Consider the following 129,497-nt stretch of genomic DNA (forward strand, 5'->3'; position numbering starts at 1 on the left):
GTACAGTGTGATGAGTTGATATACGTATGTGTTATGAAAGAATTCCTCCCATCGAACTAATTAAATCAACACAGCCATCACCTCATATTTACCTTTTGTGTGTGAGAGAGAACACTGAAATTCTACTCTCTTAGCAAATTTCAGTTGTACAGTACATTGTTATAAGACTAACCTGCTTCCTAGAGGTGGCTCTGCAGTATAGTTAAAATGTGAGAGTTGGGAGCTGGGCTGCCAGAGACCCTAATCCTGGTACATTACCAATTAGTTGTGCTGTACGAGATGAATCTGTTCACCTCCTGAGCCTCGGGATTCTTCCTCGTAAGGGTGCTTTCTCAAAGGGTTTCTGTGAAGATTAAATGGGACTATGCATGGAAAGCCCTAAACACGGTGCCTGACATGTGGTGAAGACTGAACGATTAGCTATTGTTAGCTACTGCTAATTAACATTAGCATTTGTCTTAGCAACCATGGCCCTTAAAATACTCCAGGTTCCCCAGTTCTATCCTTCCCTTCTCTACTTGGAGAAACCCTAAGGCAGAGCTGGGTGCCACTTCTGCGATGGGTTCCCAGACCCTCAGACAGAAGTGACGGTCACCCCTTTCTGCCACCGAAGCAGTCCACGTGTGCTCCACCTTGGTGTGACGACGCTCAGCTCACTGCACGACGATCATTGAAGTTGTCTGCCTTGTGCGATTGTGCCTTGGAACAGAGACGTGCCTCTTTGTAACAACCACCAATTCAAGACTCGCTTTCTTTTTCACATTTTCACCTCTCCGCAGTTGAGGATGCATCTTACTAATAATGGCATGGCAAAGTTGATTTGTGGTGCTCTTTGCCTTCTTCTCTGGTGGCTCAAATGATAAAGCATCTGCCTGCAATTCAGGAGACCCAGGTTTGATCCCTGGGTTGGGAAGATCCCCTGGAGAAGGAAATGGCAACCCACTCCAGTATTCCTGCCTGGAAAATCCCATGGACAGAGGACCCTGGTAGGCTACAGTCCATGGGGTCTCAAAGAGTCGGCCACGACTGAGCGACTTCATTTTCTTTCTTTCTTAGTGTCACTTGAAATAACAATGCATCTCACAAGAGCTGGTTCCTTAGATTAGACGATATATGGTAGTTTGGGGCATGGACTTCAGAGTTAAGACTTCTGGGGTTGTTTCCTGGTATGCAACCTTGAGCAAGTTACATACTTCACCTTTCTCTATCACAACTTCTGATCTGTACAATGGACATAATAATTGTATCTCCCTCATACTGTTGTTGTAAGGACTCAATGACAATATTTTGTAAGGCATTTAGAATAGTACGGGGCACATGATAAAAGCTGTAAAAATTACTAACTAATGTGATTTGTGTTCCTAGTGACTAGCTCAATATCAGGCCATGATATGGTTGTAGATTTTTTAGTCTCGAAGTCATGCCAGACTCTTTGTGACCCCATGGACTGTAGCCCCCGTGCTCCTCCGTCCATGGGATTTTCCAGGCAAGAATACTGGAGTGGATTTCATTCCATTTCATTGGTCCAGGGGATCTTTCTGACTCAAAGATTGAACCTGAGTCTCCTACATGGGCAGGAGGATTCTTTATTACTGCTAGCCATGGTGGAGGCTCAACAAATATCTGACCTACGGATAAGCAAAAGGATGAAACAGCAACCTAACTATGACGGCCATTGGAAGGCGGGGGGTCAGGGTAGGCTCAGATGCTCCCTCAAGAAGCCCCTCATTGCAGGAGTTGGAGGATCACCACCTCCACCTTCAGGATCACATCCCCAGTCAGCAGCCTGGCGGAGCAGGGGTTCTGAGATCCGAGGCTTCTGCCCAAAGTGGGCTTCTCCAACAGTCTTTACTTCGAGCTCGGCATGGGCTTGGCCCCGGGCCCTCAGAGCTGCACGGGGGGCCTGAGGCTCCTCCTAAAGGTCCTCCCGCCCTCCTTGGCTCCTTCAACACCTAGCACCCTTCCCTCACGGCCCGGGCTCCCCTTACTCTCCTTTCTTCCATCCCTCACAGGCCTTGCCTCTCACAGAACTTCTCCTTGCCTGTTTCTTTCTCAGCCTCCACTTCCTGAAGGCCCTTCCAAGGAAGGGTCACTGACACTGAGCTGGGAGGACGTAGAGCAACCGGGGAAGAACTCACACCCCGAGGAAGCCTTACCCCAGGACCAACTTCCGGCTCAGCCGGACCGGGACGCCAGGCAGTGATCCAGCGCCGAGCCGCGCGGCCTGCTCACTCCAGGGGAGGCTTCCCCTTCAGAGGCCCCAGCAAGGCGCTCTGAGATCCCCCCACAGAGGCCCACACTCGGCAGGGAGCCCCCCGGGGCCTCTCCCCTCCTGCCCCTCAGGGGACCTTTCCCTGGTTCTCTGTGTCTGCCGCCAACCAAGGCCGCAGCAGACCCCCGGAAATTCCACCTCTGGGATCTTCTCTCCGCCAAGAGCCAGAAAGTCTCACTTTAACTTCAGTTACTAAAAATATGTTCTGTTTCCTCCCAGTCCTGTGCTTAATTCAAGTAACTAAAAGGCTGCGCTCACACAGGTGCTATTTTTATTCCCACCTCCCTGGTGCCTGCCCTCCTCCCCTTCCAGTGTAGCTTTCCAACTCCGGGACTTACCCCTCAGCCCAGCTGTTGCAATGGAAAGAATGAGAACTCTCTCCCCATCACAGGAACCCTTGTTTCCATAGCCCGGCTTCAGTCTTCTTCCTGTCCCACCGCGCACTCCCAGGATGAGGATCATGTGTAAAAAGGTGGGGCGGGGGTGGAGGGGGGGAGGCTTTGATCTCTGTTCCAAAACACCAAGGGCTGTTGGAGACATTATTAAATAACCTGTGGAGGCCCCAAGTGTGACTTGTGCCCTAGCTGTGGACATTATTACCCCTGGGTTCCAGAACAGTCCCTTCCCCTTTAGAATTATCTACCGTGTCAGGATGCTGCCCTCCTTGTCCAAAGGGTCCAGATGGCTGACACATGACAACAGGTGGCATACAGTCCTTTTGACATGTCGAATGGGGCCCGTACCATGCTCGAGGTACAAGTGGAAAAGCAATAAAATAGGAAGTAATTGTGTTATGAAAAATATTCTTTGTCTTTGACACTGTCAGGAAGTAGTAGTATCAGTCGCTCAGTCGTGTCTGACTCTTTGCAATCCTGTAGACTGTAGCCTGCCAGGCTCCTCTGTCCATGGGATTCTCCAGGCAAGAATACTGGAGTGGACTGCCATTTCCTTCTCCAGAGGATCTTCCTGACCCAGGGATCGAACCCAGTCTTCTGCATTGCAGGGAGATTCTTTACCATGTGAGCTACAGGGAAGACTGTCAGGAATGTCCCTTTAAATAACCAGGTCTCCAAGCACAAGAAGATCACTTTACAGACATGTGTGTTTTCGGAGTAATTTTTGCTCTAGTCTACAAAAGTTCTGCTCTTCCACAGGCAGAAGCCGCGTCTTTCTTCTCAGCTTCGTCGTTGGAGTTCACAGGCTCCGACATGCTGACAGAGTGACCTGGGACTGTACCCACCAGGCTGCTCTCAGCGGAAGGATCTTTGAGGGCCGAGGAATGGCTCTCTTGACAGCAACCCCCCACCTTCCCTGAGCTCTAGGTCATGGTCCGTGTTTCCACCTGGGAAAAGATGGAAGCAGGCCCGGGTTAAAGGTGCCCAGAAAGTTGAGAGGCTTGGGAAGCTGATGTTCTGAAGAAATTTGCTGATTCAGACCCCACAAAGGATCATATTCCACACCAGCCTGGTGCTAACCCCTCTGAGGATTGTCTGGAATAAGGGATCTCAGCCATGGTTGCACGTTAGGTTCACGTGGGGATATATATATATATATACGGTTTTTTTCAGAATATTAAAACACCCTGCCCAGACATGCTGACTCATTTGGGGATGGGGCTCTGGAATGAGTATCTTTGAAAAACTCCGCCAGGTGATTCTAACATGTGTCCACTGAGCACCCTTGTGGTAGAGAGCTGGCCATCCAACAGCCGCCCACATTCTCGGGATTCGGCCAGAAGGAGACAGGCTTCGGTGAGAAGAAATTTAGAGCAATGAGAGCATGTGTGTTTGGAGAACCCACGTGCATTGTATATGCATTGTATGGATATTTTCATAGATATGTAAAATGTACATCTAAGTGTATAATGTGTGGCACATTTGAATGCAGCAAAATCAAAAATAGTATTAGCTTTGAGACACTCTCCTCATAAGATAACTTCTAGGTTTGAATGCTATTTTTTTCTCTTACTATTTTAAAATGTGTTTTAAAACATTGATATTATGAACAAATATTGTATGATACCTGATTCAGAAAGTTAGAACAGTGGTTGCCAGGGACTAGGGGTAGGAAGGGATGAGGAGTTCGTGTTTAATGTGCAGAGTTTCATTTAGAAACTCTACACATTCAAGAAAAAGTTCTAGAGATGGATGATGGTGATGGTTGTCCAATAATGTGAATGTACTTAATGCCCCTGAACTGTACCTTTTAAAATAGTTTAAAATGAGTTTTAAAAATAAAAATTTAAGACATTGTTTCTTTTCAGGTAACTCTTAAGTTTCCAAGTTTAACAAGTTCCCATGATGCATATAGCATTATACAGAACCTTGAAACAAATTCTCTCCTTCTTGCCCTGGATACTTCAGAGGTAACCTTAGCTTCCTGCCTGTGAGTATTTAGACCATGCTCCCCACCCCCTCCACAACCCGAGATCTCTCCTCTTCATTTACTGCTGTCCAGAAACCCGTCTGGAAAATCCCATGGACGGAGGAGCCTGGTAGTCTATAGTCCATGGGGTGGTGAAGAGTCAGACACAACTGAGCAACTTCACTTTCACTTTTCACTTTCATGCATTGGAGAAGGAAATGGCAACCCACTCCAGTGTTCTTGCCTGGAGAATCCCAGGGACGGGGGAGCCTGGTGGGCTGCCATCTATGGGGTCGCACAGAGTCGGACATGACTGAAGCGACTTAGCAGAAGCAGCAGAAACCCCCAAGACTTTCCTTATAGCTTCTCCCAGGAGTACCTCCCACCCCGCTCCTGAGACCCTCTCACTCTCACAGCTACTTCTCAATCATCCAGAAATTCCTGCAGGCTTTGTCACTCACAGGCCTCACTCACCACTGCTTTCAGCTCTGAGGATGTTGGAACGGCTCATCAGAGCATGGTGAAGTGGGAGTTTAAGGTATCGCTGCGGATACCGTAACTAAACACAGATGGATTAGTTTCGATTTTGTCTAACGGTTGCCTCTTAAATGACAATGGTATAAATGGCCTAAATGAATCAGCTGTTTCATGTATTCATTCTTTAAAAACTTATGGAGGAGCCGCTATGAGCCAAGACTTGTCAGAGAGATGCTGAAAGGATTCAGAGAAAGCCCAGACTAGTTGGGGAGGTCAAACGCGCTCCAGTTGCGGAACAGAAGGTCCACAAGTAAGGTACGAACATCCACTCTTCTAGTTGCCAGGGCAGAGCTCCACTGAGCTTTAAGTAAAACAGGAACATACCGCCTCACAGGATAAGAAAGTCCAGAGCAAGGTTGCCCTCAGACAGAGCTGGAGCAGGCACTCGGCATTTTCAAAGTCTCCTCTGAACTCTCTGTGGTCCTTGCTCTGAGACAGGCTTACCTCTTATGGTGACTAGAATGCTCTAAGCTTATTTTTGCCTAGTTTAGCAAATTGTACTTAAAGAGAGCTGTTTTCTGAGAGTTTGAACAAAATTCTAGAAGTGAGTCTAGGGACATGGGGAAAAACAGGAAGTTGACTCTAAACTATACAGACGGGGTGTGGAAAAGCTGGGGAACGGGGAGGGGAAGATGTCTTCCAGTGGAAATGCAACCACTCTCACCAGCAGAGGGAATAGATCCTGGCATTTTCCTCACCACAGTGTAGAGGTTTAGATGAGATGGTGGCCGGGTCTCTGTAGTTTCCTCACAGAAGGCTTCCCAAAGGGACCGAGTATTTAAATTGGTCTTGAAGACTCTAAGAATGGGTAGGATCTGGTCATGAAAGGAGTAGAAGGTTCAGACAGAGGGCCCACGAAGGGGAAAAAGCATGAATACTAATCAGTGGTTTTAGATGAGAAAAAGCAGTGATTTTAGATTTTAGATGGTTATGTGTGATCAGTCTACTATTAGGTGATACAAATTGGTCCAGAGAGGACAACCCTGAACTGAGGCAGGAGGGGTGCCTGAGCAGACCTTCCACGGAACTGCCTGTCTTTCAGGAATGATAAAGTGACCTGGCGTTCTGCAGTCCATGGGGTCGCAAAGAGTCAGACACAACTGAGCGACTGAACAACAAGGATGCAATTTTAAGTGACCTAAATCACAGTCACCCTTTGTCCAAAACACACAAGAAAACTTCCTAGAGAAGTTGCTGAGGAGTTAGACCATTCTTTAGGCTGGGGTAAAATTTGTGCAGTAAATTTGCTTTTGGCGCTCCTAGATTTTTGTTTTCTTTTGTTTGGTCTTTCAGCATTTGGTGAGACAAGAGAGAACCTCACCCATCATGAGACTTCCAATGAGTCTTGTGTGAAAAAAAAAAAAAAAAACAGGTAAAAAAGCTCAGTATTATGTTGGGGCACAGGATAACATTATGCAAGAAAGTAATATTGAGGTCTTAGAGTTTACATAATTTCTTTTGTCTTACTTTTTTGCTTTCAAAAATATATAATAAAAGCCCACAAAGAGGGTTATTTATGAAAAACAGAACTCCATGGCCTGCTTTAGCCATCAGTGTAGGAGTGCCTTTTCAGATACAAGTTCTTTTCCCCAAAATTCTTGAAAATTCTGAGAGGCTGTGTAATGTTGAATGCTTTCAAGACTCAAATCGGGAGCCAGACAACAGCTCCAGGTCCTAGAAGTGCTTCCAAATCTAAGGTTTTCTTATTTAAAAATTTAAAATTCCTCATGTATCTGCCTTGAACATCCCAATCCATGATCATAAGCACGGTGAATGTTTATTTCATTGCGGACCCCTCTTTATGGGTTAATTCTACGTGAGAGGTAATTTTGACTAACGATAGTTAACCACTGCTAGCTACTCCTTCCCTCAAGAAATGCAAAGAATCAGGAAGCAGAACCAAAGAAATCCAAGAAACAAAGCCACAGCCAATGTTTATTCTTGATTGTTGTCACTACATCTTTCATGCTTCCTTATTTTCCTTCACCATTAAATATATAATAACCAAAACTTTATTAATATACACACAAAGGAAGTGGGCACAGCACACGAGCATGGGAGGTGGTGAGTAAACATGGTGAGTGGCTGGTGTTTGCAACCAGGGTCTGTGAAGCAGGCCTCTTCAAACGATCAAGAGTTTCTGTTCAAACTGAGGGACAGGTCTGCCCTTTTATTTTTTCTTCCTGAGACTCTGTTTTGTTCTTTTCTCCAACAAATGTTTTAAAATTAGTGAAATACCAAAGGAGATATGGTGGAAGGAGACATGGGATGGAATTAGAAAAAAGCATAAATGGAATCCAGAAAGCTCTGTGATGGGTGACTGATAAAACCTCTTGAGGAAGCAAAAATAAACAGACTATTTCATCAGCCCCTCATTCCCTAAGAAGGAAAAATACACATTTTTGTGTTTGGAGAAATAGCTACGACTTTTGCAGAGTAGAAAAGTGTCATGAGAAATGGGAAAATATCTCTAATGTCTATAGCACATGAAATATCTAAAAGTAATAAAATATTGAAAGACAAGAGAGTTTATCTGTAAAACTTCCAGTGCATATGTTGGATGAAAAGTAAAAATACGGGACTAAATGGTTATGTTACTGAAATAGCACTTGGTACATAAACTCAAACATTCTTTTTCACATTCAGTTTCTCAGAGGCTTGGTTTCAGATGCCTGAGCACTTTCAGCATTATGTTGGCCTTTATCCCTCTTCATCCGGAAAAACATCACTGCTAAAATTATGCCTAAAAGAGAAAAATCAGAGTCAAATAGATGAAATCTTACAATGTACTGTCACATTCATTTATAAAGTAGCACCCTAGTAGGAAAAAATGACTCATAAATTTCATTTTGTGAGTGGGTCAACAGAGCTTCGTTGTCATGGTGATTAAGGGCTTCTAAGCATGGGTTTTCTTGGATAAGTACGCTTATCACTTTTCTTGCTGTCAGTGTGTAACAAGTCCCAAGTTATATCTAAGCTGATGGCTCTCCCCAGGCCTCTGTCAAGGGATATAGGACTTTATGCCTGCACTACCCTGAAGACCATATGAGCATCTGACAGAGTTCCTGAAGTCTGGACGCAGCCAATAGATGTTGATTCCAGTCCTTCTTCCCTGGAGGAAATAGGCCAATGAGAACAACCAGAGAGCTTTTCTAGGATTCATCCATCTACCTAAAGCCTACTTTCGCCAAGTATCACATTTTCTTTTGCACCTTCCTCATGGCTCCAGCTTGAGTAGACTACCTAACCTCTCTGCTTTCCCTCATCTCTGACCTCCTGCAAAATTACATTGTGCATTTTAGCACTAAATGTGTACTACAAACCAGAGACCTATATGGAAAAGGAAAAGGTGAACTAAAGACCTATTGTTTTTAGGAAATTAACCTGGCATTAGGGTCACAGGAGGAATAATGGCAGAAAAGACTGGATGCTCAGAGGCCCATTAAGAATCTTGCAATAATCCCAATCCTCCTATTTTGAAAAAAAAGTAAGGATATGAAACTACAAGATCCTATTACTTCTGTCTGTAGATCACCAAACTCATCCAATCTTTAACTTGTGGTAAAATTTTGAGAGTAAATGGTCATGCTAGAAAACCATGGCATGCAAGCCCAAAAATCCTTTCAGGATGAGAAGACAAATAGAATAAGAAAAGGCATAGAGGTAGGGGGGAGTTTGGTAAGTGAGTAAACCTCAAAAGCCAGCTCAATTAGCATAAAATGTTTGTACCAAACTGTTGTCAGAGAGAAATGATGGTCACCATGCACATATTAGGCTTCCTTGTAGCTCAGACAGTGAAGAATCTGCCTAAATGCAGGAGGCCCAGGTTCGATCCTTTGGTTGGGAAGGTCCTCTGGAGAAGGGAATGGCAACCCACTCCAGTATTCTTGCCAGGAGAAGCTCATGAACAGAGGAGCCTGGCGAGCTATGGTTCTTGGGTCGCAAAGGGTTAGACACAACTGAGCGACTAACATTACTACTACTATGCACATATTAGGATGGGCCATGGTCACGCCACAAAGGCCTTTCTGTGTCATAATAATGAGGAATACAAACAGAAGGGTATGAGGAAATGAGATCCCTGTTAGAGCTACGAATCAGAATCCAGAGTGGTAGACCGGATGATGGCAGAAAAGCACAGATGCCAAAAGAACAATGAAAGAGACTTAGAATAACCCCAGCTCTTCCTTTAAAAGAGAAAGGATGTGAAACTGTGTCAACTCCTTTGCTCAGGTGCATGTGAACTGATGAAGTATCTACTAATACGTAATTTGCGGTGAGAACACCTGTTGAAAAGAGGCTAAAGACTACAGTAGACACTGAGCTGTTTACAAAAAGAAGACAGGGAACTCTGCTGTCTAGGGGCCAAGGCAGAGTGAGGCCTGCGATGCAGTGGAATTATTCTGAGTTAATAAAGAATCAAGGTCCACAGTCACAAAAACATAAAAGGGGGAGTTCTGCAACATGTCAGGTCCTTCAGATACGCCCGCATCTCCACTGGAAGGCTGCTGCTGCTGCTAAGTCGCTTCAGTCGTGTCCGACTCTGTGCGACCCCATAGACGGCAGCCCACCAGGCTTCCCCGTCCTAGCTTCTACCTATTCCAACAATGGCGGGCTAGGCCCTAAGCTCTGTGAGTGAAAGATCCGCTTATGTCCGTCACCGTGTCTCCCACCAGGCACAGTGCCTGACGCATAGCAGAGGGACAGCTACTGCATTTATTTCCCCTTCAGCATGAAAGCTTGGTGACTCAGCGTGAGATACAATAATTTATTCTTTAAAGCCACCTATGTGATTTTAAATGAACTGGTTTAAACTTGCTGGTTTTAAACTAACCAGCAAGGCAGTGATGGGTGGAGGGTAGTACCAAAGCAGTAACTCCCAATCAGGTTTACTGGTGATCTGTATGCTTGGTTATTGCCCAGGCTGCCATCTGAGCAGCCCCAGCTCAGCCCATGAAGTCAGACCCTCATGTGAGCTCATGTTTCTGACAGAAATCGTTGAATCTGAGAAATTATACTCACCGATGACCAAAAAGGTGGCAAGGAGTATACCAACTGCCATGCCCACTGGGGGTATCCCAGGCATGCGAGCCGCTGGCTGGAAACACCTATTTTCCACACACTTGCAGAAAGTAACTGAGAAACAGAATAATATTTGGTAGATAAATTTTCAAGCAAACAATTGAGGAATCCTGTATTAAAGATAAGAATTCTCACAAATTATCATATTGAGAGACAACATTATCCCAAGTTGCCTGCAGCAAAATATCTACCTGGCAAAGAGACAGTCCTTTCCAAGGGTGGCCGGCCACCATCACCGATGCGGATTGGGATGTTGTAAACTCTCTCCTCAAAGCCCGTGTGCTTGGTGGAGAGGCGGGCATGAGTTCCTGTCAGAATAGGGGAAAAAAATGACTGACATGAAAACACAACTGTGGGCCCCTGGATGAGCAGGAATAAAGCTCATCTCTGCCTCGTACATGAATGGTTAGATGAAAGTGTGAGTTAAACTACCCCAAGTATCACCACTCCACAGGTACCCTCCATAATGTTAAAAAGGATGCTGAAGCATCCATCAAATTCTCAATTCCTGACTTCGCTGTAGAAACGAACACCAAGTGCAGTAGGCTGTCATTACTCCTGGTAGTTATGTTCCATAAAGTGGTCAAAAACACTGAATTAGAAAGCATATTCGAAGAAGTAATTGCTAACGTTTTTCCAAATTTGATGGAAACTCTAAATCCTCAGATCCAAGAAGATCAGCAAATCTCAGGAAAAAGAAAAATAAACAATTACACATAATACTCAATTTACTGAAAACTAGTGAAAAAGAAAATCTTAAAGGTATCCAGAGAAAAAAGGATATTATACTCAAAAGAACAAAGAAGAACCAATACAATCCAGTACACAATGTCTGTAAAGTACTGAAAGAAAAACTGAGTAAGTTTAAAAGTACCCCAATCACATGTTCTCAGGTCACCATGGAATTAAATTAGAAATCAGTAACCAGGAAGATGTGGGCAATCCCCACATATATGAGAACAAAATACCCTACTTCTAAATAATCCATGTGTCATAGAAGAAATCTAAAGGGAAGTTAGAAAGTGTTTTGAACTGAATGAAAATGAAAACGCATCAAACTTTATGGAATACAGCTAATACGACACTGAGATAAATTTATAACACCAAATACCCACATTAACAAAAAAAAAAATTCTCAATTGCTTCAGTTTCCATCTGAATAAAAGCAGTACCAAAAAGCAAGTTAAAAACAACATAAGAAGAATAAAGGAAATAATAAAGATCTGAGCAATGAAATATAAAACAAAAAATAAGGCAAAATCAATGAAACCAAAAGCTTGTTCAGTGTGATTAATAACCTCTAGCCAGACTGATCAAGACCAAAAAAGAGGCAAAAATTTCCAATATTAGAATGAAGTGATATCACTACATACTCTGTAATTATTAAAAGTAATAAAATATTATGAACAACTTCATGCCAATAAATTAGACAAATCTATTGAAATAGAGAATCATTTGAAAGACACAAACTAGCAAGCTCAACCAAAAATAAATCTATAACTTGAGTAGTCCCTTATCTATTAAAGAAATCGAATTTATAGTTAAGACTTCCTACAAAGAAAACTTTGAGTCAGAAGCCTTCACTGGTGAATTCTATCAAACTTGAAGGAAAAAATAAAAAGCAATTTTACACAAATTCTTCCAGATAATTGAAGAGGTAGAACACTTTCTAAATCATTCTGTGCAGCCAGTGCTACTCTGATACCGAAATCAGACAAAGGCACCATAAGGGGAAAATACAGGCCAATATCCCTTATGAATATAGACAGAAATAGTCTTAAAATTTCAGCAAATTGAATCCAATCACATAAAAATGCTAATATTTCACCATCAAGTACGCCTTATCTCAGGAATAGACTGAATTAAGATACAAAAGTTGACTGAAATATTTCACCAACTAACAGACAAAAACAACAAAAACCTAAGTTAACCAACAATCATCTAAACAGATGCAGAAAAAACACCTGAAATTTTTAGCATCATACTTCATTAAAAAAAAAAAACAACCTCTCAGCAAGTTAGGAGTAAAAGATAAAGTCCTCACTCTGATAAAGGACATCTACAAAAACTTATAGCTAACCTTAAACCCAACGGTGAGAGACTTCTGAATGCCTTCTCCTGAGATCAGAAGCCGAATTGTTTCTTCTCTCACTACCTTCATTGAACATTGTCCTGGTGATTTTAACCAGTAAGAAAGCAAGCTAAACATATAAAAAGCCATCCAGATTGGAAAGGAAATAAAGCTATAATGATTCACAGACAACATGTAGAAAAACTATGAAAATGTAAGGAAACAAGGGAGAGAGAACTTACAAGTGAAGTCAGCAATGTTATACGCTACAAGATCAGTATAAGAAAATCATCGGTTATATTTCTATATGCTGGAATTAAAAATTTTAAGTATTTATAACAGCATAAAAATATGAAGTGCTCAGGGGAAATTCTGTAAAACTATACTTAAAAAATTAAAACACATTGCTCAGAGAAATTAGGAAGACCTAAATAAGTGGAGACATAATCATATTCATGGATTGGGAAATTCAGTTTTGTTAAGATTTAAATTGTCCCCCAAATTCAAGCACCGATTCATACTATCTCAATCACAACCAGCATAGGTTTTGGGGGTAGAAACAGACAAGCTTAATTCGAAAAATTATATAGATATGCAAAATAAACTTGAAAAAGAACAAAACGAGGACATTGACACTACCTGATTTCAAGTCTTATTATTGAGCTGAAATTATCAAAACATTATGGTGTTGCTATAGACAAAGAACTCAATCAAACAGAAGAGAATCCAGAAATAGACCCATGTATATGGCCACTTGGTTTTTGACAAAGCTGCCAAGACAATTCAATGTGAAAAGGATATTTTCAATAAACAGTGTTTAAATAATTAGCCATATTTTAAAAAAAATGAACCTTGACATTTACCATACATGCAAGAAAGATTAACTTGAAATGGATCATAGAGATAATTGTAAAAGCTAAAACCATAGCTTTCTTTTCCTCTGGAAGAAAAAAAAATCTCAGAAAACTTTAGTGACCTTGGCAAAAACTTCTTAAAGAATATGCAAAACAGTCACAGATTATAAGGGAAAAATATCAATAAATTAGATTTCATCAAAAAAACTTAATTTGCTCTTCAAAAGGTACTGTTACAAAATAAAAATATAACAGTGCCTTGGAAAAAAATATTTGTAAACATATATCTGACAAAGACCACAACAGAAGTCAAACCTTTGCTAAATTTTTTAAGCAGGCACAATATTTGACCAGACACTACACTAATGAGGATATATGGATGACAAATAAGCTTATGAAAAGCTGGTCAACACCATCAGTCATTGGGGCCATGTAAATTAAAACCATAATGAAATACTACACTCCCACTACAATGGCTAAAATTAAAAAGACTTAGCATAACAAGCATTGGGAAGAATATTAAGCAACTAGAATTCTCGTTCACTGGTGGAAATGTAACATATTACAGACTATTTGGGAAGCAATTTTATATCCCCTTAAAATTTGACCATATAGCTACCATATGACCACTTCCAGGTATTTAACCAAGAAAAATGGAATCACAGGCTCCTACAAAGTACTTTTTCACAAATGTTCATAGCAGCTTTATTTGAAATGGCAAAAAATGGAAGCAATTTAAGTGATAATAAGTCAACGAATAATAAATCATGATATACAATGGAATACTCCTCTGCAATACAAATGAGTGCTGTGTTGATATATGCAATAACACGTGAAATCTCCAAATAAGTATACTAAGTGAAATTCACCAAACAAAAAAAATTGCATGCTGTTATTTTATTTACATAAAACTCTTGAAAATGCAAACCAATCTACAGTGACAGGAAGCAGATCAGTGGTTACTTGGGGGTGATGGACAGGAAAGCCTGGCCTGCTGCAGTCCATGGGGTTGCAGAGTTGGACACGATGAGCAACTGAACTGACTGAGGGATGAACAGCGTGGGGTGGAAAATAGGGATTGCAACAGAGCATGAAGAAACCTGGTGGAGCTGGTGGAGTCGTCTTACCTGATGGTGCTGATGGCTTCAGTGGCACATACTTATATCAACTTTTATAAAACTGTATGTTTTAAATATATGCTGTTAATTGTATGTCAACTATATTTCAATAAAGCTGTTTTTAAAAGATCATGACAAAATCTGTTTCTCAGCTGCCACTGGTTGTTTTGCAATGCTGCTCTGATTGGAAAACAATTCATGTACACCAACTACTGTCCAACTGTTCGTTTACACCAAAGGGGACACTGAGTGTTAACAATCTGTCTTTTCCCAACCTTGGGGGCTTTCAACCCTCTGGAGAGCTTGCCTGTGCAAGTTTCCACAGCATGAACTTCCTTTCTGGAGCGGGGAAGAAAGCTCTGTGTTGAGTGCTGCACACACACCAAGGCAAATTAAAAACTCATTTCATCGCCCATCAGTGTTTTTCTCAATGTTCTTTTGACAACTCACCATTGATTTTGGAAACTTCCCAGTCTTTTTGTAAGCTTTCGCTGCCAAGGGAAAATGTAAAGTGTCGACCCCGAAATGTCAGTTCATCATCATCAGTGGCCTCAAAAATGAGACTTCCGGGTGCTTTGAGGGGATAGCAAAAGAACAAGCCTGTGTACTCCTTGACCAGCCGTGGGGGATTGTCGTTCACATCCATAAGGGTCAGGTGGAATTGCGCCGTGGAGCTCAAGTAGGATCCACCTAAGGAATTGAATCATTGAAATACGGTGTCTGTTCTCATTCTCTCAATCAGAAAAGATATTTCCTTTCCTTAAAAAAAATTTTACAATTCAGACCTAGTTTCATTTTCTGCTTTAAAAGTCTTGATAATAAAAATAACTAAGGATTATGAATCTGCCTGCCAGTGTAGGAGACACAGGAGATACAAGTTCGATCCCTGGGTCGGGAAGATCCCCTGGAGGAGGAAATCACAACCCACTCCAATATTATTGCCTGGAAAATTCCATGGACAGAAGAGCCTGGCGGGCTACAGTCCATGGAATTGCAAAGAGTCAGACACAACTGAGCACACACGCACACCCCCAAGAATTATGTGCTAATGTTTTATACATGTTACTTCAAAACAATTCTGCATGCATTTATTGATGAGAAGACTGGATGGAGCTCAGAGAAGTTGTGTGACTTGCCCAAGGTCACACAGCAGTGGAGAGTCTTCCAACTCAAGAGATCTGACTCTAGAGCCCACAACTTCAATTGCTCCTCATCACTGACTTGGGTGTGGTTGTTAAGTTTTCTAAGCGTCAGGACTTCCCTGTGGTCCAGTGGTTGAGACTTTGCCTTCCAGTCCAGAGGGTGAGGATTTGATTCCTACTCGGGGAAGTAAGATCCCACCAGCTGCAAGGCAACTAAACCTGCACTCCACAACTACCGAGCTGAGCCTGCACACCACAGCTAGAGAAGTCCAAGTGCCGCAGCCAAAAATAAATGAATAAATTAAAAAAAAAAACCTTTCTAAGTCTCATTTCTTCAGCTGTAAAATGTGACTATATGAGGATCCAACATGTAGTATTCTTAGAAAATTGTACAGAGCTGTACAAATGTTATTTGCTGGGGTACCATGGTAAAAATTTTGACCTTGCTGCCTGAACAATTAGTAACTGTGTGATCATTGGCGAATTACTTATCAGTATCTTGGTTTCTTCATACATCAAATATAATCAATAATAATCCCTCCCCATAGTGTTGTGTGAGGGGTAAGTGCTTAGAAGGAGACGGTCAGTACAGCAGTGATGCTGACGGTTCTCATTCTCCCTGATGTTCCTACAATTTCTGACTCCAGCCTGCTTCAATTCCTGTAAATTCTATTTGCCTGCTTTTCTTGCCAGCTGTCTGCATAACCAAAGGAGGAAGAGCTACCGGGTTCTTGAAATCATATCATGGACACGGATCAGTCCAGGGCCAACAACTGCACACCCAGCAGGGTTTTGAACTCTGTTTTTGATTCCCGTCACTTCTAAACTGTGAGAGGCTTTAGGACATGTCTAGGAGAAGGCAATGGCACCCCACTCCAGTACTTTTGCCTAGAAAATCCCATGGACGGAGGAGCCTGGTAGGCTGCAGTCCATGGGGTCGCGAAGAGTCAGACACGACTGAGCGACTTCACTTTCACTTTTCACTTTCATGCATTGGAGAAGGAAATGGCAACCCACTCCAGTGTTCTTGCCTAGAGAATCCCAGGGACGGGAAGCCTGGTGGGCTGCTGTCTATGGGGTCGCACAGAGTCGGACACGACTAAAGTGATGCAGCAGCAGCAGCAGCAGCAAAGTGAAGTGCTGACCCCACGGTCCATTTTAGCAGAAGGCAGAGCACAAAGATTTCACCAGAAACTTTCTGCTGATTAAATCAGGAGCTTTTAAAATCAAGAGTTAAATGTGTAGAGTGTGATAGTGGTATGTGTTAGAAGCACATTAACCAGAAGCAAGAGAGAGAGCCCCCAACCCACCTCAGCGAGGTCCGTGCGCTCACCCACAACCATTTCAAATCCAGCACACACATCTGCGGGTCTAGCTTCCTTGGTTTAACATGACTACAGTACTTTGCTGTTCTTCAGCTTTTCACAGACAGGGACCATTTTCATGATTCCCACCTACTGGAATTTTCCCCATTCCCCTACTCCCAAACCTGGGCTCTACATTTTGAAAGTTTCTTTCTTTGCTCTAAATCTGTGTTTATTTAGTCATACTTTGTTCAGTTCTCTCTCTTTTTTTTTTTGCTAAGTCAGGCAGGTATATTACTATATATTATATAATCCTGGGGCTTCCCTCATAGCTCAGTTAGTAAAGAATCTGCCTGCAATGCAGGAGACCCGATTTGATTCCTGGGTCGGGAAGATCCCCTGGAGAAGGAATGGCAACCCACTCCAGTATTCTTGCCTGGACAATCCCATGGACAGAGGAGCCTGGTGGGCTACAGCCCATGGGGTCACAAGAATCGGACAAGACTTAGCGACTAAACCACCACCACCATATAATTCTATATACTACATGGTGGTTTGATCCCGCTCCCTGGAGAAACCCACAGCCACTTTGGAGGAAGGCGGGGTAGTTCAGTGGGGTCACAGGAACCTTCCTAGAAGCCGTGGTCCCTGCAGGACCCCACAGAGGGAGCAGCAGCCCTGAAGCCCTGCCAGCCTCCAGGGGCAGCCCGGCCGGAAAGAGCCCCGCAGCAGTCACGAGGGTTCTCACCCAGAACACAGCCATGGCGGGGTGAACCCTTCCCTCCGTGTTTGTCCTCTTCTTGTTTATCCACTGGCAGATATTTTGACCGTTCAACCCAGTGGAGTTTCCCACTCACCTCGCCTTCCCTCCCACTTCTGTTGACGTAGCCCCTGATCACTTGTGTTACCTTTTCCGTATTTGTGTTGGCTCACCTACTTCCGTTGCCACCACTTGTACCCGATACGGACTTTCAGCTTCCCTGTCCAGCAGCGCCACACTGAAGATCTCACCAGTGGCGGGGTCAATTCTTAGCCAGCCTCTCTTGTCGCCTCTCAGTGAATAACTTCAGTAAGAGAAAAGAGCAAAAGAAAGCCCACGTTACCCTGCATGAAAACGTGGAGACAGTTTATGCACCTCTACGCTGTTATATCAGCACTGTCCCTTGCAGACTATTGACAACATATATAAAGAAGCATAATCTAATATTAGTAATGCTTTGTTTGCCTACCATCTGCCTTCAAAAGAAGGATTTGTTCATCCCTACAAAGTGGTTTTTGTACTTGTTTTAATTTTTTTTTTTTAAAGGTAGAGTCACAACCTCTAGTGAAAAAAGTTAAACTTCTTTTTCAAATAAAACAACCTGGAATTGTCTATTAAAACCATGCCCTCTAAGAAAACGTGAACACTCATTGGTGGATATATGTGAATAGGTGAATACTCAGAGGCACGGTGAACTCTTCATTCAACAGACATCTGCTGAGAGATAGCAAACATCAGGCTGTGGACCAAGAGAGGAAATTACCAAAGGGGGTTGTCAGGCCAGTGGAGGAGACAGAGACAGATAATTCTAGTGTGATGATTGTCAGGGTCCATGTGGAATTCCAGATAAGGTAATGGGAATCAGAGAAGACTTTCTGAAAAAGTGAGCTGTGCTGTGTTTAGTTGCTCAGTCATGTCTGAATCTTTGCAATGCCATGGACTGCAACCCACCAGGCTCCTCTGTCCGTGGAGATTCTCCAGGCCAGAATACTGGAGTGGGTTACCATGCTCTCCTCCAGGAGATCTGCCCAACTCAGGGAACAAACCCAGGCGTCCTGCATTGCAGGCGGATTCTTTACCAGCTGAGGCACCAGGGAACCCTCTCCTGAAAGAGTTCAGTTCAGTTCAGTTCAGTCACTCAGTCGTGTCTGACTCTTTGCAACCCCATGAACCGCAGCATGCCAGGCCTCCCTGTCCATCACCAACTCCTGGAGTTTACTCAAACGCATGTCTGTTGAGTAAGTGATGCCATCCAACCAAACATCTCATCCTCTGTCATCCCCTTCTCCTCCTGCCCTCAATCTTTCCCAGCATCAGGGTCTTTTCAAATGAGTCACTTCTTCTCACCAGGTGGCCAAAATATTGGAGTTTCAGCTTCAACATCAGTCCTTCCAATGAACATCCAGGACTGATCTCCTTTAGGATGGACTGGTTGGATCTCCTTGCAGTCCAAGGGACTCTCAAGAGTCTTCTCCAGTACCACAGTTCAAAAGCATCAATTTTTCTGTGCTCAGCTTTCTTTATAGTCCAACTCTCACATCCATACATGACTACTGGAAAAACCATAGCCTTGACTAGATGGACCTTTGTTGGCAAAGTAATGTCTCTGCTTTTGAATATACTGTCTAGGTTGGTCATAACTTTCCTTCCAAGAAGTAAGCGTCTTTTAATTTCATGGCTGCAGTCACCATCTGCAGTGATTTTGGAGCCCAGAAAAATGAAGTCAGCCACTGTTTCCACTGTTTCCCCATCTATTTCCCATGAAGTGATGGGACCGGATGCCGTGATCTTAGTTTTCTGAATGTTGAGCTTTAAGCCAACTTTTTCACTCTCTTCTTTCACTTTCATCAAGAGGCTCTTTAGTTCTTCTTCACTTTCTGCCATAAGGGTGATGTCATCTGCGTATCTGAGGTTATTGATATTTCTCCTGGCAATCTTGATTCCAGCTTGTGCTTCTTCCAGTCCAGAGTTTCTCATGATGTACTCTGCATAGAAGTTAAATAAGCAGGGTGACAATATACAGCCTTGACGGACTCCTTTTCCTATTTGGAACCAGTCTGTTGTTCCATGTCCAGTTCTAACTGTTGCTTCCTGACCTGCGTACAAGTTTCTCAAGAGGCAGGTCAGGTGGTCTGGTATTCCCATCTCTTTCAGAATTTTCCACAGTTTATTGTGATCCACACAGTCAAAGGCTTTGGGATAGTCAAGAAAGCAGAAATAGATGTTTTTCTGAAACATCTGAAAGAGTAGACATTAACTAAAGCGAGAAAAAGAAGGATGCTTTAAGCAGAAGGAATTGCAGGAACTAAGACAGAGAGGCCAAGGAATAGCTTAGGATGTGGGGGCATCAGACATTCCAGTAGTGAAGGGATGAAAATAGGGCACAGTGGATGGCAAAGCATGAAGCTCAAGGGATGGAAGGAGCTGGGTCGTGGGAAGCGATGGGCAGGCATGGGATGGTGACCTAGTCATGTTTGTGTTTTCAGTGGAACTCATTGGTAGGTGCATGAAAGGTGAAAATGAGCGAGAAAAGTCTAGAACCAAAGGAAAACAGATGGCTACAGCCTTTTGGGAACAAAGCGCATAGCCATAAGGATGTCTGTATCTTTAAATTTTAAAAAACCCCACCTCTGGAAATTTTCTCCAAATTAAGAAACAATTTAATAGAAGTCTTAAAAACGAATTATTTTCTATAAGTTAAAAAATACTGGAAACAACCTACATGTCTGGGAGTAGGAGAATGATTAAAAAGTAATAATGTTGTTGGTTCACACTAATTTTTTCCCAGTGTTAGAATATTCTATATGCCAAGCACTGTGTTAGGCTCTGTGTATGGGCAGTGAATTAATAATTGCCTGTGTTTGGTTGGATGGCATTACTGACTCGATGGACATGAGTTTGAGCAAGCTCCCGGAGTTGGAGATGGACAGGGAAGCCTGGCGTGCTGCACCCCATGGGATCACGAAGAGTCGGACATGACAGAGGGACTGAACTGAACTGATGTAGTCGGGATTTCTGAGTGAGATGGAAACCCTCTGGAGGGTTTTCAGAGGAGTTGCGTGATTTTACTTTTTTAAAGACCCACTCTCATTGCAGTGAGTGGGGTGGAAGAGTTGATAATGTGGCCTGGATCACTGAGGAAGTGATGAGAAGCAGGTCAATTCTGGATATAGTTCAATGAAAGAATCACTAATATTTACTGATAGATTGGATTAGGATCCATTGGGTGCTAATGGATTCCAAGTTTGTGGGTCTAAAAGAAAGAGAATTAAATTGCTCAGGTTTTAGCAGCAGCTTTGGAGTTATCCTTAAATCTTAACTGACTTACTCCTAGCATCTCAACTATTGATTACTCTCCATTCATGAAGTACTCTTTTCATTTGTTTCTGCCAGGACATTATCTTTCTTACTCATCTTCCTGATTTTAACTTAATAGTACATACATCACATCATTTCCTCAGATGAAAGAATGAACATCTGAGGAATGTTCTTAAATAACTTTGTTTTCTCCACTCATAAACTCAAATTTTTACTCACTTGCCCTTGACCAATGACTTTCTCATGGCATTCTCATGAAGGAGATGGGAGCATTTGTTAAAGAGTAAACTGTTGTAAAATTAGGAACATTTTGTGCCCCATCAGGCTTAGTGACTCTGACGTACACAGTAGTATCTACACTAACCATCCAGTACAACACATCTCTTCTTTCCTTTCTCTTATCTGTCTTTGTGAAAGTTGATACATGCTTGCAGTGTAAAATAGTAGGTGGGAACTTTACTCCGACAATCAGAAAAACGTCTTGAAACTGATTCCAGGTACCAAAAGGATCACTCAGTGGAAGGCAAGACTCCCCTCAAATATTTAGAGACACTTAAGGAATTGTCATTCATAACATTCATAATCACTTGCATAGGTTTTAAGCCATGCTAAAATATTTGTCATGCCATGGACAGTAGGGCTGATGTTATACAATAGAAACAAAAGATCCAGGATCAAGTCCTGTCCTTGGGCTTATTAACGAGATGATCTTAAGAAGGTTATAGGTATTGATACAGACATGGATGTATACACATACATCTGTTATCTTGGAAATTTTTATTATTGTTGCATATATTTAAGGAAAATCTGTGTGGGTTCTATCACCCTGAAAAACAAATGAGAACTACTAAAATGGAAATACTTACACATCTTGTCTAACCGTCTTAGCCCACATACTCACCTTTCCAGGGCTGAGCTCCGGAGTGAATCTTGTTGCCCTGGACCTGCTCTGAAGAGCTCCTCATGGAGAAGGTTCCCTTCACCCTCTCAGGTGGCTGAGTCCACCCCGTCAGGTTTCTGCTTTATTTTGCTGTCTAGAACGCCCATCTGCCTCAGGAGCTGGAGCTTGTCTCCGGACCCTGACCCTGTGACTGGTCCAGCCCCACCTCCTGGACTCCCCAGCTCTCCCCAGCTGGGACCTGAAGTAGGCAGGCTGGGCTGGAATCTGACCTGCTTCCCACTCCCAAGTCTGGATGCTCCCCGATGCCCCCAAGGTGACTGGCACCTGCCGAAACCAAGGGCAGATTCACCAAGCACACTGGGACACAGCTTCAGATCCCTGGCTGCTCCTTTAGGGGAGAGCCCTCAAGTCAGGCCAGCTTCTCTGCCCACCTGCCCCCCAGCCCTTCCTCCTCCCATGGGCCGTGACTACAGCACCCAGCCAAGCTTCCCAGCACAGCTCCTCTCTACCTGACGTCCAGACCTTCCGGATCCTTGGCAGTCATGTTGCCCACTTTTGTGCCTTTAGCCACAGCCTCACTGACTTTTGCTTCAGATACTTGTTGGAAAAATTGCGGGGCCTCATTCACATCTGTCACCGTCAGTCTGAAGGTAGTAGAAGAGCTGGCATTATACTGTACACCAGGCACCAGAGGCTCAGGATTTTCTGCTTGGACTACAATATTATGAATGGCTACTGTTTCAAAATCAAGAGGCTGTACAGGGGGAAAAAGAAGGAAAATCAATTGGGGGATAATTAACTCCCTTAAAATCCGCCCCCTCCCCAAGGCGCCCTAAAAAACGCTCTGACAGAGCATCCATTCTTAATCTAGTGTCAGCAAAAACTTCTTTCTCTGGATAGCAGAGCCATGGAGAAGCTTTTGCTATGGGACTTACCAGGACTTTGAATATGCTAATGTGTGTTCTGACTCTCCTAGAAGAGGGAATCAGTACAGCACTCCTCCAATTTATTTAATCCTGGGATAATTCATTCATTCATCAGAAATTCATTGATTCTCTCAAGACAGTTCTCAGAAGTCACTGGGAAATGCTTATACAGAGATTTCCACATGGTGTGGGGCTTCCCTGGTGGCTCAGTGGTAAAGAATTCCACCTGCCAATGCAGGAGATGCAAGTTCAATCCCTGGGTCCAGGGGATCCCCTAGAGAAGGAAATGGGAACCCACTCCAGTATTCTTGCCTGGAGAATCCCATGGACAGAGGAGGCTGAAGCAGCTACAGTCCATGGGCTTGCAGAGCTGGACACGGCAGCAACCAGATTGTATGGAGAATGATTTCCCAGAAACCTCAGGATTCGCATTTCAAAATAAAAGAACTTAAACTCTTGGCGGGTGGGAGAGGTTAGCATAAACTAGAGCATACTTGCTCATTTTACATCTAAAAACTATCTCAGAAACTATAAATACCTACCCCTCAAAATGGCCAAAACCTTACTAAAGACAACCTAGAATTTTGTGCGTGAGAACTTGGTATGGTTACCATCAAACTGGGGCCCCAAACATGGCTGAGCAGAAAGACATGGAGGCTGAACTCCGAACGCTGCTAAGTTTCCTAGCAAACTGCTTTCAGTCTTCAGGGGAATTGCTGCTAAGTCACTTCAGTCGTGTCCAACTCTGTGCGACCCCATAGACGGCAGCCCATCAGGCTCCTCTGTCCATGGGATTTTCCAGGCAAGAGTACTGGAGTGGGGTGCCATTGCCTTCTCCATAAGGAGAATTACAATGGCCATTAAGAGGAATGTTCCAATTAGACAAGAACATTTAAGAAGAGCACTTAAAAGCAAGGAATACCTATTTTAATTGGCATGAAGAAGCCTCCAAAAGACTTCAAAATTCCAAAATAATTTCATTGCAAAAGCCTGATAAAAAATTAGAGATATAAAAGGTATCCAAAAAAGACTACAGGACTCATGTAATTCCTACTGCTCCCCTCCACAGAAGTTCACTGAACATCTAGATCACTTCTAAGTAAGATAAAATACTAAAACATTAATTACTGAACATAAATTTTACCCACTTTGGTTTCTTTTTGCAGAGGAACTAAAGATATTTGGATCTATTAGTATATATGGCTAGTGCCACATTAAAAATGTTTACTATGAGGAAGCATGTTTTTCTAAAAATTATGAAATATATTCATAAATTTGCTAGTCTAAAGAATGCTAGGGTAACAGTTCATAATTGCTTAGCAAGTGTTCACTATAAATTAAGGCTTCTAAGTGTAAGAATTCTAACGTGTGCAAGCTCAGTCACTCATGTAATTTAAAACAATAAGAAATAATTGTGTATGCAAGGAAAATAGGAGGTATTTTTTGTTTGGGAGGCTTTTTTTTTTTTTTTTTTGGTTAAAAAGGGTATGAGGTATGGCAATATATTTTGTTGAGGGAAATAAAAGTGGTTTTTTTCTCTAGTTATTTTAAAATAGGAAGGAGAAAAATTAAGGGAAAACTATGGACATAGAAAATAAAGAAGAATGAAAGAAAGAAAAAGAGGAAAAAAGAGGAAATCCTGTGCGGTCAAGTTAGCTAAAAAAATTAATTGTTATTTCAAGAGTTTTAAAATAAGTTTAAATACTAAAATATTCTTACATAAAGCTAAAACTTAATTTTCTTTCATCTGCTAAAAGGACAAATTTTATTAGATCTATTAATAAAAAAGATCTACTCTTTATGAGAAATTTGAAAAGCTTTTTTTAATCTTTAAAAAATCTGTTTAGAAAGCAAAGACTTTGTGTTTTATTAAAATAATTTTTTGTGCTTTATATCTTTATTATCATGTCTTTGATTATTTAAGTAAACTGAGTTGTCTCAACATTAGAAAAGCAAAATTTGGCTCAGAAGTACGTAACTTACTGCATTTGCTCTTGAAATAATTAATTGGATAATTAAGTATTGTTTCATAATGATCTGTGATCCTTTTTAGTTGTGTCCAAATCTTTTGAATTTTTTGACAGAACTTCCCAAAATCAAATTCTAAGTGAAGTTTTTTTGACCTGGAAATAATTTTGGGATTTTCCAGAGGTACTTTGGAAAAATCAGAAAAGACATTTTCTTTCTCCTTATAAAAAGAGAGATGTTCCACTAATTAAGATTATTTGATATGTTAAATTACATGGAAAACTTTGTCAAACAAGTAATACTAAGCCTTTTTTTTTTTTTTTTAATGATTTGAGTGTTCAGGCTTTTTTCTTTTAAAAAAAAAAAATGTATTTATTTTTGGCTGTGCTGGGTCTTCATTGCACACAGGCTTTCTCTAGTTGCAGCGAGCGGGGGCCACTCTCTAGTTGCGGTCCTCAGGCTTCTCACGCAAACCATGGGCTCTAAAGTGCGTGGGCTTTAGCAGTTGTGCGTGGTTGTGATGTATCGTGTGGAATCTTCCCAGAGCAGGGATTGAACCCATGTCCATTGGACCACTAGGGAAGTCCAAACCTTCTTTATGCTATATTTACACAGGTATGTAAAGGTTATAGAAATTATACAAGATTCCTGGAAATCTATTATTTCCTGGTATGATGTTATCAGTCATAATTCTAGTTATCTTAAACATTACTCATTGCAAAAATTACCAAATTTTCTTGTTAATTCCATTACAATGAATTCTTATCAGATATTTAATAATGGACATTTTAAGGATTTTGTCATTTACAGATAGTTAATTATTTTATTCTGATGCTTTTGCAGAAATGTTCCTACAAAACTATTTCATCTTCAGAGAAATCCATAAAAAGGACTCTGACAGGTATTCTACAATATCTGATCATTTTAAAATCATAAAACTAAACTGGATAAGAATTCCAGAATAACAGAAAAACTAGATTAAAATAGAGCCAGTATTAATTACATTGAACTAAATAAACTGAGGAGGTTGATTATAATTTGTATGACTTTCTGTTCTAATACAGTACATATTTCTTAATGTTTTGTTTTTCCAGATTTAAAGAAATGTTTTCTTTTAAGTAATCTATGACTTACAGCAATCGATAAATCATACCTTTTTAAACAAAAATGACATTTTTTTTCTAGGTGATCTTTCCAGAATTCAGAAACTCTCAATATATTCTTTTCATGGCAATATAGGTAGTCATTCACATATGTTCAATAAGAATCTGTTCTCCTCATAATGGAACACATTTGGAAACATTGATTACATTGCTCAGGCTTGGACTGGATTGTCACATTTGAGAGAGATGTGCATAGACTCAGAGAGTACTTTGCTTTGAAGATTCCAGCATGAGCTTACATGCTATGCTATGCTAAGTCACTTCAGTCGTGTCCGACTCTGTGCGACCCCATAGACGGCAGCCCACCAGGCTCCCCCGTCCCTGGGATTCTCCAGGCAAGAACACTGGAGTGGGTTGCCATTTCCTTCTCCAATGCATGAAAGTGAAAAGTAAAAGTGAAGTCGCTCAGTCATATCTGACTTTTAGCGACCCATGGACTGCAGCCTACCAGGCTCCTCCATCCATGGGATTTTCCAGGCAAGAGTACTGGAGTGGATTGCCATTGCCTTCTCCGATGAGCTTACATGGTCAATCACTATTCTTGCTGTGCTTATGTAAATAATCAAGCCAAATTTAATGCAAAAAAAATTATTTTACTGGGGTTATCCTTATAAAGAATTTTTTAAAAAGCAGGAATAATTGTAGAGAGAAAAATTCTATTTGAACCTTTACATTCCCCATGGACAGAGGAGCCTGGCAGGCTATAGTCCATGGGATCACAAAGAATCGAACATGACTGAGTAGTGACTAAGCACAGCACAGCGCATTAGACTCGGCTTCCCAGGTGGCGCTAGTGGTAAAGAACCCGACTGTCAATGCAGGAGACAAAAAATGAGGGTTGATCCCTGTGTCAGGAAGATCCCCTGGAGGAGGGCATGACAACCCACTCTAGGACTCTTGCTTGGAGAATCCCATGGACAGAGGAGCCTGGCGAGGTATAGTCCATAGGGTTGCAAAAAGTCAGACGTGACTGAAGCGACTTGGCATGCACACATATACCCATAAACTGGACTGGATCCTGAATTCTTCTAGTTTCCTCAAATATCCGGCTACAACTCTCCAAGCTAATGTTTCAGTTGTCTCCCACCTTTCTGAATTGGAATCGGTGAGAACAAAGACTGCCCTTGAACCTCCTTGGAAGGGATCTGCCCGGTCCTCCTTACTCCCCACACGGCAGCCAAACTTTAGAGTCTTAAACCTTAGATACACATCTCACAGCTGAAGAGGGGTCCACCGGACATCTGGTTTTATAAAAATACTGAATCTCCAAATCAGATTGACTAGGAAGAGAGGCAGCTGACAGTGCGGCAGATGCTCCCTTCCAGGACATCAGATCAACACTTCATATTTCAGCTGAACATGAAACTCTCTTTTTTTCCCTTCCCTTTCCTTCACTCTGGCATTGGCCTGGAAAGGTAAACCACCATCTGTATCTCCCAGACTGTCGCTAAGGGAGGCAGCCTCTGAAATTTAAAACAACTAGGATTTGGGGCTGGGAGAAAACCTAACTGACATCTAACTTGAACAGGCATATGCAACTAACTATCCCTACAAGTGAACCCACTAACAGTGCTGCCTCGATGGAAGCGATTTGTGTCCTGACAGCATTTATCTTTGTCTGTGATGGTTATCATTCTCTGTATGTACCTAGACGGCTGGTACATCGTCATCAGGCAACGTCTCCTAGGTTATCTAACTGCGCCCCTGAGTGTTCACAAACCAACTGAGACACCTCATTGGTTGAACTCCCTGGATTTACATCAGTAAATGAGTTAGAAAGGAATTGTCAAGAGGTATTCATGACTCAGGATTCCCTTTCTTTAGCCGGTCCATTCTCCTTAAGTGAAGTGAAGTGAATTTTGCTTAGTCGTGTCTGACCCTTTGAGACCCCGTGGACTATACAGTCCATGGAATGCTCCAGGCCAGAATACTGGAGTGGGTTGCCTTTCCCTTCTTCAGGGGATCTTCCCAACCCAGGGATCGAACCCAGGTCTCCTGATTTGCTGGTGGATTCTTTACCGTCTGAGCCACCAGGGAAGCCCTCCTTGGTTAAGAGTGCATGTAAACCAGAATATGATTAGGAACCTTTCCTTAATTCTTGAAAATATTGAAAAATTCACTGTTAGAGCAATAGCTGCCCAACAAAAATCTTAAGACTTTCTGGCCAAAGTTGTTCTTGATATAAGATAGCCCTTGATTCTCTTTCAGGTGAGCAAGGAGATGTCTATGCTGTAGCCAACACCACCTGCCGTACCTGGAGAACACTTTTGGGGCAGCAGAAATTCAGGATCATCAGATCACTGAACAAGCCACTTGCCTTCAAAGGGTGACTCCTGCCATGGAGTCTTTCTTTGAATTATTTGCATTTGATTGGTTTGGGTCTTGGGGGCCATGGCTCAAAGGTACACTCCAAACACAAGGAATTATCCTGCTTGTTAGAATCAGAGTACTCTCTCTCATGTGCTGCATTCTCTCAAAAGCTTTAAATACATGCTCACAACCACTCACTACCAAGTCTCACTAAGACTAAGAACATCAGAAAGGGGACAGAAAGAATGACCAACTTAAAAACTCTAAACCTGCAGTTGACACCTGTGAATATCACAGGGATTAAGTAGAAAAAAAAAAAAAAACCATTATGACCTGTGAATATCACACAGAAGATCAACAGAAGAAAGAACTAAAGAGCAGTATCTGATAGTGGCATTTAATGCTTCAAGTTTTTATCACATTTCTCAGATAAGTGAGAATCTGATCAAAATGGGGAAACTGTTAAAGGGCTTCGCCAGTGGCTCATCAGTAAAGCATCCACCTGCGGTGCAGGAGACGCAGGAGACGTGAGTTCGATCCCTGGCTTGGGAAGATCCCCTGGAGAAGGAAATGGCAACCCATTCCTGTATTCTTGCCAGGAGAATCTCATGGACAGAGAAGCCTCGCGGGCTACAGTCCACAAAGAGTTGGGCTCTTTGGGGTTGCAAAAAGTCAGACACAACTGAGCATGTACACACTTTAAAGAAACAACAGGCCCAAAATGGAATCACTTGTGCTAAACCCCATGTCAGCAACAAAACTTAATACCTGACTTATTGCATTCTCAATCCCTGCCCCAGGAATGCAACTTTAACCAGTCAGTCTTGAATCTGGTCGGCCCTAGTGAGGTAATCAACCTAGTAGGCCCTTTTGTTCCTTTTAGGAGGGCAACCTTGTCTGAAACAAGACATTCTTTGCCAATAGTTTCCTTTTTCCACTCCCATTCTACCTTTAAAAATCTTTCCTTTGCTACAGCTTGGTGGAGCTCCTTTCTATTTGCTAAATGGAATGACGATTTATGAATTATTTAATAAAGCCAATTTGATCCTTAAACTTACTCCATTGAATTTTTGATGTTTGTGCATACATGAATTTTTTCATCAGGAGAGGTTATGTAGCTTTTGTCAGAGTCTCGAAGGTATCCATGACCTCAAAAAGATGAAGGAACCAGAGAAAAGCTCAAAAAGCACATTATAGATTCTGGGAACTGCCCTGTTTTATTCACTCTTCCAGGCCTGGAGGACCCAGGATCTCTTGGGGAGCTGTCAGTTCTTTAACTTTAGTTTATATCAGTTTCTCATCAGTTAAACAAAAATGGTATTTTCCTTTCATAAAGAGGAAAAGCTGACACATGACTGCATTCGCTCAGCCTTCTCTTCCCTCAACATCTGAAAAAATTCTCCCCATCAGTCCAAAGTTGGCTCAGTGCTGTTCTCTGCATACCATCTTCCCCAAATCCCACTCTGTATCCCCAAATAGATGAGCTCCATGCCTTCTGTAATCTTATAGGACTTAACTCAGGATCCTAATTGTTTGCTTCTCTATTCCAGATCCTTACTGACCATGAGCTGTCTGAGAAGAGGAACTGTATTGCATTCTTTGCTTCTCATCACTTCCCTGACAGTGTGCATAGTATACCCATCAGGAAATACAAAAATGAGAAGGTCTTGGTCCTTCTCAAGCCCTTGCAGGCTCCAGTGGGAAAGAGATTCTGGAGAAAATCTTCACTCTTTAGAAACTCTCTCCTCCATGAACACACAAACACACACAATATCCGCAACCCAATTGCTAGTTCAAAAGGAAGTAAGACAGAAAATTTCCTCATATGAAAGAGAAAGAATTATGTGTAAAGACTCAAGGTCATCTGAGAATGAATTGGCTCTTGTTAAAATGCAGGGTATAAAATTTTGTAATCCAGCTGAGATGTAAAAAGAGAGGATTTTCATAGAAATAAGCATCCAGTGCCTACAGGGTATGACCCCATGATGACCTCTTGGTCAAGATCTCATGGTGGGATAGGGCTTCCCACCCAGGGGAGTTGGGAAGAGATGTGTGCACCCTGGAGCGTCTGACTCCCAGGGATCCACCCATCATCTCAGGGGAGGAGGGCAGGGCCATCAAACTAAAAGTCTGGTAGATGGAGCAGGAAGCCAACAGCCCCCAGAGCAAGCCCGCCATGTGGACCAAGGATGCGTCAATCTGTTCCTTGTGGGTCAAGCCAAGACCAAGCTCAGACAAGCAGCACAGCACTCTGTGGGCTCGGGCAGAGGACACACACCTCATCCTTACATCAAACAGGTCCTAAGTCCCCTCCCTGGCTTTCCGATCCTTTCACGGAAAGGTGAGGGTGAGGTGAGGTGAGAGATAAGAAACCAGAGGTGAGGGATACAGAGGTGAGGGATACAGAAATGAAATGGTGTACCTGCAAATAAGGAGCAGCGGGAGTTAGCAGGACAGAATGTGTGACCTGAGAGAAGAGAGAGGTGATGGAGAAGATGGTACACGTCAAGCTAGGAAGCTGGGACCTGATCCTTGATGAACAGAGAGAGGCGGCGAGCACAAGACTGACAAGGTGGGACTTGTACTGGAGGAAGTTAACTCTGGGAGCCGCTAGGGGAGGGGTGGATTTGAGCCAATCTGACCAGGGCAGGGAGGCCCGTTAGGAGACGGTGTCAGTGTTCCTTCAACCCTTACTGAATGGAAGTAACAGCTTGCTATCAGTCAGTCCGCTTAACTTTCACACCAGGAAAACACACAGAACCACATTTTCCAGGAAAAAAATTAGAAATGGAAGATACTAAAATTAGCAAGTGATAACCAGCAGAGTTTAATCAAGAACAAGCTTTGTCAAACCATGTGCCCTGTCTTTCACTACACAGGGCTATGCTTGCAGAGTCAAGTCAAGAGACCCTCATGACCTTACTCATCAGGTAGGCAGAAAACACCCACTTATGCCACAATCCCTCTTCTGTACATGGCTGCTTGAAAGGTCAACCCCATGATTTAGATTCAACCTGGAAGCAGAGATACAGTGCTGAAGGAAAGGAGCTGAGACCGGGGACATTTAACATTTTCATCAATAATCAGTGATGAGAAAAAAATACACATTAGCTTTCCACATGATATTCTAGCTGCTTAAAAATACATCATGTGACAAATCCTAACAAGTATGAAAGGAGAAATTAACAATAACACAATAATAGTGGGAGACTTTAATACCCCACTCACACCTATGGATAGATCAACTAAACAGAAAATTAACAAGGAAAAAAAAAAAACATGTATCTATAAAGCTCACTAAAGCAAAGCACAGTAAAATGAGGTATGGCAATAAAAGGCGTTAAATTTATCAAATAAAAAATAAATAAATAAAGTGCTGAAAAATAAAAAAAAAAAAAAAAAAGATCATATCCCAACATGTATGCCACCATCTGCTGTTAAGAGAATCTACATTTGCTGTGCTTTCCACTTTTCATATACATTATATCATGTAGAATGCATTAATCCTTGAAATGAACCCAACCCACCTCTCTTTAATTTCTATTCATAGATACTAATTATGAAGACAGACCTGTAAAACTTTGCAATTAGAAGAAAAAAAATAATAAAATAGTCTTTTCACTTTTTCAAAACATTTAAAAATGTGAACACCTTTCTAAAAAAAAAAAAAAATACATCATGTACTGAGAATTCAAAAGGACCAGCCATAATGAAGAAGTGACAAAATTTGTATCAAAAAAAACATTAAAGCCAAAACAAACCTCTGAATTTCAATTTCAGGAGAGTTATTGATGAGTCTGGCAGGGCTCAGAGAAATAGCCTTCCTGGCTCCTGATACCTGCTTGGTCTCAAGAATATGCTGATCTATCACTCAATAGGCCAGAGCTCAGGGTGGCGATAAAGACAGGGAGGACAGCAGTTCTAAAATGTGTTTATTCCCAAGCATCACTTTCGGCATATGAATTCATAGAAAAAGTATATCTTGGTCTTTTCCTCTGGTTCCTGACACTGAGCTCCTAAATCCCTTGCAATTTCCTGGGTGATAGGGACACCTTTTGTTCTAATGAGGTGACTCTTGGTGGCTCCTGGTAACCAGGACAGGAACAGGTTACCAGACCAAGACCAAGGCATGGTTAGAAGCTTGGGATTTTCAGCACAACCCCTTCCACCTCCCAGGAAGGGGACAGGGGCCGGAGACTGAGTTCATGATCAATCATGTCTACCTGATGAAGCCTCAATAAACACCCCCAGAGTAAGGCATTCAGAGAGCTTCTGGGTTAGTGAGCACATCCACGAGCTGGGGAAGTGACACACAGCTCAACTCCATGAGACAGAAGCTCCTGCTCTCGGGGTCCTCCCAGGCCTCACCCCATCTATCTCTTCATCTGGCTGCTCCGCTGGATCCTTCATCATATCCTTTATTACGTGATACATTGGTAAATACGTTTCCGTGCGCTCTGTGAGCTGTTCTAGCAAATGTTGGAACTTAAGGAGGGAGTCATGAACCTCTGATGTATAGCCAGTCAGTCAGAAGAACAGGGGACAACCTGGGACTTGCTACTGGCTTCTGAAGTGGGGTGGGAGAGTGGGACTGAGCCCTTAACCTGGGGGGGTCGGATGCTGTCTCCCAACAGACAAGTGTCATAATTGAGTTACATTGTAGGACACCAGGCTGGCATTGGAGAATCGATGGATGGAAAGCCCACACACCTGGTATCCACCCTGAAGTGCAGTCATTACTCAAGAGTAGAGGAGAAAGCCTTTGCAGGGCACTTGCTAAAAAGACTGATTTCCAGGCCCCCCGCCAGAGAGCCAGAGTCAGCTGTCCCCAGAGGGCACTCTGGGATCGGGCAAGTCTGGTACCCTTGGCAAGAAGAGAAAACGTCTCATCTGTCCACAGCCAGAGTCCTAGCTTCTGCCCTCACACGTCTTAAAAGCTATGTGTGTATTTTTGCACTGAATCCTCCAGGATCCTCATCAAGAAGGTTCTACCAATTTAGGTTTTCAGATCAGAAAACTGAGGTCTGAGAGGTTACAACATTTGTGTCAAGGTCGCAGAGCTAGTACATGGCAATCCCAGGCTGCCACAGCAGTCCTTTCCTGAAAGGAGTCAGAAGCCAGGGGTCAAGTTCCCAGCTCCTTCATCTAGCAGAGCGGCTGACTGTAACTCATGAGCCTGAACCTCAGCTGGATGATGGGACTGTTTATGCCTCCCTCGGGATCAGCTTGAGAGGCAAAGGAGTATGTGCAGAAGTGCTTCATGAAGCGAAAGGGGCTTCAGTTATGGAGTGTGCGCTCCTCGGTGAATTTTACCTGTTGCCATTTGCACATTTAAAGCTTCCCTCATAGCTCAGTTGGTAAAGAATCCACCTGCAATGCAGGAGACCCCAGTTCGGTTCCTGGGTCCGGAAGATCCCCTGGAGAAGGGATAGGCTACCCACTCCAGTGTTGTTGGGCTTCCCTTGTGGCTCAGCTGGTGAAGAATCTGCCTGCAATGGGGGAGATCTGGGTTCGATCCCTGGGTTGGGAAGACCTCCTGGAGAATGGAAAGTCTACCCACTCCAGTATTCTGGTCTGGAGAATTCCATGGACTGTATAGTCCATGGGGTCGCGAAGAGTCGGACTCCACTGAGCGACTTTCACTTTCATTTGCACATTTAATTCAGGTGAACAGGTGCTGATAGGATCGTGATAGTTTAACATTGGGATTAAATTTTTTTTTTTAAATGACCAATACAATGGTTCTGAAGCCATTAATGAGGAGGGAGTTAGAAGTAAGGTTAACTAAGCTATGCGTGAGAAACCACATGCGTGCGTGCTCAGTCGCTTCTGTCGTGTCTGACTCTTTGTGACCCTGTGGACGTGTAGCCCACCAGGCTCCCCTGTCCATGGGATTCTCCAGGCAAGAATGCTGTAGTGGGATGCCATACCCTCCTCTAGGGGATCTTCCTGACCCAGGAATCGAACCCATGCCTCCTGTATCTCCTGCATTGCAGGCAGGTTCTTTACCACTGAGCCACCAGAGAAACCACATAATAGAGTCTAAGTTTAAAAACCTGAAAACTGCATGAACACACCTGTCATGGCAAGGACACACACCCGAGGGGCGGTTGGCTGACATCAGTGCATCCTGGTCAGGGATCCACACCTCTGGGCTGGCTGGCACTTAGCATTTGAAAGACCCCAATCAGAGCCACACCCCAGAGGCAGCTGGTACAGGCTCTGAGCTAGCACTGTCTCAAGCTACACTAGAAGGCTTGTTAATTAGCAAAGTGATCTTGCAAAGAGGTTTTTGTGATATCAGTGGTATTCAAGACATGCAATTTGGTGGAAAAATACATTCTTGAAGAAGAACGTAGCATCTGGCTGGTCCAGCAGCTTACACCCTTCAGAGTTCCAGGACTCCAGTTCTGGTCTATCGTCACCTTTTCTGCGGACAGTCAGATGAATCCTGTCACTAGACTACTGTGATTACAGCGCCTGAGGGACAGAGAGCCAGGCCAGCACAAACCTAAAGCCTAAAGCACAAGTTGAATGCTGGTTTTCAAACCTGCTTGTTATTAATTGCACATGGGACAGAATTCAACTATGTATTCAGGCAACCAAGATTTATTGAACCTCCACTATGTGCAAATATTCTGGACACTTGGCATATAACCACAAACAAAATAAGGATGTGACCAAGATTTTGGCCAGAGGCCCGCTGTACTGGAACACACCCTCTTATGTTAAGGAAGGTGTGGGAAGAAAATTAGAGCCTTCACCTACTGCTGATCATCAAGGTTACCAGCTTTTCCCTATAGTTGCCCGTTAGCCACAGATGGTCAAATTAACTTACATTAGTTCACAACAGGCCACCATGAAAAGTTACCGACATTCATACTGAGATGGACGAGCTTTTATCTTCTCTTAGACACCTAGAGGGTGCTGGTTCTGGGGAAGGATGGAAGCTATCTGCCCCCGCCTCCTGCCCCAGGACCAGGCCTGCCGCCTGGACCACCCACTGCAAACTCGGGGCCCTGACCTTTCCTTCTGGGTTCTTTGTGTCCATATAGGCAGCCATGAATAGAGGGGGAAGATGTAACGGCACCTTTTTCAAAGGTCAGACTCACACAAAATACTGCTGCTTAAGTAGGTCCACGCACAAACCTTGCAGCTGAAGCCCAGTGAGGCCCTTTGTCAGAGGCGGGGTGTGTGGTCAGAACGATACCAGAATTCTGAGATTCTGCTCCAGGGTTTCCTTCAGCACCAGCACTTTTTCCCCCTATGCTTCTATCCATTTTCTGTAAAATTATTTTCTTTCGTCTTCATTTTCAGTTTCTACCTTTATTCTGGGTCAAAACTTTCCTTCAGAGCTTTCTGATGCAGCCTCCCACACACTGTACTACAGACTTTCCGCATTCAACCATGTCTGCAGAGTCTCTATTGCTGTGACTCTGATCTCTTTTCGTTCTAAAGACATTGGACGACATTGAGTACCGCTTCCTGTTGAGTCATCCGATACCCAGTTTACATGCATACATGAGGCAACCAGGGAGGAAAGGGCCAAACTTCAGGTGTATACAGTAGGGGATAGGAGTAGATTGAGTGAAGAATGGGAAGACCCTGTATAAAGAAGCAAGTATCAGGGTAATCAAGATTTTGGCTTCCAGGCTACCCAGTCCTTACAAAGGGAGAGACGAAGCAAGAGCCAGTGGACTTAGCAGCACCGTAAAAGATGAATGTAAGGAGTGGGCAGGGAAGAAGGTATGAGAGAATACATGTGTTTATTATAACTTGCCTATTAAAGGAGACCTACCACCCTCCAGTCATTATTAAAAAGAGGAACCTATGGCTGGTCCACTTGAATAAACAGCCTACATCCTAAAGGGTTCATGGGCTTCATCTAGTCTAATATCCCACACCTGCAAAGGGAAAAATAAAGCCCTGAGCACTACCTTGCCCAAGATTTAGTAAATAAAAATAAAGAATGCCTGGTTAAATTTGGATTTCAGATAAACAGTAAGTGATTTTTTTAGTAAAAGCATTTCCCAATTATTGCATGGGACATACTGATACTAAAAATGATTCATTCTATAATATTTATGAAAATACTACCTCCCTCTGCAAAGGTTACTTGGTCAGCTAGTGACAGACTCAGAGCAAGAATCCCGGCCTCTGTCTTTCACGAGGACAGGAATGACTGCGGGGGTTCCAGGAGTCCATCACGTGCCTGAGAGGTCACCGCCAATTCATCACCTCTGCTTATAGGTCCCTGAATGGTCCTAAGGAAACTAATCTATGAAAAAGACAAATTCCATTCAATGGGCGATTTACCTTTTTAAGCTTGACGTATCCAGTATTGGTTTGGGGATCTGTTTCAATCTCCAAACATCCCTCACTGTCTCCCTGTGTGATTCGATACAGGATTTTGGAACTCCCAGTATGTGGTTCATCAGCATCTGTGGCCTGGATGGTTAAGATGACAGATCCCACAGCTGTGTCTTCAGGGAAAGTTAGGTTTCCATACTAAGAAGGAAATAGGGGAAGGAAACAATGAGAATGTCCATTGTCATCAAGGACAATTATCAACAAGCAAACCTGCCTCTGGTTTCAGAATGGACACAAGTCATCGTTTACATCAATACTTACCAAGCATGTTTTTCCCGTTGATGAGTAGGTTGCAGTTGCTTTGACATCAGTCACACTTGTAGACTGATATCCGTTATACCAAGAAACAGCGTCTCAGAGAGCGACTGATGGGATTCTAAAACAGATTCTCCCACCCACATCCAATATATTTAATAACTGTAACTATCATTATAGTTGTTAGTAATGAGACAGATAAATAGCTCCTATGTATTGAGTACCTACAATGTGACAGGCACTTCACATGTATCATTTTAATTAATTCTTAATCAATCAGAATAGTTGTTAAGAGCCTGAACTTTGGAGTCAAGTGGCCTCAGTATGAATCCTAGGCTTGCCACTTATTACCTGGGTGAATTGAAATAAGTTACCTGATTTTTTAAAGTCTCAGGTTCATCCTCTGTCCATTGGACATAATAAAAATGGAAGCTATTTTATGTTTCCTGTTTGGATTTGCAGAGATAATACATATAGAACCTCTGAATGCCTAGCACATAATAAGTGCTCAAAAAGGTAAGCAGCAAGACAAAATGCCCTACTGAATAGCTGTGTCATCACCTCCATTTGACAGAGAAGCAAAAGACTGGAGAGGTGAAACCCACTCCACACAGCTAGTTGGTCACAGAATTGGGGTTCAAACCCATGCTTGTCCACCTCCAAAGCAGGTGCTGTTAATCTCTTACTCCTCCACTGAAAATCCCCCAGGTCACGTCTCTTGGCATCACGATCATGAAGATGATAACAGGCAGGGTCCAGGAGTGGACCACGGCAGCGAAAGAAGTGGACTCACACTTTCTAGAGCCCCGTTTGCCTTTCCAAGCTCTGAGATTCCTAAAGCAGAACTCTTGTTCTCAGTCTAAAAACACTGTCTAGATGTAATGCGAGGAGACTATAACATACAGAAAAGATCAAATACCCAAGAGAATGGAGACGGAGAAGAGACAGGCTCTTCATCTCATGCTCACTTAACCTCAGTGCCTGCTACACAGGTTATATTGTCAAACCTTTTACCTCTGCACACCCTCCTGTAAATCAATTCCCTTTCTTTGTCACAGCTTTATCCTTATTTTGATTTATGAACATCATCACAAGGCTCGGGGCTGCCTCATCACTGACTTCAAACATTAACAATCTAGTCAAAACAACTTCTCTCTCCTCCAAAATAAATAAATAGAGGCATCCATTTTAAGGGAAGCAATGATAAAACTACTGCCAACTTCAAAGCCCACATTACCAGTAAATTAGCTTGAATTCTTCTTGATATAGTCAACTGATCTTTTTTCTCCTGCTCTTTCTGCCCAGTTCTTCTCTTTTTTTGCAAGTGTCCTGAGCACATTCTTTTGGCATAAACCAGAGGTCAGCTTTGTCTTCGCCTTTGTTGTTGTTATTCGGTTGCTCAGTCATGTCCGACTCTTTGCAGCCCCACGTGCTGCATGCAGCACACCAGGCCTCCCTGTCCTTCACCATCTCCCAGAGTTTGCACTGAGTCGGTGATGCCATCCAACCATCTCATCCTCTGTCGTCCCCTTCTCCTCCTGTCTTCAATCTTTCCCAACATCAGGGTCTTTTCCAATGAATCGACTCTTTGCATCAGGTGGCCAAAGTATTGGAGCTTCAGCTTCAGCCCCAGTCCTTCCAATGAATATTCAGGGTTGATTTCTTTTAGGATTGACTGGTTGGATCTCCTTGCAGTCCAAGGGACACTTAAGAGTCTTCTCCAGCACCACAGTTCGAAGGCATCAATTCTTCGGCACTCAGCCTTCAGATACTCTCACATCTGTATATGACTACTGGATTCTTATTCAATTAATGCAAGGTGAGCTTAAATTGCCAATATTTTGCCAGATTTTAAATTTTGACAACAAATTCTTGTTTGAGAACGTAGCAATAATCTATTTATTGTCCTACACACACAAAATATATAAAGGCAAACTGCAAGCAGCCACTCAATTCATCTCAATTTGACAAAGACTGTGCTTACAGCTTTCAAGCAGTCCTTGAAATAAATGAGCTGTTGGCAAAAGTTTATAAACAGATGCTCGCAGATACTATAACAGTGAACATTACTGTCCCCAGAAGGTTTCCACTGAAGACGATGCCTGAGTTTACTAGCAGAGCATTAACTAAGATATTAAATCTGGCATTATCCCTAACTACTGTTTGTGTCTTATTCCAGAAGTGGGGTCAGGTAATACAAACAAAGTAAAGCAAAAACAAGGTGACAACTACTCACATCTGACTTTTCAAAGATGGGGATCTGATCATTGATATCAATAACGTTGATTTGCACAAAGCAGAGGGTCTTGAAATCTGAAAATCAGAAGCACATCACAAAAATTTTCACTGAAAATCATGCATTGAGATCAGAAATCTGCAAGAAAAACAGTTGGCAAGTACAGTGATAGCCACGCCACAATTTGACTATTGGCCTGCGATGTGCAGAGCAAGGAGTCTCTCTGTTCCCCACCAACACCCACGTGTAGGTCACCAAGGTGGGGTGGAAGAAAACCCTGGGAGAGGCTCCTCTGGGATTCCCGCTCCACCCACCTGCCTCCTCCTCCATAAAAGCTTGTTCCTGAGCCAGGCTTCCTGGGAAGCAGCCTCTGTTTTCTGGCTCGTGAAACTTACGTAGCCTTCAAAGCCCAGTGCAAAACTGTCCTTCTAGAAAGCTTCTTTGAGCATCCGAGAAGGTTGTCTTTCCTTCTCTGAACACTTCTGGCTCTCACTGTGCTGTATCTCTTCTGCCCCCATAAGGGAAGGCCCAAGTGAGGGAGGCACAGTACAATGGTGTGTCTGTGTACAAAGTCGCTTCAGTCGTGTCTGACTCTTTGCGACCTTTTGGACTATAGCCTGCCAGGCTCCTCCGTCCATGGGATTTCCCAGGCAAGAGGACGGGAGTGGATTGCCATGCCCTCCTCCAGGGGAATCTTCCTGACCCAGTATTTTACCCAGGTCTTTTACATATCCTGCATCGGTAGGTGGGTTCTTTACCCCTAGCACCGCCTGGGAAGCCCATGATACAATTAGCCCTCTTCCAAGGGCATGCCTACCCAGAGGCAGCTCACAGAATCCTGGAAAGTGGCTTTGAGGGGTGGGTTTGACAATTCAGAGACCTAGTCAGAGACAGCAGTTCAACCTGGATCCAAGGTGAGCGTGGAGTACCAGTAGAGATGGGATCCCCAGAAAAACAGCCACATGAAGCCCAACAGGATGGGATCTTTTGTTGAGGTTTCCATTATTCCAGCCATGAAGCCTGTATTATACAATGGCTAAGGCTTTGGGCTCTGGAACCCCACCACTGAAATTCTGTCTCTGCTACTTATCAGATGTGTAAGAGGTTGGTTATGTTACTTGAAATCAGTGTGAGGCAGTCAGTTTATAAAATGTAGAGAGCAACAAAATCAAGGTTCTCATCCTAACAGACACCGCTGGCACTCTGTGCGTATCAGGCGCGGCATTAAGTGCTTTGCTTACGTGACTCATTTCATCTTCACTCTGACGCTGTGATGTAGGTACGATTGTCATTTTCATTTAGGTCACAACCGAGGAAGCCAAGGGCAACTTGACCAAGGTCCACGTGCTCGCCAGTCCTCTCCGTCTGCTCCCTGCCCTTCACCCTGCTCTGTGCCCTGGGGCTGCCCTTAGGAACAGCATCACTGGGCATCCTGGCCCTCTGGGTAGCGGTTGAGCTCTACCAGGGGGAGCACTGGCAGGAGGTCTGAGGAAGGGCAGGAGCACGGAGTCAGTCTGGCTCCCACTGCCAGCAGCTTCCTCTAGAGTCACAGCCCCAGGCCCAGGGCCTGCTCCTTCAGGGAAGGGCCCTTCCCTTTCCCTTCTCACTTTGGGGTAAAAATGACTCCATGGTGCTTCACACCTCCTGCTGGCTTCCCGTAACCCCTACCCACAGCTTTACAGATAATCCCTTCTTTACTCTCTTTTTGGTTACTTCTTTGAAGAGGGCTTTCTTTTCCTGGGATACTGACAAACATACTCAGGCTGCAGAGCTCCAGAGCTTGTTCTCAACACACCAGACACAAGGCCAGGCGTGTAACCTAATAATAACCATCTTATAAATAAGTGGATGCTAATTAAAGCTGGGTCCAGTCCCCAGGACATTTGTAGACAGCAAGAATGGCTGGAGATTTGGAGAGGTCCCAGGGCCTGAACTCACCACTTGCCTGTTCCACGTAAGCCTCATTTGGACCAGCAGTGAGCCTCGTGATTTCATGTAAATAAAATCACTTCCCTGAATTTATGTAAAACTATGCTAATTATAGCCTACTGACTAATTTTCTGTAGTATACTATTGAATGTTTAATTCCATCAACACACATACACCCGTATATTTACATATAAATATATTGCATAATCTGGTCCATATAGTCTCTAGATGTATTCATGTATATAGACAATTTGTCATCTGATTTCCACTTTATGCTCTTACGGCATTAAACTGCTTTGGGTCTCCATGCATTTGCACATGGACTTTCTTCTCCTCTATAAGCCTTTACACTGTTTTGTAACTTGTCATATTCATCCATCGAAAGTCAGATTAATGACACCTCTTCCAGAAAGCTCTCTTAGGTCTCTCTCCCTCTCCACTGAGTCACTCATTGCTTTCATGGGCTACCTTGTACATATTCCTTATAATTTATTTATTCACTTGTCCGTCTCCTCTACCAAAAGTGCTCCTTGAGGCCAGACACCGGGTCTTATTTATTTGTGCATTCCCAGTACCTTGAATGGTGCCTCAATCAAGCTAAATGCTCAGTAACCACTGGAAGAATGGCTGGCTAATGGTGTGAAATTGTCAGCTCATCACAGACAGGGATAATTTATTATACCCACTTTCATTGTACCTCTTAGCATAATGCTAAGCATTATGTTAGGCCCTCTATATTTGCCGAATTACTATGTCTCAAATGTTCTGCTTTGGGGGCCTGGTAAACCCCAGGACTCTCAGTTCTCTTTAGTATCTCAACATCTGGATAAAGAAAAAAAATACGAAGCACAACGTGAAATGATGCTCTTTAGTATAGCATACCTATATAATCTCTCTTTCCTAGCATAATAATTACTGAACTACTTGGTTCTTTAAGACTCAGGACCAGTTAACTCGAAGAAAGATTCTTAACTTAAAAGTACTAATGACCCTAAAACAGGCCTGTCTCTGAGGTCGAGTATGTTTGTGTGTCTGTGCAATTTATCTGAGAACATATGCATTTGTTTAGGAATTCATAGTTTCCATCAGATTCTCAAAGGGTCTCATGACTTAGCAAAGATTAAAAACCACTTGCTTTGAAATTGTATAAAGTATAAGGATGAATGTTTCCTGATATTGTCAAATGGCCAATTAGAAGCTAATAGGAGAAGACAAAGCTTTCCAAAAGTTCCTTCACAGTCATACAGTAGAAGCCTTTGAGTCTGAAAGGGAGACTTGAGAAATACAACTAACTGTCTTGTTTGTGATCACGGTGGCCATGACAACGAGGCTTGCCAACAACTTCTAACAACAGGGATCTTAACTGACAACATGCTGCCGGGCTCTGAACTCCATCACCACGTGTGCACCAAGACCTTGCTTCCCATTGGCTGCCCCAGCAGTGCCTGAACAAGGCAGGCAGGCTAAGGTAGGCCTGCTTTGGGAGACCACAGACTCCTTCCACAGCCAACCTCGGACCTCCGATGACCCTGCCGAACTTCCCTTTGACCGGGAGTTTCCCCAGCACTTTCCTTCCTTCCCTCCTTCACTCAGGGTCAGGCTCGAATTGAGGTGTGATGGCTCTTCCACACTTCTCTGTATCCCTTTCCATTTTTTCTCATAGGCAGTTCCCCTAATAAAATCTTTATATATTTAATCCCCTCGTGGGCATCTGCTTCTCAGGAGACAAACATAATCACATTTTCTGAGCTGCAACTCTGGCCATTACCATGTTGGCTTCTGGGCTTGTTTTATGTGGGAAGCAAGACCTTTTTCAATGGTAGCCTCTGTAACACACCCAGGCATTAGAGCAGCCTAACAATCACAGCTAGAAAGAAAACAAGTGTTTTCACTCGACACCGTGAAAGCGATACTAACCTTTGTCAGACACCTCTATGGTCAGGTTGTACTGCGGAGTGTCCCACTTACGCAACAACTGCACCACTAACTGGAGTATTCCAGAGTATTCTTGGACCAGGAAGAGTCCATCTTGAGGAACTTTGGGAGTTTGATCCACAATTCTGTATTCTAAAACACTGTTGATAGTGTCTTGTTCATCCATGTCGTGAGCAGTAAGAGTTCCAATACTGCTCCCTATAGGGAAAGAAAGAAGGAAACCCGTCCATTAATTTTTTTAGCCTATTAAAAAATGGCTTCTGTGGAGAATCGGGTTCCTAGAAGGCACTAAAAGGAAACGTGAGAAGCAGAATAAAGTTCTTACATTGATGCTGGTGCTTCTCACCTTTTCAGCAGTACAGTGTGTGGAGCAGCGTCTTAGTTGGCTGCATGTGTGTGTGAGTCGCTAAGTCGCATTTGATTCTCTGCGACCCCATGGACTGTAGCCCGCAGGGCTCCACTGTCCATGGAGTTCTCCAGGCCAGAATACTGGAGTGGGTTGCTGTTCCCTTCTGCAGGGGATCTTCCCAAGCCAGGGATGGAACCTGGGTATCCTGCATTGCAGGCAGATTCTTTACTGTCTGAGCCACCAGGGAAGTCCATTTTTAGCTGGCTAGGGCTTGCCATAAAAAAAAATTTTTTAAAAAGTGACCACACGATGGATGGCTTTAACAACAGCAATTTATTTTCTCAGTTTCTGGAGACTAGAGGTCTGAGAGCAATTGTGAGAAGGACTGATTTCTTCAGAGATCTCTGGCTTATAGACGGCCATCTGCTGCATGTGTTTGCACATGGTCTTCCCCCGTTCTGTGTCTATTCAGATTTTCTCTTCTCAGAAGGACACCAGTCATATTGGGTTAAGACCCACGCTAATGACGTTGAAGACCGTGTCTCTAAATGGTAGTCCCCCTTGAGGTGCCGGGGGCTAGGACTTCACCATATGAATTTGGGAGGACCCAAGTCAGGGTCTTGAACCATCCTGGATGTGGAGTGGGCCCTAAATCCAGAAGAGACGACAGAGACACTCACAGAGGAGGAGGCAATGTGAAGAAGAGGGCAGAGACTGCGGCAAGGCCACCATGAGCAGCCAACGAATGCCAGGAGCCACCAGGGGCCAGGATTCTCCCCTCGCGGGCACCTTGACTGCAGGCTTCTAGCCTCCAGAACTGTGTGCGGATACATTTCTATTGTTTCAAATCTCTGAGTCGGTGGTCATTTGTTACGGCCGCCCTCAGACACTAATGCACAAGGCAAATGGTAAAACTAAACAAGGACAAGCCAACTGTGCTGAATTCTAAGCAAGTTTCTGGAACAACAGCAGAGACTGACTCCACCCCCAAGATAAAGACAGCACAGGCCGAGAGCAGGCTGGCGTCCTCTCCATCTCGCTGCGGTTTATGGACCTAAGTTTTATTTCTGTGAGTGTCTCAGTCCAGGGAGTTCTAGAAGTCTGGCCACAACGCAGTGCTCTACCCAGGTCTGTCTGGATGAGCTCTGATAGATGCTGGGTCATCTTGCTGCATGAAATGGGAATTGTGTGTTTCTCTACGCACAGCCAGAATTCCACGTGAGGGCTAGAACTTGAATATGTATCCCCCTTGTGGAGTTGGCTTTATCCCCTCGCCCTGTTACTTTGCATCTACTGATTCACAGGGAGATTTGGAGGGTTTTGTGAGGGGAGGAACGAAAGTACCTATGTTATGCCTCTAAGAGGGTTGCCCTGACAGACGTGTCTCCTGGCCAGGGAAGGAGAGGCATCAGAACATGTGTCTAGCATGGTAGCAGCTGCCATTTCTGCGTCCTCACAAGCAACCAAGTCACCTTTGCAACCTGCATCTGCCCTTGTAAGAAAAGCATCTGCGTGCTGGAATGAAAGTGCGTCTCACTAAATTCTGTGGTGGTTTGGTGTCTGAGGGCTTCCCTTGTGGCCCAGCTGGTAAAGAAGCCACCTGCAATGAGGGAGACCTGGGTTCGATCCCTGGGTTGGAAAGATCCCCTGGAGAAGGGAAATGCCACCCACTCCAGTATTGTGGCCTGGAGAATTCCGTGGGCTGTATAGTCCATGGGGTCGCAAAGAGTTGGACACGACTGAGCGACTTTCACTTTCACTTTGGTGTCTGAGCAGCCCTGCTCGGGACCCTTCCCTTGGCAAGTGAGCGTAACACAGAGGACACCGGTCTCCCCTCACTGCGGGGGAACCCTCCAGCAGTCAGAGACACCAGGACTGTTCGGCATCACTGACAGGGAAACTCCAGTAGGGGGCGCCACTCAGTGGGACCAGAGAACTTTATGAATGAGCCGGGAGTGAAAGAAGTGTCATGTCTCCGAGTGACAAAAGCTAGGAATAAGTGGCAGCCCAAACTGATTCAGAGGTACGTACAGTATCTCTTGGGGCACCGAGAAATACTTTGGGGAGGTGGGGCTTTTATGAGAGGATAAAGTTCTGGTGTGAATACAAAGGCGTTGGTGGCAAGTGGGATTTCAGAATTAAAGTTGGCACTGCTGAGACTTGGGGACATGAGTCTCACAAGTTTCTGGCTGATACAAGACACCAAACAGGAGAATATAAATATACTAAAGAATAATCTGGTATTTTAGTGAGCTAGACAGGGCCCCAAAAGGCAGGGGCATTTTTGGGGGAGTATCCTTCTAGGCTATATATATTAGAATAGACTCATTCTGTGTTGATTTCTAAGAATTCCTGATCCATTAAGTCCACAACTCAAGACTGTGAAATATTGTTACAAAATAAATGATCACTTTTGGAGAGGCTGCACCCTTGAACAATTTGTTTTCCCAGCAAGGTAAACTAGTCTCAGAAAACAAGTACTGTCCTCCTCCCCAGTAATGCAGGCCACCACTACGATGGCCCCCAGCAGTCGCCCCACCCCTGATAGTGACGCCTTGGTGGAACTTCCTCCTTTTGAGTGTGAGCTGGGCCTAGTGACTCATTTCTAATGAATATGGCAAAAGTTATGGGATGTCACTTCTGAGATTAGGTTATGAAAAGACTGACTTTCATCTTACTTGCCATTTTTTTTTAAACTCTCTCTCTCTCTTTCTGAATGTCCAGATCCCTAACTCAGAGAAACTGTGAGATAATAAATGTTTGTTATTTTAAGCTGCTAAATTTGGGGGCAGTTTGTTATGCATCATAGATGAACAGATACACTAAATGTTGGGCCCTACACAAAAATACTTGAGGTATCATCTACAGAGGTTTTCAAAGATCTTCTGCACAACCAATGAGCTCGGCAGTAAGGAGTAATAGGTAAGAGGTGTCCCAAATCCAGTGAAGTCACAGAACTCCCAGAAATCAGTGTTCTAATAGTAGCTGTCCCTGCACAAAACTAAAGCTATCCTGGAATAGTACAAAGAAATGAAGCAGGTCAAGAATAGAAGGACAAAAGCAGATAGAAACTGAACTTCATCTTTAAGCCCCATGAGCTTTTATCAGCTTCCTAGAGAGGGTCAATTGCAGGGTATCTGGCATGGAGTGTGAATGTCTGTTTAAATTATTTAGCAAATTTGATGGGATTACATCTGTCACTGACTTTTTTGGAAGGCAAAAAAGAATCTATGGGAAAACTGTGCAGATGAGATAACGTTACACATTTATACAGGATGCTGGTGCAAGTGGTTATGGTGCTCACGGCAGGTGTAGGGGTGTAAGTAGCGACAGGAGTAGTAGTAATGGTAGAGGCAGGAACCGCGCTATGAGTAGGGGTGGTAGTTAGAAAACTCCAGTTTTAGAACCCTTCTCAGACACTCCCTGAACTGAAATACTGTACCCGTGTGAGTCCCAAAATGCATTCTACCTCTATGCTGTGTTGGGCATGGACAACCGATCCCCAGTCACGTTTATCTGCCACCATTTACCCAACAGGGAGGAGAAAGGGATTACAGAGTTAAAGAAACAGACACACACTTTCTTACCTATTTGTTCATTCTCCTGGACCTCAAGTACAGTCACTGGAGATGGACACGTGGGTGGATTATCATTAATGTCTTTCACTTTCACTTGAATTTTCAGTGGGATCGAGAGTGATTTTCCCTGCTCATCCCTTGCAACCGCATAAAAAACATACTATAACAAGAACAGAGGTAAAACATGACTCCATCATCATCTTTTTTAAAAGGCAGAGAAAACAACTGTTTCAAGACTATTCCATTTATCCCTTTATTTTCCATTCATTTAGAACTGCGAAATGAGAAAATATAAAATGGATTGAATTTGTGGGGTTATTTCCATGCCTTTGAGAGCAATAAGGCACTGAGGTTCAGAACACAGTTCTGGGGGTTTGGTGGCGGTGGTGTGGGTGTTCAGTAAAACCCTCTCTGCCCTCAGGTCTCCGCGGGCTCAGGGTCTCGTCTCGTCACCCGTGAACCTCCTCTTAGATTTACTCACTGCGTCCTTTTCTTCTCGGTCCAAGGGCTGAGTCACATAAATATCTCCTTTCTGGTCTATCGAAAATGGAAATCGTGGTGTGTTCTCCTTGTCCACTAAGGAGTATAGAGCACCTGGATCATTCCACTGCACCTACAGGGCCCAGAGCAAAATGTGAGGAAAGACAGTCCCGGACGGACAGAACTGGAAAGGAAATAAACAATTTTCTAGCTCTCCGTTTGAAATTTCTGACGACCTTGTTTGGATGTCTGTGGTTTCTTATAACTGCTAAATTACATTTTTCATTTTCAACCTAAAATAATCCCTCCCCCTTTTTTCCTTTTCACTGTTGTATTGCTCCAGATAAGCACATAGCGGTATTTCCCTTCCCTAAAGCAATTCTTTGTGAACCCTCTAAAGAGTCTATAGGTTGTTCATTTGGAAGCCTGGTTGTGAAGACTTCCTGTCATGAAACACCACTTTAAGAAACAAGATGCACTTAATGTCTGGCATTATGTGAGGACCAAGCCATGATGAATGACAAGCTCCCAAAACTCCCCAGTAAAGACAGGAGACACTCTCAATTCTTCATCATGCTGTTATTTAAAACAAGTGATACATAAATAAAGAACATCTCTCCTTTAAATATTTAATCTCATAGACTTTAGGGATAAGAATATTTGCCAACTCCCAGTGTTGTTTTGTAAATAACTTGGAAAAAATAAAATCAATAAACTCAATAGTAAGTCCCGTCCACTTGCTACAGACAGAGCCTAGCCTATGGGATAATCTACTTACTACTAATAACAGCACTTATTGAGGGTTGTGCCCCATTCCAGACATAATACTAAACACTTTAAAGTGTCTCATTAAATCCGCAAACAGTCCCATCCGGTAGAGACTATTGTTACCCGAATCTTATAAACCGGGATCTCATTAAATCCGCAAACAGTCCCATCCGGTAGAGACTATTGTTACCCGAATCTTATAAACCGGGAAACTAGCACGCAGAATGTTTAAATGACCTGCCTAAAGTCCTACACTAACTGTTTTCTCAAAGACAACTTGGGAAGGGTATCAAGGAGCCACCACTGTCCTTTTCTAGTTACTTAAGCTCCAGGCCAAAGGTTATGCTCTTGGTTGTAAGCAAGCGCCCGTTACGCCCTACGGATTCGGCCGAGTTCTTCCATCTTCCCCCTCCACTCTTCTCCCTCACTTTGAAGACACACCGAGTACTTTTCCCAGGCCTGGGTATTGGCTGTGCTCTTTATATTTTCTTTTCTTCGACAGTGCTATGAAAAACTAAGTATATGCATTTTTTTTTTTTTAGCATTTATAAATCCTTATGAAGGCAACGTGAATAATAAATGGGAAGACTTTCATAAAGGAACCAAACTGAAATTCTTGGAGAAATGAGTCCTGATATACTTTCTTATCTGGTAAAGCAGAATACGTCTTGCTTTCGTTTTTTTTCTTCTGAAGGTGAAATTCATTAATTCAACATTCAGTAAGTGGGAAGCTGCTATATAACGCAGGGAGCCCAGCCTGGCGCTCTGTGAGGGCTGGGATTGGGGGGAGGGGGGTGGCAGTGAGAGGGGGCTTCAGAGGGAAGGGATATATATACAGTTATGACTGATTCTCGTTGTATGGCAGAAAACAAACACAACTTTGTAAAGCAATTATCCTCCAATTAAATAAATAAGTAAATTTGTAAAAGGAGGTAAAATATTTTTCACGTTAAAAACCTTCAATAAATAAAAATCTTAAGTTAGAAGAAAGATACAACGGGATGGGCCCCAGGACCCCTTAACAATAGCAGTACCATTAAAAAAAATATATATAGGAGTACTAGAGACCAGAACTGCCTCATAACGTTAATAACTTTTATCTACTTCCACAGATACTAATTAACTTCTGTCACACCCTAAAGAGCTGTCATTATCCCCATTTTATTGGTGAGAAGTTGCCTCAACTTCTCATAAACAATAAATGACTTGTTTATGCTTCCCTGGTGGCTCAGATGGGAAAGAGTCTGCCTGCAGTGTGAGAGACCTGGGTTCAATCCCTGGGTTGGGAAGATCCTCTGGAGAAGGAAATGGAAACCCACTCTGGTATCCTTGCCTAGAAAACCCCATGGACGGAGAGCCTGGTAGGCTACAGTCCACGGGGTTGCAAAGAGTCGGACAGGACTGAGCGACTTCACTTTCACTTTCTTTGTTTATGATCAGTCCTTGAGGTAATAGAGCAAGAATGTGGTTTTGCTTATCTGCTTCCAAACCCAGTGATCTTCCACTGACTCACAGCTTTCTGTGTCAAGAAATCTCCTGATCTCCCAGGAAAGATCAGATCTGGGTGGGCCCCAGAGTGGATTTCCAGGAATTAAAGCAGGAAGAGAAGGCTCAAAGTGAGACACAGGTGGGACCAGGGGAGGGTCTGAAGGGAGAGGGGAGGTACCTACAGGGGATGGCGTTGGAAAGGGGGTGGGCTCCAAAGATAAAAGTTGTCTACTCAGCTCTTACTCTTGGCCAGTCCTATCTCTGCCCCTCAGCCTATGATGGGGCAAATCTTTCACACTGAGATTTTCCCCACCGGAATAAGAAGCAACATTTCAAAACTAATTTGCAGTCTCAAATTCAAATCATGCACATGTACCATATACAACTCAGCCATATTCTACACTATAGACAAGAAAAAGAAAATAGCATTATCTACTTAGAAAATGAAGGTGAGTAAAGTTCTCTTTTAAAACTCAAATATATGTAAGTTGGGCTTCCCTAGTAGCTCAGATGATCAAGAATCTACCTGCCATGCAGGAAACTTGGATTCGATCCCTGGGTGGGGACGATACCCCACAGAAGGAAGTGGCAATCTGTTCCACTACTCTTGCCTGGAGAATCCCATGGACAGAGGAGCCTGGTGGGCTACAGTCCACAGGGTCACAAAAAGTCAGACATGACTGAAGTGACTTAGTGCACATGAATCTAAGTTGGTACAGTCCAGAGTTCACTCATGATGGCAAACTCCAGAGACTTGTGGTCAGAGACTTTGTTTATTTAGTTTGCTTTATAATGATACTATGCAAAAACATCAGTGAAGACCATGAGAGTGGGCCCCTACAATGTGAGTGCATTGATTGGGCAGGCTGTTAGCATTCCCTGGGCACTACCTGAGTGATTTTAACGGGGTAAGGTTCAGTCGAGTTTTCTTCAATCTCCACAGGTTCTGGCGGTTTCCAAATGTTCTCCTTCACCGTAATATCCACATGCACGCTGTCAGTGAAGGAATGCTCACTCAGGCCTCCCATGTCTTCCACTGAGACCAGCAGCTTATAGGAAGGATTCTTCAAAGGATCCAATTCCTGGGATCCTATGGGAAGTAGGAGAGAAGAGAAAAGGAAATGTCTCTGAAGATGATATAGATCTAGGTCATTTGTATTGATTCAGAGAGTCCCTTGAGGGCATCACTTAACTCACCTTGTGGAGTAAGTGAAATTCCTCCTGTTTGGTTGTTGATCTGAAAGTACATGACATTGTTGACCTTGGGAAGCTGCATGATAATCTGATAAATAAGTTGGCCATTGAGTGTGGCTGGATCATCCAAGTCTGTAGCATTGACATAGATAAAGGGCTTTCCTGTTTAACAAAATGTACCCAGAAAAAAAAAAAAGATATTTAGATATTAAAAAAAGATGTTAAAAGATATTTTTTAAAGATATTAAACCAACCATAGACACATTTGCCTTCCAAGGGGCAGAAATAGAGTGGAGGAATGTGCCATAATTCATATTAGTGTGGAATAAATCTTTATTCTGCTCCTTTTTCCTAGGATGAAATTCCTTAAAGTATGGTCCAGGAACCTCTAGGGGTCTTTGAGACTGTTTTTAACGTCATACATGTATAAAAGACCCATCCAAATCACAAGATAAATTGATGCATTTTAGCATAAAGGAGTACCCCAAAAAACATTGATACAGTTTCAGATTCCACATTGCAATCAACAATAAACTATCCCTTGCTGAGTTTTGTCTCGTATCAAAGACTATTCACAGTAATCTGAAAACACTGTTACAGTACTCCTTTTTTCAACTACATACCTGCCTAAGGACAGTTTTTCTTTAAACGTTTCAACCAAAACAGTATATGGCCACAAAATGAATGCAAAAACAGACATAAGAATCCAATTGTTCTCAACTAATCCAAACATTAAAGGATGTGCAAAGACTAAAACAATGCCATTTTCTTAATAATTCCTTCTGTCTTTGAAAATACAGTTCTTTTTATTAAAATATGATAATTACTTTAGATCAATTACTAAATAATTTTTCAATTTCTCAGTTTTGATTTCAAATATGATAAATATTGGTAGATATAACCAGTGATATAGTGGAGCCAACTGGTACAACCCAGTTGAATTTCCAGAAATTCTGTGAGTCAATTATTAACACCATTGGTAGTTTAAAATGAGTTGTGGTGGGAGTAGTTATACCACAGAAATTGACAAATGCTACAAATCTGAGGTTTTTTTCCCACTCCCAGATAGACAGCTATTAAAATTTGCCAGCATACTACTGGATATAAGCCATATATCCTTGGAAAAGTTCCTTAGAGCCTGTAATAGTTTTTAGGAGAATACAAGGGCCCTAAGACCAAAAAGTTTGAGAACCACTGAACTAGAAAATCCTATTGGTGAAGAATAAGACCTGCAAGATAATTACTTAGCACAGTTCAGCAGTGAACCTTTGGTATGCAACCTCAGAGACAGAGACACATGAAATTACTCCACATAATAAAGTGAAAGGAATACTCTTCCAGAGTTATTGGAAGTGGGCGTTGAAAAATGAGAGAGAACATTAAGTAACACAGAAGGAAGTTTGAGAGTGAGTCGATGGAAATGGCCAAGAGTCTTTCTGAGAACTCAAAGTCTAATATTCAGGTTTATTTTGTGCACTGTTATGACAAGATGCTCCTTCATTTCTCTAAATCTTTAGTAAAGCCTACCACACACACCGTGATTGCAGCCATGAAATTAAAAGACGCTTGCTCCTTGGAAGGAGAGTTATGACCAACCTAGATAGCATATTCAAAAGCAGAGACATTACTTTGCCAACAAAGGTCTGTCTAGTCAAGGCTATGGTTTTTCCAGTGGTCATGTATGGATGTGAGAGCTGGACTGTGAAGAAGGCTGAGCGCCAAAGAATTGATGCCTTTGAACTGTGGTGTTGGAAAAGACTCTTGAGAGTCTTCTTTTGGACTGCAAGGAGATCCAACCAGTCCATTCTAAAGGAGATCAGCCCTGGGTGTTCTTTGGAAGGAATGATGCTAAAGCTGAAATTCTAATACTTTGGCCACCTCATGCGAAGAGTTGACTCATTGGAAAAGACTCTGATGCTGGGAGGGATTAGGGGCAGGAGGAGAAGGGGACGACAGAGGATGAGATGGCTGGATGACATTACTGACTCGATGGACGTGAGTTTGGGTGAACTCCGGGAGTTGGTGATGGACAGGGAGGCCTGGCGTGCTGCAATTCATGGGGTCGGAAAGAGTCGGACACAACTGAGCGACTGAACTGAACTGAATTGAACTGAACCGCACACACCTAGGCTTTGATGAGGGGATTTCCTGGAGATAAAAGGTAAGAGAATTGTGAAAGGATGAGCCCTAGCTAGGAGCTGGAAGTAAGAGAAGAAAAAGAACTAGGAGCCAGCAGTGACCATGAGAATGTGGATTCCTGGGAGGGTGTGGGGAAGTAAGCTTACCCTTTCAGAGTGTTCTAGAGCTGTGTGTGTATGTGTGTGTGTGTGTGTGTGTGTGTGTGAATTGCTCAGTCATGTCCTACTCTGATGACAACATGGACTATAGCTGCCAGGCTCCTCTGTCCATGGAATTCTCCAGGCAAGAATACTGGAGTGGGTTGCCATTCTTTTCTTCAGGGGATCTTCCCCATCTAGGGATGGAACCCAGGTCTCCCACATTGCAGGCAGAGTCTTTACCGTCTGAGACAGCAGGGAAGCCCCTCTAGAGCTGTAAGGTATTCTAAATCTCATCCAAAGATAGTGGTCCTTAACTGGGGGTGATTTTGCCCCCAAGAGATATTTGAAAATGTCTGAAGACATCTCGGCTATCAAAGCTTGGAAAGGAAGTGTTGCTCCTGGCATCTGATGTGTAGATAGGTCAGGGAAGCTGCTAACATCCTATAATGCATAGAACAGCAGCCCCTGACCAAAAAAAAAGAAAAACAACAACAACACAAAAAAGAATTATGGAGCCTAAGATGTCAGTAGTGCCAACGGTGAGAAATTGTGCCCTAGAGCAATGGGGATAATAAAACTAATCCCACAGGATTGCTGTGAAATTTAAATAAGATAAATAAAATTTAAATAAGATAGTAAGTGCTTAACGAATGATAGCTATAGCTGTTAACCACACAAATCTGCCATTCTGCCAAATATCTCCAGGCTCCTGCCTATTACCTGGGCGAGAATTCTGCCTTACTGAGCCTTCATAATGTTGCTGGAGAAACACAGGTCGGTTGTCATTGATGTCCTTCACTTCGATGGTGACAGGGACCGGGCCCTCCACTGTATTGCCCTGAGCATCCAGGGCTGAGACCTGATGTTGACAGGAAAAGGAAAGCTTCTCAGTGAGTCTGAACCTCATATCATACACCCAAAAGTCACTTGAAGGAAATTAGAGCCCAAATAATCAATGGTCTGATAACTACAGGGGAGAAAGACACCCATAAAAGCCCAAATTGGGAGCTGCTAAAATAGAGGCCCTATCAGTTAAGCCAAGCTAATCATGACTGTTTTCCAGCAGTGGGATATGCTGGACACTGGATATGCTGTTTTCTAAATAGCTAGAGTCAGTGAAATAAGAACACTTTGACCCTTGAGGATATGGAAACATCACGTGCTGTTACAGAGGCATTTTAGTGGTCAATCTGCATATTTACTAACAGAAAGCTTTTGGCCTGCTCTTTACCCACAGTTAGCTCTCTACCATTTCTGTGTATTCAGATACAAACCATGAAACCTAAGGGAGAAAGAGAGGGAGGAGGTCTCTTTAGTCAGACTCTGACTTTGGTCATTGGTTACTTCTGCTTCTTGCAAGGCCCAAAGGTGCGTCATCTAGCACCAATGCTGCCTTCTTTGTGGAGCCAGAGCCCACCCAATAGCCAGAGCAAGACACCAGTGAAATATCAGAGAAGTGTTGAGTGGTTTTGATCCAGGTGCCTAAGTAGGGCCTTACTTGATGAGTGATTCATCTGAGAGCCTTGGCAATATAACTTGGGTTACCTGGTCAAAAAGCCTAAAAACAAGGATATCTTTACCAAATCACTCTCTAGTTGATTAAAAAAAAAAAATATGGACAAACGAGATTGGCAAACATGTCGTTAGGGTAAGGAGAGTGGAAACGGGATTCTGTGCTGGGGAGGAGTGTGCCAGTGGCATCTCCAGCACTCAGAGATTGGAGCTGGTGTCCGTGGCCTGGTGTCGATTCACCTGCAGTCTGTGAACAGCTCTTGTTTCCCTGTCCAGGCTTTTGTTGTGATATAGAAGTCCATCAGGTTGTATCTGAAATATGCCATCTGTCTCCCCCGTTAGTTTGAAAGTCACAGCAGGAGGATTGGCCTTAAACTGGGAAAAAGCAAAAATTAGATTAAGTCATTAGGAAAAGCAATGTTGTAGAATTTGTTGTAAGTCACCAATTTCAGGTAACATTTTTATTTGCACAAGCACCAAAATAAAAATTTCTAAGCTTTTAAAGGGATACATTCTAAAAGTCTGCTTTAATACTAACTAATATTCAAACTACATGTCTCTCAAGAAACAATAAATGACATAATTTAATATATTTACAAAAATCAATTGATACTTTACATTATAGCTAGAGTTAGATGAGATTTTTTTCTGGGAATATCTGAGAGCTATATTACTACTAGCTTCTAAGAAACATTAAGAAGTGTAGTTTCATTGCTAGGATGAAAAAGACAGCATTTAGTACTTCTAAAAACTGTGACAAAGATTAAGAGATACTTTAATGTTAAGGAAAACAACTTTAAAGTGACTTTATTTGATAATATTCTGTATGAAAATCTCACTTTTCAGAAATGAAGAAAATGTCAATGATCATTCATGGGATAGCTATAGCATTTTTAAGACCACAGAAGAGAAAATTCACTTAAAAGCAGACAGAAAAGTCATTCAACCTCATTAACAATTTTAATATATTTTTCTATATTCACAAGTTAAAAATCAATAATAGCCAAGTTGTAAAAGCTCTTGTAAAGAATGGAAAAAAGCACATATATTATTAATGAAAATATAAATTAGCATAACCCTTTTGGAAATAACTTGAGGCATAATATGTTGCAGGACATAAAATCAACACACAGAAATCCCTTGCATTCCTATACACTAATAATGAGAAAACAGAAAGAGAAATTAAGGAAACAATTCCATTCACCATTGCAACGGAAAGAATAAAATACTTAGGAATATATCTACCTAAAGAAACTAAAGACCTATATATAGAAAACTATAAAACACTGGTGAAAGAAATCAAAGAGGACACTAATAGATGGAGAAATATACCATGTTCATGGATTGGAAGAATCAATATAGTGAAAATGAGTATACTACCCAAAGCAATTTATAGATTCAATGCAATCCCTATAAGCTACCAACAGTATTCTTCACAGAGCTAGAACAAATAATTTCACAATTTGTATGGAAATACAAAAAACCTCGAATAGCCAAAGCAATCTTGAGAAAGAAGAATGGAACTGGAGGAATCAACCTACCTGACGTCAGGCTCTACTACAAAGCCACAGTTATCAAGACAGTATGGTACTGGCACAAAGACAGAAATATAGATCAATGGAACAAAATAGAAAGCCCAGAGATAAATCCACGCACATATGGACACCTTATCTTTGACAAAGGAGGCAAGAATATACAATGGATTAAAGACAATCTCTTTAATAAGTGGTGCTGGGAAATCTGGTCAACCACTTGTAAAAGAATGAAACTAGAACACTTTCTAACACCATACACAAAAATAAACTCAAAATGGACTAAAGATCTCAACGTAAGACCAGAAACTATAAAACTCCTAGAGGAGAACATAGGCAAAACACTCTCTGACATTCATCACAGCAGGATCCTCTATGACCCACCTCCCAGAATATTGGAAATAAAAGCAAAAATAAACAAATGGGACCTAATTAACCTTAAAAGCTTCTGCACATCAAAGGAAACTATTAGCATGGTGAAAAGACAGCCTTCAGAATGGGAGAAAATAATAGCAAATGAAGCAACTGACAAACAACTAATCTCAAAAATATACAAGCAACTCCTACAGCTCAACTCCAGAAAAATAAATGACCCAATCAAAAAATGGGCCAAGGAACTAAATAGACATTTCTCCAAAGAAGACATACAGATGGCTAACAAACACATGAAAAGATGCTCAACATCACTCATTATCAGAGAAATGCAAATCAAAACCACTATGAGGTACCATTTCACACCAGTCAGAATGGCTGCGATCCAAAAGTCTACAAGCAATAAATGCTGGAGAGGGTGTGGAGAAAAGGGAACCCTCTTACACTGTTGGTGGGAATGCAAACTAGTACAGCCACTATGGAGAACAGTGTGGAGATTTCTTAAAAAACTGGAAATAGAACTGCCTAATGATCCAGCAATCCCACTGCTGGGCATACACACTGAGGAAACCAGAAGGGAAAGAGACACGTGTACCCCAATGTTCATCGCAGCACTGTTCATGGCAGCACCACAGCCAGGACATGGAAGCAACTTAGATGTCCATCAGCAGATGAATGGATAAGAAAGCTGTGGTACATATACACAATGGAGTATTACTCAGCCATTAAAAAGAATACATTTGAATGAGTTCTAATGAGGTGGATGAAACTGGAGCCTATTATACAGAGTGAAGTAAGCCAGAAGGAAAAACACCAATACAGTATACTAACGTATATATATGGAATTTAGAAAGATGGTAACAATAACCCTGTGTACGAGACAGCAAAAGAGACACTGATGTATAGAACAGTCTTATGGACTCTGTGGGAGAGGGAAAGGGTGGGAAGATTTGGGAGAATGGCATTGAAACATGTAAAATATCATGTATGAAATGAGATGCCAGTCCAGGTTCGATGCACGATACTGGATGCTTGGGGCTAGTGCACTGGGACGACCCAGAGGGATGGTATGGGGAGGGAGGAGGGAGGAGGGTTCAGGATGGGGAACACATGTATACCTGTGGCGGATTCATTTTGATATTTGGCAAAACTAATACAATTATGTAAAGTTTAAAAATAAAATTAAATTAAAAAAAATGTTTATAGACTTTAATAGCAAAAATTACTAAACAGAATTTATCCTAAGGAAATATTTTTTAAACAATAGTGGCATGTGCTCCACAAAAAAAGAAGCCACTGCAATGACAAGCCCGCTCACAGCAGTAAAGAGTTAGCCCCTGCTCACCACAGCTAGAGAAAGCCCACATGCAGCAATGAAGACCCAGTGCAGCCATAAATAAATAAAAAATTATTTTAAAAAAGAAATTAAATAAATGATGACTAAACTAACCCAAAGCAAGCAGAAGGAAATACAAAGTGGAAATTAATGAAATGGAGAATACAAAAGCAAAGGAGAAAATCAACAAAACCAAAAGTTGTTTTTCTTTTTTTTTTAAAAAAAAAAAAGATCAATACAATGAACAAATCTTCAACTGGACTTACCTCAACCAGTTCAATCTCTGGTTGAGGAACTAAGAACCTGCAAGCCAAACATGGCACAACCAAAAAAAAAGAGGGAACATCACTACCAAACTTACAGAGATTAAAAAATCTAAATAGAATACTATGAGCAATTGTTTTCTCACAAATCAGACAACCTAGGTGAAATAGATAAATTTTTAGACAAAAACTACAAAAATTGACTATGCCAAAGCCTTTGACTGTGTGGGTCACCACAAACTGTGGAAAATTCTTCAAGAGATGGGACTACCAGACCACCTGACCTGGCTCCTGAGGAATCTGTATACAGGTCAAGAAGCAACAGTTAGAATCGGACATGGAAAACAGACTGGTTCCAAATTGGGAAAGGAGTAAGTCAAGGCTTTATGTTGTCACCCTGCTTATTTAACTTATATGCACAGTACCTCATGAGAAACGCTGGACTGGATGAAGCACAAGCTGGAATCAAGATTTCCAGGAGAAAGATCAATGACCTCAGATATGCAGATGACAGGACCCTTATGGCAGAAAGTGAAGAGGAACTAAAAAGCCTCTTGATGAAAGTGAAAGAGGAGAGTGAAAAAGCTGGCTTAAAGCTCAACATTCAGAAAACAAAGATCAAGGCATCTGGTCCCATCACTTCATGGCAAATAGATGAGGAAACAGTGGAAACAGTGACAGACTTTATTTTGGGGGGGGAGCTCCAAAATCACTGCAGATGATGACTGCAACCATGAAACTAAAAGCCTCTTGATGAAAGTGAAAGTGGAGAGTGAAAAAGTTGGCTTAAAGCTCAACATTCAGAAAACTAAGATCATGACATCTGGTCCCATCACTTCATGGGAAATAGATGGGGAAACAGTGGAAACAGTGTCAGACTTTATTTTTCTTGGGCTCCAAAATCACTACAGATGGTGATTGCAGCCATGAAATTAAAAGACGCTTACTCCTTGGAAGAAAAGCTATGACCAACCTAGATAGCATATTCAAAAGCAGAGACATTACTTTGCCAACAAAGGTCCATCTAGTCAGAGCTATGTTTTTTCCAGTAGTCATGTATAGATGTGAGAGTTGGACTATAAAGAAAGCTGAGGGTCGAAGAATTGATGCTTTTGAACTGTGGTGTTGGAGAAGACTCTTGAGAGTCCCTTGGACTGCAAGGAGATCCAACCAGTCCATCCTAAAGGAAATCAGTCCTGAATAGCCATTGGAAGGACTGATGCTAAAGCTGAAACTCCAATACTTTGGCCACTTGATGAGAAGAACTGACTCATTTGAAAAGACCTTGATGCTGGGAAAGATTGAAGGTGGGAGGAGAAGAGGGTGACAGAGGATAAGATGGTTGGATGGCATCACAGACTCAATTGACATGAGTTTGAGTAAATTCCGGAAGTTGGTGATGGACAGGGAGGCCTGGCGTGCTGCAGTCCATGGGGTCACAAGAATCGGACACAACTGAGCAACTGAACCTAACCAAAATTGACAAAAGAATAAAAGAACTATAGCAAGTAAAGAGATTGAGCTAGTAATTTTAAGAATTCCCACAAAGGAAAGTCCAGGTCTAGATAACTTCACTGATGAATTCTGCCTAACAATGGGAGAATTAACACCAAAGTTTCACAAATACTTCCAAAAAAAAAAAAAGAGTATGGAACACTTCCTAACTTATTCTACGAGGCCAATATCATCCTTATATGTAAATCAGAAAAAAAAATACAATAAAACTGCAGAGCGATATCTCTTATAAATACAGATGCAAAAATTTTCAACAAAATACTAGCAAACTGAATCTAGCAACTATAAAAAATTATATATCATGACCAAGTGGCATTTATCCCAGAATAAAAGGCTGGTTCAACATACAAAAATCAATTAATTTAATATTCCATATTAATAGAATAAAGGACAAAACCAGACGAGTATCTCAACAGAAGCAGAAAATCATTCCACGAAATCCAATATCCTTTCATGATGAAAAATATGCAACAATTCAGGAATAGAAGGTAAATTCCTCAACCTGATAAAGGATATATAAGAAAAACCCACAGTTAATATTAATATTATACTTAGTGGTGAAAGACTGAAAGCTTTCCCCATATGATCGGGAACAAGAAAATGAAGCCCAATCTTGTCACTTCTATATAGTAAGTCCGCTTCAAGTTGTGAGCTCTCAAAGATTCGAGTGTGCATTTTCGTGTCTTAAGTTAGTGCACTTATCTGGCGCACGTTGTCACGTGTGTGCGTCCTCTGCGAGTGGTTGTGCTTTGTGTACTTTACAGTTCTGTAGAGAATGGGCTTCTCAGGGGGCTCGGTGGTGAAAAGAATCTGCCTTCTGATGCAGGAGACACAGGAGATGCTACTTCAAGCCCTGGGCTGGGAAGATCCCCTGGAGGAGGAAACAGCAACCCACTCCAGTATTCTTGCCTGGAGAATCCCATGGACAGAAGAGCCTGGTGGGCTACAGTCCATGCGGTCGCAAAGTCAGATATGACTGAGCACGCACGCACGCACTGTATAGAGTGTAGTAGTATAATGTCTTAATTTCAAGCCCAAGATATCATCTACGATGAGAAAAAAAGAGGCACTACCCAGACATCACTGGATCATTTTATCAAAAGGGTAGCGTTGAATCCAGCAAGGAGCCAGAACCTGTGCTACCAACATCAGGCGGGAGTGGAATTGCAGCTCGCCCTCTGTCTCCTATTGCTGACACTCCTTCAGCTCTGTCGTCGGCCACCTCCTCTCCCTCTTCAGGTCGGTAACTCCTCTTGCCTATTCACTCTGTACCAGCCCCTGTTTGCCAGGTGCTGTCCTGTACTTTTCAGGGTACTATTCTGTAAGGTAAAAATGTTTTCCTTATTTTTTATATTTGTTTTTTGCATATTATTTGTGTGAAAAGTATTATAAACCAATTATAATATGGTCCTCTATAGCCAATTGTGTTAGCTGGGTACCTAGGCTAACTCTGTTGGACTTATGAACAAATTGGACTTTAAGAATGCAGTCTCGGAACAGAATTCATTCGCATGGAGGGGACTTCCTATCTAATATTGTACTTGAGATCCTAGGCAAGAAGAGAAATAAAAGTCATCCAGATTGGATAATAAAAGTACCTCTATTCACAGAAGACATGATCTTATATATGGACAATCTTAAGGAATCTAAAAAGAATTTTACAGCAAATAAACAAGTACAGTGAGGCTGCAGGACAAAAGATCAATATACAAAAATCAATACTATTTCTATACAGTAGCAAAAATAAATCTGAAAGTGATGTTATGAAAACAACTCCACACACAATAAGATTAAAAAGAATAACATACTTCAAAATAAATTTAACCTGAGAAATACAAGAAAATCTGAATTTGTAATCTGAAAACTTTAAAACATTATTGAAAGAAATTAAAGATCTAAAGAAATGGAAAACACCCCATCCTTAAAAGTTGAAAAATAAGATTTTTAAGATAGTAATATTCCCCAAATTGAGATACTGATTCAACACAATCCCTACCAAAATTACCTTTGTCTTGTTTGTAGAATTAACAGGATGATCTTAAAATTTAGGTTTAAATGTAAAAGACCCCAAATAACCAAAACAATCTTGAAAAAGAAGAACCAAGTTGGGAGACCTAACACTGAATAATTTCAAACTTTACTACAAAGCTACAATATTATAGAACTGTGTAAGAATTTCTTTCTTTCTTTTTTGGAGGATATGTTAATAACCTAAGGATCAACCCCATGGGGCAATAAGTTTATGGCACTGGCATGCTGCTGCAGCTGCTAAGTCACTTCAGTCGTGTCCGACTCTGTGCGACCCCATAGACGGCAGCCCACGAGGCTCCCCTCCCTGGGATTCTCCAGGCAAGAACACTGGAGTGGGTTGCCATTTCCTTCTCCAATGCATGAAAGTGAAAAGTGAAAGTGAAGTTGCTCAGTCGTGTCTGACTCTTAGCGACCCCATGGACTGCAGCCCACCAGGCTCCTCCGTCCATGGGATTTTCCAGGCAAGAGTACTGGAGTGGGTCACCAGTGCCTTCTCCGATGGCACTGGCATAAGGATAGACATATAGATCAGTGGAATCAAAATCAGGAGTACAGAAGTAAACTTTTGTATTTATTGTCAAATTAATTTCCAACAAAGGTGTTAAGATAATTCAAGGGGAAAAAAATAGTGTTTTCAGCAAATGATGTTTGAACAACTGGATACTCACATGCAAAAGAAAATGAAGTTAGATCCCTACCTTGTACCATGCACAGAACAACTAAAAATAGATTAAAGGCCTAAATGTTAGAGTTAAAACTATAAAACTTTAAGAAGAAAACACAGGCATACAACCTTATGACTCTTGATGAGGCAGTAGTTTTTTAGATATTATATCAACAGCACAAACAGAAAATAAAATAAATAAATTGAACTTCAAAACTAAAAGCTTTTGTGCTTCAAATGACATTACCAAGAAACTGAAAAGATAATCTACAGAATGTGAGAAAGTATTTGCAAATTATGTGTATAAGAAACTTTATGCAGAATATATAAACAGCTCTTACAATAAAAAGACATAATCCAATTTAAAAATAGGCAAAGGATTTGAAGAGACATTTCTCCAAAGAGCAGATACAAATAGTACGTAAGTACATTAAAAGATATTAACATTAATCATTAGGGAAACCCAAACCACAAAGAAACCACTCTACTCCACTAGGATAGCTTTAATTAAAAAAAAAAAAAAGGTAACAAGCGTTGCCAAGGATGTGGAGATATCAGAACACTTATACAATGCTGGTTGGAATGTAAAATAGTTTAGTTGTTTTGCAGACCAATTTTACAGTTATTCAAAAGGCTAAATATTAAATTCATCATGACTCAGAAATTTTACTCTTAGGTATATATCCAAGAGAATGGAAAACATGTCCTCACAAAAAATTGTACATGAATGTCCATAATACCATTACTTTGTAATAGCCATAAATGTCCATTAAATGATAAATGTATATTCAAAAGGTAGCATATTCACACGATGGAATATTATTCAGCTATAAAAAAGGGGTGGAGTACTAACAGCAGCTACAATATGGATGAACCTTGAAAATATGATGCTAAGTAAAAGATACTATACACAAAAGGCCACATGTTATATGACTTCATTTTTATGAAGTGTCTGTAAAGGCAAATCTATAGAGACTGAAAATAAATTAGTGTTTGCCAGGGGGTGGGAGGAGACGAAAGAGTGGCTGCCAGTGGGTACAGGGTTTCTCTGAGGCTGGTGAAAGTGTTCTGGGATCAGACAGTGGTGATGGTTGCATATTTTTATGATATATTAAAAACCAAAGAATTGGCCATTTTAAAAGGGCAAATCTTAAGATATGTGAGTTACATCTCATACATTACAAAGAGAAAAGGCAAAAAATGACCTATCTCAGAAATGTATCATACAATTCTTTCATCTGGAAGCCCCTGAGAATACAGAGCTGGGCATAATTGCAAATCTTCAGTGAAAGAAGTCTGTAGATGTGTAGTTCCTTCCTTCCTTCCTTCCTTTTCTTTCTTTCTTTCTTTTTTGGAGGATATGTTAATAATGCAAGGGTCAACCTCATGGGGCAATAAGCTTGTTTTGTGCCTCCCTGACTTCAGGTAAGAAGTTCTTTGGCACAGATGAGGGGACTGGGACAACTCCATGCCACCACTGGAATAAAGAGCTCAGAGTACATCTTACCAAGGCCGAGTTTCCAACATCATCTCCACAGCCAAAGATGGAGAGAGAATGAAATGCTTTTTTTTTTTCTGAGATGTCAGATTTTATTTTTTGTCATGTAACCTACTTTTTAATTTAAATTGAAGCACAATATTACATGGGCTTCCCTGGTGGCTCAGATGGTAAAGAATTCACCTGCAATGCGGGAGACCTGGGTTCGATCCCTGGGTTAGGAAGATCCCCTGGAGGAGGATATGGCAACCCACTCCAGTATTCTTGCCTGGAGAATCCCCATGGACAGAGAAGCTGGGAGGACTAGTCCATAGGGTCACAGAGAGCCAGACAAGACTGGGCAACTAAGCATAGCACAGCACACAATATTACATGAATTATAGGGGTGCAACATAGTGATTCACGTCTAAAGGTTATACTCCACTAATAGTTACTACAAAATATTGGTTATATTCCCTGTGTTGTACAGTATATCCTTGTAGATTATTTGCTGTTGTTCAGTTGCTAAGTCATGTCCAGCTCTTTGCGATTCCATGAACTGCAGGACACCAGACTTTCCTGTCCTTCACTATCTCCTGGAGTTTGCTCAAACTCATCTCCATTAAGTCAATGATGCCATCCAACTATCTCATCCTCTGTCATCCCCTTCTCCTCCCGCCCTCAATCTTTCCCAGCATCAGGGTCTTTTCCAATAAGTCAATTCTTTGCATCAGTATTGGAGTGTCAGCTTCAACCTCAGTCCTTCTAAGGAATATTCAGGGTTGATTTCCTTTAGGATTGATTGGTTTGATCCATTGCTGTTCAAGGCAGTTTTACACACAACAGTTTGTACCTCTTAATCCCCTGCCTCTCTCTCGGCCCCTCCTCTCCCCCAGCCTGTCGCTGGTAACCACTAGTTTGCTCTCTGTGCCTATGAGTCTTTTTTGTTGTAGTCACTAGTTTGTTTTGTTTTTCAGATTCCACCTATAAACAATTTCATACAATATTTCTCTTTCTCTGTCTGATTTATTTCACTTTAACGTAATACCCTCAAAGTCCATCCATATTGCTGCAAATGGCAAATTCTCATTCTTTTTATGAAAGTGAAAGTGTTAGTCACTCAGTCATATCTGACTGTTTGCAACCCTATGGTCTGTAGCCCGCCAGGCTTCTCTGTCCTTGGGATTTTCCAGGCAAGAATACAGGAGTAGGTTGCCATTCCCTTTCCAGGGGATCTTCCCAACTCAGGGATTGAAGCCAGTTCTCTTGCACTGCAGGCAGATGCTTTACGGTCTGAGCCACCAGGGAAGTTCTTTTTATGGCCGCGTAGTACTCCACTGTGCGTGTGTGTGTCACGTGTGTGTCAAGATATTTTGTATCCGTCATCCACTGACGGACACTTAGCTTGCTTCCATATCTTGGCGACTGGAAATACTATGAATATTGGGGTGCATGTATCTTTCTGAATTAGTGTTTTCATTTTTTTCACATATACCCAGGAGTGGAACCACTGGGTCATGTGGTAGTTCTATTTTTCGAGAAACCTTCATACAATTTTGCACAGTGGCTGCACCAATTTATATTCCCCCAAAAAAGTACACGAGCAATTCCCTTTTCTCCACTTCCTCACCAACCTTTGTTATTTGTGCTCTTTCTGAGGATAGCCATTCTGACAGCTTGAGGTGATATCTCCTTGTGGTTTAAATGTGCATTTCTCAAGACTATACTTTCAGGGATCATTTCTAGAGTTTATTAATTTACATTTCTCTGATGATTAACAATGTTGAACATCTTTTCATGTGCCTGTTGGCCTTCTGTATGTCCTCTTTAGAAAAATGTCTATTTCAGTATTCTACCCATTTTTAAATTAGGTTGTTTTCTGACGTTGAGTTGTATGAGCTCTTTGTATATTTTGGATATTAACCCCTTATCAGTTATATCATTTGCAAACATTTTCTCCCATTCTGTAGGTTGTCTTTTCATTTTAACAATCATTTCTTTTGCTGTGCAAAAGCTTTGGAGTTTAATTAGGCTTAACTTGCTTATTTTTGCTTTCATTTCCTTTGCTTTAGGAGACAGATAGATTTATATCAAAGTGTTCTGCTTATGTTTTCTTCTAGGAGTTTTACGGTTTTGGTCTTACATCTAGGTTTTTAATCCATTTTGAGTTAATTTTTGCATATGGTGTTGCGTGCATGCTCAGTCACTTCAGTGGTGCCTGACTGTGTGACCCTATGGACTATAGCCCGCCAGGCTCCTCTGTTCATGGAATTCTCCAGGCAAGAATACTGGAGTGGGTTGCCATGCCCTTCTCCAGGGGATCTTCCCAACCCCAGGGATTGAACCCATGTCCCTTATTTCTACCTGCACTGACAGGCAGGTTCTTTACCACTAGCATCACCTGGGAAGCCATATATGGTGTTAGGTAGCATGATATACTCAACTAGAACATGAGAACAGCAGTGTTATAATATCAGTTATGCCATTAATTTATTTAAGCCTCAATTTTCCTATCTGTAAAACAAGCAATTGGTACAAAGAGTCTCTAAGGTGTTTTCTAGCACAAAGACTCTGAGATTCTAGAAGGAATTCCCCTTCATCTCCTACTTCTCCTCTGTAACACACACACCCATACACAAGAGCTTTCAGCCGTGACAACGGGGCTCTCATTTCCTGCCTAGAAGAGATAAGCTTTGTAGCATGACTGATGGAAAAAGAACAGAAAACGACGTGGAGCAACCCAAGGAATGATTTTACTGGCTGGGATCCTCAGAGACTGTGAAAGGATCCTAAGAAGCAATTTCTAGGTCTGCGATGTTTGTAAGTTGGAGATTGTACAGTTCAGTACATCAGAACTATGTACAGTTGTGATTCTGTTCAACGAGATGTGGACCTGTACTCACAGAACATCCATTCCTTTCTGCCCGAAGAAGTGACGGCAGACTCTCTGGCCCACAGACAACTTTTGCTTTGATTATAGGATGCTTTTTTTTTAACTGTGCCAATATTCTTAGATTTTGATTCTTAGGAAATATTTAGATTCTTAGGAAATTCTACATAAAGATAAAAATGTCTGACTTTTGTGGAAAAAATCATGAAATCCTGTAATACACAAATTCTGATGTGAGAAATTATCTGGAATTGCCCTGAGCCTTTGCCCTGTGAGGCACCCTCAGTTAGTCCCGCTCCCCACTGTTCCCTGTGTCCCACAGGCTGACACCAAGTGTCAGAAGACTTTTAATTTCACATTTGCACGGTTTTGGGGTTTTCTACATCTGTTTTTTTGCTATTGCCTTTCTGATCCCAAGATAGTACCGTTCATCATCTACCTGGCCCCTGTGGGTAGTTGAGGTACTCGCTACAGACAGGCTTTCAAACCCAAGCTCTGGATTAGCAACTGTGAGAGGAAGACTCTCCAGTCTACAGCTCCAGACTCATGTGGCCACTGTCTCTTAAACATCTCCACCTCGCTAACCCCACAGATTAAATTCAATAAGCCTAAAACTTATTTTCCCATAAACTTTCCCTCCCCTCCTTCTCTCGTTCTCTGAGTGACACCATGAACCAGCCAGTCAAGCAATCCAGAGACCCTAGAGTTACCCTCAACACCTTTCTCTCACTGCCTGCACTCACTCAGTAACCAATTCCAGCACGTGGGACCCCCTCGCATTGCTCCCACCCGTCCCGTCCCCTCCACTCCCATTTATACTTGCTTAAACCAGGCCTCCGTCATGTCCCACTGGTTCTATGGCAAACAGTGTCCCAAGACCCTTCCCGTCTCCAGGCTCACTCCCCTCATCATACACTCAAAGTGATCAGAGAGCAAGTCTGGGCAAACACAGCCTAACTCCTTCACCCCTTCCTTAATGTCCCAGTGGGCCCTGCCGCCTAACACAGGTTAAACAGCCAGTCAGGACCCCCACGCCGACCCTCGCCCTCAGCAGTCTCACCTTCTCCTCACAGCCTCTCCCACCCTAAACCATCTGCCATCTTTCATTTTCTTGCTAAATGCCTGCCCCCATATTTTTTTTTCCATCTAGTCCTCAGGGCCTGCTTTCTGTTTGGGAGTGCCTGGTCAACTTTAAATACCCAGTTCTAGGGTCCAATGAAACTTTTTCTGTTCAACGACTACCCTCCACTCTTAAAATCGACCACTCTTTCTCCGCCTGCACTTGGCCCCCTCCTCAGCCCACCAGACTCCAATCAGAACCCTCCAGCGCATTGTTTGCCTTCTTGTTAGTCTCCTTCTGCTACCCAAGAGCGCTCCAGGGGCGGAATTGCTGCTGGTCTCATCCTGCACCCCCAGAACCCAGCACAGCATCTTGTAACACTAGGCACTTTCCACACAGTTCATAAAAGGAGATGAATGTGTGCCCAGCCCACAGCATTCTTACCAACTTATGAAGCATAAAACACACAAATGAAAAGGACTTTCCGAATGTAAATGAGAAATCTCTAACTAAATGCTCCCTGGCGAGGGAGACAGAGTTAGTTAACGAGATCTTCCCCTAAGTGAGCCCTCGCCAGAGACTCCCAACCTTTTCCTGGCATCCTCTCCCGTTTCCCAGCTCCCTCCGCTTTGCAGCCCTGAACAGAAACGTGATTCAGGCCCGCTCCTCTCGGGGGTGGGGGCGGAATCTAAGAACCTCAGAAGTCAGGATCCTTCCTGTCTCTGCGGCCTCCGTTCCTACCTCCTTCTCCAGGCTCGCGGCTTCCTGGCCTCACTGGCCTTCTGCCAGAACCCCAGGCAGGCCCTGCCCTCTCCCAGCACAGGGCAGGTGTCCCAGCTGTGCCTTTGCTGGACTGCTCTTCTGTCTAAGCTCTCAAAGCATTTGCTCCTCCCTCAGGGCCTGACTCCCCTAACTGGAGAGGTCAAAGCCTCTGTAACACCCCACGGCGGGGGCACAGAGATACCTGTGCACCCCCACCAGCTCATATAATAGGGCCACTTCGCACTGATCTGGTACCAAATGAGAGAAGGTGGGATGAGGCAGTTTTCAGTCCCTCCTCTGTGGATGGGAACTGTCCAACAAAAGAGATGTTTGGCACTTAAGAGAAGGCATACCCACCTCAGACAGTAGTTTGGCAACCCCTGTTGCTCCCCCAGTGCATGGAGCAGGGGATCACGGGCATCCTCTATGGCCCATCAAAGCCTCTTCAACCACTCCAGGGCCAAGCAGGTTTCCCCAGGGGGTTCTGACCAATGCAGTAGGATGTTTTTCTCCCTCTCTCCATTATGTTTCCAGGATTCTTTCAGTGCCCCTAAAGCTGAAGTCTCTTGGCCCTCAAGCCCCTGCCATCCACCCTCAATCTGAGGCTTCTCAGTGAACCAAGTGAACAAGATGACTGCCTCCCAGTGTGTCTCGGTCAACGCCTGGGTCGGCCTAGAGACAGGCTCAGAGGAGGCAGTGAGGAAAGCAGGCTGTGTGTGTGTGTTTGTGTGTGTGTGTGTGTGTGTGTGTGTTAGTTGCTTAGTCGTGTCCAACACTTTATCAACCCCATAGACTGTAGCCCACCAAGCTCCTCCCTTAGACTGTAGCCCACCAAGCTCCTCCCATAGACTGTAGCCCACCAAGCTCCTCCGTCCACGGGATTCTTCAGGCAAGAATACTGGAGTGGGTTGCCATTTCCTTCTCCAGGAAGGCAGGCTATTCCAGCGCTAAGCCAGAGAATCGCATCTTCAAATGCTGCAAGCAGCCAGCTCACGGAATAGACCAAGACTCAGATAACCACCCCCTTCCGAGACTGGTTCCCCGCCCACCCCCGGAGAGGGGCGGAGCCTACAGGCCCTAAGGTTCCCGCCTCAGGGACGGGAGGTATCCCAGATACCACTGAGAAAGTCCGAATGAGGACGCCTGGTATTACTGAGACTGCTCATCTCTTGGCTCCTGAAATCATTCTCCATAATGAGATCTCCTAGGCTTCTATTTTATTTCTGGGTGTCCAGTAGATAAAGGAGTAAAGTCCACAGAGAGCCTGCAAAATCAAGATGACAGGGACTAAGAGTAGCCCTTACCTGGAATATGGGTTGACTCGGTTCTTGGCCTTCAAAAATTGAAAATTCCATGGGTTTTAGGGTCCACTAAACTTTCCCTCTTGGCCATATCCAATTGTCTGTTAAAAGATGAAAGAAAAATAGAAAATTAGCAACACCACGTACTATGAATGTATTTGGGCCACTTGATGATTTTCTTATGGTTCTGGGACTGATATATGAAATCTAAGATTCTAAAATGGCTCAAAAAAAAAAAAAAAGTGAAATCAAGTCAAAATAGGCAGGAAGGGTTCTAATATTTGTTGAGGCTCCACTATGTCAAGATGGTTTGTCAGCAGCCTAGCATTGCTTTTCTCATTCAAGATGATTCAAACAATCACCCTGGGTGAGGGGGGTGGGGGGGGTGGGAATTAACACTGCCGTGTTTTCAATCAGGCTCACAGAGAGTTAGTCACTTGACCGGAGTAGAACCCACGAGCAGTTGACATGGCACACACACTAGGTTATAGCTGAAGGAAAACTGGTGATCGTCGTCCCACAGTGCCACTATGCCATTCAATTCTACCTGGTTGACACCAGCTTCTTAAAACCCCTCCATTCCACTCTTGTTAGTTTATAAGGAAATCCGTGGCAGATTCCCCAGCATGCTAGAGTTCAGGCACCTCAAAGACAATTGAATCCATAAGGGGAAAAAAAAATACATGGACCTGTTTAGTACAATGCTTGCCTGACACACAGCAAAAAGAGCTCACATTCACTACGCTAGCGTATGCTGAGCTTTGTCCTAAGCACATTTAACCATGTTAACAATCCTACATTTATCATCACTAGCTCTGTTTCACCAGCAATGAGACTCAGATGCAGAAATGTTAAGTCATTTGCTCACAGTGCAGGAAGCAGGATTTGAACCTACAATTCCAGACCACTCTTAGCCGCTCTAAGCCACTGCCCCACTACCCACTAGAAAGAGCACAAGTGGCCGAGACAGCCTGGCAGGAAATCTGCAGCATGGAGGGTGTGCAAGAGGGCACATTCAGCGGTAGTTCCTGCCATCCCTTTGTCTCCCACCAACGAGGATCATTGAAGGAAATCGTGAGGCAGAGCAGCACGCAGGAAGGGACCGCCAGCTATAAACCCACCACAGTGGGCACCCCTGGAACGAGGTATCTAGCACAACACCCAATGCCAGTGCCTCTCCTGAGTGGTCCTTCCGCTCTCCTCCTGTGGTGGCAGTCAGGGGTGGGATGGATTAGTATGATATGGGAAGTTAATGGTTTGGAGAACTGGACAGGTAAAACAAAAAAAGAAAGAAAAACTGGGGAGAAGAGATTTATTCTCCATTTCCTTATATGGAGCAAGTACACTCTTACTGCAGAACACTGGAGATAAATAACCCAAAACAATTAGGACAAAATGATGGGGAGAAAAGATCTTGTACTATGGCTCATTAAACCTTGACTGAGTTGATCTGGGTGTCTAACAAAAAAGCAGTAATAAACAAGAACACAGAGGTTTTGGAATTTGGAACTTCCCTCCCCTTCAGAGATGCAGTGGACTCTTGGGTTAGCTGCCCCCGCAGCCATCATCAACCTCTATCCCTTGGAAAGACAAATGATCTCTTTCCCAGACTCCTTTGCAGGAAAGATCAGGGCCAAGTGACTCCATTCTGGTTATTGAAACAAAAGGTGGAGTCTGCTGGGTCAGGGTGTGGGTGGGGGAATGTTTCCAGTCAAGCTTTTGTTCTCCTGATGAGAAGGAGACAACAGAGGATGAGATGGTTGGATGGCATCACTGACTCAATGGACATGAGTTTGGGTAAACTCCGGGAGTTGGTGATGGACAGGGAGGCCTGGCATGCTGCAGTCCAAGGGGTCGCAAAGAGTCAGACATGACTGAGTGACTGAACTGAGCTGATGAAAAAGGACAGATGTGGGTGGCATGGCCCTTCCTCTTTCCTTGTTCTTATTCAGGCAGTGGTCCCCTGTCTGTAGCTGTGGCAGCTGTCATGAAACCATGGGGGATAAACCAGCTCAGATAATGGTGGAGCAAAGATAAAGAAGCCCAGGTCTCTGATAATATCACAAAACTGCTAAACCTGCCCAGGACTGCCCACTATAGGATTCTTGTTGTCTAACAAAAAAATAAATCCCTGTTGACTGGAGACACTCTAAATATGCTCATAGCTAAAGGACTTCTTTGGAGAAAGCAATGGCACCCTACTCCAGTACTCTTGCCTGGAAAATCCCATGGATGGAGGAGCCTGGTAGGCGGCAGTCCATGGGGTTGCTAAGATTCGGACACGACTGAGAGACTTCACTTTCACTTTTCACTTGCATGCATTGGAGAAGGAAATGGCCACCCACTCCAGTGTTCTTGTCTGGAGAATCCCAGGGACAGGGGAGCCTGGTGGGCTGCCGTCTATGGGGTCACACACAGAGTCAGACATGACTGAAGCAACTTAGCAGCAGCAGCAAAGGACTTCTTAACTGATGCAATAACTATACAGACTCCTAGCTCATCAGTTCCTTTCAAGGTGTGTCTTCCTCTGAGGGCTCATCTTCCCTCCCACTTCTTTCCACATCTTCTCCAGCTCCAGCTCCAGCTTCTCCTCCCTCTGGAAGGCAGAGCACAAGAAGTGGGCGCTGTGGTGGATACAGGATGCTGCTGCTGCTAGGGCAGTGCCTTTTGAGGGGCTACTGCTTAATAGCACAGTGCTTTCACCAGCTTTCTGCTCACATCAGGAAGCAGTCTGTCTTGTGGCTCAGCTGGTAAAGAATCCGCCTGCAATGCCGGAGACCTGGCTTTGATCCCTGGGTTGGGAAGATCCCCTGGAGAAAGGAAAGGCTACCCACTCCAGTATTCTGGCCTGGAGAATTCCACGGAGAATGGAATTGAAATGGGGAATTCCATGGACTGTATAGTCCTTGGGGTCACAAAGAGTCAGACACAACTGAGTGACTTTCATTTCATTTCATCAGTTTTCTGCTCACATCAATAAGCAGTCTGTCTTTCAGCTGATCACACCGGTGACAGACCCTGCAGGAAAACTATGTTAGTCAGGCACACCTCACCCACAAGCCTGCATTTTTCCTCTGTGGACAAGCCGGCTCACCTATCAGGAAACAAGGAGATGTCTCAGTGGCAAGGTTCAAAGTAGGGTTGGGTTCTCATATCAGGGCTATTTGAGCTATAAAGATTTCAAAATGCATGAGTCAACAAGCCATACTGCCAGAACTGGGAAGAATGTTATAGTGAAAACTTGTGAAAGAGTTGGAGGAACAAAACCCACCATCTTGCATAAAGAGGTGAAAGGTAGGAAGCGGATGGAACTGATATTTTTGTGTTTCCTGCTATGGAATGTGACCCTCCACACATGTCATTTCTTAAGATCCTCACCACTATCAGGGAAGTCTCTCAAGAGAACCCCCCTAGCAGAGGCACAGATAGTTGGTGTTACAGTGGAATGGTGTCGAGGGGGCTGGACTGCCAAGCTCCCCCCCCTCCAAGTTGCCCCACTGCCTTCCAGGCCAGCAAAGGACACTTGCAGTTGTCAGATCTGCCTGCCTAGTAGCCACCTTCATTGCGCTTTACACCAAGAGTTCTCTGTGTTGGTTATACAGTAAGTATTTCAAGCTCTCCTCCTTCTGGAGGAAGCAGAGTCCCAGGCACAATTCTAAAACAGTTGGCTTCTCCCTGATTTCCTTGCATCCCTACTCAGCACTCTCCCAAATCCTCTCTTCAGTGCCCTTCCAATGTGTTCACACAGTGTTTCTAATCCCCTAAGAGAACCAGTTCTCAAAAGAGAATGGCTGAGCCACTATAGTATGGAATAAATGGTAAATATCCTCTGCTAAATAAAAGCTTGATGCCGAAAGAAAGAAGCACCAAGTGAACTTGCACTCTTCACAGGAGAGGGTCTGGGCACAGGGGTCGGGGGTGGGGGCAGAAGAGACATGGCTCCTCCCAACAGCCCTGAGACCCCAGTCCACAGGTCGCAGCCTCCCTCCTTCACCCAGAGACAGCTGTGCACGTGGCCGTCTCCCAGGCAACGCTCTTGCTGCCAGCAGTGGTTTGGGCCGCATTTCTCACTCCGGGTAGAAACTTCACTATGGTGAGAGTAAGGAAAACAAAAGGAAGGAAAAGGAAAACTGCTTTTCATCCTCTATCTAGGAAGAAAAATGCATATCCCCATCTCAGATCAGAAGCTGTTGAACCTGCTAATGTTAAATTATCATGAAAGAATCTTCTCTGTCTTTCTTAGAGCTCACTGTTGTTTCTTAATATAAATCCATAATTATGTATTTAATTTCTACCTTGTTCCTGGCACTGTGCTATGTGCTGAGGATGCAAAGATGACTAAAACACAGTCTTCCTCATGGAGGTCAGGGTCCATATGAGTGTAATCCCTGAATATTTAAAATGTGGTAGTAATAATTATAGCTAATATTTATCAAGTCCTTAGACTGTGCCAGTCACTGATCCAAGGACTTCGTATGATCTCATTTAGTTGCCACATAAGGCAAGTCCTCTTGTTAGACCCATTTCACAAGGCAGAAAACTGAGGTTCAGAGTGTAGTAACTCACCCAAGTTCCTATCACCAGTCAACAGCAGTGCCAGGTTTGAACTAGGCACTGATTTCACCGTTCTGCCGTAATATAAATAGCAAAGCACATATGAGAAGGTAGCAACAGGAGCGAAGCCAAGTGGTGCTTCTTGGCAGTCCTGGGGACAAGCTTCGAGCCCCAGGCTGTGGGGATGCACAAGGCTCATAAGGTTCAGACTGCAGCTTTTCCCCTCAAGAGGAACGCTTTGGTAAGTTTACAAGTACAGCTGTATGTCACTCTAAATATTTTGAACTGTGTAGACTCTCAGGGGCTCTCTGGAACTTGAAATCCGATGTTATATTCGGGTTTTCAAAGAAAGGAACCAAGATTAGAGGTAGGAGGATCTAGTAGCTTCCTTCTAAGGAGAAAGCAAATGCTTCCCCATAATTTTGCTTCATAACACAGCAAATCTGGCACATGTATGACCCTTAGGAACCTCACGACAAAAGGGAAGACCGCATCCCTCTATCCACCTGAGGCCTGGGCTGGTCTCCCCACGTTCCATTCAGCTGCAACTTCTAGAAGCCTGAGTCGATAGGGTTAGCTCGACAAGTGACTAAGGGCAAATTTGGCCAAAAAAAGTCCAAGCCATATATGGAAACAAAAGTGCAGAGCAGAATCAAAACTGGAGAAAATACTTTTCTTAATTTCGGTGGTAATTTAACGATGGTTAAAGACAAAATAAAGTCAAGACTAAGGGACAGAGACTAACACATGTATCAGTATACTTTTCTTTCCAGATTCCCTGAGCTGGATGTAAAAGCCTAAAACTAAGTAGATGAATGGTTTAAAACTTGCCCGTGAAGGGGCATTGGCTTATAAGAGCTGAGGAGAAAGCATCTCCCTGGTTGAAAGTTGGACATATAACTTACAGCCATTTCATCAAAAATGGCCCATTAGTGTAAGCTGTGTGCTTTGTTCACAATAAGTTGATAGACTTTTTTGTTTAAGTGATGATAGCTGTTGCTTCCCCGGTATGGGCTAGAAATATTCCACTAAATAAAGACAGAACATTTCTCTTCTCTTACCAAGTAAAGTGTAAGGAGACACAAGCAGTGTAGCTGGGCTTGCGTTGTCATAATTTTCCTTATTCAAACTCCTGTGAACAAACCGGAGATAAGTTGATTAGTTCCCCTCCTATTAAAACCATGTTTATCCAAGCACAAAGGATCCCTGGACAATATTCAGTTGTAAACCTCGTAGGATGGCATCCTTGAAGGCCAGCCTCTCCTCTGCGGAACAGCCTGGACTTCCCCAAGCCCCCTGATACCTCATCCACAGCAACCACAAGTCAATATCCCGAAACAAGCTTGTGCTGACTCCAATTTTACCACTTTGCTTTATCACTCTTCTTCACTTAAAGAGTCTTAAGTGGGAACTTCCCTGGTGGCCCAGTGGTTAAGAATCCGCCTTCCAATGCAGGGGACGAGAGTTCAATCCCTAGTTGGGGAAGTAAGAGCCCACATGCCCGGGGGCAAACAGAGAAGCCTCAACTACTGAGCCTCTGCTCTACAACTAGAGAAGCCCCCATGTGCCGCAATGAAGACCCTCATTATATGGATGGAGGAGATGCGCCAAATGCCAAAATAACGAGATGCTAAAATTTTAGTGGTTCTGATTCACAGCTGCAAATATGTGAGAGTCTTCAAGGAGGAAGAACCCAAGCATGTTCCCAATCCTTCATTCAACGACCTCACCAGCCACCTCTTTGGTCTTCTAAACCTTGCTGTTAATTGTACAATACACCAAAGGAAAAAATGTATTTATAACTCCCAAAGCAACTCAGTGAGAATCTACACTCTGCCCCTCTTCTCTCCTACTCAGTATTATTTTTCCTCTTTCCCTGTGTCTTCACGTTTCACAAAAAGTATACCTTTCACCCTAAGATACATCATGACTAACTGATTTTTTTCCTATTCTTATTTTTTCATGACTAACTGATTTTAAGATCTGAGACAAATTTTCCACATGGTCTGTGAAGCAGGACTGTTGCCTATCATAATATTGGACTGCTAAAACAAAACAACAAAAAAAACAAGGAAATGAAGAATGCATTCACTTCACTAAAATTCCAATTATTTTATTGCCTCGAGGAATTGTAGATGATCTTGTTTTACTTTTTTTTTTTAAATTTTTTAAAGTTTTCTACATTGAACTTATATCGCTAATATAATCGGCATGGGGAAATGGTTATAAAATTCTAACTATCTAAAAATTTAAACCCTGAAAATTTTTAATTCCTTACCTTTGGACACCTTCTATTTGAACTTTAAGAAAGATCAAAGTACTACAACAATTTAGCTTAACAAATGTCCTGGGAAATAAAGATAGAAAATAGTGTTTATTAAGGATCATCCCTGGTGGCTCAGACGCTAAAAAAAAGAATCTGCCTGCTGTTTGGGAGGCCTGGGTTTGATCCCTGAGTTGGGAAGATCCCCTGGAGAAGGGCATGGCTACCCACTCCAGTTTTCTTGCCTGGAGAATCCCATGGACAGAGGACCCTGGCGGGCTACAGTCCATGGGGTCGCAAAGAGGTGGACACGACTGAGCGACTAAGCACAGCACAGCACATAGGGTAGATCAGTGGAGGGACCTTTACAGACAGAATGGCAGAGGCCCAGAAGGTGTACTCTTGAGTCAGCGAGTCTGGGTCGGAAACTCGGCACAGCCTTTCGTTAGCTGTGTGGCCACGTGGGTACTACTTAATCTCTCTCTGTGCCTCAGTTTACTCGAATGAAAAATACATAGCAATTGCTCAATAGTGAGCGAACACTTTTACGAGTTTCTCACAGTCATAACGAATTAGGAAATGTTACTCTTACTTTATACATGAGGAAACTGAAGTCCAAAGTTAAGCCATTCACCTAAAGACACAGCTAGGAAGTGATACTGCCCTGTTGCCAACCAGATCTGTCAGAAGCCAAAGTTCAAAGAACTTTCCTCTCTCTGCTCTACCCTGTACTGTGTGATAACCCAAGAGAGGCAGATACAGGCATAGAGATGTGCGTGTTGTTAGCGCATGCTGTGTAAATGAGACCAATTGTCCCAAGGCTACAGCTATTTTAAGAAAGAGCTAGGACGGAAACCCTTCAGGACAGTTAGATCTGTAAATTCTGTGAATGTTTAGAAATGAGCTTTTGCAACAGAATTAGTCTGGTCTATGTGTCCAAACATCATTTTAGAATTGGCTCCTTGTCAAACACAAACAAGACATTTTTTCTACGGCTTTAGACTACTTACATGGTTTGGAAACATACAGAAACAAATAACAAGCCCAGGTTCTAGCATACTACAAATATATTTAAAATGAATAAATGGGTATTATTAAATCTAACTAGTCATTTTTTTATATTAGTAAAATGAACACGATCAGCTATCAACCAATATTTGCTTAAGAGAAGTAGCATTTGGGGATCTTTCTCCTCAGAACCCTCAGCATCAAGATCTTTTAAACGTTGGTCCCCAGTTGCTCTTCTGGCCTTATCTCCCACACCCGCCGCACCCAGGAATGCCTCGAGCACTCCGTGGACTTTGCACCCAGCTACCCTGTCTCCATTCTCCACGCTTCGGCACTGGCTGTTCTTCCCACCCAGCAAAGGGCCCCACCCAGGGTAAATGACAATTGATATTTGCTGAATCAAGCTGGATTGAGATTATGTGTTCTCATTTTTCCTTACATACCTGACCATCTAGAGCCAATTTATTTATTTTAAAATCACTGAATTTAACAATTCTATTATGTGCCAGATACTGGGCTAAAATCTGGGAAAACAAAATAAGGGGTATAGCATCAGCCTCATGGAGCTAGAAATTACGTCCTTCATGCAATCTCTCTTTTTTCCAGCCAGAAGCTCTCTCAAAGCCCCTCCTCCTGCTGCTGCTGCTGCTGCTGCTAAGTCGCTTCAGTCGGGTCCGACTCTGTGCGACTCCATAGACGGCAGCCCACCAGGCTCCCCCATCCCTGGGATTCTCCAGGTAAGAACACTGGAGTGGGTTGCCATTTCCTTCTCCAATGCATGAAAGTGAAAAGGGAAAGGGAAGTCACTCAGTCACGTCCGACTCTTAGAGACCCCATGGACTGCAGCCTACCAGGCTCCTCTGTCCATGGGATTTTCCAGGCAAGAGTACTGGAGTGGGGTGCCACTGCCTTCTCAAAGCCCCTCCTACCTGCATTTTATTTTTTATCGCTTATTTACATGTCTGTGTTGCTGCCTCTACTAGAAAACAAAATCCTTCAAAGCAGAGGCCTTATTTTAAAATTATATATTTTTAACCTCTCCCAGCTCTTCATACTATGGCTTGCATATATTACACTCTCAACAGATGTTTATTAAATTCTGAAACATTTGTGATTGTCTAACATTGGTATCGGAGAAGGCAATGGCACCCCACTCCAGTAGTCTTGCCTGGAAAATCCCATGGACGGAGGAGCCTGGTAGGCTGCAGTCCATGGGGTTTTGAAGAGTCAGACACGACTGAGCGACTTCACTTTCACTTTTCGCTTTCATGCATTGGAGAAGGAAATGGCAACCCACTCCAGTGTTCTTGCCTGGAGAATCCCAGGGACAGGGGAGCCTGGTGGGCTGCCGTCTATGGGGTCACACAGAGTCGGACACGACTGAAGCAACGCAGCAGCAGCAGCAACATTGGTATTCTATGAATTTCTCCAATTAGTAAGAGCTTTCAGAATAAACAGAAAACATTAAAGGAAACTAACAAGATCTAAAGATTTATTTTGATGCACAGTAATACATTTTTATTGTTGATGATAAGGATTATTTCTCTTTTAAATACACAAACAAATTTCTTCTCAGTAAATAGGTTAAGAACTGATCGATATATACCATCTGCACTTGAAATGATTTCTTAGCACTTCCAAGCTTCCAAAGACATGTAAGTTGAATGGCAGAAAAGCAAATTAAAATAAATGCCTTATTTTAGCTAGATGCTCAAACAGGCCACCGTTTGAGGTGCTTAATGAAACCTAAAAAGTAAACAAAGCATTAAACTCATCCTTTATTTTGTTATTTACATTTGGTTTCACCCCTCACAGAAAGGTTTCCAGTGGGAAACAGAAGTAATTGCTTTCCGTTCCCATGCCTAGGGTCTCGTGATTTCTTTGTGGATGAATCAGCCACACAATGCAATTGTTAGATTGGCTGGTTTGGACCCTGGCTCCTCCACCGACTCGCCTCTGTAAAGCGAGGATAATAGTATCTACTTTGGGGACCTCAATAAGTGAATATTTTGAACAGTTAATATTTTTTGTCAAATAAAATTTCCTTCTGCCACCCAAGTTTATTAGTCAGAACTTTAAATGTTGTCCTACAAGACAGTTCCTGTCACAATTCCCAGCTTTCGATGGCCCTGGTCACAAGGATACTCGAGACGCAGCCTTCACAACAACACCCTCACGGCCAAAAGAAGCGGCCAAGTAAAGCCTTTGTCTGAATGATCCAAGGCAAGGTACCCCACTGCTAGGATTATGCCAGAGGAGGACTCCGTCCTCACAAACAAGTCTCGCCTATCTTTCTTCTTCACACAGACATAATTTCACTAATGAATATTACATCCTGGCTGGAGGGAAACCATGGTTTGTAACTGAAATTGCCTAAAACCACCAAGCCATACACACTTGGTAGACTACTTCACCAACCCTACTTGGCAAAGGATTGGAGTAGATTTCCAGATAATTCAGTGATGTTTTGTCTGAACTATCTGAAACAGTTGATCCAACCCTCTGCTAGGAATTTTTGCTGTCAGAGTTTCCCTCAGGCACAAAGACTAAATTCACACAGTTTCTATGCAACTATCTAAGAGGCCAAGTACATCCTTAGCAAAAGAGGTCAGAGGTCTGGGAGAGTTTTGAAAAGCCACCACCAGTTGCTTTAACCGTAAACAATTTACAAACGCGGAATCAGGGCTGCTGGCCTTGACAATTAGGGCTGACGGCTTCGTTTAACTTACCACAGCCCAGAAAACACTGAAACCCCTCCATGTCCTGAATCTGTGTCCAGCCAGGATAATGACACAAAGGCAGCTAACATTTCCTGGAAGCCCTTTGTCTCAGCACATGCTGAGACTTTTATATAATTATTGATTTTTCGTAAGAACCCTATGAAGCAGACGCTGTTAAAATTTATCTCTTAAAGGGGCTTCCCTGGTGGATCAGCAGTAAAGAACCCACCTGCCAATGCAGGAGATATGGGTTCGATCCCTGATCTGGGAACATCCCACCTGCCTGTCTTGGAGCAACTAAGCCCATGTGTCGCAACTACTGGGTCTGTGCTCTAGACCCGGGAGCCACGACTACCGAGTCCAGGCCCTAGAGCCTGTGCTCCGCAACAAGAGAAGCCCCTGCCATGAGAAGGGGCACCACAACTAGAGAAAAGCCCGCACAGCAATAAGACCCAGCACAGCCGAAAATAAATATGAAATTATTTTTTAATGTAAAAAAATTTACCTCATAAAGATCAAAAATCAAAGAAGTCACAAGACACTGGTCCAAGATCACACCGTCTGGCTAACTTCACACCTATGCGCTCATTCTTATATTAGTCTCTCTGAAAGCACGAACATCCTTACAAATAAGACTCCTGGTGTCACTGAGTCGGTTACGTATCTTGCTAAAATTTCAAAAAGTTTTGTTTTTCGCTCCATGGCGGCGCTTCCTCCTCAGACACTAACATGCGTCCGCCTTCTCAGAGGACCATCAGCCTTGGAGATCCAGCTCCTACCACACAACTATTTCTCTATCGTACCCTCTCCTCATTCACTCTCTGACCTTCACCCCCCTAGTTTCTTAGTTTTCAGTTGAGCTGAGTGTGATGGGTTGAAGACTGCCCCTTGCCTCAAAATTCATGTTGGAGTCCTGACTGCCAAGTACCTCAGAATGTGATCTGACTCGGAGACTCAAGTCTTCACAGAGGTAATGCGGTTAGAATGAAGTCGTCAGGGTGAGTCTGCTCCAATATGACTGGTGTCCTCATCAAAAGGGGGAACTTGGCCACAGAGACACACGTAGAGGAAAGACAATATGAAGGGCCACAGGGAAAGACAAGCCAAGGCGAGAGGCTGCAGATCTCATTGTCTGCAGGAGTCAGCCCCTCAGGCACTTTGATTTTGGACTTCAGGCCTCTAGAGCTGTGAGACAATAAATTTCTGTTGCTTGAGCCACTCTATCTGTGGTACTTTGTTATAGCATCCCTACCAAACTAATACATCAAGGGGCCCTAGTTTTGACTGACAAAGGCACTGCCATCCTAAGACAGAGGTGGCCTCAGATGGAGCCTCATCCAGTTACTATATAGGCAGTGGCCACTGCATCCCAGGGGCTCCACTCCAAGCTGATTGAGTCTCCTGCTGGGCTCCAGTGCCTCCAAGAGGTATTTTTAGACTCCCCTGTCATTTCCCCATTTATCTGAGTAAGGACGAGGAATTTCTAGGTCCCAGGTCTCAAAACCTGCAAGTAAATCAATACACAAGCATTGATTTTCTTCCCCCTCTTACAAAAAGCTAAGTGATAGGCAAACCTTAAATCAAGTCAGCCATACTCATCCTTTTTGTTTAAAAAAAGAAAAGTTAAAGGCTTTGAATTAAAGTAATTCACCATGCTCTAAGGCTGGACAATGCATTTCCAAAGAACAATAAAGGTACAGAAGGAGAGGGCTGCAAAATTTGCTCTCCAATATCACAGGTGATGTGGCCAAGGAAAGAATATGACTAGAATTCATAACACCATCAGGACCAATAATAGAGCCAAATATTCTGTGAGCCATTGAATTCACCTCTGCATTGTATATTGCTAAGAGCAGCATAAATTGGACAGCAAGGCCAGATATGAATAAAAATCAGATTAAAAGCTTGCTCACATTGTTCATCAAGTAATGTTCAGATCAATCATGCCCATCTTTGTGGTCTTCTTGCTCACAAATCTCTGGCACCCATTATATCACTTAAGGTTTAGAAAAAACCACAAGAGGATCTGACCAATTTGCATTCTTGGCAAATTAAGGACCAAATTAAAGCAGCTAATAATAAGCTAGAAACAAACAGGAAGGTGTAAAATCTGGGCTGCTGCCTTCCACTTCATGCTGATTAGAAAGGAGGAAGGAAGGTCCAAAGAAGGAAAAGGAAGGGTGGCTTGCCCTCTCCCCACCCAATGCACACATAAAGGCAGGCACTTTGTTCTCTCACTGAATTTTGCAATTGAAATATGCCCATCTTTCAGCATACGAAAATCTGTATTTACACGTATGCAAAATTGAGGGTGATTTTTTTACTTAATCAGTAGGTGAATAATTGGTTATACAGTCTTATGAGAGGGTAGAGGGCTCCTCTTAAAATATGTTAAATTTCTCTGATTGACTTAAATACAAATTTTAAACCTAATTATTAAAGAAAGTAATAATGAGTTCTAAGGACTATTTCAGGAAGTGTGCTCATACTTACCTCCACCCAGCACTCCCCCCAGAGTGAGCTAGGAAAAGGGCAGCTGGGGTGAGGAGATCAGAGGGAAGGGAGGCCCTTGCATGGGGTCACAGATGGCGACTCACCCCCATGGTACTTGGATGACTTAAGCAGATTGGCAGTAAGGACGACAGTATTGAGTTCTCTAAGGTGTTTCGGTTTCCACCTCAGAAACCTGAGGCAGAGATAGGACTTCTTTCCTCCATATCTAGCACAACAACATCACAAGGGTCTTTTCTAGCCTAAAAGGAGGACTGTTGTCATTGTGTAGTTGCTCAGTGGTGTCTGACTCTTGTGACCCCATGGACTGTAGCCCACCAGGCTCCTCTGTCCATGGAATTCTCCAGGCAAGAATACTGGAGTGGGTTGCCATTTCCTTCTCCAGGGGATCTTCCCAACCCAGGGATTGAACCTGGCTCTCCTATGCTGCAGGGGGTCTCCTACGTTGCAGGCAGATTCTTTACTGACTGAGCCACCAAAAGGAGAGTAGAAATCAATATTTCTCAAAAGAGCATCTTAATTATTTTTGACAAAGTGTTTCTTCATGCTTTATACAACATTTCTTTGTGTATTAAGAAGTGCACAGGTGAATACTTTGTCAAGATAATACATTCTGGCCTTAGAAATTCAATATGAGGTAAATCTAAATTAGATCCCATCCCATATGATTTAAGGGCTTCCCTGGTGGATAGACAGTAAAGAATCTGCCTGCATTGCAGGAGACCCAAGTTCGATCCCTGGGTCAGGAAGATCCCCTGAAGAAGGGAATGGCAACCCACTCCAGTACTCTTGCCTGGAGAATTCCAAGGACAGAGGAGCCTGACAGGCTATAGTCCATGGGGTCGCAGAGTCGGACATGAGTGAGTGACTAACACTTTAACTTTCACATATGGTTTAAACCCTGAGATTTAAACAAAACAAAAGACTTGCTACAATACTAGCTCATGTATGAGGTGACCTTCAGACAAGGGGTCTAAAAACAAAAATGTGCAGTCCTCCTCAAGTGTGGCAGGCTAACTTTCTGATTCTGTAATTAAGTTGTAATTGACAACTGGGATGGGCAAGAGAATAAGGGGAAAATAAATTTAATTCTATCTTCGTAAAGGGTGCTTTACCACTATGAAAACTCACTCATGAGTTGGTTTTTTATAATTGAAACCTTTAAAAAGAAAAAAAAGCTAGCATTTAGTGAACATTTACTAAGTTATGTACTTTGGATGACTTATTTCATTTAGTTTCACAACGTTCCCATAAGGCAGGACCTGATGTCATCTTACAGGGCAGAACAGCTCAGGGAGGTTGAGGAAGGAGCATCAGTCTGATCGAAGAGACCAAGCATGGAACCCTCTGCGTGAGGAAGATGTGCTCATCCTGAGTTTAACATTCCCTAAGGGCACAAGTCTACCCTTCCGATTTCTCTGCCTCTCACTCATAAACACAATGCTTTAAAATAATTAAAATGCAGTAAGAAATCATTGATTCAGAATATCATGGATGAGAGAATTCAATGTCGGTCTTACAGAATATTAAGACAAATTAGGTTTTATTTGTGTCACATACACAATAACCATGGACAGCTTGGTCTGTTACACACGCGTAAGTGAAAAGCTCAGCTTGAGTGTACAAGAGCTTAAACCTCAACCACTGGGTGAGTATCTGCTTTTGCTAACTTAACACTTCTTATACCTAAATAAACACCCTTGTTTGTTCTCACAAGTAACAACTAGGTAGATTGATATTCCCCTAACAAACTTCAGTACCTCTTTTCTTGTTTAATCACGCAGGAGAACACAGAACAACTACCCCTGCTAAATTCGACACCAGGGATTTCTGAAGGAATACAACTTCACGCTAACAAATAAACCTGTATGTCTCTACCTGTGTAAACTAACAGCCATAAAGGCACTTGTCAGCCTTCAGAGAAAGGAGCACAGCGGTGTTCAGCTTTCCTCCTGAGCAGAGTCACCTCTCTTGACCAGGAAGAAAAGGGGGACCCCACTCTCCTTTCCAGAGAGTTCCTTTGACAAACAAACAGGAAGTCAAGTTGTTGCCGGGGTATATTTTGCCTTTTTATGAAAGAAGGGAAGAGGTACTGGAAATGCAATCTTCATCCTGAACGACAGCAATGACTTTTCCCAGGGGACATCTTAGCAAGTCTCAGAGGATACCACACCCCCTTCTCACCCAAGATATATGTGAAAAATCAGACGTGCTTTAAAATGCTTCATTTGAAAAAAAGCAAAACTCAAGTATTTTCTCATTATCTCATATTTTGGGACCCCACTTCTTTGGCATAGAATCAGTTTCTCCCTTGCATACTGGTAGATGTAGTTACTGCAACATTACTGTTGGTTTCTTTCCCTAGGGATTGAAAGAGCAACTTCTCAGTCTGACCTGCATCACCTACTTAAAAGGTAGAGTCAACATCTTTTCTCATGGAAAGTAGTTAACATTCATTAAACATCTATTGGGTGCCAAACTATGTACTGAGTTCTTGACATGCTGATCTAATTTTTAACTTATTCTCATAACTACTTGGTGAGGCAGGTATCTCCATTCTGTAGGTGAGAAATTTAAGGTACAGGGAGCTTATGCAATCTGCTCAGTGTCCGCTGGCTGGTAAATGATGAAACTGGCCTAACCCATCTGCCCAACCCTGAAGACTCATAAACTATATACTCTACAGTCCATGATAAACCCTCACTCAGCAAAACTCATTTCATTTCCTGGTGAGGGGTGAATGCCATCCATTTTCCATGTCATCGAAACATATGCTTTCTTCTTCTTTCAAATTATTCCTCTCTTGCTATCTGAGTTTTTGAAGAAACAGAAAGACAAGAAAATGTTAGAGAATGCATTGCCCGTCTGCTGCTTGGCGTCTGCCAGCCCAGAGGGCATCTGTTTCAAAGTCACTCACAATGAATAAAAAACTGGGACAGAGACAGGGACTGGACCTTTGAAGATACTGACAAGCTGTACATGTCTTGATATCTCAAAATAATCACTCGTTAGCTGATATTACACCCACCGATGTGGCCGAAAGAAGGACCAGAACCTGACCGATACATGCACCAACCTTGCTTTCCCAGTTGGGAAGGCAGATCCGTCTTTCTGTTTTCAATTCCTATTCCACTACTTTTAACAAAGGACTTTTTTTCCTCCTATGCATTTCCTTTTCTCTGCTCTGTCCCAGGCAGTCCTATGAATTCTAAATTGAATCTCGCTCTCTAAGAAGTAAATAAAATGCACAGTTTTTAAAGATCACCCCTGAGAAATGACACTTTGTGAAAATGAGATTCTGGCCCTGATTTCTAGAGTATGAGAGTCCCAGGTCCTCTCAGGGCTGGGCACTTTTTTATATTTTAATTGAAAAGAATGGGTGTGATCCACACGTAAACATCCAAAGAATTATGCTTTCCTTTAATTCTACTCCCAAGCTTGACTTAACCCAAACCACTTCATGAAATGGATTTATAGAAGATATAGACTAATCAAAAGAACCTGCAAAAGAAATTATGCTCCAGAAGCATAACTTATTACACTAGGAATAAACTTTTCTTCCCAGCAAATGCTACCCAGCACCCCTCAAGGAATACTTTTATCCAGCAACTTAAGTAAGGCCCTTCGCCATCTATTCTGCTCTCCTTAAAGAAATACATTATCAGCATAGTTAAGACATACCAAAGCTTACCTTTCTGTAAGTGACAAAAATGGTGGTTAAAGGTTATTTTCTTCCATTCAGCTGCTGGGACCCTTGCTGGGACTGGAGTGTCTTCCCCAGAGGCCACACCCAGTGCACGGCTCTGCTTCCCCAGCCTCTCCCTTCCCCTTCAGTCAAACATTAACCATCGACTGGTTTTATTGATTTTCATCAGATGTCATAAATGGAATCGTAATCCAGGAAAGAAATGTGTTTGTACCAAAAGCGGTTCGTTCACATCTAATACATCTCAGAACAAGTTTCTGAATATCAGAATGTAGGTTAAATAAAATAGAAGACAAGAGGAAGTTAGCATGGAAAAACTTTCTGTGTCTTCAACTGTCTGTAGAGTGTAAGTTCCCTGACATCTCTGAGTTTCCTCCATATTTTGCTCTCCCAACCCTTGTGCACTTAGTCCCTCAGTCGTTTTCAACTCCTGACATCTCTGAGTTTCCTCCATATTTTGCTCTCCCAACCCTTGTGCACTTAGTCCCTCAGTCGTTTTCAACTCTTGGAGACTCCGTGGACTGTAGCCCCCCAGGCTCCTCTGTCCATGGGATTTCTCAGGTAAGAATACTGGAGGGGGTTGCCATGTCCTTCTCCAGGGGATCTTCCTGACTCAAGGATTGAACTCACACCTCCTGTGTCTCCTGCATTGTAGGTAGATTCTTTACCCAGTGAGCCAGAGAGGAAGTCCTCTTTCCCACCACTTGGCACAGAAGAATAATTAACAGATATTTGTGTAGATTCTGTCTTAAACACAGACCAGTACAGGATGTCATGTCTGAGCAATGACTCAGTTCACTGATAACCAGGCACAAGAGACGGGGGAAATGATTTAGACGGTGCAACCCAGGGTGCAATCTGACAGCACCCGCTTTTGAAGCCCAAGGGTCCTCTTCAAAGTCTGCATGAAACAGCCAGCAGTAGCCTTCCCCCAAAACACAAATCAAGTCCTTTTTCTCACTCTCTGAGATTGGACTTACTAAGAACAAGTTACCACTTTTTCCACTCAAAATGAGGTTTCCAATTAAACAATAAAAGCCTATGGCCTTTTCCAAAGTCAAGGGCTCTTTTTGACGGATTCCTCATTCCCACCCCTCAGTCACTCTGGAAACCTACACTAAAGATGTGGATCAAGGTCGCTTTTATGTCAAATGTGATAGTCATTCTGATACTCATTTCTGGGCCGCTCCTGAGCTGCACTGCGTTCTCCATCTGTCTCTAGTGTGCATCTGGTACAGTCAAAGCACAAGAGCACAGCCCACTGTCTAGATGGGCTTCTTCCTTCTTGATCCCCTTGAGAAGACTAAGCCTCACTTGTCTCGGGGACCCTGAAGTGAAATCACCTGGTTGTGGGTCAGCAGTCAGCATGCTCGGTGGACCGGCAGGCCCAGCAAGGATCCTTCTTCCTTTGTTTCACAACATAGCTACATTTAGAAAAATGAGGTCAGTGAGGCTAAGCAACTCTCACATTCGTAACACCTCTGCCCTCCCGTGAACCAAATCAAATGACCTTGTTCCACAAGATCAAAGAACTTTCACTTGTGTGTTTTACTTCCTGAATCAATGACAAAAATTTCAAGGTGTTGCTCAGACTTTGCTTCTTCTTCAGAAACTTGTGGTACTTTTTAATAATGTATGCAAAAAGTACGTTTAAATCTATAAGCTTTTCTTCAAAAGAATGTGTATATATGTACCACTTTTAATCACTGATTCTTAGCAATGATCAAAATTATAGAATCAGGACTCCAGCCTTGGTCTGTCTGATTCAAAGCCTAACCTATTCACCACCACAGCTGTTGAATTTGCCAATTTGTTTTTCTTCTGGTTCCATTTAGGAAGAAATCCATTTGTGTGACCCAGTTCCTGATGGGAGATAGCCAGGTTCCTAAAGTGGGCTTCCCTTTATATATTTTATGTTCTAGGTTCCTAGCTTCTCAAGTCCGGAGAAGGCAATGGCACCCCACTCCAGTACTCTTGCCTGGAAAATCCCATGGATGGAGGAACCTGGTAGGCTGAGAGTCGGACACGACTGAGTGACTTCACTTTCACTTTTCACTTTCATGCATTGGAGAAGGAAATGGCAACCCACTCCAGTGTTCTTGCCTGGAGAATCCCAGAGACGGGGGAGCCTGGTGGGCTGCCGTCTATGGGGTCGCACAGAGTCGGACACAGTTGAAGCGACTTAGCAGCAGCAGTAGCAGCAGCAGCTTCTCAAGTCAGATTGATTAAATTCTAAAAAGGCCAAAACCACCCATCAGAGAAATTAACAGGTAATTACATCTCTGTATTATAAAGGCTTCTCTTGTGCTCTCCATGATAATTGGTTAGCATAGTTTTCAGAGCTGTGTGTTCACCATTCATACATTAAATTTAAATTTATAAGTTATAAAATTATCTGGGTTTACAATTCTAGATTAAAGTCATCTGGATTTATAATTCTAGATTAAATTCTGCCCTGTGTTTCAGGGTGAACACCTTTGCATTTTAGGAACCCATTCTTATGTAAAAATGAGGCATTTCCAGTTCAATAGTTTAACACTGACAGTAATAATAAGGAAATTTTAATCGATCAGATCAGATCAGATCAGTTGCTCAGTCGTGTCCAACTCTTTGCAACCCCATGAATCGCAGCATGCCAGGCCTCCCTGTCCATCACCAACTCCCGGAGTTCACTCAGACTCACATCCATCGAGTCAGTGATGCCATCCAGCCATCTCATCCTCTGTCGTCCCCTTCTCCTCCTGCCCCCAATCCCTCCCAGCATCAGAGTCTTTTCCAATAAGTCAGCTCTTCGCATGAGGTGGCCAAAGTACTGGAGTTTCAGCTTTAGTATCATTCCTTCCAAAGAAATCCCGGGGCTGATCTCCTTCAGAATGGACTGGTTGGATCTCCTTGCAGTCCAAGGGACTTTCAAGAGTCTTCTCCAACACCACAGTTCAAAAGCATCAATTCTTCGGCGCTTGGCCTTCTTCACAGTCCAACTCTCACATCCGTACATGACCACAGGAAAAACCATAGCCTTGACTAGTCGAATCTTTGTTGGCAAAGTAATGTCTCTGCTTTTGAATATGCTATCTAGGTTGGTGATAAAGATTAAAAATTCCTTTTATCAGAGCAAAGTAGATATAAATTGTTTATATGATGGAAACAAGTGAACAACTGGAAAAGTTAGGATAAATACTTCTGACTAACAGCTTCATGGTATTAGAACATATTAACAATTAATATTAATAGTGTTTTTTTGATGTAGCAGCAGCAGCAGCAGCAACCATTCCTCCAACATTAGCCATAGAAAATATATAAGCAGTGTTTGATCTATGGACTGTGCTACTTAGCTAGTTAGCAAGGAATAAAGTTTGGATAGCCTCCCAGACAAAAGCTTGATGAAGAGTAATTAGCCTCAATTGAAATGAATAGACTTAAATTAAAAAAAAAAGCTTGATGAAAATTGGAAATGGTTCTTAAATTTCAAAGAATGTTACATTTCTAATATTCCTATTATTTAAAGCTCAAAATAAATTTATGAATGCTAAGTTTTTCCATTTTTCATTTGCTTGCACTTTAACTTGGACTTTATTTGCATTACATATCATGCATTTTAAGAACATTTTATCATGCATCTATCAACATAGAGCCTCATCTAATAGGAGTTATATAATACATATACATAATAATACTTTTAATTACTTAATATCTGTCTTACCCATGTTACTGGTGGCAGAAACTGTCTTCCATTAGCACTGAATAAATTCTTATTATTTTATTTGTTTGTTTTTTGACCAAGCCATGCAGTTTGCAGGATCTTAGTTCCCAGACCAAGGACTGAACCTGGGCCCTCAGCAGTGGGAGTGCAATGGCCTAACCACTAGCCCACCAGGAAATTCTCAGTAAATACTTTTTAGAATTAAACTCTTTTGAGTTATTTAATTCAATAACTCCAAATAGTCAGGATTGCATGCAGGCCCAACCAAGGCTAATGGGAACCCAGATACGTGAATGATTTTGGATCCTCTCAAGGCTATGTTTTACATCTTTTATTCCACATTTATTTAGTGGAATGACATGAAACTAATTTTCTGCTGGTGAATGTTTTAGACCAAAGCAGAATTTTCTCTAATTCCTTTCACCGGCCAAGGCAGTTATTCTTATTCTTGTCCTTGAGTTTGTTTGAATTTGGGCTTTTTATTGTTTTTCATGTTATCATTTCAGGCAATTTCCCAAACCAGAACACTCTAAGGAATTACTAAGTGATTTAAGACTTAGATATTAAAATAAAACACTAACGCCAAGGAAAAAACACTGAACCATACATAATGAAGTTTCAAAATCTTAGCTATGACCTGTGCTCATCCTAAAAATATTCAAAAAAGACAGTTTAAAGCTAATGAAAAGTTTTTTCCCTGTTTTCAATTTCGACAGAAGTGGATCCGGTTTGCATTTGTTTATTTCAGGAATACTTTAACTCCATCTATAGAGGGTTACTTCTGACAATTGCCTAGGAGGCAATTGGTCCTAATAGGCACTAGGTCCTTAATCTGGCTCCAGTTACCCCATCAGGAAACTTCTGGAGAACCCTATGACTGGAATGGTTAATAACTATCCACATCAGACATAGATTGGACAAATGCTTTCTGGAGCTTTCTGACTATGGGCAGTTTATTAAAACTGGGCCTCCTATGATGAGATCCTGACTCAGGAGATCACAGATGCATCCCAGGGATCAATATTTTTTTAAACCCCTCTGGATTCCTGATGCAAGTAATCACATGGACCCTTCTCTGAGAAACACAGCTTAGTGATTCTGTGCTCTATCTGTGAGTAAATATTCTTTAACAAGGTCTGTCCTTGATAATAATTTTCCCCCACCATTTCTGCAGGACCTGTCTCAGACAACACTGCAGTTGAGTTGATGTCGTCCATGTAGACTGAATCTGGCAAACACAAAGATGCTTATCTTGCCTCAGACATTTTTTTCACAGTCTACTGAACATTTCATTTGACCTCAAATTTTTTTCTTAATTCCAAGAAATTACAATAATCTTGTTGCTTTTCTGAGTCTGATCTCTGTATCTCTTACCAGATTTCACCAGCATTGGTCTCGGCTTACATCCAGTTCAATGCTCAGACTATTGCATCTTATTTCCACCTCCAGTATCCCATGGAAGCTGCATTCACAAAGGCGATAACAACCCCGTTTGATAATCAGAAACGCTGCACTTTACCAGATCTCTCACAACATGTGACACTATCAATAGCCTTCCCTGAACTGCCCTTTATCCTTAGTTTATTTTCAAATACTGTTCTGATTTCTTTTCTACTTCTCGAGCCAGTCTCTGGCAGTCCCATTTGTAGCCTCACCAGACTCCTTGGGTCAATGCCAGGTTATCTCACCTTATCACTCATTCTAGAAGGTTGGATCTGTTCCCATCTGTACAGCAAAGTCTCAAGTCTCTCAGCATAGATTCCCGCCCCCCCCGGCCTGGGTTTCAGTCTTTTTACACCAACCAATTATTGCCAAAGCTCCCTTTATATGTCCCAGATGCACTACAAACTCAACATATCCGAAATTGACCTCACCATTTCACTCTCTCCCAAACTGAATCTCTTGGAACACTACCCCTTCATGTTAGCCTTGGTAGTCACCAAGCCTTAGCCAGGGTGCTGTGATTGATTGGTAATTCCTGTCATGGGTACAAATAGGAGGCTGGCAGTGAATACGCCTGGGAATCACCCACCTTGCCTAGGAAGGACTCCGTGACTTGGACACGAGGGCTCAGTGAACTCTGGATTGCCTTCTCTACTTATGGGTTTCTCATGGGAAAACAAAACATTGGAATTTCCTCTGAAAATGTTGTTCTTAAGAAGTATTTCCTGGAGAAAAATAGTATTTTCAACACATGGTGATGAAATAACTGCATACCCACATGCAAAGGAATGAAGTCAAAACTCCTGTATCATACCATCCAGAAAAATGAACTCAGAGTGGATTAAAGACCTGAAATTAGGGACTCTATAAAACTCTTAGAAGAAAACAGTGGTAAATCTGAATGTCTTTGGATTTGGCAATGGTTTCTTAGACATAACAGCAAAAGCACAAACAACAATAGAAAAACAAATTGGACTTCATCAAAGTTAAGAATTTGTGCTTCAAAGAGCACTATTAAAAGTGGGGGACTTCCCTGGTGGTCCAGTGGCTAAGGCCCCCCACTCCCAGTGCAGGGGCCCAAGTTCAGTCCCTGGTCAGGGAATCAGATCCCACATGCCACAACTAAGAGTTTGCGTGCTGCAACTATAACCAGATTCCACGTGCTGCAACATAGACCCAGTGCAGCAAATAAAGAAAAATAATTTTATTTTTTTACAGTGGAAAGGCCACCCACAGGGTGAGAGTAAACCACATATCTGAGGAGGGAGCTGTAGCTAGAACACATTTAAAAAAAAACTCTTAGAATTCAAAAATAACTAGATTAAAATCCATCAGAAATAGACAAAGGATAAGAACAGATATTATTAAAGAAGGTATTCAAATAGCTAACAAACACATGAAAAAATGGTCAACATCATTAGGCATAAACATCATGTAAATCAAATCCACAGTAAGATACTACTTTATACTCATTAAGATAACTATAACAAAAAGGACATATAATAGCAAGTATTGGAGAGTATATAGAGAAATCAGAATCTTTGTATACTCAGTGGGAATGTAAATGATAAAGTCACTTTGGAAAAAAAAAAAATCTGGAAATTTCCTCAAAAACTTAAACCATCTGACTTAGCAATGTCATTCTTAGGTATGTATCTAAGAAAAAAATGACATATGTCCACATAAAAATCGGTGCACGAGTGGTCATGGCAGCATTATGCATAATAACTAAAAGTGAAAACAACGAAATGTCCACTCAACCAACAAACGGATAAACAAAATGTGATGTATCCAGGTAATAGGGTATTCTTCAGCCACAAAAAGCAATGGAGAGCTGGCACATGCTATAACATAGATGAAGTAAAAGTAGCCAGACAAAAAAGGCCAAACACTGTATGACTCCATTCATGTGAAATGCCCAGAACAGGCAAGTTCATAGAGCTAGAAAGTAGATTCAGGGTTGCCTGAGGTCAGGGAGTGGGTCGATGGGGTTAGAAGTTTATGTTAAAGGATATGGGGTTTCTTTTCATAGTGATAAAAATATTCTAAAATTGGTTGCAGTGACGGTTGCACGATTCTGTAAATATACTAAAAACAACTATTGAGTTCTGACTTTAAATTGGTAACTTTTACATACATTAATTTTTATCTCAGTAAAGCTGTTACCAAAAAAAGGAAGAGGTAATTCCTGCAGCCAAACTCACCCTGATATGAAATACAAGACACAGGCTTAAACATTTCCAGTTTCCTCAAACAAAGAACTTCAGAACAAATTCATTGTGTTCTATTATCATAGATGATTTGAGGGATTTTAATCATGTTAGTCTCACCTAAATGTATTTGTTTTGCTTACTTTACTTATTATTTGATCTCATCTTCTATGTTTTACTTTTAAAAGTGTATATAAGAACATTTCCATTCTTGAAAGTTCTCTGCCCTGAGCAAAGAAGGAAGGAAAAGAGGACCAGGTGGCCACAGACCTTTCCGTCTCTCTCCTAGCGCTTCAGGTCAGTCAGTTCAGCACTAGAGAAACTCTTTGAATTCACTGCCCCCCAAAAAGGGAAGTCTACTTTCTTTCGACGTGACCAAGTCTCGTAACTCGGAAAACAAAAGAGAAATTTTTTTCTCCCTTTGGTCTTCCAGCTCAGGGTAATATTAAGCCTAGGGTCACGTACGCACACAATAATAACGCAGGAGAATTTCTGGAAAAGCTCTCTCTTCTTAAGCCTGCAATTTTCCAGTTGCTACATGAGAAAATCCAGGAATGAAATCTCACACCTGAGATCCACTTTGCTGTTCTTCAGGAGAAGCCTGAAGGAGGAGGAAAGAGGGAAGCCACTGGGGAAAGATTCTTGAGGGTCACCAATGAGTGCTCAGGTTATGCCAGGTCCCCTCACAAAGCATGGGGAGGCCCCAGACCGTCTTTGATTAAACTGTTGGAGTCTGACTCACACTGTGCCCCTATTTTAAACCCCGTGGTCTTGTCCGGTGAGTCCCAGAGGCAAGGCTCCAAAGAGACTGTTTTACTCCCATATCTTCCCAGTTCTGCTCCTAAGTGTGAGAAGCAAAGGGGATTGCCTAGAACCAGCGCTATATCCAATCAGATTGATTTACAAGCCAGAGGTGGCTGTACCTTCTCCAAGTTACCATTTTATACAAAAGCAAACTAATCACAGTTAACAACACAGGACTTGACTAAAAGTTAACCAAAAACCACCACTCTTTTCTATCCTCTGAGCTTTCCGAAAACAATTAATTTTTAGTACTGAGCTTCTTAACCCTGGCTGCACAGAAGCAAAGTGATTCTAATTGGATTGGCGTTTGATAACCTGACAATAGCCATCTCTATGTTCTCCTTGGTACCAAAGGCTCAGCTGAGCTTGAGACTCACCGATCCAAGGCCTGCCCTTTGTCAGGCACTTTCCTAACTGGTCTCAGCGTATTACCCTCACAACAATGCTGTGAGGTCATTATTTGTATTACTTTGCAAATAAAGAAACCGAGAAAAAAAGAAGATAAAAATAGACTCAGCAAGGCTTGAATCCAGGTGTGAATTAAAAAAAAATATATATATATATATATATATATATATATATCAGAGCACTTCATAGCTACCCAGGGCTGAGAGCATTTAATACCCGCAGGGTGCCTCTCCTATGCGGCTCTACTTATCCACCAGGCACCAGAATCAGAGGCAGTTTAGACGCATCAGCTCACAGAACCACAGCCCAAACATCCACACTCCCACCCGGACATCATTCCCACCAGCTGTCCCTTCGCCCCACCTTTTCTGAGAGCTCCTTCCCTGGGAATCCTCCCCTGGCTGCGAAACCTGCCCTGGTGTCATTTCCATTCCCAGATAACACCAACTACTTTACCCCCTAGAGCACGTTCCACCCAGATCTCCTCCCCAGCTGGTATCCTCTTAGACATCCCCCTGACCTTTCTCGGCGTGGAGGGAGAGCATCACCTGGCCGACTTGGATCCAGTCTCTCTCTCAGCTGGTCTGGAGGAAGGTCACCCTGTCTCAGAGCTAATGAGGAAGTGGTTAGCTTTACTGGAGTTCAGCTCAGACCAGCCCAGCCCAGAAGCCAATATTGTTCAAAGAATTAGACACGCGGCCAGGTGCACTTTGCCCCAGCAGTCAATCAATTATCCCTGACTTCCTGGGTTTTTCACATATTGTTCGTTGTTTAGTCACTCAGTCTTGTCTGATTCTTTTGCAACCTCCTGGACGGCAGCAGGCTAGGCTCCTCTGTCCATGGGCTTTTCCATGCAAGAGTACAGAACGGGTTGCCAATTCCTTCTCCAGGGGATCTTCCTGACCCAGGGATCCAACCACCATCTCCTGCTTGGCAGGTGGATTCTTTATCGGTGGGCCACCTGGGAAGCCCCTTCCCCCAATAACTGAACATCCTCTCCATTACTGGGGTATCACATGGCTCCCAGTACAACATTGCCAATGTGCTGACTTTCCTTCTGGAATTTAACAGGGGCCTTGGACTTTGACTTGGACTTGGGCTTCCCTGGTGGCTCAGCTGGTAAAGAATCCGCCTGCAATGCGGGAGACCTGGGGTCGATCCCTGGGTTGGAAAGATCCCCTGGAGAAGGGAAAGGCTGCACACTCCAGGATTCTGGCCTGGAGAATTCCAGGGACTGTATAATCCCTGAGGTTGCAAAGAGTCTGAGTGAGTTTCACTTTGGACTTTGAAATTAATTTTCTGTCTTTGGAATAGAGGACCCTTTGGTCTTTTTCTTTGTTGATCATGAGGAAAAGACTGGAGGGAGAATTACCACAGAGCCAGTCCCAGGGCTCTCAGGGTCAAGGACACATTTCCTGAGCCTGACACGGGCAATGAGAACTTATTTCTCCCCATTTTTAGTCAGCTCCCTAATGAACTATTAGTCTACTATTCTTTGTGGAGAAGGAAATGGCAACCCACTCCAGTATTCTTGCCTGGAAAATTCTATGGACAGAGGAGCCTGTGGGGAGTCCATGGGGTCACAAAGAGTCGGACACGACTGAGAGACTAACATATGCACACTCTTCTTTGAGTCAGAGTGTTTAAGACCACAGCTTTTGGGGACTGGCAAATTAGGATCTGAATCCCAATTCCAATGCTATTCTTGACTCCTATATTTATCGCCAACAAAGATTTGGAAATCTTAGACTAGACCTTCCATAACTGAACCGCCTACTCTGTGCTCATAACCGCAGTGGCACAATTAAGGGGTTAAAAAAACTAAGGTGCAATAGGGGTGTTTGTAGGGAGCTCTGAACTCTGCTTAAAAATGGTACCAAGATACGTAAGAATATACTGAAGGTAGAAAGAGGAGATTCCAACATCTTCCATTAATTACTTTTCTAAGGAGCCTTTCAACCCTACTCTACCTGCCTTGAGAGTGTTTTGCCATTTGCCTCCCAACCTCATTCAGACCAGGAACCAACAGCAATTAGCCTCATCTACCACAAGCCTGGTGTTGGAGAAGACTCTTGAGAGTCCCGTGGACTGCAAGGAGATTCAACCCGTCCATTCTAAAGGAGATCAGTCCTGGTTGTTCATTGGAAGGACTGATGCTGAAGCTGAAACTCCAGTACTTTGGCCACCTCATGCGAAGAGTTGACTCATTGGAAAAGACTCTGATGCTGGGAGGGATAGGTGGCAGGAGGAGAAGGGGACAACAGAGGATGAGATGGCTGGATGGCATCACCAACTCGATGGATGTGAGTTTGAGTGAACTCCGGGAGTTGGTGATGGACAGGGAGGCCTGGCGTGCTGCAATTCATGGGGTCGCAGAGTCGGACACGACTGAGCAACTGAACTGAACTGAACTGACCGCAAGCCTAGAAGGCTTAATCAACCTAATCTCGTGGTATTGCAAAGGCTGCTAGGAAACTAAAATTGGTGTCGTTGATAAGCAAACCAAATACAAAGGAAGCCACAGAAAGCTAAGTTCAAATTCTCATTTAAGTTTCTATTTTAAAAGCTAAAATACAGCAAAGATCAGTGAGAAAGCTTGAAAGAAGTCGTTAGCATCTCAGCAGACACCATTTGGACATATTTCTCACCAAATGGCTTCTGAAAGTGCAGTGAGAACTCTGATTTCTACTGGTAGCTGACTAGAGAGTTGCCCTGACTTTACAACCCTGCAGCAACGTCTTTGGATTTGGTGGACATACAACTCTCCCCAGTAGGGACCTTGCACAGTTTTCAAATGTAGCCCCTGTGATTGCTCCAGAAGCTATTTGCCACCCAATGTGTTCAGCCCTGAATTTAGGGATGGTCCCCAATTCCGACTTGACTATTTAGTCTGATCATTAAGCAGTTCCTTTGTCTTTCTTCCATTTATTTGTTTACTTACGCCTTCTCCTTCTCCCTCCTGGCCAACAAACTTTCAGTCCGTCCCTCTCCCACCCCACCTCCCCCTTGGCAACCACAAGACTATTGTCTGTGTCTGTGAGTTTGCTTCTCTTTGCTAGATGAGTTCATTGTGTCATATTTTAGATTCCACATATAAGTGGTATCACATGTTGTTTGCTTTTTTCTGAATTACTTCTAAATGATGATGAGGTCTACTTAGCAAGTATCTATTCTGTGCCAGATGCTGGGCAAAGTGCTTGGCTTATCTTATCTCTAATGTACACAAGACTGAAAGGTAGATCACAGTCTCCAACCCTAATTACAGAAACTGAGCTTCAAGGAAGTCAAATACCTTGTTCATAGACACATAACTGGTGGTTACAGAGCTAAGATTTGGATTCAGATAACTCAGGATCTTTGTCATTGTGAACACTGCTCCTGATTTATAGAGGTGTCCTAGTCACAGCTTCTACCCTGGACACCAGGACCACATCCTTTCTCCTATTACTTGGACTTGAGTGTCTCAACCAAACAGAAGAGGCCTTAGTGTACAACTAACTGTTTCACATAGTTTAAAAAAAGTTCTAGAGAACTTACATCAAAGCCAAAACTGTTACTTTGGGCAAACTCACTAATGTTGAAGTAGACAATGTTAAACCAGCCCTGTTTATTCATCTACTTCTATATTCCCTCCAGGACATATTTATATGAGTTCATCCAGACTGCTCTGTCCAAATGCCATCCTCTCCATTTCAGAAGTTTACTAAGGTTCTGCTGAGGTTGAGGAAGGTGGTAACCACTCTTAGCATCTTCCAGGCTTAAAGCATGCCAGCCATTCCATGAGGAGAGGAACTCTAGGGTGATAAGAAAAAGTTTCTCTTATAGATGTCTTCCAGCAAACAAATGAAGTGATGATGATATAATCTGAATGTTATCATTTTGCAAATGCCTAGTGAAATAATGAGTCTAGGTAAAGACTAGACTGTCCCATCACATGTTGGCAAACTGGTCACTAGATGCCTTCTGGTAGAAGTATGCAATACCATTTATACAGGATTATTCCTGGGAAAATATACCTGAATCAGATTAAACCTCAATTCTAGAATGTACATCCAACAATGTAATATCTTTTTGCATTGACTGTATAAAAGATGTACATTCTCTATAAGGGTATCTCTTACATCCACCATTGATAAAAGCAAAGCATATAACATGAAAAATTAACTTAGTAAAAAGGCTTTTCCGCTGGAATTTAAATTAATGAGATCCATCTAGGATAATCTTTCTGCTGGTGATTAATTTGATTCAAGGATTGATGTAGAAGGCCCACAGGAGTATCTGTAGTCTATGGTTGGATACCAAATGCTTCAGTCAGGCTGTGTGTGTGTGTGTGTGCGACTTGAATTCTCTTATTGTAACATTTTGCAGTGGAAAAAATTAAACATAAACAGAAGTAGAGAGATTAATGTAATGAACACATGTACCAACCTCCAGCTTTAGCAGTTAACAGCTCATGTCCAGCTTTGTTCCATCTGTGCTTCCCTTGAAACACATGGCCTGATCCCTCACCCTAGAGCATTCAAACTGACTTCTTAGGAAAAAAGAAATACTGGTCTTGCCTAGAAGCAGACTTCTGGTCAACTCTCAGTTCAGTTCAGTTCAGTTCATTTCAGTCACTCAGTCGTGTCTGACTCTTTGCAACCCCATGAATCACAGCACGCCAGGCCTCCCTGTCCATCACCAACTCCCGGAGTTCACTCAAACTCATGTTCATCGAGTTGGTGATGCCATCCAGCCATCTCATCCTCTGTCGTCCCCTTCTCCTCCTGCCCCCAATCCCTCCCAGCATCAGAGTCTTTTCCAATGAGTCAACTCTTCACATGAGGTGGCCAAAGTACTGGAGTTTCAGCTTCAGCATCATTCCTTCCAAAGAAATCCCAGGGCTGATCTCCTTCAGAATGGACTGGTTGGATCTCCTTGCAATCCAAGGGACTCTCAAGAGTCTTCTCCAACACCACAGTTCAAAAGCATCAATTCTTCGGCACTCAGCCTTCTTCACAGTCCAACTCTCACATCCATACACGACCACAGGAAAAACCATAGCCTTGACTTTTTGGGCTCCAAAATCACTGCAGATGGTGACTGCAGCCATGAAATTAAAAGACGCTTACTCCTTGGAAGGAAAGTTATGTCCAACCTAGATAGCATATTGAAAAGCAGAGACATTACTTGGCCAACAAAGATCCGTCTAGTCAAGGTTATGGTCAACTCTACTAGAAGTCAAATGATCCTGCATCACCTGGACTATAGGCCAAGCTTCTCTATTCATAAAATTACATCAGCTTTTCTCTCTACCTGACTGGCATCCAACGAATAGCAGCTCTTCTACTTTTGAGCTGGTTGGGCTCTTGGAGGCTTTTTCCAAAACTGTCTGAGCTAGGGTCTGAAGAGGCACCATGCAAGTTACTCTTAACATTGCTTATTTGTGGTAGACAATTTTGAGGAACTTTTGCTCTCTGGACCACAGAAATTCATGAGTTGAAAATTCAACAACTGAGAGGAATTGACTTTCAGGCTCTAACCAAGCAGCTGAGTCTTTGCTTGGCTGCTGCTACCCAGAACACTGCTATATTTAAAATGGTTAATCAACAAGGACCTACTGTAGAGCACATGGAATTCTGCTTAATGTCATGTGGCAGCCTGGATGGGAGGGGAGTTTGGGGAAGAAGGGATATATCTATATGTATGGCTGAGTCCCTTCACAGTTCACCTGAAACTATCACAACACTGCTGGTTAATTGGCTATACCTCAATACAAAATAAAAAGTTTAAAATAAAATAAGGACTGTGAAGAAAGGTGAGTGCCGAAGAATTGATGCTTTGAACTGTGGTGTTGGAGAAGACTCTTGAGAGTCCCTTGGACTGCAAGGAATCCAACCAGTCCATTCTAAAGGAGATCAGTCCTGGGTGTTCTTTGGAAGGAATGATGCTAAAGCTGAAACTCCAATACTTTGGCCACCTCATGCGAAGAGTTGACTCATTGGAAAAGACTCTGATGCTGGGAGGGATTGGGGGCAGGAGGAGAAGGGGACAACAGAGGATGAGATGGCTGGATGGCATCACCGACTTGATGAACATGAGTTTGAGTGAACTCCTGGAGTTGGTGACGGACAGGGAGGCCTGGCGTGCTGCAATTCATGGGGTTGCAGAGTCAGACACAACTGAGCGACTGAACTGAACTGAACTGAACTGAAAACCAAAAGAAAATGTATATATTTAATAGTATGCTACCATCACTCATCTAGGGCTCATCCTGGAGTCAGAAGTCAAGTGGGCCTTAGGAAGCATCACTAGCAACAAAGCTAGTGGAGGTGATGGAATTCCAGCTGAGCTATTTCAAGTCCTAAAAGATGATGCTGTGAAAGTGCTGCCCTCAATATGCTAGCAAATTTAGAAACCTCAGCAGTGGCCACAGGACTGGAAAGGGTCAGTTTTCATTCCAATCCCAAAGAAAGGCAATCCCAAAGAACGTTCAAACTACAGCACAATTGCGCTCATCTCACATGCTAGCAGAGTAATGCTCAAAATTCTCCAAGGGAGGTTTCAACAGTACATAAACTGTGAACTTCCAGATGTTCAAGCTGGATTTAGAAAAGGCAGAGGAACCAGAGATCAAATTGTTGACATCTGTTGGATCATAGAAAAAGCAAGAGAGTTCCAGGAAAACATGTACTTCTGCTTTATTGACTATGTCAAAGCCTTTGACTGTGTGGATCACAACAAACTGTGGGAAATTCTAAAGAGATGAGAATACCAGACCACCTTTCCTGCCTCCTGAGGTATCTGTATGCAGGTCAAGAAGCAGCAGTTGGAACCAGACATGGAACAATGGACTGGTTCCAAATCAGGAAAGGAGTACGTCAAGGCTGTATATTGTCACCTTGCTTATTTAACTTATGTGCAGAGTACACCAAGTGAAATGCTAGGCTGGATGAAGCACAAGCTGGAATCAAGATTGCCAGGAGAAATATCAATAAACTCAGATATGCAGATGACACCACCCTTATGACAGAAAGTGAAGACTAACTAAAAAGCCTCTTGATGAAAGTGAAAGAGGAGAGTGAAAAACCTGGCTTAAAACTCAACATTCAGAAAACTAAAATCATGGCACCTGGTCCCATCACTTCATGGTAAATAGATGGGGAAACAATGGAAACAGTGAGAAACTTTATTTTGGGGGGCTCCAAAATCACTGCAGATGGTGACTGCAGCCCTGAAATTAAAAGACACTTGCTCCTTGGAAGGAAAGCTATAACCAACCTAGACAGCATATTAAAAAGCAGAGACATTACTTTTCCAACAAAGGTCCATCTAGTCAAAGCCATTGTTTTTCCAGTAGTCATGTATGGATGTGAGAGTTGGACCATAAAGAAAGCTGAGCGCCGAAGAATCAATGCTGTTGAGCTGTGGTGTTGGAGATTCTTGTTGGAGGAGATTCTTGTTGGAGAAGTTTCTTGAGAGTCCCTTGGACTGCAAGGAGATCCAACCAGTCCATCCTAAAGGAAATCAGTCCTGAGTACTTATTGGAAGGACTGATGCTGAAGCTGAAACTCCAGTACTTTGGCCACCTGATAAAGACCCTGATGCTAGGAAATATTGAAGGCAGGAGGAGAAGGGGACAACAGAGGATGAGATGGTTGAATGGCATTACCGACTCATTGGACATGAATTTGAGCAAGCTCTGGGAGCTGGTGATGGACAGGGAAGCCTGGCGTGCCGCAGTCCATGGGGTCGCAAAGAGTTGGACACAACTGAGTGACTGAACTGAACTGAACTGAAGCATTTATCTAATACTGAAGAAGGGGAAGATACTAATTCATATATTTATTTATATACATATATATATAATTATGCACATATATAAACACATCCAGATATACATTTACTTATACTTTAGAAAATAGAAGGATAAAGCACATTTGTTTAATAGTTATCATAGGGGAAGCTAGAGATCAAAGTGGAGAGAATAAGAACAGAAGCTAGAACTGCTCTGAATATAACTGACTGTATAGATTTGACATTAGAACCATGCAAATTCTTTACATAACTACAAAACAACTTTAGGTCAAAAATTAAAAGAAAGCTACTCTTAAATGGAAAGCAAATGAAACAAACAAAATTCATTATGTATTGAATGAGAAGCATAGCCTGAGAGGAAACAATTCAAACAATTTAAAAACAGCAATATCACTGTGAACCATGGTGGGTTAGATTCTAAGAACAAAAATCACCTTAAAAATCTTAAACTGTTTTCAGAAATCATTCTGCTAGCAATGATATTAATATCATCATTCTGAAACACAGATAGTAAAGCCAAAGTAATTATATTAATACTGCTTGGAGTCAAGATTTTAGGCAGAAGAGCAAAAATATACAAATACAAAATCAAAGAAGTTAAATAGCAGTCCTACAATACTAAGTCCAAATTCAAAATTTTAGCAGGAACTCATGATGTATTTTCTCCTAAATAATTTTTATCATTCTGCCCACTGAAACAGCCTAGAAACAATGACCAGCTCATAAGCAATGAGCAGCCCTAAAGCCATCTTGTGATCTTTAAACATCATTTCTCACAAAAAGAGCTAAGTCTCCTTGAAGAAATTGCTGACTCTTGGTCTGGAGCAGGAAATGTACAAAATGTACCTAGAACATTTGTCATAATGGACAGCAAAGAAGTTATCAAAACCCACTGGAGTTGTATTCAAAGAATTCAGCAAACAGAAAGAGGCTCTCAGAGGCAAAAAATGACTGAAATGAACTGAAAGACATCAAACATGTTTAAATCCATGAGGCTATAATTATACTCAACAACAAAAACTCATTGATCACCCTTGGAGGATGACTAAGAACCAAGTTATCATTACGAATCAGATCAGATCAGATCAGATCAGTGGCTCAGTCATGTCCGACTCTTTGCGACCCCATGAATCACAGCATGCCAGGCCTCCCTGTCCAACACCAACTCCCGGAGTTCACTGAGACTCACGTCCATCGAGTCGGTGATGCCATCCAGCCATCTCATCCTCTGTCATCCCCTTCTCCTCCTGCCCCCAATCCCTCCCAGCATCAGAGCCTTTTCCAATGAGTCAACTCTTCGCATGAGGTGGCCAAAGTACTGGAGTTTCAGCTTCAGCATCATTCCTTCCAAAGAAATCCCAGGGCTGATCTCCTTCAGAATGGACTGGTTGGATTCCTTGCAGTCCAAGGGACTCTCAAGAGTCTTCTCCAACACCACAGTTCAAAAGCATCAATTCCTCGGCACTCAGCCTTCTTCACAGTCCAACTCTCACATCCATACATGACCACAGGAAAAAACCATAGTCTTGACTAGACAGACCTTTGTGGGCAAAGTAATGTCTCTGCTTTGGAATATGCTATCTAGGTTGGTCATAACTTTCCTTCCAAGGAGTAAGCGTCTTTTAATTTCATGGGTGCAGTCACCATCTGCAGTGATTTTGGAGCCCAAAAAAATAAAGTCTGACACTGTTTCCACTGTTTCCCCATCTATTTCCCATGAAGTGATGGGACCAGATGCCATGATCTTCATTTTCTGATAGATAAGAATAAAGGACTTAACCTGCCCTTACTGTGCAAACTGTACCTTGGGGTAACCAAAGAGTTTTAAGGGAAACTTCCTCTTTATAGAAGACTTCCATCAGATAAATGAAGGAATGATATAATTAGACTATTATCATTTTGCAACCCCTAGTGAAAAATGAATCTATCAAAATGATGAACTATGACAAACAGACAACATGTCGCACCATTGCCCCCGAAAGAAGTACGCTTATGAAGATTTCTTGATAGAAAATTGTATCTATCAATAGATACAGCAGATCTATTGTATCTAATAGGTACAATAGAAAGAGCAGATCAAACTTTCCATTCTAGACTGTGGGTCTAAAGAATTAGTCTACAGGAAATGCTGGTGAGAGGAACAAGTTACAGATGAAATGACACTCGGAGTTGCAAAATAGAAATACTCCAGGACAGATGACTCTGTTTCTTCCATGTATAAATTGAAAAGGAAAAAAGATTAAACAGTTATAGATTAAAAGAAAATTGAAAGAAGGCATGGACCAATTCTCTGTTGTGGTTTTGTTTTTTCATGCAGCATGGGAGATTTTAGCTCCCCAACCAGTGACCGAACCCAGGTCAGTGAGAGTTCAGAGTCCTAACCACCGGACTGCCAGGGAATTCCCCAAACCAATTCTTTTTTAAAAAAAGTTCTATAAATAAGTAAATTCCATTTTGGGGTGTGAAAATGGTGATGCGGTTTCAGTTCTTTAAGGGTTCTTATTTAGCGATATGTATAGAGCTATGGATGAAGTGATTTGCTGTCTTAGATGTGCTTTGCAAGAATCCATTCTGGTTGTAAGGGAAGGTAGTGTGGTACAGGGCAGCAGAAATGAAACAAGACTAGGCACAAGCTAAGTACCAAGGCAATTGGGCAATGATGCCACATGGCAGTTTATTACATTATTCTATTTTTTTTTATTTTGACATGTTCTATTAGTAAACTTTAAAATGAGAACACTTTAGTTACACACACACATACGCAGGCACACCATGACTTTCCCTAACTTCTTATTCTTGTTTTGAGCAAAGGATCTGGGTCAATAAGGGGTGAGTGGTGGGTTTTTTGTTCAAACCATCGAGGCATTTATTTCTGTAGAGACAGTGTTGAGCACATTCTCAACTGGACAGTTTCCAGAGAAGACAGTTTCACCACAACACCATGTGCTGGCCCTCGTTTCACATTCTGAACCTGGCCTTTCAGAAAACGTAAATGAAGCCTCCTGAATTGGAAGGTAAACTTGGAGTTTAGAGCACTACAATATTAGTATTGAAACATAAGAACTGTTCTCCTTTGTTAGCATCTCAAGGATATAAGGGTCTCGACCAGTGGACACAGCGTGAAACACAAGTTGCACATCTGTAGACACAGGAGCTGGTGACCTGGAAGCAAAAGGGGTGCAGAAGGAAGGGGCAGGTTGTCTGACTTGAGGTTAGGTCTCAGTCATCTGCAGGTATCTTGGGGGTGTCTTTAGACTTGAGATTCTGTGTCTCCAATGGTCAGAGAAATCTGAGCTGATGGCAGGGTTACAAGCACTTAGATCCACTGCCATTCATGAATTATCATTCCAGACCAAGTACTAAGCGTTTCATATTCATTTCCTCCATGAATCTTTACAGTCTCCCCTCTCCCATGGCACAGGCATTACCACCACACTTTTACAGGTAAGAAAAAGGAGGTTCGGAGAGGTTGAGTTATTCTCTCAAGATCACACAGCCAGCAAGTGACTTCATTTGTCCTCTAACTTAGGGAATTCGGCCTTCAAAAGCCTTCCCCCACTGTCTGGGTTTGGCAGGCTGCAGATGGTATTTTGTGGGCACCAATGCCCAGAGCATTTCCTGTGTGAAAATCCTGCCCACTGAAATAAGGACAACAGCACCACCAGGAAAAGGATGAACACCTGTTACCAAAGGCGAATGAGTTCAGAAGACAACTGATGCCTCAGTCACTTATCTGGGCAGCAAATCCAGGACAAAAACAGCCAGAAAACCCGGCAGGGGCTGGTGGGCACTGAGAAAGGAGAAAGTATGTTTCACAGCTCCTTTTCCCATCACCTTCTATCACTTTTAAATAAATTGACCACAAATGATATTTTATAGACACATGCAGCCTTCGTCTCTCGTGGCAAGTAATGCAGTAAAGTCTCATTTATTTAGCGTCCTGCTGATTAGCAAGTAGTGCACTGCCGTGTGTGAAAACAGACACATGGGAAGCTGCCATATAGCACATGGAGCTCAGCCCGAAGCTCTGTGGCGACCTAGATGGGTGGGGGTGGGGGCAGGCTGGGAGAGGGCTCTAACAGGGAAGGGATACGTGTATACATATAGCTGATTCATTTCATTGTACAGCAGAAGCTAACACAATGTTGTAAGCAACTATACTCCAATTTAAAAAAAAAAACAAAACAGAAAGTAATGATACATACAGTGAGAACTGATGACTGTGAAGATGACCCAGAGGCAGAAAGATATCCTCAAGAGGTTTATGACCCACCAAAATGCTATTACATTCCAGAGGCAGAGCAATAAATATATCCTATTGAATTAAATGTATCTGACAACTGTTCAGCCGCATATGGTTATGTGAAATCTATATAACCAGAATACATGATTACCCAGAATAAACATGCTCTCTGAGCATGCTGGCTTTTCTGCCACTGGATAATGATAAACACAGCCTCCACCGTACATAGTTATTCTACCACATGAAGAGTTGAAGACAGATAAAACTGAATGGAACGAATCTGGCAGAAAATAACCAAGAAACAGTCCTTTCAAAATGTATCATTTAGGACTTCCCTGGAGGTGCAGTGGTTAGGAATCCACCTGCCAATGTAAGAGACACAGTTTTGATCCCTGTTCCAGAAAGATCCTACATGTCTCAGGGCAACTAAGCCCACACGCCACCACTACTGAAGCCCAAGTGTCCTAAAGCCTCGAGTGTCCCAGAGCTCAGCAACAAGAGCAGCCACCTAAATGAGAAGTCCACATACAACTAGAGCAGCCCTCACTCGCTGCAACTAGAGAAAGCCCATACACAGCAACAAAGTCCCAGCACAGTCAAAACTTTAAAATAATTAAATAAAATTCAAAGAAATGCATCATTTGTAGGGAGAAATTAAACACTAAAATTTAGGGGCCTGCAGTGATTCTCCAGTACATTTGGGAAGGCCTCCCACCACTATTATCATGTTTAAGGAAATAATACATGTAAATTCTTGTATATAGCCAATAACTGGTAAGGGCTTCCCTTGTGGCTCAGCTGGTATCCGCTTGCAATGCAGGAGACCTGGGTTCGATCCCTGGGTTGGGAAGATCCCCTGGAGAAGGGAAAAGCTACCCACTCCAGTATTCTGGCCTGGAGAATTCCATGGACCATATAATCCTTGGGGTCACAGAGTTGGAACGGACTGAGCGACTTTCACTTTCATTTTCTTTCTAAGAGTCAACTATTGCTATTACTATCATAATTATTAAAATAATCCTTGTTTTGTAGGTCCTTATAATAGAATTATGTTGACAGAAACTATCTTGTATTGTCTTTTGTCTTCAGGAGTGGGTGTGTGTCTCTGGTCTTAGTTTGAATTAAGATTCCCTTGAACATAGTACAGTCTAGTAATGACCATTGTATTCCCTGTTTTACACTTTTAATTTATCCCAAATAAGAAAATAATGAAAAGCAGGCACAAGACAGAAACACTGCAGTATTTCTAAAATGCAGAATCACTGTGAAAAAAAGCGCTGTGAGCAGGTTTGACAAGTGAAGTCTCTCAGGTGATATAAGCCAGCAGGGAATGCTGATAGTCTTCTTGTCTCACCAGAATCAGTCAGGGTTCCCCAAGGAAGTAGAACCAACAGAAAGACTTCTTTTTTAAAAAATTGGCTCATGCAATTATGGCTCTGGCAAACCCAAAATCTGCAAGGTGGGTCAGCAAGCTGGAGAATCAGGAAGAGCTAATGTTCCAGTTCAAGTCCAAAGCCAACTGAAAGACAAAATTCATGCTTGACCCAGGGAAATCAGTCTTGTTTTATTCAGGCCTTCAACTGATTGAGTAAGGCTGACCACACTAGGGAAAGCAATTGTCTTTATTCGATCCCACTAATTTAAATTTTAGTTCAGTTCAGTTCAGTCGTGCAGTCGTATCCGACTCTTTGCGACCCCATGAACTGCAGCACGCCAGGCCTCCCTGTCCCCATCTCAAAACAATCTCATAGAAGCATTTATGTTTGACAACATATCTGGGCACAGCACAACCAAATTGTCCCTTAACTGTCACAGTCTCTGTCTCTTACACACACACGCGCGCGCACGCGCACGCACACTTGATCATGATTCATCACAAAGTGAGGAAGGAAGTACCTAGGTCATAATGCCAAGCACCAGGGGTCTTCTGGAGCCCTCCAAAGAGGCTACTTGTCTGATGAGACTATCAGCATATCAACTTCAAGATATGATTTATTTTCTTCTTTCATGATAAAAATAATCCATTGATTCAGAAAACAGGCACTATTTATCTAAAATGCTTTTTTTTTTTACCATCTCCGAGGTAAATATTGCTATAACCCCATTTTCACAAACTCTTCAGTTAAGTGACTTGCCCCAGCATCCATCAGCTAATAGAAGAACCTAAATTTAAACCTACATTTGGAGTCCTTAGCCTCCACATGACTTGTGATTTCTCTTCATGCTGCCCAAGAGGTAAGGGAAGAAAGAAAATCAGAAAAATGCTTCTAACAGAAGAAACCTGTGACTGTAAGTGTGCAATATGCCACGCTATTCCCTTATTCATCTCTGTTTAGGGGTCTTATGGGGAGGAATACTCACTCGGGTAAACAACCAAGCCTGTAGACTGAAACCCATACCTCCTCTTCTAAAGGGATTTGGGGATGCCTTTGTTAGCAGGACATGCCCATGTTTCCAGTCCATTAAGCCTGTTGACAATTGTCAGTTGTAGATTCTTACTGAGGCCCTGGAAAGGCTCTCATCCAGGCCATCTGCCTGGCCTCTTATCTCTGCCAACCCCAAATTTAGACTAACGGTTGCTCATGGCTTGTGGCAGAGCGAATCCAAAGACCTGCTTGCTCAGAGGCAGGCAGCTGGTGGCAAGGCTGCACTTTGATCTAGAAGGTGGCCCCTTCTAGAGCCTGGGTGACCTACATCAGGTCTTCATCTGTCTTCAGCTCATGCTCAGAATCACCCTTGTTTGTGGCTGGGTGCTTTGAGTGTGGAAACACTCAGTTGGAGTTACATAACAGGAGGATAGTAACAGAATTGTGTGTGCTGTTTACTTATAAAAATTTGTGTTGGACCAAGGGGGATGGTTCCAAATAGGAAAAGGAGTACATCAAGGCTGTATATTGTCATCCTGCTTATTTAACTTATATGCAGAGTACATCATGAGAAATGCTGGGCTGGAAGAAGCACAAGATGGAATCAAGGTTGTGGGAGAAATATCAATAACCTCAGATATGCAGATGACACCACCCTTATGGCAGAAAGTGAAGAGGAACTAAAGAGCCTCTTGATGAAAGTGAAAGAGGAGAGTGAAAAAGTTGGCTTAAAGCTCAACATTCAGAAAACTAAGATCATGACATCTGGTCCCATCACTTCATGGGAAATAGATGGGGAAACAGTGGAAACAGTGTCAGACTTTATTTTTCTGGGCTCCAAAATCACTGCAGATGGTGATTGCAGCCATGAAATTAAAAGACACTTACTCCTTGGAAGGAAAGTTATGACCAACCTAGATAGCATATTCAAAAGCAGAGACATTACTTTACCAACAAAGGTCCATCTAGTCAAAGCTATGGTTTTTCCAGTAATCATGTATGGATGTGACAGTTGGACTATAAAGAAAGCTGAGCACCAAAGAACTGGTGCTTTTGAACCATGGTGTGGGAGAAGCCTCTTGAGAGTCCCTTGGACTGCAAGAAGATCCAATCAGTCCATCTTAAAGGAGATCAGTCCTGGGTGTTCATTGGAAGGACTGATGCTGAAGCTGAAACTCCAATACTTTGGCCACCTCATGTGAAGAGTTGACTCACTGAAAAAGACCCTGATGCTGGGAGGGATTGGGGGCAGGAGGAGAAGGGGATGACAGAGGATGAGATGGCTGGATGGCATCATCGACTCGATGGACATGAGTTTGGGTGAACTCCAGGAATTGGTGATGGACAGGGAGGCCTGGCATGCTGCAATTCATGGGATTGCAAAGACATGGGGTCGGACACAACTGAGTGACTGAACTGAACTGAACTGAAGGGTAATGGGGAGTGGGACTAAATTGGGAGATTGGAATTGACATATACACACTACTATGTATAAAATGGGCTCCCCTGGTGACTCAGACAGTAAAGAATCTGCCTGCAATGCAGAAGATCTGGGTTCGATCCCTGGGTAGGGAAGATCCCCTGGGGAAGGGAATAGCAACCCATTCCAGTATTCTTGCCTGGAGAATTCCATGGACAGAGGAGTCTGATGGGCTACCATCCCATGGGGTCATAAAGGGTTGGACATGACTGGGCGACTAACACTGTCATTTACACTTACATATATAAAATACATAACCAATAAGGGCCTATGTATAGAATAGGCAGCTCTACTCAATACTTTGTCATCACCTATATGGGAAAATAATCGAAAAAAGAGTCAGTATATATTTATGTATAACCAATTCACTTTGCTGTACGGCAGAAACTAACACAACATTTTAAATCAACTCTGATGGCTCAGTGGGTAAAGAATACACCTGCCATGCAGGAGACAAAGGAGATGAGACACAGGTTTAATCCCTGGGTCAAGAAGATACCCTGGAGGAGAAAATGGCAACCCACTCCAGTGTTCTTGCCTGAAAAATCCCATGGAAAGGGTAGCCTGGTGGGCTACAGTCCAAAGGGTCACAAAGAGTTGGACATGACTGAGTGAGTAAGTACACATACTCCACTAAAAATCAATTTTTTAAAAACTTTGTGTTGGTATTTGGACTAGGAAAGCAGTCTATCTCTGTATTCTCCCTGTGGCCCCCAGATAACCGTATTCCTGCTTTAGTCCAGTGCCTGGTCTCCAGGACGACCAGGAGTAAGAGGCAGAGTGCTTGGTAGAGTCATGAGCTTGCTGGGTGCGGACATGAAAATAAAACACCCATTTGTGGAGCGTGACCACAGCCACATCCAGAGCAAGCGGATCTGCTGTGGCCACCTTCTGGTGGGGTGAAACAGGAGATCCTGCCTTCTCCCCCGCTGTTGCTACAACAGTAGGCCAGTGTACATTTGCCAAAGCTCTGCAAATCATGACTTATGTGAAAAATAATGCAAGGGCAGTCAAACTAAGCCAAGGCAATCATGGGCAAGTGGTAAATTTAAGTCGACAAGGCGTAATCCTAGTCTGATACAAAGATAATAACCAGAAACCAGGAACGCAGTTGCCTTAATTCAAAAAATGTGTTATTGGCAATAAGGCAATAATTCAGAGAGGATTCCTATTAAGAGAATCCTGCACTGGGAAGAAGACAGCAAGGCATTAATTCATTCAGATCTCAAAACAACATTATGAAGCAGGAATATATCATTAGCACTATTTTCTCGATAAGGAACTAGGCCCAGAGAAGTTAAGTAAACTTACACAAAGTAACACAACTAGTAACATGATACTACCAGGATATGAAACCAGGAAGTACAACACCCACGTCTACAGACTTAACCACTCTACTTACATGGCACCCTAATTTTGTAAATTTTTTATGCCTATGAGACACTAATAAGGCTGTTGAGATTTTTCTTTTCTTTTTCCCCATCTCATTTTGCATAAAAATATCACATGCATTGGTGTATAATATAGAAAATAATAAAAATTGCATATTTTCTAAATATTTTATAATTTGGCCTTCTGTCCAGCAAATATCTTGTCTGTGCCCTTTCTTCCAGAATTTTCCATATATGTGACTTGTACTGGGCTGGCCAAGTTTGAAGCCAGATTAGTTTTTTGAAACATGAGATCACAGCGCTCATTTACCCCACACTATGTTGCCTCTTTCAGGTCATGTTGAGTTTTAGCTTCTTTCAAGAATGATCCCATTGTATCAGAAATTAAAACCTTAAATTAAGCTCCAATTTATTTTCGCATATGAGTGAATAAGGTGAGAGGAAACTGAAGTAAGATTTGGGTTTTCTGATTTTCAGATTTTGGAAAGAATTTTTTTCCCCCTTAGAGTCTTCCTAAAATCATACTGTGGAGCTAATCTCATTCTGCCTCTTCAGAAAGGGGAATAGAAATTTTATAGAAAAAATTTTAAGTCACTCCAATGGCTTTAAACTGCCCTGTGTTGTCACAGGTTAGCCGTATGGTGACTTAACTTTTAATTTAGTTGCAGTAACATCGTAATTTCTTGAAGCCTCAGTTTTCTCAGCTATAAAATAGAGACAATATTCCCTGTTTTCTAAAGCTGTGAGATACAACTGAAGTAGTAAAGATGAAGACCCAACATAAGCCTGGAACAAAAAAGGACACAGTAACAGTTAAAATCCCGCTAGTCTGAGCTCTATGTCACCAGCAAGCAATGTGACTCTAGATATGCTTGATTCTTTTTCCTTTATGTGGGTCTAGACATCAAAGAGCCCCGCTGACTCTCTTTGTGATTCCAAGATGTCCTCCGTCCTACCCACCACCCCCTCAGTGTGCTGACTGCACCCCCACCACCCAGGCTGGCACTCAGACCTGGTCCAGGCTCCTAACAGATTCTCGCATCCTTGTTCACATCTATTATCTCCAGGACATCTGAACTGAGCTAAATGTGCTAATTATGCACTCCTCAAGTAATTGCACAAGTTTGAAGTTGCCTCCATTAAAATGAATGTTTGGGCTGAGGAAAACTTCAGCTTGGAAAAGAAAGAAGATTCCCAGGTTTGCCAGAGAATTTTCTTAATGCCATGACTAATCTAGACTTGGCAGATCTGAGAGATTCCCCCAAGCAAGCTCTCTTCTTTATCTTCCCAACCCCAGCACGCTCCAGTAAAACTACACCACTTCTCCCCATCCACTATCATCATATTTTATTTGGAAACAAACTGGTCCAAAGAGAAAGAAAACTGTGCTTTGTGAAAAATAAAAAATGGGGTACTGAAATAATAAAACAATAATTACATAGTACCCACCATTTATTGAACATCTACTCCGTGTTGAAGTTGAATCATTAAGACATTTAATCCCCACAACAATCCTGGAGGTAAGTAAATATTAATGAAGTAATCATTTTAATTATGTTCATTTTACAAATGAGGAAACTGAGGCAGATAGAGGTGAAGTGGTCTGACTTTAGAAACCACATTCCTTACTACCACAGTCTTATCCTTGATGGCAATAGTAACAGTGATAATAGCTCATATTTAGTGAGTACCTTCAATGCACTGGACACTACACAGTGTAACATGAAGAGGGAATTTGCTCATAAAAAAAAAAAAAACAGCTTCTAAGATGCCCATATTTTAAAGAAGGAGTAAAATCCACTTCAGGGATACATGGTTCTTTTGTTTATTCCAGTGGTTTTCAACCTTAGCTACATATTAGAACCACCTAGAGAGAATTTTTTTAAATATCAACATCCAAAACCTAGCCCAGACCTGGGGGTGGGACCAAAGATATCAGTAATTTTTTAAAGCATTGTAGGTGATTCTGAATGGCACCCCACTCCAGTACTCTTGCCTGGAAAATCCCATGGACGGAGGAGCCTGGTAGGCTGCAGTCCATGGGGTCGCTAAGAGTCAGACACAACTGAGCAACTTCACTTTCACTTTTCACTTTCATGCATTGGAGAAGGAAATGGCAACCCACTCTGGTGTTCTTGCCTGGAGAATCCCAGGTCTACGGGGTCGCACAGAGTTGGAGATGACTGAAGCAACTTAGCAGCAGCAGCAGCAGCAAGTGATTCTGATGCCCACCAGTGGTATACTTTAATCAACACACTTAGGATCATTTTTTTTGGTGAGAATGTGACTGGAAAAGAAAACACTGTCAATAAAGAAAAATAAACATTCTGTATAATAAAGTTACAGGAAATCAGAGTCTTCTTTAAATCAGAAGAGGGATTTGAAGAGGGAGAAATTATCTCTTTGGAAAGAGATCCAGACAGTCCAGGAGGAGGGACTGAAGATCCAACAATAAGATAATAGGAGAGACCCTGAGGGGAAAAGATGGAGCAGGAGATTAAAAAAACAGGGATACAGTACTTCACTCTGCCCTTCATCCACACCCTTTGCCATCTGGATCTGTAGCTCCTCACATCCAAAAATATATTTATTTTCCCCTACTTGAATCTGGATTGATTTTAAGAATTGCTTTGACCAACAGAATGCAGTAAAAGTAATGGAGTGCCATTTCTAAGACTACATCTCAGAAACCTTGTATGCTTCCACTCACTTGCCATATGAACAACTAACTGCTACAAGTTGAGAGACCACGTGAAATAGAACCAACGTATCCCAGCCAAGCTCCCGGACATGTGAGAATTCAACCAGGAACAGCAAACTGACCACTGCTAACTGATGATCCGTATCAGAGTTCAGATGAAACCAGAACTACATGGCTGATCCTCAGTTGCCAATGCACAGAATTGAGACCACTATGTTTGGGGGTAATTTGTTGTGCAGCAATAGCTAATTGATACAGATGACTAGTGAGATGGCCTGTGGAATGGCTGAGACAATAGAAGGGTCCTACCTATTGCTCAGTTTTAGGTTGTTCTCTGGACTGTGTTGTAAACTCTCTTGAATCAGGCCCAACTAGGCCCAGATCTTCAGTAAACACAACCACCTAGACTAATGATCATTTTCCTAGTAACTAAAGGCGAAGGAGAGTGCTGAGTCACAGAAGGTCAGTTACAGCAGGAAAGCTGCAGAAAGGGCTTGAAAATTCTGCAGAGACAGGAAATCAGAGAGAGAAATCATCAGGAGACAAAATTCCCCCCAGAATGCTGAGAGCCATAAAGGAGGGGAGATGGGAGGAGCCACAGCCTTGTGGACTGGACCTCAGGGAAGGCTTTTGGGATATCAAGGAAAATGGGGAGTCTCTCGGGGCTGGAGGCCTCAGGACATCCCTGCAGCTGGGTAAGCTGGTACAACATGATTCCATCTGACTCTCACTTCAGCCCTAACAGGGAGATATTTATTACCCTCATATTATAAGGGTAAGATAGAAGGTTAAATAACCTCCCCAGGATGACTCAACAGGAAGGAGAGAGGGGCGGTGTGGAACCAGATCTGACTCAAGCTTTTTGAGTAAAATGTGATTAGGAAGTAAGAGTTCTGAACCCTTCATCCTGAAACTCCAAACTTCCGGGCTTCCCAGGATGTGGCATTCCGCTGTACCACGGTTGAATAAAAGAGACCCCAAATGCTGGCGTTCCGTTCAAGCACCATCCAAACCAGCCCTGGGATTTTTCTCTCTAGTGAACAATTTCATTCAGTTCAGTTCAGTTCAGTCGCTCAGTCATGTCCGACTCTTTGCAGCCCCATGAATCGCCGCACGCCAGGCCTGCCTGTCCATCACCAATTCCTGGAGTTCACTCAAACTCATGTCCATCGAGTCAGTGATGCCATCCAGCCATCTCATCCTCTGTCGTCCCCTTCTCCTCCTGCCCTCAATCCCTCCCAGCATCAGAGTCTTTTCCAATGAGTCAACTCTTCGCATGAGGTGGCCAAAGTACTGGAGTTTCAGCTTTAGCATCATCCCAACGCCCCCGCCCCTCGCCCCCCATCCCATCCACCTGCTTTCAACAAGAGCCAGTGCTTCAGGGTTCCTGTGACACTCCCCACTCCCCGCCCCCCCCCCCAAGTCCTCCTGGATAAGGATGACGAAGACGACATTGCAGGACTGGGCTCTCAGACCCGGAAACCACCCCGGGGGTCACGTTAGCGTTCCCTGCTCTCTCCAGTGACGCAATTCCGCTCCAAGATGGCGGCGCTTCTCCCTCAGAGCCCGCGCGCAGCCTGGTGCCAGCCTCCCGCTCTCCAGCGTGCGAGCCGGACCCTCCGCGGGGAGCAGGGGAGGGGGAAACCAAGACCCCGGCCTATCAAAGTCAGGAAGTCCCACAAAATATCAGGAACCCAGGGCTTGTGCACCCCCCCCCACCTCTCACTCTGCCACTACAGGGTCAACATCATCTCTGGATACTAGAGAATTTTTCCCCTAAAAAAAGTATGCTTTCTTGAAGGAAAAAAAAAAAAAACAAAAAACTGTGCCACCTGATTTATTTTTCAAATTAAAAAAAAAAAAAAATCCACCAGGCTCTATTTAAACCTCCCCAGCTCTCCTGGGGGTGGGACAGAGGACAGTGACGCTCAGTATTCCCCATCTGCGCCATTTGCTCGTCTCACAAATACTGCTTTCCAGTCCGGGAGGACCCGGCGCCGCAGCTCCCTTCGGCCCTGGCAGAGAACCGAATCCGTACAGCAGCGGGAGCCGAGCTTTGTTGCCGGGAGATCAGGCAGGTCAGATTAAAATTAATTGAACGTGAAGCACCTTCTCTTCATGCTAATTGCAAACCCAGCTTGGAGCCTCCCATTTGTAAGAAGCTTTTGTCATAATTAATCATGTATTTTATAGGAGGGTGGCTCTGGTGACAGCTCGGTGTGTGTCCCTGGGTTTGGGAGTAAGCCTGTGAGTCTCTCCCACCGTGACTCACAGATGCATGCCTCATGCCCAGCTCCACGGAGGCCGTGACCTTTGTCCATTAGCATCTGTCCCCCGCTGGTGACTTCACCAGCTGTCAGAGTCTCCTCTCCTGGGGCCCTGCGGCTAGTAGATTGTCTCTAGGCAGTTCTGCTCACTCCCCTTTAGCTGCGGGTGGTCCCTCCAAAGCCTCTGCACATCCCACACACTTCCTGTTGCTAAGGAATGAGTCTAAGCTTGTCTTGGCTGCTTGCTGATAATTAAAATCCAGGGCCTGGAGGGTCAGCTTTCAATTGGTAGTTAGTCCTCCAGTTCCCAGCCAACCTCCATAGGGACCCATCCAGGCTTCACTCACGTCCAGTTTACTGCTCCCTACTGTGAACCCAGGTGCTGGTTGTTGTTCAGTCACTCAGTCGTGTCCAACTCTTTGCGACCCCATGGATGGCAGCTCACCAGGTCTCCCTGTCCTTCACCATCTCCCAGAGTTTGCTCAGACTCATGTCCATTGAGTGGATAATGCCATCCAACCATCTTGTCCTCTGTTGTCCCCTTATCCTGCCTTCAGTCTTTCCCAGCATCAGGGTCTTGAACCTGAACACAGGTGGTGCTAGTGGTAAAGAACCCGCTTTTCTATGTAGGAGACAGAAGAGACTTGAGTTGGATTCCTGGGTCAGGAAGATCCCCTGGAGGAGGGCATGGCAACCCACTCCAGTATCCTTGCCTGGAGAATCCCATGGACAGAGGAGCCTAGCGGGGCTACAGTTCATGGGGTCACAAAGAGTTGGACATGACTGACACGACTTGGCGTGCATACACCGTGAACCGGAAGTCAGGAAAATCTCAGGGTGGCAGTGAGGGGAGGGGACAGTGAGGTGCAGCGGAGGAACTCAGAGGGTCCTGAGCTTGAATCCTTCCCTAGTTCTCTAGCCAAGTGGTCTTGGGAAAGTTATTTAACCTTTCCAGGCTCGAGGCTCCTCATTTGTAGCATGGAGACAGTACTACTGGCCTCCCTGGGTGGTTGTAGATGAGTTAAGCACCTAAAAAATAAACTAAGGTGTGAGCCATGGTTACCCCAGGTTTCGGGGCCAGCTCTGCACCCCGCCCTTGGGAACCAAGTCCACGCTTCAGGCCTGATTTCTGCTGGTGGTGAGTGAGTTGAGCTAGTTCCTTCCCCTTTAAGCCCACACGTACTCCTCATCTGTTTGCTGGAGTGCACTCTACTACTTTCAGCCTTCCCACAAGGTCATGAGGCTAAGCAGAAGCCCTGAGGTGAGGGCACTGCCCAGCGGGAGGTTAATTTGCCCCCAGAGCCTCCAAGCACTGGATGAAGGGAGCACCACAGGCAGGCTTCAGGAAGAGGAAAGGCCTTTTGGGGTCCTGAGGGTGGGCGGAGGGAGCCCAGAATGGCAGGCCCGGGGCTGGGGGGGAGGGAGGACCTTGCTTCCGCAAGACCCCAGAAGCATCTTCCCCAGCCAGTCCACATCACCCCTTCTGGAAAATGACAGGGTGCTCCTGCTTTTCAGCTGACGCCTACGGGGGCCTCTGGGCCTGAGACCTGGAATGTCTTTGGAGTCTTGGAAGTCTGTCATATTTCCCCATGAAGCCCCCAAACTCAGGACCTTCAGCCCAGGAGGGGGCACTGACCAAGGCCTCTTCACAACTCCCTCAAGTCCTCTGGCTTTCTCAGTTTTCTCCAGAGGGAACCAAGGAAGACACAAAGGCCCAACCTTCAATTCTCTAGGAAAGAACAGGGTCCAGGGTCTTCCCAGTCTTCTCTCTCAATGATCCCAGAAGGCAATACAGTTGAGCAGCCCCAGACAGACCTGGGATCCAATGTCACTGACAAGCTGTGTGACTCTGTGTAAGACTCTCAACCTCTGAGCCCTGGTTTCCTCCTCTGTAAAATGACAGTAATAATAACTACCTAGTAACGGTGCTGTGAGATTTCCACAAGATAATGTATGTAGCAGGACCCAAAGTAAGCGCTTCTCAAATGATAGCTATTATTTCACTGGGTGGAAAAAAATCTGGAAGGAAGGAGTAGTCACAGACAGCAAGCTAAAGAGCCGAGAGCACAGGACTGGGAAACAGAAACTCGGGATTCAAATCCAGCCCTGTTGCTTCACAACGGTGTATCCTTAGACAAGTCACTCGACCCCCACGCAGTAGGAAGGGTGACTCATCTCAAGTGCAGATGTGATAATGTGTGTGAAAGCAGTGTTCGAGGGCTGCTGTGAGCAGGCATCGCTCCTAGACTCACAGAATGCCAGCGTGTCAGAAGACCTTGGAAAGCGTCATTACAAAGGCATGCATCAGGTTTATTTAACGTCACATCCCTCCAGCACAGAGCCGAGTGCATCATCAAGCTCAGTAAATGTTCATCTTTGAATTAATAGATTTGGCCCAACCCTCCCGCTTTCTAGAGGAAAATATCCTGAAGCGTGGAAGTGACCACCAGGCCTTAAGTTTTGGAGTTAAAAAGCAATCATTGCCCCTTTCCTGAGCTGAGGAGGTTGCTGCAGTGCTTGTGGACAGCCGTTCATTTCTCGAACACCAGGGTTTGTGAAACAGTAGAAATACGGTGCCTGCGTGGGATTTGGGAGAGGGTGCTGGCAACAAAATAGACACCTCTTCTGAAAGTCACAAAGATCCCCAAATCAATGACAGATTCACCACTGTGCCCTGGGGAAGACAAGCCACACCCATGAACACAGACACCGCCCCCACCCCCATTTCAAGCCGGCGGCCTGTCAGACGCTAAGAGTTAGCAACCCAGGCACTCGGCCAAAGTCCTGCTGATACCTGCCAGGCTTCAACAGAGACACAGAGAAATAGAGACATGATAGAAACACAGAGGCTCTCTTCTCTGTGTTTATGGGGAGTTCCAAAACACAGATCTACAGAGGTGAGTCATGGCAAATTGGATGAGGATATGGAAATTTAACCATATGGGTTGTTTTGATATGTTGCTCCTTTAGAAGCACACTGTCCATTTTGGGAGACCAGCTCTGACATCTCCAAAGACGGAACTCTTTCTATCCTACCCCCTACCCTTGCCCAGGAGACTTGTCTGGTTTTTGTCCCCAAGATGAGGACACAGCCCATCAAGTATGGTCAGAAGATGTGTTGGATCAGACTCTCTGACAGTGTGTTCTGGTCCCCACCGCTCTGGAACTGAATCAGAACCTCTGCAGATAGCACCTTGGGAGCTCCAAAACCTGCAGGAGACTGAAATTCCACTACTGAGCTGCACTCCCCTTACCCCAACTGCTGGATCACTAAGAACCAGAGGAAGAGGAGATGGAGGTATTGATGCCTTGAAGTAAGAAAGAGAAATGACTCAATGTCAAGTGGGGTTGGAATCCCATATCCTGGGGAGGGGATGCGGCTTCCAAGGGACTACCCCAGCCTTCCATTGCGCCACCCACATGCAAGGGGAGTTTGGGTTTAGCTCTGCTTGTCAGAGGCAGATGCTAAGAGATTTGGGAAGCCATGCTGAGAGTCCTAGGCTGAGCATGAGGTCAGCGGAGAAGAGCACCACGGGGGGCGGGGCACCTCTCAGGAACCCAGTGAAGGCACCCAGAAAGCACAGCAGTGATGAAGATGACCAGTCCCTAGAGACCAGCTATTTGGGCCTTGAATAAGTCCCATGGTGTCATGAATAATCCAAAAGAGTGGTGGTCTCCCAGAAAGACCAGTCCTGCTGAGAAAGAGCTAGGTGAAGATTTTTAAAAATTAAGGAACATGTCATTTCTCACATCAAAGTGTCACAGAGAAATGTATTCCCATCACAAATATTGTGGATGATATTTCTGCTTGGCTTATGTGAAGTCATCTTTCCTCTGTGAGTGTATGGGAGAGGGTTACTTGAATCTGACCCCTAACTTCCCAGCACAAACTCGGGAAGTCCAGACCCACTTCAGCTCAGTGCTTTGATGTATGTGATGTGTGTGTCCTTGCTCTTTGTGTAAGCTGTGTCTAATTTACGAACTGAAGAAAAGAGTCAACCAGAATTGAACTTGCTATTGTACAAGTACACAATTCTTTTTATTAGCATGTGAAAGCATTTCCCAAAACATGTTCTATGGAACATCAACTCTGTAAGATGCACTTAAAAACCCTGATGCTGGGAGGGATTGGGGGCTGGAGGAGAAGGGGACGACAGAGGATGAGATGGCTGGATGGCATCACCGACTCGATGGACATGAGTCTGAGTGAACTCTGGGAGTTGGTGATGGACAGGGAGGCCTGGCGTGCTGTGATTCATGGGGTTGCAAAGAGTCGGACACGACTGAGTGACTGAACTGAACTGAAAAGTATCTTGGACAAATAGGTGTGGAAAACATGACATACTCTGTTGCTGTCTACTCAAGATTCGCAATGCAGTATCAATCAATATCTGAGAAGTTTTCAGTGAGTATCTATAGTTTGACCTAGCCAGTATTCCTTACCACTTCCTTTTGCTCCTGCATTCTGGTTTTCTTGTGGGGAATCCCTTACCCCCTCCTCCCTCTCTCCCACTCACTCAAACCCTGCATTTCAACTGATCTTATCTGTTGAGAAAATTCAGTAACAATGCTGCCTCATCCTCAGCACACACACACAAACACACACACACACACTTCCCCTTATAGGCCTCCTAGCCAAATGTGACATCCAGTGAAGTACACACACACAAGATCTTTGGAGCCAGTCACAGCATCTCTCCAATCACAGCATCATTAGAAACAGTCCATGACTAAGATTCCTAAGTCACTGCCATATTCTTTACCTACAGAGATTTTACCATTCAGAACTTCTTTTAATTTCTATGAACTACCTAGAATGATTCCAATAGTTAGCCTCTCAGTTTCTGTTGCTTGCAACCAGTGAACTATAGATGATGCACGAAACCTATTTCCCATTTGCAAAAAAAAAAAAAAAAAAGGAAGTTGTACCTTTACCTTACACCACCTACAAAAGTTAACTCAAAATAGATCAAAGACCCAAACATGAGTTAAAACTATAAAACTTTTAGAATAAAACAGAGAGAAGAAAAGTTTCATAACATTGGATTCAGCAAGGATTTTGAAACTGAAGGCAGTAATCAATTAGATCTTTTAAACCATAACTTGCTTAATAAATAATATCCTAAAAGATCTGTATAGTCATAGCTATGATTTTTCCTGTATTCATATATGGCTGTGAGAGTTGGACCATAAGGAAGGCTGAGCACTGAAGAATTGATACTTTCGAACCGTGATGTTAAAGAAAATTCTTGAGAGTCCCTTGAACGGCAAGGAGATCAAACCAGTCAGTACTAAAGGAAATCAAGAATACTCATTGAAAGGACTGAATGTTCTTTGGAAGGACTGATGCTGAAGCTGAAGCTCCAATACTTTGGCCACCTGATGTGAAGAGCCGACTCACTGGAAAAGACCCTGATGCTGGGAAAGATTGAAGGCAGGAGAAGAAGGGCACGACAGAGGATGAGATGGTTGGATGGCAAGACTGACTCAATGGACATGAGTTTGAGCAAACTCCAGGAGATGGTGAAGGACAGGGAGGCTTGGCATGCTGCAGTCCATGGGGTTGCAAAGAGTTGGGCACGACTGAATAACCACAAAAACCTGCCTTCACCAATCAAGCTTATCTTAATTGTTCTTGTGAATTACATACCCTTCAAGCTTCATGGAGCCTAGACAATATGTCACACGACTCGATTAACTGCCCCCTAGAGATAACACCTCTGATGTATGGGCTTCCACAGTAATGGCTGAATCATTTTTCAGAAACATGGAGCTAGTTTTGCTCAGATCAAACCGATCAAGATGACCAACATCCAACTGAGACTGTGCAAGTGTCTGATGGATAGCCTTTTGACGTTAGAGGGCCCCGAACTCCACCCTTAGATCATGCTAATGCTGCCATTTTCTGAACATACATACTATGAAGAAGAATGTAACTCAGATACACCTGCACAGAACACCAGTTATTTCACCATTTTCTTGCCTCCAGTCATCTTTCCCCACTCCTCAGACCACGTTACCTCCTTACCCCATAAATATTACAAGGCCCTCTTGCCTTTGGGGAGGTGGACTTGAGACTTGTTCTCCTGACTCCTCGCTTGACTGCCTTGTGAACAAATCCTTTCTCTGCTACAAATCTCTCCATCTAGATTTGACTTGCTGCATGTCAGGCAAATGAAACTGGTTTGACAACAATTTCTTGGATATGACATCAAAAGCACAAGCAACAAAAGAAAACGTGGATAAATTGAATTTCATCAAAATTTAAAACGTTTGTGCATCAAAGGACACCATAAGCAAAGCAAAAAGACAACTCATGAAATGGGAGAAAATATTTGCAAATCATATATCTAATGAGGGATTAATACTCAGAATATATGAAGAACTCCTACAGCTCAAAATAACCCAATCAAAAAATCAGCAAAGGACTTGAATAGACATTCCTCCAAAAACAGTATGTAAATGGAGAAGGAAATGGCAACCCATGCCAGTATTCTTACCTGGAAAATCCCATGGACAGAGAAGCCTAGAGGACTATAGTCCATGGGGTTGCAGAGAGTCAGACACGACTGAGCAACTAAACCACCACCAAAGGGCCAATAAGCACGTGAAAAGACTTTCAACATCACTAATCACTAGGGAAATACAAATCAGAACCACAATGAGATACTGCTTCACACCCAGTCGGATGGCTATTAACAAAAAAATATCCAATATAGGACGTGTTGGCAAGAATGTGGAGAACTCAGAACCCTTGTACATTCATTGCTGTTGGGAATGCAAAATGACACAGCCACTGTGGAAAAGGGCATGGAGATTTCTCAAAAAATTAAAGATAGAATTACTAAAAGATCCAGCAATTCCACTTCTTCTCAAAAGAATTGAAAACAGAGACTCTTACAGATATTTATACACCCATGTTCATGACAGTATTTTTCATAATAACCAAATGGTACAAACAATCAAGTGTCTAATGATAGATGAACAAGTATAGAAAATATAGAATTCATTTGTGGATACATAAAGTGGAATATTATTCAGCCTTAAAAAGGAATGTGATTCCTTTGTGGCAGGAAGTTTGGTCCATCCTTTGGCCAGGACATTCAGGCTGGACTCCCCTCTAGAGTAGTATTGACTGCCAAGGGCAAGATGACAATTTAGGATAACAGACTAGGAGAGTCTCCTGTTAGACAGCCCCTCCCTGCTTCCAGACTTCCCTCCTAGGACTAGTCTCTGAAGGCACTTGGTTTTCATTTGAATAAACAAAATAAACCTTGCTAACAGCTTTAAGCATCATGTACCAGGAGGCTGCACTTTTCCATTATTCTCTATAAAAACCTAAGAAATAGATAATCTTAATTCATTTACTTGATTGCTTCCTTCTGATGATGAAACTGAGCCTGATAAAGACTGTTACCTGCCCAAGTTACCGAGCTGGGATAACCCAGGGGGAACCAGCATCCAAACCCAGGCAACCCATCCTCACCTTGGGTTCATCTTATGTTTTCAGCTACTCTCTCATGGAGCTGCACAATCTGCATCTTCCTTCTCAGTCACAAAGGAGGTGAATCCCACGTGTCCACTTCTGTCTTCTTTCCTATACTCACAGTTATAAGCCAAAGCACCTGTGACACCCTCAGTTCAGTTCAGTGGCTCAGTCATGTCTAACTCCTTGTGACCCCATGGATTGCAGCACGCCAGGCCTCCCTGTCCATCACCATCTCCCGGAGCTTACTCAAACTCATGTCCATCGCATTGGTGATGCCATCCAACCATCTCATCCTCTGTCATCCCCTTCTCTTCCCACCTTCAATCTTTCCCAGCATCAGGGTCTTTTCAAATGAGTCAGTTCTTCACATCATGTGGCCAAAGTATTGGTGTTTCAGCTTCAGCATCAGTCCTTCCAATGAATATTCAGGTCTGATTTCCTTTAGGATGGCCTGGTTGGATCTCCTTGCAGTCCAAGGGGCCATCAAGAGTCTTCTCCAACACCACAGTTCAGAAATATCAGTTCTTCAGGTCTCAGCTTTCTTTATAATCCAACTCTCACATCCATACATGATTACTGGAAAAACCCTAGCTTTGACTAGATGGACCTTTGTTGGTAAAGTAATGTCTCTGCTTTTTAATATGCTGTCTAGCTTGGTCATAGCTTTTCTTCCAAGGAGCAAGCGTCTTTTAATTTCATGGCTGCAGTCACCATCTGCAGTGATTTACTCACAGTTATAACCTGAAGCATCTGTAACACCCTAGGGTCTCATTTATCTGTCAGGTGGAACACTGTTCCACCTAGAAGCAAGGAAATGGACAAGGTCACTATCAATCTGATATTTTTACGAGTCAAATGTCCTCATCTTTAACACCTAAAATAGCATTTCTCATTGCCCAGTCTGTACAGAGACTCTCAAAGACACAATAAAGAAAATCAAATTACAAGTTCCCTCCTGCTGCTGCCAGAAGAGATGGCGTTGGCATTTCCCCAACTGCTAATGCGCTTTAACTGGCTTCAGACATTCCAAGGGACAGTGATCAAAGCTCGTCCAATACATCAGCAAAGTAGGTGAGTATCTGTCTGGGGTGGTGGGGGGAGAATCCGCTGAGGGTGGGCACTGAGAGACCCACCTACTCCACGAACTGGTCTGACTTCCACCTGTGATTCTCCTTCAGACACTGTTGAAGTCATCGATGGGCAAACAAGCCTTCATGCCACCTCATATGTGCATAGCACTTTAATGACTCTGTAGAGGTTTGAAGACTCTTCAGAGATTACAAAGCACTTTTACTTATCTCATTCTGTCATCTTAGAAACACTGTGGTTTTTTCAGGGTTATATGCCCAGGAGTAGGATTGCTGGGTCATACGGTAGCTTCTGTTTCATTTTTTAAGAACCCTCCACACTGTTCTCCATAGTGGCTGCACCAATTTACATTCCCAGCAACCATGTAGGAGGGTTCCCTTTTCTCCACAGCCTCTCCAGCATTTATTGTTTATAGACTTTTTGATGATGGCCATTCTGACGATGTGAGGTGATACCTCACTGTAGTTTTGAGAGGGGTGGGATGGTGGAGGGAGGCAGGCTGAAGAGGGAGCGGGTATATGGATACATACAGCTGATTCACGTTGCATAGTAGAAACTGATACAGCATTGTCAAGCAACCGTACTCCATTTAAAAAGATTAAAACAATTTTGAATTTAAAAAAACTGTGAAATCAATAGTATTTTTCTTATTTTATGCATGAAGATTTTAAGATGCACTGAAGTGAAGAAGTGAAGCGAAAGTCACTCAGTCGTGTCTGACTCTGCGACCGCGTAGACTTAGTCCATGGAATTTTCCAGACCAGAATACGGGAGTGGGTAGCCTTTCCCTTCTCCAGAGGATCTTCCCAACCCAGGGATTGAACCCAGGTCTCCCACATTGCAGGCAGATTCTTTACCAGATAAGCCACAAGGGAAGCCCAAGAATACTGGAGTGGGTAGCCTATCCCTTCTCCAGGGGATCTTCCCGATCCAGGAATCAGACCGGGGTCTCCTGCATTGCAGGTGGATTCTTCACCAACTAAGCTATGATTAGGAAATCCAGGACAGTCTTTTAACTCAGGTGGCAAGGCAGTGACACTTGTGGAAAGAGCATTGAACTAGGGTCTGGAACCCTGGGTTCTTGCCCAACTGGGTCACTGAGCAAATCACACCTTCAGGGTCTCAGTGTCTCTCTGTGCATAAAGGAGGAGTCCTCTGCCATCTGAGGCTCTCTCAAATTCCAAACTCGAGTCATCTTTTGGAGTCAACAGGTCCACGTGTACTACTGTGGTTCCAATGGGGCTCATGAGCATCCAGAGTCCAGAGTTTAGCTAAGATGCTCTATCCCCAGGCATTGCTGCCTCTGCATCCATTTTATTTGACCTAGTGACTTGTGGGAGGCTGTAAGCTGACAGGAACGCCCTCATGCAAGTGCATGTCCTCAGTAACAGCCCATAGAGTCACAAGCAAAAGTAAGTTCCTGACGTGACTTTCCCAGCAGCCCTTGCAAGCACAGCCTCCCCGGTGCCCATTAGATAAGACCCTGTGGAGCTTATCAAAGCCTCACTCTCTTGTCTGAATTAACCCATCGGGCCTTGCAACAAGAACCCCAAAGCTCTCCATCTTCAGACTTTAATAAAGGCTTATGCCCAGGGTCCTGTCGCTCTGTGGGCACCTTGCCTGGACCTCCCTTTAAGGCCCATTGCACTTCCTCTCGGACCTGTGAGTAACAAACTTCTGTGTTTCACTTCATTTTTGTGGTCTGTTGTTGACCACCCAGCACTCCATGCTGCATTAAGAAATGTGAAGTCAGCAAAGTCATAATAGTTCGCTACCACCCTCCTTATGGGCAACATGGTGTTGGCCATGACTCCGATATTTCACAAAGGAAAGTTCAAACGTGCCCTCACCCAGCACTGGGTGAGGATGCACTTGGGGTGACCACCCAGCTGCTGGACTGTTTCACTGGGGGTGAAGGGGGAGGCACGTTCATGGTGTGGCAGGTCTCGTCTGAAAGACATCTGGAGGCCCTGTTTGCACTTGTTTTTTTCCACCTCAGCTCAGAATTACTTTTGCCCCATCATTCCTCAGATAAGCCAGGCTCCTCACTTGCTGTTTCCAAATATTGAACCACACTATGGCCAGCCACCAGCTCCATCTTACCATCAAATAGATGAATCACAGGCAATTTCCTCTGCATTTTTTTAAATAGGATTTCCATTCCTACCTCATCGCCTTGTCCAGCCTGATGCTTACAAAAAACAGAAAGTACTGCTTTCAAATATATCTGATTGTGTTTTTAATCAAATAAAAGCTGACCGACTATTGACTGCACTCCTCACGGCTCTTTGCCTGCCCGTTTTCTGGTATTTGCAACGTGCTCTCTGCGTCTGTGGTGCTCCTGATAAGGTACCTTTTGCCGACATTCACATGAGGGGTATAGTTCCCTCATCAGATATCTAGTTTGCAACATCTGCCATCCGTATTACAATTAGTTTGTCTTCAAATGAGGCTGGTGTAAATATGTGTGGTCTGTACATATACAAACATATATAGGTGAAAGGTATATGTATGTAGCTAAAATTACAAATACCCTTCAGGAAAGTGCCCTCCAAAATTGTTTCAAATCACCCACATGGCAGCCAGTTTTCTGCAAGTCAAATGACATCCGTGGGGCCTCTAAGTAATGCTAATCTAGTACATCTCAGGCCACTTGAGTATCCATGATTCTTAAAGTCTGACAGTGAGAGGTAACTTCTCTACTTTGACTCAAGTGGTTAAAAACCTCAGCCCCACAGAAGCTGCAGGCTCATCTTGTTTCAGCTTATCTGACCACAATCTCAATAAACTGAAATTACAACTCATTTTGGTTTCTGAAAGGGCACACACCTCTTGAATACTCAGTTTCCTTTGTAAATACTGAAGTAAATAAAACCATTGACAGAAGCTGTATTTTTGAAATATACTGAATAGTGGAGCAAGATGAGAGCCTAGTTGACATTTGAAGTTATTTTAATTGCAGTACTCCAGTTTTTCCAGTAGTCATGTACAGATGTGAGAGTTGAACCTTAAAGAAGGCTGAGCACCAAAGAATTGATGCTTTCAAATTGTGCTGTTGGAGAAGACTCTTGAGAGTGCCTTGGACAGCAAGATCAAACCAGTCAATCCTAAAGGAAATCAACCCTGAATATTTGTTGGAAGGACTGATGCTGAGGCTGAAGCTCCAATATTTTGGCCATCTGATGCAAAGAGCCAACAAGCAGGTGTGCAATATTTATTTCCTCAGTGCTTCAGGAGTTAAACTGGACAATTACTGGTGGTTTCAGGCCTCTTGTTTTATGGCTTTTTTCGGCAGTCACAGAGTCGGAATCCACACCCTTCCCGCAGGATCATCTGGTAACCCGGCGCTCCCCGCCCTGCTCTGCTGCCCCTTTCTCCTTGTCTCTTATTTGCACTGCCATCTGGCTGTTGTAGGTATCAGGCCTCGTTGTGTTGGGAGCACTCCCTGCACAAAACCTGGAAACCTGCGAGATGCGTGCACTCGTCAATGCAGAGCACACATTGACGGCTCTCCTGCTGGACAGCTTCTGTCCCCCTGCACAGGGTTCAGTACACGAGGCCAGGTGCTCCCGCGGCTTCCTCGCAGGTCTTCTTGCAGGGGGGGTGTGGGGGGTGGTCTTGTACCTCCAGGTTCCTGCCAGGTCAACCCCCCGGGGCACGTCCTGAAGCAGGGCCACT

The 129,497-nt window shown here is 43.1% G+C and overlaps 1 protein-coding gene across 1 annotated transcript; it reads right to left on the reverse strand.

Annotated features, from left to right (window-relative positions):
- Window positions 1-7,100: 7,100 nt before the first annotated feature.
- On the reverse strand, window positions 7,101-95,597 carry CDH17 (cadherin 17). Its single transcript, XM_070382818.1, is given in 20 exon segments — window positions 7,101-7,916; window positions 10,196-10,309; window positions 10,447-10,563; window positions 14,749-14,988; window positions 17,678-17,808; window positions 22,233-22,477; window positions 36,407-36,598; window positions 38,952-39,028; window positions 42,798-43,013; window positions 46,752-46,902; window positions 47,224-47,355; window positions 50,369-50,568; window positions 50,676-50,834; window positions 53,672-53,810; window positions 54,704-54,838; window positions 69,670-69,728; window positions 69,731-69,767; window positions 75,282-75,352; window positions 92,164-92,299; window positions 95,517-95,597. Coding segments are annotated over 18 exon segments (2,496 nt in total). The 5' UTR covers window positions 75,333-75,352; window positions 92,164-92,299; window positions 95,517-95,597; the 3' UTR covers window positions 7,101-7,815.
- Between the last annotated feature and the right edge of the window lie 33,900 nt (window positions 95,598-129,497).

Source organism: Bos mutus, chromosome 14, assembly GCF_027580195.1.
Source record: "Bos mutus isolate GX-2022 chromosome 14, NWIPB_WYAK_1.1, whole genome shotgun sequence".
In the NCBI taxonomy this organism is placed as follows: domain Eukaryota; kingdom Metazoa; phylum Chordata; class Mammalia; order Artiodactyla; family Bovidae; genus Bos; species Bos mutus.